A 121,896-nucleotide genomic window follows, 5' to 3' on the forward strand; every position below is an offset into this window, starting at 1 on the left:
AATGGCTTATGATGATTCGACAGTGTGGTACAGGGAAAGCATATGTAATGATGATGAAGGTGGGTATGACACAAACAAGAGCAAGGGGTTCGGGCTGTTCAACTACACTCTCTCATTTTAAAACTTTATATACATTTAGCTGCCTCAGAAAAATAGACAACAATCTTGTCTCCCATGCAACAAACACCCTGCTGAAGAAGCAGACACTAAGATTAACTGAGATTGCAGTTAATCTTAGTATTTATTTACTAGTTGTAGCTGAAACCTTGTGTTTATGCACATAGAAACATGCACAAAGTCTTGTTTTCTGCCAAATATTCTAAAGTTAAAACCATACATTAAAAGTGACACTTTTGTTTGTCTTGTACAAAGTTTGATTGACGTTCGAAGTGTTTTGGTGTAATAATGAGAAACCCACTCCCAATGGGAAAGGATCTCAGCTATAATCTCTATGCTAGCTCTTGCATCAGCTCAAGACTGTTTACCTAACACCTTTGATTGTTAGGCTTCAAAAGCATGTTTAATGAGACTTTGGATGACAAATGTCTGCGACAAGTGCAAATAGACTCTCAAGAGAGTTACACATTCTGTGTTGATTGGACACAAGTGTTCACAGAATCATTGCATAATATGTCAAGCGCAGAGACACTAGAGACCATGCTGAACTTAATTTCAGACTCATTACATCATTAGTGTGGAGAAGACTGAAAACAAGGTTCAACTTTGACCCTTTCCTTTAAACATTACATCATGATGGAGTGGTTTGACAGGATTACTCAAATTACATTTTTGTCCTTTTCTTCTTAGATGATGAATCCACTAATTAACAATACATCTACCTACCTACTTTTCAGCCTGGGGCTCTCATGCACACAGCATTCACATAGGGTTCCCACACCTACTGACCAATCACTTGCAATTATTTTTCCAACACTTTTCCAGTTCTAGATTTGGAATGACATGTGAATGTAAATGACAGCATTTAACAGAATTTTTTAGTTCCAATATGATTAAATATTTTACAGCTGAAATGATAGCTAGAAGCATGTATATTTACTATGAAGCGCTTTGATATTTTATTAATTTACGTGAATTTTCTATACAATGACTTTAACAATCATCATTATAATGTATATAATTAAATATTTTTACAGCCAAGTATGTGAAGAAGCATGCATATTTCCTTTAATAACTAACTAAAACATTCCATTACTTCTACAGGCCTGAAAACCAGAATATTAAAACAACAGGCCTACATCCATGTTTTCTGTAACTGTGGGAACCCTAACATTAAAGTTGAAGGGTGTCATTTTTCTGATGGTAAAATAATTCTATCATATAGAGACAAATATAAATTAGCTATTCATGGGTAAACACTGTGGCTACATGGTGCTCTCAAAACAATAATCTACCTTTTGGCATGTCAACTTCTAGTTCAAATAATGGCTTGAGACTGAAGGTAACAGTGTTAGTCACCAGTTCCACAGAAATCACACACTTCACATTAAAGAACTTTAAGGGTGTGTTCACACTTATGTTTGGTTCAATTAAAACGAACACTGGTGCGATTGCTCAGTTAGTGCGGTTCATTTGAACATCTGTGAATGCTGCCATCTGAACCCTGGTGCGCACCAAACAAGCGGACTGAGACTGCTGAAAAGATGGGTCTCGGTCTGCTTCCAAATGAACTCTGGTGCGATTCGAATGATATATGAATGCAACACAGACCAAAGACATGAAAACGGGAAGACGAGACACTAAAAAGGACAGAATCCTCACGCATATCGTTTTTTTCTTGTCATAGTCATGAGTTTGCCTATCACAGGCATCAGACGGGTATCTCCACACAGCAGATCATTTGTGCGTGTGACAGAGGGATTCCCGTTGCTGTTTTGACTCCTTTACACATTTTATAACCTCTTAACGGGTTCCCAGCTGGCCAAAATACCATCATATGCAGGCTAAGCACAAACAAGGAGCGCACTTATCTCAGCACACAGCATTGTTTTGGATGTTCAGTAAGTTCGGATCAAATGAAACAAACGAACCGAACTACAAGTGTGAACGCACCCGATAGTTCACCCAAAATTAAATTCATAAGGATTTCTTTCTTCTGTGATAAACAAAATGAGATATTTTGAATAACTAAATCTTATAGACAAAAAAACAATGGGATAGCTTTCAAAATATCCCTTATAAAATACCCTTTGACTTTTTAAATTGACCCTACCTCTCTTTGGCTTGCAGAGCAGTATAGGTCCCTCTCTGGAGAACAGTGTGGTGTTGTTCAAGCCCACAGCTGTGTATGTTGAAGCTTTCGATCCAAAGATTAAGGCCTGTTGCTGGAGCACCAAAAAAGGGAAGATATATTAGAAACTCAAGCAGCGGTTCCTCAACAAAATCCTTGTTGCAATAAAGAGAATGTATAATGAACAGTATTTTCTGGAGTACAGTGTCATTTGTAAATTGTAAAAAATACAATTTTCATCCACACAGAAAGTGTTTTGCATTTAAAATTTTACATTAGGCTACCTAATTTAGCCTATTACACCATCAGTGGAGCTAACGGTCTCGGTTAACAAAAGAAAACTGACATAAAATATTCAATATCTGATGATTCACATTCTTAAATGTTTACAAATGTATTAACATACAGTTTTTACTGTATAAACTGTTTTAAAAGAACTTTGTACCTTAAACAGGAGATTTTTATTAAACAAACCGCCCAAATGACCTCCTCAGGCGATGGAGAGTTTCTATTGCCAGGCATAAAACGGCCCTGTGTATTAAATGATTCAGACCACTTTAAAGTTTTACTATTATGGACATTAATAGTCGGCTTACCTTTCACAAAAACCATCAAGTAAACCTCAGGTGCACAGCACACCATCCATGGAGTTCGTGAAACCTTTATGAAGAGGCATGGTTTGGTCTGTCGGTCAGCCAGTCAGCCTGAAAAAAAATTCACATCAATGTCCAATATTTGCTAATTAACATTCATAAAAGTTTATAAATATATATGAAATGAGTTTTGGCTGTATAAACAGTTTTTAAAGAACCTTATAACTGAAATAGAAGACATTAAATAAACCAAATGCTGCTCTCGCGCTTGAGAGTAAACCTGTCCCGAGAGCTCCCCTAAAGGCAGACTAGTGCCGGTGCACTAATTGATTTTTTTCCACTTAGTTTTATATTTAAAGCTGCTGTCCACGATTTTTGGCCCTCTAGCGGTTAATAAACAGAACTGCATGTATATTGCGGAAGAACATTGTAACCGGAGCTACTTTTCTCTGTGTATGTCTATGGCGAGTCACGCAGTTACTGTGATACCCTGCGGCGGGTCCTACCAGTCCGGTCTGAAATAGTCCGAATATAAACACATATTATAAGTGTACAATAATGATTCAGGGTAAGACAAAAACACGGTTTGGAAAATGGATTCATGTTGCACATTCTCATTATATAATTTTTGTAAATTTTGAACACAAAAGTTACGGACAGCAGCTTTAAAGAAACAAGTTTTTTCTAAAAAAGAAAATTATTTCTGGTACTGTCACAGGTAGAAATGCGGATTACGTTTTTGTTCATGACTTATTATAGATTATGATATTATAGATTATGATATTATAATGGACATTACCTGATATAGGCTGTTGTGCCATTGGTTCCGGTGGATTCCACATCTCCCTTTCCACAGGTGTGGTCCTGTATGATGATCTGTAGTGGATCAAGGAATGGATATGATCTATATGGAATGGGTAATACAATCATCTGGATAAACTCAGATGTTTAGTCTTACCTTTCATGCTTGTGTACTTGCAGCTCAGGTGCACTTTTGCAACATGCAATCAGCAATTAATTTTATTTAGTCACATTGCTCCAGATTTTTCTTAAAAACATACACTTTCCTTCCACAATGATAGAGAATGCTATCCAGGTTCTCATCTGTATCTTTGTTTCCTCCATTTTCTTTCCAAACTTTTGCTGAAAATGTGCAAATGTTTCCATATCCGCCTGAGAAACATGTTCATGCTGCAGAACAAATAAAATCATACAAACCTGATTCCAAAAAAGTTGGGACACTGTACAAAATGTGAATAAAAACAGAATGCAATGATGTGGAAGTTTCAAATTTCAATATTTTATTCAGAATACAACATCGATGACATATCAAATGTTTAAACTGAGAAAAATGTATCATTTTAAGGGAAAAATAAGTTGATTTTACATTTCATGGCATCAACACATCTCAAAAAAGTTGGGACAAGGCCATATTTACCACTGTGTGGCATCCCCTCTTCTTTTTATAACAGTCTGCAAACGTCTGGGGACTGAAGAGACAAGTTGGTCAAGTTTAGGAATAGGAATATTGTCCCATTCTTGTCTAATACAGGCTTCTAGTTGCTCAACTGTCTTAGGTCTTCTTTGTCGCATCTTCCTCTTTATGATGCGCCAAATGTTTTCTATGGGTGAAAGATCTGGACTGCAGGCTGGCCATTTCAGTACCCGGATCCTTCTTCTACACAGCCATGATGTTGTAATTGATGCAGTATGTGGTCTGGCATTGTAATGTTGGAAAATGCAAGGTCTTCACTGAAAGAGACGACGTCTGGATGGGAGCATATGTTGTTCTAGAACTTGGATATACCTTTCAGCATTGATGGTGCCTTTCCAGATGTGTAAGCTGCCCATGCCACACGCACTCATGCAACCCCATACCATCAGAGATGCAGGCTTCTGACCTGAGCGCTAACAACAACTTGGGTTGTCCTTGTCCTCTTTAGTCCGGATGACATGGCGTCCCAGTTTTCCAAACAGAACTTCAAATTTTGATTCGTCTGACCACAGAACAGTTTTCCACTTTGCCACAGTCCATTTTAAATGAGCCTTGGCCCAGAGAAAATGCCTGGATCATGTTTAGATATGGCTTCTTTTTTGACCTATAGAGTTTTAGCTGGCAATGGCGAATGGCACGGTGGATTGTGTTCACCGACAATGTTTTCTGGAAGTATTCCTGAGCCTATGTTGTTATTTCCATTACAGTAGCATTCCTGTATGTGATGCAGTGCCGTCTAAGGGCCCGAAGATCACGGGCATCCAGTATGGTTTTCCGGCCTTGACCCTTACGCACAGAGATTGTTCCAGATTCTCTGAATCTTTGGATGATATTAGGCAGTGTAGAAGATGATAACTTCAAACTCTTTGCAATTTTTCTCTGAGAAAGTCCTTTCTGATATTGCTCCACTATTTTTCGCTGCAGCATTAGGGGAATCCTCTGCCCATCTTGACTTCTGAGAGACACTGCCACTCTGAGAGGCTCTTTTTATACCCAATCATTTTGCCAATTGACCTAATAAGTTGCAAATTGGTCCTCCAGCTGTTCCTTATACATTAAACTTTTCTGGCCTCTTATTGCTACCTGTCCCAACTTTTTTGGAATGTGTAGCTCTCATGAAATCCAAAATGAGCCAATATTTGGCATGACATTTCAAAATGTCTCACTTTCAACATTTGATATGTTATCTCTATTCTATTGTGAATAAAATATGTTTATGAAATTTGTAAATTATTGCATTCCTTTGTATTCACAATTTGTACAGTGTCCCAACTTTTTTGGAATCGGGTTTGTACATGGAGACCTAGATGATGTCTCCATATACCTCTGAGTTACAGCATGAGACTCCTGAATAACAGTGATATGCAGTGATATCTCATCATCAGATGTTGACTGCTCTGGCAGGAAATGATAATACCCAACAATTTTCCCACCAGACCTTTACACCTGTTTCCCCCTATCAGAAGGAAATTCATGTCTCCACAGAACTTCTCAGTGTGGTTGTGTCCTGTAATGAAGTTCACAAAAGCATTTTTGAATTATTGGAAAGACTTCAAGGTGACATTTCACCACCTAGGAATTATAAGGTCTATCTACATTCTGAGCAGTTTTGAGATACTGAGCTTCAAGGTTTTTGCATTCCATTCGACTGTGTAGGTAGAACCTTTTTGTTTTCTATAGAGCTGCACGATTAATCATATCGCAATCGCAATCGCGATGTCAAGCTTGTGCGATTATATGACGCAAAATGCTGCGATTTTACGAAATAAAATAATAATAAGTTAATAAATTAAAAAAAAAATACATGTGTGGACACAACAACCCATTATCTGAGAGCTGTTTGCCCATTTTATACACCGCTAATAAAAAGAAGACCAGTCAGTTTCAGTTTAGGCAGTGGCATGTGTGGCGCGCGTGGTCATGACTTTTCCGGTGTGCAGCGCAGAGAACGGGTAAAGATGGATGCGGAGCAAACGGTCACTGAACTGGTGGCAAGAAAAAACGCTACCTCTGTTATATGGCGATATTTTGGCTATAAGATTATAAACCCAGATTAGTAGTGGTTGAAGAGGAAAGAGGATTTAATTCGGTATCGCACACAGCGCTGTTATAGGTGCGTACATGACGCACATACATACAAGGCTCGCGCGCGCACAGAGAGAGAGAGAGGCGCGTTATAGCTCGCGAACTCCAAATTGATTTCTCTTTCGCGTCCTCAGTGCACTTGGATGGTCACATACACGCATTATGTCAGTCAAAATACCCCTCTCAGCAAGTATTCATGTAAACACATTCAGTTATGTCTTAATTGCACGAGGTGAGAATTCGGATGTGTATCTATCTGATGTGTGCGTGCATGTCTTACTCTTAAAGTGACAGCAACCTATAAATACCTGCTGTTGTCTGTCATGTAAATCAAACAACAAAACACAGCTTTAACAAAGATTAATCTATATTAAATTTATACAATGAAGTGTCATTTTACATTTAATTATTACATTTCTGTGCATGAAAATTAATACTACAGTTAGACCTTATACTTTATTTGTAACTTTATGTAGTATTTATCTATGCTTGTTGTAATTGGTGTACAGTATTTGTTCTTTTTACAGTCTGTTCACTTGCCTTTAATAATGTATTATTTAGGCTAGCAGTTTATGCTATGGTATCAGAATAGTTTAAGTGGGCTAAGTAATAAATGCAAAGTTAAGTTACCCCCATCCAATTTAAAAAAAATTTTTTTGTGCTGATCCGAAAAATGATCCTATCTGTGACGTCATAACCTTGATGTGATCCGAACCATGAGTTTTGTGATCCGTTGAACCACTACAGATTAGTAAAGAAACAAATATCTTAAATGGGATTATAACAAGTTTGCAGTAATGCAAAGATGTTATTTAATTTCATAAAAATATTTTAATTTGAAAACGCTGTGCATTTGTTTGCTGTTGTTGCTAGTTTGAGTTGAGAAATACATTTCAGCATTATCAGTAATCTGTGTGTGTATTTTCATTGAGAACCAAGCAAGATGACTCATGATACTATTTGTTTATTATATCGCTATCGCAAATCGCAATCGCAATATTAACCTCAATAATCGCAATATGACATTTTCCCCAAATCGTGCAGCCCTAGTTTTCTAAATAATAAGTCCCAAAAATGGCTTATGATGATTCGACAGCGTTGTACAGGGAAAGCATCTGTAATGATGATGAAGGTGGTTATGACACAAACAACAGCAAGGGGTTCAGGCTGTTCAAATACACTATCTCATTTTTAAAAAATTATATATTATTGAGCTGCCTCAGAAAAATAGACAACAATCTTGTCTCCCATGCAACAAACACCCTGCTGAAGAAGCAGACACTAAGATTAACTGAGATTGCAGCAACATGTACATTAACTGGCCATCTAACACAGAGACAACAGTGCTACCCTTTAAATAAACAGAGCAAAAAAAAAACATTTATAAACCTTATTATTTACTAGATGTAGCTGAAACCTTGTGTTTATGCACACAGAAACATTCACAAATGTTTTTTGTTTTCTGCCAAATATTCTTTAAACCATACATTAAAAGTGACACTTTTGTTTGTCTTGTACAAAGTTTGATTGACGTTCGAAGTGTTTTGGTGTAATAATGAGAAACCCACTCCCAATGGGAAAGGATCTCAGCTATGCTAGCTCTGGTTGCATCAGCTCAAGACTGTTTACCTAACACCTTTGATTGTTAGGCTTCAACAGCATGTTTAATGAGAATTTGGATGACAAACGTCTGTGACAAGTGCAAACGGACTCTCAAGAGTTACACATTTTGTGTTGATTGGACACAAGTGTTCACAGAATCATTGCATAATATGTCAAACGCAGAGACACTAGAGACCATGCTGAACTTAATTTCAGACTCATTACATCATTAGTGTGGAGAAGACTGAAAACAAGGTTCAACTTTGACCCTTTCCTTTAAACATTACATCATGATGGAGTGGTTTGACAGGATTACTCAAATTACATTTTTGTCCTTTTCTTCTTAGATGATGAATCCACTAATTAACAATACATCTACCTACCTACTTTTCAGCCTGGGGCTCTCATGCACACAGCATTCACATAGGGTTCCCACACCTACTGACCAATCACTTGCAATTATTTTTCCAACACTTTTCCAGTTCTAGATTTGGAATGACATGTGAATGTAAATGACAGCATTTAACAGAATTTTTTAGTTCCAATATGATTAAATATTTTACAGCTGAAATGATAGCTAGAAGCATGTATATTTACTATGAAGCGCTTTGATATTTTATTAATTTACGTGAATTTTCTATACAATGACTTTAACAATCATCATTATAATGTATATAATTAAATATTTTTACAGCCAAGTATGTGAAGAAGCATGCATATTTCCTTTAATAACTAACTAAAACATTCCATTACTTCTACAGGCCTGAAAACCAGAATATTAAAACGACAGGCCTACATCCATGTTTTCTGTAACTGTGGGAACCCTAACATTAAAGTTGAAGGGTGTCATTTTTCTGATGGTAAAATAATTCTATCATATAGTGACAAATATAAATTAGCCATTCATGGGTAAACACTGTGGCTACATGGTGCTCTCAAAACAATAATCTACCTTTTGGCATGTCAACTTCTAGTTCAAATAATGGCTTGAGACTGAAGGCAACAGTGTTAGTCGCCAGTTCCACAGAAATCACACACTTCACATTAAAGAACTTTAAGGGTGTGTTCACACTTATGTTTGGTTCGATTAAAACGAACACTGGTGCGATTGCTCTGTTAGAGCAGTTCATTTAAACATCTGTGAATGCTGCCATCTGAACCCTGGTGCGCACCAAACAAGCAGACTGAGACTGCTGAAAAGATGGGTCTCGGTCTGCTTCCAAATGAACTCTGGTGCGATTCGAATGATATATGAACGTAACACAGAACAAAGACATGAAAACAGGAAGATGAGACCCTAAAAAGGACAGAATCCTCACACACGCGGTTTTTCTCGTCATAGTCATGAGTTTGCCTATCACAGGCATCAGACGTGCGTCTCCACACAGCAGATCATTTGTGTGTGACAGAGGGATTCCCGCCACTGTTTTGACTCCTTTACACATTTTATAAGCTTTTCACGGGTTCCCAGCTGGCCAAAATACCATCATATGCAGGCTAGTGATGGGAAGTTCGGATCATTTTACCGACTCTGACTTTTGAGTCTCGTTCAGCAAAATTAATGAATCTTTTTTCGAGTCATTTCGTTCATTTCGTTCATTTTAGCAAATGTAATTAAAATGTTACATGTTACTTCCCCAACACATCTACTACTTACGCAAACATTGATCACACTACAAACAATACAAAACTACAATGCTATAAGATACAGACAAGATTAATTCATTCTTTACCTGGGTCTTCAGTTTATGATAAGCTCACCTCTTGTCTGACAAGTCTTCCTTAATCACGTGACAGAACCATACACTAAACCAATGCAGTCTGAGCTGGAAAGAGAATTGATTAGTTCATTTCATGAGTCTTTCGGGTTTTTGAGTCATTCCTTAATCACGTGACAGACCCATACGCTATTTCTGACATTTCTGTCACTATGTTTTTGTTACTGTTTCTTGAGGATCTGTGGTGTGTTATTATTTTATAAATAAATAAAACCCTGCTATAAATAAAATATTGATTAATTTGTCTTTTTGACTGTCTATCTGTACATAAACACTAGGCTATATAATAATATAATAATCCAAGCCTACAATTCAAAGTATTTATAGCCTAGTTTGTTAATTTTTACTCCAATTTTGAGTTTGCTGGTATAATAATTTTCTAGGCAGACTTGACATATTGGTATAATATATGTATAAGAAGATAGCTCAAAAAGGACATAATGACATAAATTAAATGACATTGGTTTAGCATATGTGTCTGTCACGTGATTAAGGAACGACTCAAAAACCCGAAAGACTCATGAAATGAACTAATCAATTCTCTTTCCGGCTCAGACTGCATTGACTGAAACAGGTGAACTACTACTAGCAGTACAGAACCTATAGAATATTGCGCATGCGCGACTGAACGAATCACCCCGAGATGACTCATTCTTCCCGAGTCACATTAAAGATTTGTTCAAAATGAACAAATCGTTCAAGAACGACACATCACTAATGCAGGCTACGCACAAACAACGAGTGCACTTATCTTAGCACACAGCGGCCCTGTCCCAAATGGCGCACTTCATGTGGACTTTCGAGTCCGTAGACCGTCCCATTCAGCATTTTAACGCTCTGAAGTGTGCTCAGCAGCGCCCCCATTGTACCCTTGAAGTGGTCTTCCGCGAAGCCCGCATAGATGCAGGCTCCGCACACTTTAACTACCCAGGAATCCTTGCGAAATGCCAATCAGACAACGGATGGGAGGAGATTTCGCTCAAGAGCAATTGATGACATGGCTGAGAAGAAAATATTTAAGTGTAGGTATCATTATGGTTTTTATGACCTAGGTGTACATTTTTCAGTTGTTACCTACAGTTTATACAAACATTATGGTCATCGACCAGTGGTTGATATCTCAAAAATTATAATAGCGCGTTGAATAATACGATCGCATTATGATTCATTAAATAAATATAACCGAATGTCAGGGCTTTACTGAGTCATATGTAAACCTAGTATTTATATTTAAACCTGTAAATTCATCTGAAACTCACGCACATGTTTATTTGGTGTTAAAATTGTAATCTTAGTTCAAATGGAACATTATGTATTATTACAACTGTATACATTATTTAAATAAGCATGTATATATTGTCTAATGCCCAGGTGGCATAAGCAAAAGCAGGCTGTGTAGTTGACATGGAGATAATATTTTGCAAAAGAAAAGAAACCTGTTCTTGATGCTAAATATTATCCCCGAACCTGCAGCTCCTGTCAAAAAACAACCAGACCGTTATTTCCGGCGTGACGATCGAGTCTGTCCCAAAAATACCTCTCAATGCGCCCTTGTGGATTCGCGCCAAGGGCCCTATAGGTCTGCACTACATGACGTCACCAAAGTGTGGACTCTGAGGAAGTCCACAAGTCCGGAGTGTGCCATTTGGGACAGGGCCTCAGCATTGTTTTAGATGTTTGATAAGTTCAGACCAAACGAACCAAACTACAAGTGTGAACACACCCTAAGTGATAGTTCACCCACAATTAAATTCATAAGGATTTCTTTCTTTTGTGGAAAACAAAATGAGATATTTAGAATAACTAACTCTTACAGACAAAAAAACAATGGGATAGCTTTCAAAATATCATCTTCTTACGGGATGAACAATCCCTTTGACTTTTTAAATTGACCCTACCTCTCTTTGGCTTGCAGAGCAGTATAGGTCCCTCTCTGGAGAACTGTGTGGTGTTGTTCAAGCCCACAGCTGTGTATGTTGAAGCTTTCGATCTAAAGATTAAGGCCTGTTGCTGGAGCCCAAAAAAAGGGAAGATATATCAGAAACTCAAGCAGCGGTTCCTCAACAAAATCCTTGTTGCATAAAAGAGAATGTATTATGAACAGTATTTTCTGGAGTACAATGTCATTTGTAAATTGTAAAAAATACAATTTACACAGATTTTCATCCACACAGAAAGTGTTTTGCTTTTAAAATTTCACATTAGGATACTTAATTTAGCCTATTACACCATCAATGGAGCTAACGGTCTCGGTTAACGAAAGAAAACTGACATAAAATCTGATGATTTACATTCTTAAATATTTACAAATGTATTAACATACAGTTTTTACTGTATAAACTGTTTTAAAAGAACTGTGTACCTTAAACAAACCGCCCAAATGACCTCCTCAGGCGATGGCGAGCTCCTATTGCCAGACTTTAAACGGCCCTATGTGTATTAAATGATTCAGACCACTTTAAAGTTTTACAATTATGGACATTAATAGTCGGCTTACCTTTCACAAAAACCGTCAAGTAAACCTCAGGTGCACAGCACACCATGGAGTTCGTGAAAGTTTTGGGTGAATAAACAGTTTTTAAAGAACCTTATACCTGAAATGTGGATATTAAACCAAACGCTGCTCTCGCGCTTGAGAGTAAACCTGTACCGAGAGCTCCCCCTAAAGGCAGACTGGTGCTGGTGCACTAATTTAGTCCACTTAAAGTTTTATATTTAAAGAAACGAGTAGTACTAGAATATTTCTACTTTTGGTATAAAATAATGATACTCCTGTCATTTCACTGGCATATAAAAATGATATTTCTATCTATATATGGCAGGTCACCTCTCACTGGGCATGTTGAGGTCACATGGCCAGTCAAACACTGGTATATATATATATATACAGTACAGTCCAAAAGTTTGGAACCACTAAGATTTTTAATGTTTTTAAAAGAAGTTTCGTCTGCTCACCAAGGCTACATTTATTTAATTAAAAATACAGTAAAAAACAGTAATATTGTGAAATATTATTACAATTTAAAATAACTGTTTTCTATTTGAATATATTTCACAAAGTAATTTATTCCTGTGATGGCAAAGCTAAATTTTCAGCATCATTACTTCAGTCTTCAGTCTCACATGATCCTTCAGACATCATTCTAATATGCTGATCTGCTGCTCAAGAAACATTTAATGTGTACAACTGTACAAAATATTTGTGTACAATATTTTTTTTCAGGATTATTTGATGAATAGAAAGTTCAAAAGAACAGTGTTTATCTGAAATCTAATATTTTGTAACATTATAAATGTCATTACTGCCACTTTTGATTGATTTAATGCATCCTTGCTGAATAAAAGTATTCATTTCTTTAATTTCTTTTCAAAAAAATAAAAATAAAAATTCTTACTGATCCTAAACTTTTGAACGGTATGTATAATGCTACAAAAGCTTTGTATTTCAGATAAATGCTGTTCTTTTGAACTTTCTATTCATCAAGGAATCCTGAAAAAAAAAGTACACAACTGTTTTCAACATTGAAAATAATCATAAATGTTTATTGAGCAGTAAATCAGCATATTAGAATGATTTCTGAAGGATCATGTGACACTGAAGACTGGAGTAACGATGCTGAAAATTCAGCTTTGCATCACAGGAATAAATTATTTTGTCAAATATATTTAAATAGTACACAGTTATTTTAAATTGTAATAATATTTCACAATATTACTGTTTTTTACTGTATTTTTAATTAAATAAATGTAGCCTTGGTGAGCAGACGAAACTTTTTTTTAAAACATAAAAAATCTTAGTGGTTCCAAACTTTTGGACTGTACTGTATATATATATATATATATATATATATATATATATATATATATATATATATATATATATATATATATATATATATATATATATATATATATATATATATATAGTTGTTAACAACTATAATCTCAGTGTTTAGTGAGTAGCCAAAAAATTTTTTGATCCGCCCCTTTTCATCGTTTAAAAAAAGTTTCAACCTCATTGGAGTTTCACTTTCAGTCACTGTGCAGACTCTTACCAGAAATTCACTTTCAAGAAAATGTGTCTCAAGTTTTGTCTGTTTTTGTGTGAAATGATCTGAGATCTGATTTCAGTATGTCAAAAGGTAAGCTTCTAAAGTGTTTGTGGTGTTTTAATTTCATTTACATAGTTAAGGCTCAATAGTGAGGAATCTTTGAAACATTTATACATTTGAGTTTTTCAGAGACTCACTGATGTTATCTAAGATAAAGTTGTGATTAGAGCTCTGCTGTAGCTCAACTACTGGTGTGTGGTGCTAGCAATGCCAAGGTCTTGGGTCTTTTTCAAGGGAACACACATAATGATGTAAATGTATTCACTTTGGATTAATAAATGCTGTAAAAACACACTGCTCATTAGTTTATGTTAGGTGATACATTTACTAATATTAACAAACCGTCACCTTGGAATTATAAGGTTCTATCTGACATTTTTGTCAAAATTGAGTTATTCACATATTCTTATTCTGTGACTTATTTGCATTATGTGATTTTTTTTTTTAAGTTGTGTACATTTTGGAACTTATTATTTATTAAACAAAAAGGTTTTATCTACACAGTCGAATGGAATGCAAAAACTTTGAAGCTCAGTATCTCAAAACTGCTCAGAATGTAGATAGACCTTATAGTTCCTAGGTGGTGAAATGTCACCTTGAAATCTTTCCAATAAGTCAAAAATGCTTTTGTGAACTTCATTACAGGAAACGACCACACTGAGAAGTTCTGTGGAGACATACATTTTGTTCTGATAGGGGCAAACAGATGGTGTAAGTGTCTGGTAGGAAATAAAATTGTTGGGTATGATCATTTCCTGACAGAGCAGTCAACATCTGATGATGAGATATCACTGCAGATAGGAGCCAGATGGATTACTGTTATTCAAGAGTCTCAGGTTGTAATTCAGAGGTATATGGAGACATCATCTAGGTGTCCATGTATGATTTTATTTGTTCTGCAGCGTGAACATGTTTCTCAGAGGGATATGGAAACATTTGCACGTTTTCAGCAAAAGTTCGGAAATAAAATGGAGGAAAACACTGTTGTTGTTCTGGTCAGTAGCGAAGATAAGACATCAGTAAGGCCAAACAAAGAAACAGATGAGAACCTGGATAGCATTCTCTATCAATGTGGAAGGAAAGTGTATGTTTTTAAGAAAAATCTGGAGCAATGTGACTTAATAAAACAACTGATTGCATGTTGCAAAAGTGCACCTGAGCTTCAAGTACACAAGCATGAAAGGTAAGACTAAACATCTGAGTGTATCCAGATGATTGTATTACCCATTCCATATAGATCATATCCATTCCTTGATCCACTACAGATCATCACACAGGACCACACCTGTGGAAAGGGAGATCTGGAATCCACCGGAACCAATGGCACAGCAGCCTATATCAGGTAATATCCATTATAATATCATAATCTATAATATCATAGAGGCGTGAGCTGTTAAAGCTTCTCCCTCTCTTGGAAATCAGGCAGGAACAGCAGCTCATTTGCATTTAAAGGAACACACACAAAAACTATATGTTTTTGCTCAAACCCTCGCTCAAAAGACGAGCTATAATAAATGATCTCTGGGGTATTTTGAGCTGAAACTTCACAGACACATTCTGGGGACACCAGAGACTTATATTACAACTTGTAAAAGGGACATTATAGGTCCCCTTTAAATCAGTTCAATACTTCACACTAAATTAAAAGTCTAAATTTAATAACACACGTGTAAGATTCATGAAAATAGAGATGAAGTACGCAGCACTGGCTCTGAACTTTGAGCCAGTACAGTAGATGTCAGATATTGTATGTAGGTCAGTATACATTCTTCAGCAGGTAGAGATTAAAAGCTTTTAGACAGAAGATTTTACTGTCCAAGTATTCTTAAGTCATGTGAAATGATGTACCAAGACAAAGATGAAGAATAGCAATGGACTGCACAGCACTGAGCGAAAAGTTAAAAGATTGGTTCACTTTAAAATGAAAATTACCCCATAATTTACTCACCCTCAAGCCATCCTAGGTGTATATGACTTTCTTCTTTCTGACAAATACAATCAGAGTTATATTAATAATCACCCTGATGCTCCTAAGATTTATAATGGCAGTGCACAGAAACCGCCTGTTTGAAATTCAAAATGCACCCATCCATCATAAACGTACTCCACGTGGCTCCAGGGTTAATAAAGGCCTTCTGAAGAGACGCGATGTGTTTGTGTAAGAAAAAATATTCATATTTAACACGTTATAAAGTAAAATAACTAGCTTCTGCCAGACCGTTTTCCGTATTCAACTTAGAAAGAAAACATAATGCCTCTCGCACTTCAAAATGCTTAAGCTACATCCTATGCCTTCCATATTCAACTTATGAAAAAAGCGTAACAGACGCGATGTTAAAAAGCTTAGGAGCATCAGGGTGATTAACTCCGATTGTATTTGTCTGAAAGAAGAAAGTCATTTACCTAGGATGGCTTGAGGGTGAGTAAATCATGGGGTGATTTTCCTGTAGAAACAGAACAGAAAGGATGCAGTTTAAGAAAAATTCAATTAAAATGTTTCATTATATTATATTAATTATATTTATTATATTTAAGGAGGTAACCAAGCTGCTATAAAGAAGAAAAACACTTTGACCATTGTGTTGCTGGGACAGACAGGAAGTGGAAAGAGCGCTACGGGAAACACCATCCTGAGAAATCGTCATTTTGAATCACGTGCCAGTTCTATGCCAGTAACACAGGTGTGCAAGATGGCAGAGGAAACTGTTTGTGGAATCAAGATCAGGGTCATTGACACCCCAGATTTCTTTGATGAAGACCTAAAAAACCAACAAGAACAGATAAAGAAGTGCAAGAAACTCGGGCACCCAGGGCCTGACGTGTATTTGCTGGTCATGGAGCTTGGCCGTTACACAGATGGAGAGAGAGAGATAGTTCAGAACATACAGAGAGCGTTTGGTGCGGACGTGGTAAAAGAAACCATCGTTCTGTTCACTAACAAAGAGAAATTAAGAGGGAAAACCGTTTCAGAATACATTAAAAACACTGACACCCAACTGCAAGAGCTGATCCGAATCTGTGGGTCAAGGTGTCATGCTTTTAACAACAATGATGACAATGTTTCTCAGGTCGAGAGACTATTAGAGATGATTTTGGAAATGAAGAGGAAAAATGGAAATCCGGACATTTTAGAACACTACTCGTATTCTAAAGAATCAGAGAAAAAAGACTGCAGAATCCAGTAGACACTGGCAAACGATTCCTGTGATAGTTGTTCAAAACTGATTCATTGTCTTTTGTTATGTGCTAATTTCATTTGAAACTGTTTAGTTAATTTTTTTTAGTTAATTTTCAAATATAAAGTACATCATTATGTTGCATGTGAATACTTTATATATACAAAATAAAGATATTTTCTTTAAAAAGCTCATTCATACAGTTTCATTTATTCAATATGAACAACTAGGTTTAAACAACAAACAGTAAAATAGACCAAAAAATGTTCATTTGCACAATTTTCATGTGCTAGTCAGAGGTAAAATTTCAAAGAATGTGGTCCTTCTACAAGTCTACATACTCTTTGTGGTGTTTCAAGATATGCGCCAAAGTTTTTCCTTTTATGATGATGACAAGAGAAGGCAAACTATTCTCATTGGTTATCACAGTCCATAACTAAAATTCTTTCTGACAAACATTTTTTTATATATAGTTTCTTCCTTATGAGAAACATTCTGAAGAATTTCTTCTTGCTGAGAAACATCCTGCATAGCAGAGATGATCAGCAGAGATGACAAATGGGTGTAGTGTTTACTGATGGTTGGTAAACTCATTATGGTTACATGAAGGGACTTCAACTTTTTATTTCCTGTTGTGTTCAAGAAACATAATTTAGTCATGCCTCAAACTGGAAATTTAAGACCAAATGTCTAAAACTACATTCATTATTTAAAAGGTTGGCCACCTCTGTCAAATTAAATGCATACACTGTATAACATCACATATAAAACTACTGCTGAACATAAACATAAGGGCCCGGTTTCACAGACAGGGCTTAGATTAAGCCAGGATTAGCTCTTAGTTCACCTAGGGCATTTAAGTAGCTTTCATAAATGTTCCAAAAAAACATTACTGGTGATATATATCAGTGCAATTTTCTTTCAGTTAAAACAGCTCAAACATGCATTTAGTCTAGGACTAGTTTAAGCCTTGTCTGTGAAACCGGGGGAAGATGTGTCTGATTTAAGTCTCTTTAGTAACCACAAGAGCTACTTTCAATAGCAAACTGTTTGCGAACGCTTTCCATCAATGTTTGCTGGAACAAAACGACTCTGTTGTCAAGAACCCCAATAAAGCTAAACCGATATTCAGAAGCTCTGTCGACTGCTCTCTCCAAACATGCTGAAGAATTTCTTCTTGCTGAGAAACATCCTGCATATCAGAGATGATCAGCAGAGATGACAAATGGGTGTAGTGTTTACTAATTGTTGGTAAACTCATTATGGTTACCTGAATGGACTTTTTATTTCCTGTTGTGTTCAAGAAGCATAATTTACATAGTCACGCCTCAAACTGGAAATTTAAGACCATTGCGTGCTTTAAAAATGTAAGTTATTGTCAATTTGCTTTGTAAGGTCTGCGACAGTTTTGAGCCCAAACGTCAAATGCATGCAGCTGAACTATAGTAAAAAAAAATATCTTGAATAAAAAATAAATAAATAATCCATATTGAATGCAAATTAAACTGATTTGAATAAAGTGGTCTGCCAAATGCCTAAATATAAAAATGCTAATTTTCTGCCCAGTCAAAAGCCATAAATTCCATAAATATCATTGTTTTAACCTATTAACTGTCAACCCTTTTTCTAGATCTGAACTTAAATGATTGTAATTCATGAATGCTTTGGAATGCAGGTTGGTCTCTTTTTAAAGAAGAAACTACTTTAAAAAAAAAAAGTCAAAAAGTAAAATCCACTTCAGAAAATAAGTGTAAAAAAGTTTAAAAAGTTTACTGTAAAGCAAATGTATGAACTCTCTATATATACCACATAGTGTTTAAGCTTTTGAATGATAAATCATTTATGATGATTACTAAAATACTTTGATGGGAAATGGCAATAAATAGAGTGTCAAGAAATATAAAAAATTGTATTGATGCTTTGCACTGTTAGACACAAGTTATATTTCTGTGTAAAAAGAAAAAGTAAATATAATGTATTAGGTCTAATACATTAAAAACATGCAGACCTCTTGTTTTCACAGTATAACATTTTACTTGTATTTAACAATTTTACATTTATGTACAGAGTATAACTGATTCTTAACAAATGTTAAAAGATAAGTAAAAAAAAATGCTAAATTGTGGAAAGTTTACAATGTCTTAAAATGAAATTTAAAAAGTCACATTATTATTCATAGATTAGACAGCAATACAATGGTCTAGAGTTATAAAGTAGACAGTTTTTCTTTGTGAATTCTGAAAACGATTTTGATGCCTGTAATTACAGTAGGCATACTGCTAATCTAATGTATACCATCACTATGTACTGTACACAAAAACAAATGTGCTAGAGAATACAGTGCCTTCACGAAGGAGTCTGTTTCCACAAATTGATTCTGCAATGTGCTGCAGACAAATTATAACACTTTAAATAAGATCTTATTTCACCACAACAGAATTCATTTTTCTAACATGTTAAAATGAAACTGCACAATAAATGTCACTGTGAGGTCATTTGATAAAAGTATAGGGTCAAGTTGCAGATCAAGATCTTTTGGAAAAAAAATGATTCATCAAGGATCTCAAGAAAACTACATTCATTATTTAGAAGGTTGGCCACCTCTGGCAAATTAAATGCATAAACTGTATAACATCACATAAATGAGTAAGGTGTAATATAAAACTACCGCTGAACAAAAACATAAGGGCCTGGTTTCACAGACAGGGCTTAGATTAAGCCAGGATTAGCCCTTAGTTCAACTAGGGTTTTATAAACGTGCCTTAGAAAAAAAACATTACCAGTGTGCATCTTGAGACATATTTTAAGATATATATCAGTGCAATTTGCTTTCAGTTAAAACAGCTCAAACATGCATTTTTGTCTAGGACTAGCTTAAGCTTTGTCTGTGAAACCAGGGGAAGATGTGTCTGATTTAAGTCTCTTTAGTAACCACAAGAGCCACTTTCAATAGCAAACTGTTCGCGAACACCTTCCATCAATGTTTGCTGGAACAAAACGACTCTGTCATCAAGAACCCCAAGAAAGCTAAACTGATATTCCAGAAGCTCTGCGACCGCTCTCTCCACCTTCTGTTGCTGAATTTTTTCTTCCGCTTCTTGAAACATTTCTTGAGTGAAGCATTCTCCCCCATTTACTGACACCATTTCATCAATTTTCTCCATTAATTTCTTGACTTGAGCTCGATTCTTTGAGTCATTGTTATTAAAAGCAACATATCTACTACCACACCTCTGGATCACTTTGCGGAGTTCTGGATGGCCTCCTGCTACGTAGTCTTCTATTTTTTGACCATTGAGTAAATCTCCGTGAGTGAAGACCACTATCATGTGTCTTGAAGCTTCTTCACCAAACAGCTCTTGCAGGGCTTGGACAGATTTTTGCTCCTCAGCAGTGAAACGACCAATTTGTATCACCAGCAGGAACACATGAGGACCTGGTGCTGAAACCTGAATACATCTCACTATTTCTCTTTTGATGAGATCTTTCGCCTTACTGGTATCCAAGATTCCAGGTGTGTCAATCACATAAATGTCTCTATGGTCATAGACCATTGCTTTTTGGCACAAGTGAGTAACAGAGTTTGCAGAGGGGCTTGAGTGAAAAACCTTTCTACCAAGGATGGTGTTCCCCACAGCACTTTTTCCCACTCCAGTTTTTCCAATCATTACTATGCGAAGTGGTCGACCTAACAACACAAAACGAAGAACAAAAAATACAGTGACAATGAAACTTGTATAGATAAATGTAACTGCATTGGTGGACATAGACAGAGGATGTGACATACAGAATTGTGTAAAATTGAGTTTTGCATTTTAAGCCTGGCCTAATATTGAATCATATTAAATGTACTTAAATGCTTTATGATGCAAAGCTATTACAATGATACCAGTTATATGAAAAAATGATATGACTCATATACATTATACATTTTATTAAAACATTTTAATGTAAGAGGGATGACACTTAGTTACCTTACTATTATATTTTTGTTTAATGCATATTTTACAATTTTCTTTTTTAATTGTCAAACAATAATTGGCAAAGCCCTGTTTAAAGTCTATTGTCAAATAGTCCCCCAAACAGTTCAGTCTCACTGTTCCCACTTTCCATTTACTCACACAAAATTTAAATTATTTGAACATTTTAATGTTTCAGCAGTTGTGAGCTTCCAACACCAGAAATCTTACTAAACAATCAAAGTCGAACGCACAAAACTTACTTCGATCTGTAGTAATGGAGCGACAACACAGACACTTCATACAGTCCATTTCCTTCAGCAACAGTTTCTCTCAACAACAACTGAAACTATTTTTTGCGACACCGTATTAGTACCAGATTTTCTTGTGACGCCACTTATTTTTTGCAAATGTAAAGTTAGTTTTTACTTTCAGTTGATCACTATTTTCCTGCTTCACCACATAACAACTCACTGAACAGACTAGAAATTCAACATGCCAAAAGGTAAGACGTAGTTGTTTTTGATTTGCTTTTTAAAAATTACTCTTTTGCTAATTTCTGTACATTCTGTATTCTGCTAGTTTCTACATTTTTATTGTACCTTAAATTACATATTGCATTTAATTGTGAGAAAACTGGTTTAACCCTTTATAGGAGAAAAATCTGAACAAGATTCAGCTGATCACTGCATCGTCACCATGGCGCTGTTGGGACAAAACAGTGCAGATAAGTGCCTGATAGGAAACACCATGCTTGGAAATAGCTACTTTCAGCCAGGAAAGTGAATGTTTCAAAAGGCTCTAGGAAGAATTATGGATGATCTGCTTGAAATACCCCAGATAGAGGAGATGAAACCAGCATCTCAGGTCTAGGCATATTGGAAATTTTCAAAAATATGTGGCATGTTTGAAAGAAATTAATATTTTTATTCAGCAGTGATGCATTACTAAAAATGAAAGTAAAGATGTTTACAAGACAATCTATTTCCACAAAATTCTGTACTTTTGAATCACAGAAAAAAAAGATGTATCACAAATAGTGATACATGAGAAGATCATGAGAAGAAAAGTTTTTTTGAGCACCAAAACAACATAGAATGATTTCTGAAGGATCGTGTGACCCTGAAGACTGGAGTAGCTAATAGTAGCTAAAAAAAAAAGAAAATCAGCCTTGTCATCACAGGAATAAATTACATTTTAAAATATATAAATGAAGACTTCAGATGCAAAAGCCTCTAAGTGCCATCTGAAATTTTCTTCTAAAATGAGCATTTTTATCAAGCTTGTATGTTTAGGTTCAGTAATTTCACTTAAATGGCAAGTAACAGGTCCTTTTCATTGTCATAAAAGTGAAAAAACTGAACATAAACATACAAGCTTGATAAAAATGCTAATTTTAGAAGAAAATTTCAGATGGCACATAGAGGCTTTTGCATCTAAAGTCTTCAAATAGAAAGCAGTTGTTTTAAGTTGTAATAATCATTTACAACATGACTGTTTTACTGTATATTTGATCAAATAAATGCAGATTAATTCTAATTTTTACTTTCTCATAGAGGAGAGCGTGAATGTCCAGTTATTTGTGACTGCGTGATCACAATGGCGTCACTGGGAATGAACAACGATGTCAAGTGCCTGATAGGGAACAGCATGACTCCATCATGACTGTTTCTGCCTGTAAGAGACAGGAGTGAGAGCACTGTGGGTAGAGTAGCTGTTCCTTACGATACTGCAAGACAAAATGCTCTCACAGGAAGAGATGGAAATATTCAATTAAATGAGAGATTTAGAAAGAAAATTCTCGATAACATGCTGGTTGTGCTCATAGGAAACGAAGAAAAGAACTCAATAGAGACCTATCAAACTGATGAGAACAGGAGAGGGTATATGTTTTCAGGAGAGATGTGAAAAGCACTGAGCTATTTTGACAGCTTATGGGACAAAAGAAAAACATGCAGGATGAACAGGAATCTGAGAAGAACTGAAGACATCAGAAATCAGCTTAGTCCACTAAGTATGTCCTGTGTAATTGAATTGGTGACAGATTTTGCTAAATACAGCAAAGTTATAATCCTACAGTGTAATGTCTATGTGTAACCAAAAGATGGCGCAATAAACATGCAAAACAACTGCCTATGGTCCTACATACAATCTCACCATCATCAAGACAATCTGAAATGAATCATTGTTCAAACACAATCTTTGCTAGAGTTTCAGGTAACATACAGGAAGAAAAGTAGACTGAACCTGAGTCTGGTAAAGTTGTTATTTTCATAAAACAGCCAAAGGCTATTTCCAGTAACTCCACCCACCATTACTCAGATATTTTACCTTTAGCACAAATGGCATAAATTATTTAAAGTTTTCTTTGGGAACTCTCACTAATTTTCTACAGATAATCAAAGCCTGACTTAAATATGCAGGTCCTTTTAGATTAGGCCACTACATTACAAACATTTTCACAAAACATGAAAAAATGAAGTAGAGAAACGAAAGACAAGAGCAGCTGTTATCTAGCATACTAGTGACTCGACGTGTTATACCAGATTTTGGACAAGCCCTTTATTCTCATGCATTTAAGACAAGTTCATTTTTGCTTTCATTTATTCAAGACGGTCCTTTCTAAAGTGCTAGAAGCACGTTTAATGATTCTTACTCTGCTCATCATTTGTTTCTGTTAACGTGGAAGAACTCAACATGTCACAATGTAAGTAAGCAGCTTGACTAAAATACATTTTAGTCTATTTTTTGTAAAAGTGTATTGTATTGATTTACTTTACAGAAAGACTGGTAGTTACTCATAGTAATGGCATCAATTTGATACTCAAGCTCAAATCCAACCTTACTAAAATAAAATGACAAGATTACAGAATCCTTCTCAAATATTTGTAAACAAGCAATGTATATTATGTTATCAAGGATTATGATTTAGGAATTAAGTTTATCCTAACCCAAACCTCAGTTTTCTTTCGACTAGTTTTCAATTATTCTTGTGATTTGTTATAGTGGAGAATGCAAAGGAGGTGCAATCTGGTGGAGTTGACAAGATCACTTTGGTGCTGCTGGGAAAGAACAGCAATGATAAGTCTATGATAGGGAATGCCATACTAAAGGCAGAGCATTTCATAGCTGGAAAAGAGACATGCACAAGAGCTGAAGAAAAACTGGGTGATCAGATGGTCTGTATCATCAACACTCCAGACCTTTTCCACCAAAACCAAGATAAAGAAACTGACAACATAGAGGAGATTAAACCCCAATATCCAGGTCCGCGTGCATTCCTTCTGGTACTGCATGACAAACAGCTCTCGCAGGAAGAGTTTGATATGTTTAGCCAGCTGAAAAAGAGATTTGGAGAGAAAATGGTGGAAAATACAATTGTTGTGCTAGCGAACAGTCAAGAGATGCAATCTGAACAGCCATATGGCCAAGCTGATGAGAATCTCAAAAAACTACTAGATGAGTGTGGACAGAGAGTGTGTGTTCACGACAAGAAAGAAGACGATAAAGATAATAAGCTGACCAAACAGGTTATGGAAAAATGGAAGGCAATGCATGAGAAGCAGGCTACTGAATCAAGCAATTCCACACCTGCTGAAGAGCCGTAAGACATACATATGAAAGTAGTGATTATGATCTCCGCACATACATATAAATCCCTATATGCCTATAATTTGACCTGTAACATCATCTCAATCCTGCAGGTTATATGAAGACATGGATACATATCCAAAAAAGGAAACACCTGAAGTGTCAAGGGTGCCTGAAAGGTATAGCAAAGGTATATCTTACAGATTTCTTAATCAACTTACTTTTCTGTCATCTAAAAGGATATGATAAAATCAACATGCTGTTTTTTTTTTTTTTTTTTTTTTTTTTTTTTTCTAACCTGACTTTTACATCAATCTAAAGTAGTCAAATGAGTAGTCAACTACCTTGTTAAGCAAGATAATGTTTTGGCTGTCATTTTCTTTCACATAGGGGTTTGAAATGTTGTTTGCACATCCTGATTTTGCAGAGTTAGACATGTTCTTGGATCAACATATTTTGTTGATGCTGGAACAACATTCAGGTCTGAAAATGTAGTTATAACTATACCCCTACTCCTAAAAACAGTGGGAAATGATATGTAGATTACACTGATGTAGAAGCACCTAACCCTGATTGTAAGCCTAAACATTACACAAACTTTAAACTTGTCCCTCAAATCTAACTGGTTGAAATCTCTAATCTTTGTTGATCCAGGAACATGTTGCACTTGGTGAAATCAGGGTGTGCATGGAAGAAAAGAAGAAAAGAATTAGAATGTCTAAGAAATGATTTGCTGTAATCTGGTGACTGTCGGTGCGGCATGAATTGGCCTTAAAAGTTCATGATGAAACGAGTCTGTTAAATCAGTGGTTCTCAATTGGCCTGTTCTGTTAATAATAAATACAGCTGCAAGTAGCAATTATTGGGGTTCAAGTGCATGTAACCACCTAGATCATAAATGTAAAAGACCATTTACAGCCAATACAGGCAGTTTACCAAAGGAAATGTATGGTTTATAAAGCTTTTTAACAGTTATCAAGGTTGAGCCAAAAACCAAGGACTAGTTCACCAAAGCTGTTTTTTGGAATAATCTCCAATATTTAATGAACAATTCAGTGGACAGCAGCAGTCCTAGAGGCAAAGGTCCTCAGAATGAGGAGTTTTACCATGTGGTACATGTGTTGTGGGCATGTGTGAAAAATCGTGCAATACAAAATCTTTTATGCACACGAAAAACACGAAGGTGCCCCAGTGGTTGATTTATTTTGAATTTCTCACAGGCCCCTAGGGCCATGAGTCAAACAGCAAGTTTCGTTCCGATCGGCCTCCGTTATCCTGTCTGATAGTTCCTTAAATTTCAGTAGCCAATGGCGGACATGTTTTTTGAGATGTGTCAATGTCCTCAGAAACAGCCATGGTACCTTGGACGAAGACAATGCATGTCAATTTTCAAGTCGATTGGACTAACGGTGAAGTAGTTATAGTCATTTTCATGTTTTTTTCCTGTTATAGCGCCACCATGTAGTCGCAACCACAGAATGAGCTCTTACATAGGTGTGCTGAGTTTGGTGAAAATATCTTATTCCAGAGTTATAGTCATTTTAGTAAAAGTGGCTCCACTTCACTTCCCGTAGGGACCGTGAATCGACATTTCAACTTTTTTGATAACTATTGACTATCAGACTCCAGAGAATCTTGCTGCACAAAAACCCAGGATTAGTTAGCAAACTTTTTTTTTTTTAAATCCAAAATACCCGACAATTTCACCAGAATGACGAGCGAAGACACTTGAGCCTACGCCTAACGGTTTAGGAGTTATTACCTTTCGTTCATTTGATAACGCCATAACCACGGTACCACCCACGTCAGGCAGATCGGGGCGAGCCTTGGTGACTGTAGACAGTGTTGTAGATGGTGTGAGTACTACCAGCCCTCAAATTTTCAAGTCTCTACAACTTATGGTTTGGTCTGCCCGATCACCTTGGAAATGTCAACAATTACAATGTAAAAACAGTTATATCCTGCTACTTCAAATTGCGAAGGATCAAGGAGGAATGTTTTTAAAGACATGTTAATTGTTTATCTCAGAACAGACCATCCAGGAATATGGAGGTGACTGCAGGATAACAGTGATCCTGCTGGGAAAGGACAGCAACAATAAGCGTCTCATAGGGAACACAATTCTTGACAAAGATTATTTCAGAACAGAAAAGGTCACTTGTGAGAAGATTGTGGATACCATTGCTGGTCAGAAGATCTGTATTATCAACACTCCAGACCTTTTTCATAAACCAAACTCATCAGATCCAGAAGCTGACAGTATAGAGGAGTTGAAGCCATCATATGCATATCCACGTGTGTTCCTCCTCATACTCAAGTACAAAACTGTGTCACCAAAAGTGATGGAGATGTTTACAGAACTGAAGAAGAAGCTTGGACAGAAAATTGTTGAAAACACAATTGTGCTGGTTAATGTCGAAAAAAAGTTATCTTCAAATTCAATGGACAAACTAGCAGCCTTCAAAAAAGAACACGCCACAATCCTGAATGAGTGTGGAAACAGATTGTGCGTTTACAACAGTGATATGAAGAATAATGAACTAATCACAGAACTGATTAAACTCATGAATAGCATGCCAAAGAAACAAACATCTGAATCTGACAAAGAAAGGTGGGTGATACATAGTTATGATGGACAGCAAGAAATTAATTAATTTGTATAACCCTATATCAATCACTCTTTTAATTCCAAAAGGACACATGCCAATATGGAGACAGAGCAAGCAACAACAAACAAACCAGGTAACAAAACATTTGAGTTTAACCTATCAACTAGAAGACATTTAAGTAGCATGTCACCTGCATACTAGTAGATAATAATAGTTTGGTATCTATGTACTGAAACTGAATGGACTGTGTCTTCTAACTAATTCTAACTATACATCATCAGTTCAGGTGTATCAGCCGAAACCAATGACCATTGTGCTACTGGGACAGACAGGAAGTGGGAAGAGTGCTACAGGAAATACCATTCTAAAAAAGCAACGTTTTGAATCACGTGCCAGTTCTGTTCCAGTAACCACAGAGTGCCAGATGGCAGAGGAAACCTTTCATGAAATGAAGATTAGGGTAATAGACACCCCAGATTTCTTCAGTGAAGACCTTAAAAACCAGGAAGAGCAGATAAAGAAGTGCAAAGAGCTTGCGCAGCCAGGGCCTGACGTGTATTTGCTGGTTATGCAGCTTGGCCGTTTCACAGATGGTGAGAGAGAGGTTCTCCCGCATCTGAAGAAAGAGTTTGGCGAGGATGTGACTTCGAAGACTGTGGTTCTTTTCACTGGCAAAGAGAAGCTGAAGAACAGGACTTTAAATGATTACATCAATGGCAGCGACAAAGAACTTCAGGAACTCATCAAAATCTGTGATTCAAGATGTCAGGCATTCAACAACAATGACAAAAACCATCATCAGGTGAAAAAACTGTTGGAGATCATTTTTGACATGCAGAGAAATAGGGGCATGCCAATTCATTACAATCATAGAAAGAAGCATAAGGAGAACAAAGAGTGCAGTATCTTGTAAGAAATTGAACTGTGTATGATATGTGCACAGCTAAACTGTCCCAAGAAGTAGGCAGAACCTCACAAAAAAAATCTCACATTGGGTCACCCTCTAAACATGATTCTTTTTTTCTATGAATGTTAATATTTTATTTGGGTTAGTCTCCATGTGTTCAAATTGTGCATGCTGTAATATTAAGGTTTGTTAGTATTTATGCTTCCAATTCATGTTTGCTGAATTCAGATTGCTAAATACAATAATATAGCTGTTTTTCCACTAATTTCTAACCACTAATTCTTTGGATGACATGTAATGGTGATTTTATTTGAAATAAGTGAAATATCGAAATAAATAAAAGCATTAAACCCTGCATGTGAGTCTAGTTTCATCATGTATTTAAAAAAATAAAAAAAACACCACATACCTATGCAATGGCAAGATGTCTTCAAACTGAAAATATCCAAGCTAGGCCCTGCAACCAGGTTACTACCAATAAACTGCCAAATAAATAAATAAAAACCACACAACTCCTGGCCATGACTACGCTAGTTTCATGGACCAGTGTTTTTTTCCCACCCACATCAGTTTCTCAAAAGCATCATAAGCATTAACCATTGGTCTCCAGACTAGTACGATCTAGAATTCAGATGCTTTTGGGAAACCAAAACCAGATCAGAACTGGTTCAATAAAATCCATGAAAATAACACTCAAAAACAATTTCTTGAGTTACATTCAAATTGGCTAACTTTTTGTCTTACAAATGGAAATGTTTCTCTAGAATAGCTATCCTTAAGAGCACTCTCTTAAATGTTATTTCAATGGCATTTACTCAAGAGAAAAGTGCAAAATCCCTTTAGTAATTAATTAACACTATGAAAAGGGCTAGTTTTTTTTATGAAGCTTGTGCAGACATGTTACTCTGGCTCCCTCTAGTGGCCAAATTTCCAAATAGTTCCAAACGGCAAAATTCAACTCACTACATCTCACTTTATATTAAACATCATTTTACACATATATATATATATATATATATATATATATATATATAAAAGGAAACATCTGAAATGTCTAAACATATGTCTTTTAGATATATATTGGAAAAACACAAGCACAAATCATCATTACAAAAAGTTTTATTAATGGTTGACTGGAAGAACAGTGTCCAATTAGCATATTTACAGACAATTATCTATACATTAGAATGAGCAGTTGGACAAAAACCTGAAATGGATTCAAGAGGGACAAAGATTGAGAAAATGAGACTGAACCAAAGGTGAGTCTGTACATGCTGCCATAAGCACTCTAGATTCAGCCCCCAGTGCCTGGTAAAGCTAAGAACCAAACTACCATCATTTAAGTGCACCCATATATCTGCCAGTCCTATGAAATGGCTTAGGTCACAGAATTGTGAATCCATTGAACTGGAAACCACATCAGACACTGAATAGCAAAATGCATTTTCCCAAAACATCTATCCAAACAATTTCTGATATGCAGAATGAAATCTCACAGATGACAGACTTCTACTTGGATTTAAGAGGATTCTTCATCGATCTTGGGTGCCAGGTAATATTTGACATGCCCCATGTCTGCAATCTTGTACTCAACCACTGCAATGGGAAAAGGACAATCATTTTAATTGCTTCAACTCAAAATGCAATATAATGAGCATGTGAGCATTTTTCATACCTAGTGGAATGTCTGCAGACATGCTGAGCGTGACCGTCTTGGACAGAGGAGTGGCCTTGGTGAAGAAGTTCAGGTAGTTCAATGCAAAAATAAGCTGCACTGGCTCATTCATCTCAATTGTCACCTGCGAGGAACAAAGAGTTGTCAATTACCCTCATAAAAATACAAACACTTGCTTTTAGTTATGCGGCCAATGTTAAAAGAATGTTACCGCTTCATCCTCCTTGTCGACGTTGCTGGTCTGTGAAAGCTTAATGTTTCCTGTACCCAGCTCTCCACTGGCAGAGAACTTCACGCCATCCTTGGCACACGAGATCATGACCGCATCACCGATCTGTGACAGATCCCTGCAGATTCTGGCGAATTCACCAGAGGGCATCTTCACCACACAGCTGTATTCCTGCTCCTGAGGTGAAGAGGAGAATGAAACATGACCATTAGAATAAAAAAACATGCACAATTATATCAGAATTTCAAGCATCTAAAATAAAGTCTTACTGGAATGCCAAGCTGCTCCACATCCAGATCCATCAGTTTCATCTCATAGTCGGACACTTTCTCTTGATCTAAAAACACATTTAAAAGATCAGAAATGGCTCTTTCAAGAATTTACAGCACACCATCAATAAAAACAAGCCATATTCAATTTAATCTGGCTATATGTACATTTAAATATATAACTAAAGTTGAATGAAGTCTTATGAACTCACTGAGTGTTTCAAAGACAAGAGCCAAAGAGTCTGCATTGTCTTCTGCCCGGAGTGTGATGATATCTTCATTTCCAGCACACTTCAGAATCTTTGACATGCTAGAAAACAAGAACAATTCCTTTATAATTAATGAAACGGCTTTTTTTTTTTTTTTTTTTAAACCTGCAGAATGACATGCTAAATAAAACATTTTTACTATTTGTATTTCAAAGCAAATTACACCCATGTTAAACTACCAATACACCGTTTTATTAAATAACAGTGTGGGTTTCTTTTTAAACAAGTTCTCTTTGTCTAACTGCAAAGCCATATTGTTATTCAGCAACCCGGCTTTTTTTCCCGCCAACATGCTTGAGCGCGCGTAAGTGACGTCACGACCAGCAGTGAGGGAAGAATACAGGAAACACTCTGCGCGCCAAATAATACTAAACTTATTTCTGACAAATTAAAGACATATTAAAACACATACAACTATGTATTTCAATACTAACAACTGTGAAGGGGCAAATATTCTTGCTTTACGTTTTTAAAATGGCGGGCTGCTGTTTGCTTCTGCAGTCGGGCATGCACAGACATGTTCAACTTTCACTCTCTTCTTCTAAATGAAGAAAAAAAACTACAATAATTTCCATCATTACCTGCTCAAATTGACACCCATGGCTAGGTTTCTGTCGCAGCGGTAGGAGTCGAACCCATCACTCCGGAGCGTGAGCTGCACCAGAGACACATGAGACGAGTCCATGCTCTGCAGAGAGATGCCCGAGGAGCTGACATCCCAACAGGCTTCGGTGATGAGGTCTTTCAGAGCCTCCAGAACCTTCTTAAGGATTGATCCTTGAACGAGACGTGCCTCAAACATTCTGCTTCTTTCTTATGGGAGGATGGGAAAAAAAGTTATCTAATTCCTGTTATGACACAAGCGCGGCCTGGTTTTCTGCTTGTCTTCAAGTGCAGGAACGCAGTACTCGTAGTCTATCGAAGTGTTTTAACGGTAACTAGTACAAGTTCAAAGACTCTAAAAGAAACGCAGGTGTATCTGTCCCGTCTTCTCTTCTCTGGAGGCTCTGAATGTAACTGCGCGCGCTTTTGCTGGGACTTTGATAAACTTACCCTCTCTTGCCTTCGTCATTTCCTCTGACGCTTGACTCCTCCTGAAACACGGAGCCTCCTGGAACTGCAGCCATTGGCCACAAGAGGGCGCCATTCATACGCATTTGATGTGTTGCGTGAGCTCGTCCTTTGTCAAACCAGTAAGTCTTTTGGAACTGATAACGGATTACTTTTAGTTTGTCAGCTATTTAGCAACAAAGGTTTACTAATGACTTACGCTGAATTTCTTTCAGAATACAATGTACCAGTTACTCCCAAAGAATTTGCCATAGATATGGTAGTGATACCAACAGGAATCTGTATCTTTTTAGGAATTCATAGATGCAAACATTCATAGATGAGGGGGCCGGGGGGGGCATAATATCTATAATTGGTAATATTTTATGTATTTGAGGTCTGAGATGTGGCAAATTCTATCTAAATGTAAATTCACTAACTTCTTTTTTTTTTTTTTTTTTTTTTGAAAGAATTTATAATGTACTAACACTATTTCATCCTCTGTAAATAAGAAAGCAAGAAGAACAACCTCAATTTGTAATGACTTTAATTTGTATACTCTACTTGAAATGTAAATTAATATCTTACCCTCTTTTTTCTTTTCTTTTTTTCTGCTAATTTTACTTCTTTATCTTTTTCTGTTTGCAATTATTGTTATATTTTTTATTTGTTTTGTATGTTTAGATGACATTGTACATAATGTTGGTACATGTTGTATACTACAAAATGAAAATTCTGTCATTATTTTTACTCACTCTCATATTGTTCCAAACCTGTATGAGTTTCTTTCTTCTGCTGAACAAAATAAAATAAGATATTTTGAAGAATGTGGGTATAACCAAACAGTTGGTGGCTTTTTCAAAATATCTTATATTATTTTGTGAGAAAGAAATTCATACCAGTTTGGAACAATATGAGAGTGAGTAAATGATGACAGAATTTTCATTTTTGGGTGAACTATCCCTTTAATGTTAATAATATATTTATTATTGTTATCTTCAGTTCTTACAGGTCCATCTAAACTGTTCATTTTATGTAATTATTTAAGTATTTATATTAACATTGTCCATTCTATACATTTACATTTATTTTTTATATTAAATGATACTGTTTATCATAAGTTAATGTAACCGAGGGGCCCCCAAATGAAATTCTGCTTAGAGCCCCATCAAAGATAGGGCCAGCCCTGATTATATGTAAATATACACGCATATATAATAAATGATTGAATCTTGAAAACTCTTAATTGTAAATTGCAGCCATTGGCCACAAGAGGGCGCCAATTCTAATGCCAATTATTAATTTGAGCCACAATGTTTGGTTCCAAGAAAAGAAAAAAAAAAGTATGTTGAATTTTTTTTTAATCAAGTACATTTCTTTATTAATATGAAGTAATAAAAGTGCATGTAATTATTATCCAAAAATAGATTTAGATGAACTATATTATGTCTCTGCTGCCACTGTGGGACAGTTTCCTGCTGGAATCAATCTTATAGCATGACCTCAACGTGTTTATAAGCATTCCTCCATAGCATGTTCTAACATATACAGAGTAGGGGATTTTAGAACTGTGTGCATGATTACGTTCATGGAATGGGATCAAATGGTGACTCATGCAAAGGCCGTAACTACGTCTTAAACATTGGGGGTGGGAGGCTTTTTTATATAAAGTTTAAAGAAACAGAACAGTGAAGGAAATTCTAGTTATTGTTTCTAACAATTGTAGAAAAAAAAAATAAATGTGAAAAATCAGTTTAAATAGTACATTGAGAACTTTATTGTTTATTGTGATAGTTTCATTCTAACATCTACTATATCTACAATACAAGACATTGTTAGTCATGAGGTTCATCACGTTAGTAAATAAATACATAGATCTGTAATTAGAATTTGTTTTTCCCTAATGGCCTGGTGGTAGAACTTTTGTTAACTGTGTCAGAGGTTCCAGGTTCTAATCTGTCCTTGTATAGTTCCCCCCCCATTAAAATCAAAGATGTTCATCAATGATTGTATATCAAGAGCTGGGACACATTTGTGTGCATTTTGTTTTGTGATTTCACTGGAAAGAACAGAGTCTATACAGCGGCATTAAGTGATAGACTGACGTGCTCGTCTGTGTGAAGACTACGCACAAGCCAAAAGAGAACATTCCGCCACTGATAACATTGCCCCTTAACACTTAGCGTTGTTTTGAACACTCAGCGTTATTTCTTGTCTCATCACACTCAGTTAGGAATTACATGTATCACGTAGCCTAAATGCATATTTTCAATTCAAAACGGCCATTTTTGAGAAAAAAAATAGAGTAGTTTGCGTTGCTGGATGTTACTATTGATTTTTTTTTACATTTATCGCAAAACAGCTGACGTATTAAAACAAGCTCTGCTTCTGTGAACAGTAAAGTAAACCCGCCTATTTAGTTTTATTGGCATTTTGACTATGGCTGCCTTCGGAGGACACATTCCAAGGTAGGAAGGCATCAGTTTCAATCCAAAGTTAGCATGTAAATGTACGTTTTGACCATCTTTTTCCACTTTTGATGTAATTTCTAGTGAGAAATTACTATTGTAGTAAATATTCGCTTAGTTATCACCAAAGCTCGCGCAATGCCTGCAAAGTCATTGACTGATAGGACAGCGAGCAATAAGTCAGCTGCCTACCAGAATAAAAATGTAACTTTTAAACCTTTTTGTCATCCTAACAACATACAGATAGATGCTATATAAAGTGCAGCAGAGCAGGGCAAGAGGGGGGCGATTTTGCCATTTCTAATTTGTCCCCCTCAATGCCTATGGTGGTTACGGCCCTCACTCATGCACTGAAACTCACATGAGGCTGTATGCAGTGAATCGCAGCAGAGAGCAGTTCGCTCAGAATCCTCAACCGCAGGGCTTACCAGCTGGTTCCTAGTGTGGGTTTCTCATCTTCCCACTTTAGCCCCAAAACTCTTAAACCCACCCAGCTGAAGTGGGGTGGAATTTCCCAATGCAAGTAAACAACTGTAAAAGAGTTTCCGATTTTAAAAGCCCCTATCGTGACTGCCAAGTTTCCTGTGAAGATCGAGATACCACCACTGCAGTTGACCTAAAACCAATTTCTGAGTCACTCTGAGCCCTCAAGGCTTTGACTTTGTGTTTCCCAAGAGACACTCCACAACTATCTATGTTTATTCTATGTTTATTCAAACATCCGTTTGGTTATTCTTCTCTGCATTAAATTATAGCTTTAGCTCCATCTTTTTTTTTTCTTCTGAGAACTTGGAAGAGGGGAAGGATATATGGAATTAAACTTCAACAATACTGAACGAACAGGAAGGAAGCGGAGACCGAGCAGTCCTGGGGAACATGGGGAGAGAGTTCAAATCCAGCTCTTTCTTTTCGGCTTGCAGTCCCTTGAGATTCACTAACACAAGCCACTGCTGCAGGCATGTGCAGACCACAATGACGCTTACAACATGATACGACGGTCTTCCTCAAATGCTAACTTGGAAAAATGTGATATTTTAGACTGAAATAATATTGAATGACAATTTTGTTATTGTTTCTCTTACCATAGTGCATTGAGATATTTATTATTAATCAGGGGAGAAAAATAAATATTGTTTTATGGACGACAGAAGCGTGTGACGCAAGAAAAACACAACAGCATTTACAAAGCACAGAGAATGTAGTTATTCAGGTTGAAATAAAATAAAATAATATTTTAAAACGTAATTGGCTGGAAGTTGTGAGACCAAACTTTGAGAAATATAATGATGCATCAGAAAATTAGCTGTACTGTTTTGAATACGCTTATACCCTTTATGGACGTTTTGAAAAGAAAGAGTGGGAAAAAAGTAGGGCACATCTGGTTTTACTCACAAATTGTTTTGTGCTGACATATGCACAGTCACATGGAGGGGATTAAAAGGGTTTGGATAAATACCAGGTTACTGCATGTGTGCAATAAAGTTTCTTATACTAGATTTCAGGACCAATCTAGAAGAGGCTTTCTCTTAAAATAAACAGTCCATGGGCTCTAGACTCTTGGTTTCCTGGCTGTAGGTCTGACGTCATGTTGAAGGAAAGCAGAGGGGACGTGCGACTCCAGCCAACTTTCGGCAGGATCAAGCCTGAGACGAGAGCCGCCCCCTCAGCTCCCCCTATCCTTTCTCACAGTCGACAGGAAAGACAGGGCCAGAACTCTGAGAGAGCAGGCAGGGAAGAGACAAAGAGAAGAACAGCACTGAAGATCACAGAGAACAGACTAGATGTCCAACAAACTTCCCACACAGGACAAAATGGACAAGCAAAAGCTGAGGGCTGAAATCAGTCCTCGAGTGTCCAAGAGCTCTGCGCAGCGCCTTAGCAGGGACCTCACCTGCTCCATCTGCCTGGACTTGTTCAAGCACCCGGTTTCCTTGCCCTGCGACCACACTTTCTGCGAGGCCTGTATTACGAGTTACTGGAGCGGCCCTCGCGGCAAAGGCCAAGGTGGATCTGGTTCCTGTCCTCAATGCCGGACAGTCTTCCCTGGCCAGAGCTACCGACCCAACCGCATTGTGGCCAACATCGTGGAGAGCTACTGCCAGGGGATCGAGGAAAGTGGGGATCGGCTGTCCGGGTTGTCAGCAGACACGATTCCTCCGACCCCAGTTTGCAGCCGACACAGAGAAGAGTTGAAACTGTATTGTGAGGAAGACCAGGAGCTGGTGTGTCTGGTGTGCGGGATCTCTCAGGAACACCGGGCTCATACGCTGGTGTGCGTGCAAGATGCACAGCAGAGATATCGGGTAGGAGTCAAAGACTGTTTTTCTCTTATTTTAGAACTTATTCAGCTCAGCAGAAGGCTCATTGTTTTTGTGTTGAATAGGCTTCTCTAACCACTTCTGCAAGTGCCCTTCAAAAAGAGCTCAACACTGCTCTAGAGTGTGAGAGAGAGACTGAAGAGGAGGTGAAGAAACTGAAAGTAAGAAGAAACTCCTGCCACACAATCTCATGCGCAATCACCTTGGAAAGCATTGGAAATGATCCCTGATCCTTATCTGATACAGTGTTAGTTTAGTGTCATTGAGATACTTGTGTAGTTTTTTTATTAACTTGTTTAGTTTTTTTTTCTTTCTTTCTTTTTTTGTTTGTTTTGTTTTTCTTAGTACATCAAGTTTAATGAAAATAAGAATGTTTTTTTTTTCATTCAGTTAACACATATAATTTCAAGTAATGAAAATGTTTTTGTTATTTTGTGCACAGAAAAACCCCCCAGTGTTAACTTAGCACTGCCACTGCCAGTGTTTATATAATCCACATGATCTAAATTCTTGACCATTTCCAGCAAGTATTAAACATGAATAACTTTCTTAAAACGATAGTTCATGCAAAAATGAAAAGTCTGCCATCATTTACTCACCTTTGTCATTCCAAACTAAAAAAAGAAGATATTTTGAAGATATTTTAACTGTTTTTGTCCATGCAGTGACATAAAAACAACATTGTTCCCCATTGACTTTCATTCTATGGACCAAAAAAAATTATATATATATATATTTTTTTTTACAGAATATCTCCTTAATGTTCTGCATAAAAAAGAAATATATGCACGTTCTTGAAAATAAGGGCTCTTTATTAGCATGATGGTTCCATAAAGAACCTTTAATATCCATTGCACAAAATGTTATTTAAGGCGTTGAAAATTACCCCATGATTTACTCACCCTCAAGCCATCCTAGGTATATATGATTTTCTTCTTTCAGACGAACACAATCGGAGATATCCTGGCTCTTCCGAGCTTTATAATGGTAGTGAATGGGGGGCTCGATTTTGAAGTGAAAAAAAGTGCTTCCATCCATCGTAAAAGTACTCCACACGGCTCCGGGGGCTTAATAAATGCCTTCTGAAGCGAAGCGATGGATTTTTCTGAGAAAAATATCCATATTTAAAACTTTATAATCGAACATAACTAGCTTTCGGCAGACGACCGTCAAGTCGACTTGCACAACATAAGAAACCCGTGACGCGATGTATGACGTAGGATGTAGGCGTATCGTAAGCTTAGACGCTTCTCGCGCTGTAAACAAATCGGGCTGTGCAACAAATTCAAGCTCCTTTTCTCTTATATTGAAATCCTCTGACATTTATCTTTAAAATTGATTGTTTTAGACTTGTGACCGGTGTTTTGTTTTGCTCTATCCTCTGCATCATGCATCGTGTCAGGGGTTACTGTTCCAACGCAAATAAATGCGTACGGCTGTCTGCCTGAAGTTAGTTATTATAGTTAATGAAGTTTTAAATATGGATATTTCTTACAAAAATGCATCACTTCACTTCAGAAGGCCTTTATGGATCTGTGTGGAGTACTTTTATGATGGATGGATGGATGCACTTTTTTGGTTCAAAATCGAGCCCCCCATTCACTACCATTATAAAGCTTTGAGGAGCCAGGATATTTTTAAATATATATCTCTGATTGTGATTGTCTGAAAGAAGATAGTCTAGGATGGCTTGAGGGTGAGTAAATCATGAAAGGTTTTTTGAGGAACCAAATCTGGTTCTTCTATGGCATCACTCTGAAAACCCCTTTTTGGAACCTTTATTTTTAAGAGTACAGTTTTGGAACGTAGTGAGGGTGAACCAAATAGTTGACAGTAGCCATTGACTTCCATAGTATGTCAACTGTTTGGTTACCCACATTCTTCAAAATATCTTCTTCTGTGTTCCGTAATTTATACAGGTTTGGAACAAATTGATGGTGAGTACATTTTTGGGTGAACTATCCCTTTAAGATCTACCAAAAACTTTGGAAGAAAACAATTATGTTTCCATTGTACTATAAAAATGCTCGATCCAGTCATTTTCAATACATTCAATACAATTTTCAATACATTTTCTTAAATATTCTGTTTCACACAAGCTAAATGGGTTGCAAATACACTGTAAAAAATGACCGTGATTTTAACAGTAAAAGACTGTAAAAATGCTGCGGTGAAAAACTGTTAATTGGTTTACAGAAAGTTTCCGTACTATATACGGTGAATAACTGTAATAGATCTAATGGTACGTTTAATGTAATTTTACGGTAAAATACCGTTAAATTCACAGTTTTTGGAAGTGAAAAATAACAATTCATTGTAAAATTTAAAAAAATTTGAAAAACCGTATATTGACATTCCCACAATTCCCTGCGTGACACTTCACATTTGATATATTTTCGTTGAAATAACTCTGTTTCTTCTTAGTTTTTCTCATTTTTTTCTAATCAGTTATGTACATTAGGGTTTTATGTTACATCTAATGTTGTTAAATTAATGTTTATTGCATTTTTTAAATTTCATGCATGTTACCATGATGGTGTTTAGTGTGTGTGTGAATGACACTGTGTGCTCCTTCTATATATTAGTATTGTGCTTCTCAGCTTGTGGAAAAGCTGCTTGTGATGAACTTTGATTCATCATGTGACTCTCATCACCACTGTGTTTGGTGACTGTCAGTGTATTATAAAGGTACAAAACAGATATTAGTACTTCATTAGGTTAGTAAATTAACATTATATCAGTTAATGAAATACGTTATTTTACCGTAAATTTAACAGATTTAAAATGTAAAATTCACATGTAACTCCGTAAGTATGTTTACGGTTTGATGTCATTTTTACAGTATTGTTCTGGTAACCACAGCTGCCGGTATTTTTCCGTAGAAACAACGGGATTTTTTTTTACAGTGTACCAAATACATGTGTTGACTCCCACCTCTGAGGGAAAACATTACCTCAAATTGTACTGCTTCTGTACCCAGGACCACACTGCAGATCTGAAGCAGAGAATCGAGGCACAGTTCAGTGAGCTCCATCAGTTCCTGTACCAGGAAGAGAAACTCCTGCAGGTCAAGCTGAAGACGGAGGAACGGCGGGAGCTGATAAGGCTGGACGAGCACAAGGCCCTGCTCAGTGTGGAGATATCACGTCTGCGCAGAGCTATGAATGATATCGAGGAAAAACTCAGTGAACAGGATCCTTACAAGCTACTCAGGGTGAGTACATAGCCACAAGCTCACAACCACACAGATATCTGCAGCACAAAGGTCATTTTCAATGCAGGTGGTGATAGGAAAATAACTGAAGCATCAGGTTATTGCTAATGGACGTGCAGACAGGGAAGCTGCCTCCGCCTCCAGATACAGTTAAATACTGCAGTGGAGTAGGAACACAGACTTGCAATCAACAACACAGAGTCTTGCTGTCAGTGATTCACAGCAGTGACCCTCTAAAGACAAGACAGATTGTTATTTACATTATTAAAATAAATAGATTGTTGCAATGCAATGAAGTGTTGCATATAATAAAATACAATATACATAAAAATATGATAAACAATAAAAATAATGACAATGATATTTGTAATTAATGGTATTTGTAATTGATATTTGATATTAAAAACTATACATTTAAAAGTATAACTTAAAATGTATATAACTTTACATTTTCAATGATATATATATAATTTTCAAATTTTAAATGTATAGTTTTTATATAAAAAGTTTTTATATTTTTATATTTGTATTTTACATAAACATAAATATGATACTTTTTTGTGGGTTTTTTTTTGTTTTGTTTAAACAAATATTATATTATATTACTAGATTATTAATGTAATATTATTGCTTATAATATATGTTGCAATATTAGGCATAATCAAAGAAAATTTCTCAACCAGGGGCGCATCTGGAACTCACAAACAAAATTATGGGTGCTCCAGAAGGGGAACAAAATATCCTGTTGTAAAGCAAGAAAATCCACATCCAATGCGAGTGCCTGGATGTGAACAGGATTCATCTACCATTTTTATAATATTAGGAGTTTTATTTTTTCTCTGTATAAATATGTATAATACTAAATATTAGTAAATTATCTGAAATATATTATTGAATAATAAACGTAAAAGCTATACATTTAAAATGTAAAAAATAAATATAAAATATTATTTATAATATATCTTATTATATATTTATATGTAATAATTTCAATAGTTAACTGTTAACAAAAATTCTGTGGGATGACATTTGGGTCGTGTCAACACAGGATGCAATATAATGATCTCACCCTTGCAATAGGAAGATAATGCCATTAGTGCAGCATAAGGGGATTTTCCAGAGTCGCGGATAAAGAAATGAGGTGTAGCTTAGTTTCAAACACTGATCTCATGTGGAAAACTTCTGCCCCTGCCTCTCGAACTGAGCCAATTTCATCAATCTCCTTTTTCCTGTCTTTTTTGCAGAGTATAAAGGGCCTGCTTCAAAAGTGAGTGGCCTCTATGGATCTGTTACATTTAATGTGTTCACTAATGTTTTCATGAGGAAGTGCTTGAATTGTTTTTGTGTCTGGGCTTTTGTTGTTTCAAGCAGGCAGCCACCGAAGTTCGAGAGGCAGGCACTGACCCCGCCCAGCCTGTGTGAAGGCCGCTTCGCTGGGCCCCTGCAGTACAGAGTGTGGAAGTCACTGAAGGGAAGCATCTATCCAGGTTTGAGAATGATCCTGAATTAAAGATGAAATATGCATTGTCACATAGTTACGTGTAGAGTCAGTAAATTCAGTTAAAGGATTAGTTCACTTTCAAATTAAAATGTCCTGATAATTTACTCACTTCATCCAAGATGTTCATGTCTTTCTTTCTTCATTCGAAAAGAAATGAAGGTTTTTGATGAAAACATTCCAGGATTTTTCTCCATATAGTGGACTTCAATGGAGCCCAAACGGTTGAAGGTCAAAATAAGGGTCTTATCTAGAGAAACCATCGCTCATATTCTTAAAAAAAAAAAAAAAAATTATGTAAGTTTTTCAAAATAAATGCTCATCTTGAACTAGCTCTCTTCTTCTTTATTAGAATTCCGGCAGTGTAGACACTGCTAAGTGTATTACTGCCCTCCTCAGGTCAAAATTTGAACTAAATTGTCATATACAATATGCTAGTGCAAGTATATAACAATTAGTTCAAACTTTAACCTTTGGAGGGCAGTAATACACTTAGCAGTGTCTACACTGCCGGAATTCTAATAAAGAAGAAGAGAGCTAGTTCAAGATGAGCATTTATTTTGAAAAACTTACATAATTTTTTTTTTTTTTTTTCTTTTTTTTTTAAGGAAATGAGCGATGGTTTCTCTAGATAAGACCCTTATTCCTTGTCTTGGATCGTGTAGAATGTTTTGAAGCTGCAATTAAACTGTAATTTTGACCTTCAACCGTTTGGGCTCCATTGAAGTCCACTATATGGAGAAAAATCCTGGAATGTTTTCATCAAAAACCTTCATTTCTTTTCGACTGAAGAAAGAAATACATGAACATTTTGGATGACATGGGGGTGAGTAAATTATCAGGAAATTTTAATTTGAAAGTGAACTTATACTTTAAGTCTTATCTGATTTCTGTATCATGAACTAACACTTCTCTACTACATTGTTCCCTTTCTAGTTCCCTCAGCCATCACATTTAACTCCAAAACGGCCAACCCCTGGCTCAGTCTTACATCTTCGCTGACCTGTGTGCGCTACCAGACCTTCAATATCACGGTGCAGGACAACCCACAGCGCTTCAACGCCGCCCTGTCTCTCATGGGCAGTCAAGGGTTCACTAAAGGCCGCCACTACTGGGAGGTGGAGGTGTACAGCAGCACTGTGTGGACTGTAGGAGTTGCTCGTGAATCCGTCACCAGAAAAGGAGTCATCAATACCATGCCTGCCAACGGCTTCTGGACGCTCTCACTGTCGTATGGAGTTCAGTACATGGCCGGGACCTCTCCACCAACATTACTGTCTTTGGAAGAGCAATTGGCGAGGATCGGCGTGTATCTGGACTACAAAAGAGGCCTGGTGTCCTTCTACAATGCTGAGAGCATGACGCACCTCTACACTTTCAAGGACACCTTCACTGAGACCCTCTACCCTTATTTTAACCTGGGCTTCTTGGATAAAGTGCATGAAAATGAACCTCTTAAGGTGTTCCTGCCCAAAATCTGAATTTGAGCTTTTAATTTTTATATTTTTTCATATTTCATAATATTAAAGGGAACCTATTATGCCCCTTTTTACAAGATGTAAAATAAGTCTTCGATGTCCCCAGAGTGTGTATGTGAAGTCTTAGCTCAAAATACCCCACAGATCATTATTTTTATAGTTTATATGTTAAAATTGCCACTTCTTGGGGGAGAGCAAAAACGCGCCGTTTTTGTATGTGTCCCTTTAAATGCAAATGAGCTGGTGCTGCGGCCCACTTCCAAGAAGAGGGTGGTGCTTCAAGAGCTCATGCTCCGGGCTACTGGCAACAACAAAACAGGACAATCTCACGCTCTGAAAATGTTAGTAGCGGTGTTCAGCCTTATATGTTTCAGAATCAACCTTTGTGAAAATCCAGCGTTGAAAAAATTATTGGCGCAAACGTACAAGACTTAGCGATTTTCTTCAGGACATTTCCTTTGAAAATGAAATTTAACCACAATGTCCTTAGTGACTCACGGGAGTCTATGGAGACTCTTATGTGCATTGGTATATCCCAAAATGCAACACTTGTAATGCCTCTTTGGCGCAGACATTGTACATCTCCAGCTGCTACAGCGAGGATACAGAAATGCCGGACTCTGTGCTTCTCACTCAGGCTGTGTCTATGCTAATAGGGCAGATCATCACCGGCTGTGGGCGGAGTTTCTCCCTCTGCTGATGTCATTGTATGGCAGAATCTGAATCAGCTCGTTGAAGAGACTGCTTTTGATTTATGGGAATTATAAAAAAAAAAAAAAGTGAGTGGATTTTTACCATTATAGGCTGGTTGTTCTCACACACCGCTGACACACATCAATGTTACACCTTATAAAAGTGATTTTATTTTATATTATTTTATATTTATATTTTTTTATACATAACACTAGGCTGGACCTAGATATTTTAAGTTTTATAAAGTAAGAGAATATGGTTTAAATGTAAGAGAATGGCCATTTCCAAAAAAAAAAAAAAAATTGCAAAAGCATTTATGATTAGAACATCTTAACATTGCAGTGGGTTAGTGGAGGCAAATGGAAATGAAACCAAATATAAAAAAAAAAAAAAAATGGTTGGACCATGGCTTATGACCCTTTCTCACTTTAATGCTGCTGTAAGTGATTTTATTTTGGACTATAAGAATAAGATACCCTGACATATATCACTGCCTTTGCATATACACGTTTTTGTGATATTCCTAGGTTTTGTAAAGAAAGGGGCGAGTGAATATTTGACTGGTCAGGGTCTAGTCCAGTCAGCCCCTGCTGGTAGATGCAGTAACTACATCGTTCTGGGAACAATAAGCATTTATTTATTACAAGAAGCAACATCAACAAAATGATTACAGTATATATGTAACCAGTGACTGATTCTTTTCTGAAGGATCTTAAAAGCATAAAAATGGATTTAAAAGCATGAAAATTGCTATGCCCTTATCTGCCGCCTTTGATGTCACAGCTCATTGCTGTAAATAGCAAAACAGAGTCAGTTCAGGACAGGTTAGTCACCAGTGAAAATGCCACTGGGCATAAAGAAGCATGGTCATTATACAAATCCTGCTTTTAAAAAAGAAAAAAAAAAAGAAGAAAATATACAGATATAAACAAAATAAGAAATCACATTTGGCTATACAGTATTAGGATAATGTGCACTCTTGTTATAGTTATCATTTTTATACAAACATGTACAATTTCTGGAAGAAATTCATTAAAAACTAACAACGAAATGTTTTGCTTCATTTTTACTGTCTGGTAAACATGTAACAAATTCTTTAATGACTTCATACGATCAAGTTACCATCACTAACCGCAAGGAGGTGTAATTGTACTCTTGTTCCGTTAAGGAAACACACAGTGACAGAACGCTGACTCTCCGTCTAGTTTTCTGGGAACTACAGCATAATTAAAAATAATTAGGCCTCCGCCAAATCTCGTTTTCCACCTTCATAATTATTAGACACAATGACTTAACCAACAAGTGGCATGAGTCATGATGTAATTTAAACTTACACACAATGAAAAACCGATCTGATTTTATTTTGCCCTGTGGGGTAGGCCTGCCACTTAGCTACATGGTTATATGTGGTAATAAAAGACCCTATAATTACTGGGTGAAAAACACAAAGTGTGTCATACGGCTTTAAATAAATCCAAAAAAGAATACTTACGGTGTTCTGGATAATTGATACAATAATACAGTATTCCAGATGTACTAAAATGTACGACATGAAGTCAGTCTAGTTTTGCAAGCATTACTACTCAGTGCACATAGAAAAACATAAATTGTTTACGTGGGCTACAACTGTGAGGGACTATCTTCCAGCGGACGGATATCATTTAAGGATGTCTGCTGAATAAAATGTATTAAATGTACCATATAACAACAAATGCACTTGAGGCCGTGCTATATTGAATATGAAATGGCCTGATTTTTTTTTTAATGTCTATGGGCCTGACCAACTGAAAAGTGTCCAAAATATCTATAAAATAAGCCAAAAGACAAGCCTGACCAGGCTAGAGAGACCAGAAAAGGTTTTTAGCCAGGTTGGCTCTCTGCAGATTACACAAAGGCTGTAATAGTTAAAAACCTTGGGATTACCATAATAAACAAAAACATTTAAAAACTAGTAGCCTATAGTTTTAAAAGATCATGATTTCTGTTAAAGGTTGTTCTCTAAATCAGACACTACTCATTGATGATCCTAGCTCGTTTTATACAAACAAATTTTATACACAAAGGCAAAAGAGTAATAAAAAACTTCAAATAATGTCCTCTCAAATAATGTTTATTAGTCACATTAACATTTCTTCAGATGGACAATTTCATGTCAAATAATTTAAGTCTAAGGGAAGGCTCTCAATGTGTCGGTATTCATTGACACACAATGTTCCTCTCATCACAAGTGTTGCTGAATCCCTCTTTGTTGCTTTGATGATTTATTCCATGCACCTTGTGAGTGGGTAAAGTTGCACCAGATCTATTTCTACTAATATAATTCTAAGTCTAGCAGTCTGAATTATCATGTACAACTCTCATGTAAGGAACAGTGCTAGAACTGCTCTTTACAAAAAAAATATAATCCTCGTAATTATCATTGAATGATATTTTATACATTTCCAAACTCAATTATCACCAACCTAGATGTGTGGCAATAAAGAATTATGATTTTTTTAATAATAAAACAATCATCTAAATGTATTTTAGATGCTAGCCTTAGAACAAAGTGCATCTGGGAAATTCTGAATCCAATTAATTCTTCCTCCTTGACTTGCAAACAACAAAGCTCTTCATACTGATTATATCTACCAATCTGATGTTCCATTTCCTGTGGAGTTTTCAATTGATCCTTTGAAGTACGACAGGGCAAAAATTGTTGCCATATCCCTACATCAAGCTTTTCCTCTCTGCTTCTTATAGCTGAAAGGCTACATATGTGTTTGGCACCATGAAGACTTCCTCTTTGCAGTTGGAGTGGAGGGAACAAGGGCCCCGAGTGGCATCACTAATACTGGTGCACGGGAGGCATCTGAGGCCCCTGGCTGCAATGTTCTCTGGAGCTCTTCTCTCATGAGGAACTCACTTACTAGTGTGCAGGGTGTCCTGGAACTTGGTGCTTGTGTACCGAACATGGAAACCTTTCTTGTTGATGGTGTCGTCTGAATGAAACTTGATGACAATGGCATCACCAGCTGAGTAGATCTCCTCTGGTGGCTATAAATGATAAAATTGAGGCATACAAATTATTGCCCTGTAAAATATATAGACATTATGAAGCATGATGTTTACATGTGCTTATGTTGGTTTAACAAAAATCTTGTTTACCCCAGACCCACAGTAGCGTCCCAGCCTGGGTGCTTTGACATCAGCACCATCAAACAGCTCCACGTAATCATAGCCGCAATCAGCTTCCTCTTCAATCTCAAATGTGTGGAAGATGAGCTCCACCCCATAGCCCTTTTCCGCTGAGATCACCCATTGGCAGTCTGAAGCTCCGGGATAGTTGTTATCACCAAACTGAGCGTGGGAATACAGATCCTTGGTCTTAATCTCTGCCTTCAGACTACCGCCACACTCTGAGAACAAGGACGATTATCGGTAACCAAAATTAAACATTCATGGAGAACCTCAGCACCACTCAGAGAAAGAAATACCTGCTGAATGAGAGGCCTTAAAACCCCTTTTCTGTACCGAGTTATCCGAGAAGAACCGCAGGAACATAGCGTTACCACTGGAAATGACCGGCAATGGCTTTTTGCTCCCACAAAAGCGTCCGAAACTGGTCGCTTTGCCATTTTGGCCGTCGTATATCTCCAAGTGGTCGTATGTGCACTCCTGATGAGCCTCCATGTCAATCTCTTCAAAAGCCTATGGAAGAGAATACAATTTGGATTAATCACCACACAAACAGAGCTGGTGGAATGGTTTACTAGTGTATTATGTATCTTTAACCAATCATTTTGTTAGGCCGAATGATGCAAGTACAAGTTTAATGCGATGGCCTGGGGTCGTGGATAGGGTCCATGTGCAGGCCTTCTTGCTGGGGTATTTATCCGGCCAGTTTGGACTTGTGATGATACCGGACACACTGGTAATGGCTTGATCACAGCCCACTGAAAGCACAAAACCAGGACATAGGTGCTTGTTGTGAATCCTCAATTAAAGAATGGTTAGAAAGCTTAATGAAATTACTGTATATCTTATTTTCATAGTTTTAAGTACTGAAAACGGTGGTTAGTAATGTAATATATTACATTACATTACATTACACATTTTGGGTAATATAATCAAACTAAATTTTGTTTACTTTTAGATTACTTTTGACCTTACTTTTAGCCTTAAGTTGTTTATTAGATAGATTTGAAATGGATACTCTTGTACTATAATGATAAAAAAAAGTTTAAAAAAATTAACAAAATTAAGTGAAGGGATAGTTCACCCAAAAATGAAAATTCTGTCATTAATTACTCACCCTCATTTCGTTCCTAACCCATAAGACCTTCATTCATCTTTGGAACACAAATTAAGATATTTTTGATAAAATCTGTGAGCTTTATGGGCTCCGATAGACTGCAAAGTTATCTCTACTTTCAAGGCCCAGAAAGGTAGTAAAGACATTGTTAAAACAGTCCACTTCACTACAGTGGTTTAACTGTACTTTATGTGCGCAAAAAAATATGCACAAAAATAATGCTTTATTCAACAATTTCTTCTCTTCCATGTCAGTCTCTTACGCAGTTGACGTAGTAAACACAGTGCAGCACTTCCGTGTTCAACGTCAGAACGCTAACTCATTATTGGCCGGCTCCTGCGTCAGCATCACACGCATGCGTCGGCATTCTGACGTAGAACCCAGAAGTGCTGCACTGTGTTTACGGGTTTGGAACATCATGAGGGTGAGTAATTAAGGACAGTTTTCAAATCTGGGTGAACTAACCCTTTAAATGTCAGGATTTGACAAACTGGAGTTTCTGAACATATATAAGCAATAGGCTTATAGACAGAAGACAGAAAAGAAGAATAAATTATTAATTATTTTGTGAATAATAAATAATCATGCAACAAAGATTATTGATATAGAAAGATGGTTCAATCCCATCACTCATGAATGGGAGAAATTGCAACAAGCAATATGACGTCCCGCCTTCTAAATAAAATAGCCAATTGCTCGTAAAAGTCATTGAGTCACTGCAGCTGCTGTTAGAAGCTCCGGTTCCAACAGAAACCGGAGACTCGCACTTAAGATTGCACAAGTGCATTAGCTGGTCTAGCCTGAAAAAATAAGCTTTTTTAATGATATTTGAGCATAAGAAACATTTATGGGACAGATTCCCCCGTTCAAAATTTGACATATTTGTCAAATTAATGCTTTTACAACCTACTATATTTTAGATTTGCCAAATTATTGTTCCCTTTCAGTCGGTCACGTTCGACGTACGTCAGTAGTGACCGACGAATTGGGATATCGCTTAGAGAGCCCTATCAGCTTCGTGTGAACTAAAACAAGCCAATGGAATTGGCGTGCGATATTTGCATAATGCGCACCGCCCCCGACAGGTGTATATAAATAGGAAGCGGATGCAATCGCACTCTGTCTTTCGCTTCGGAGCCATACACTGGTGTCCTGCTTCAGACTTCAGTAAAACTGAAACTAAAAACTGCCTCAGAAGAGGATTAAACAGCGAGCTGTTCGTGTTGGTAGTGAAGGCACTCCAGCGAGGTCGCGAGCTTCCGAGGAGCCGAGCTATAAGCTCTCAACTGCTGTTGTAACAGCAACACTCTAAAAGTGTGTGTGCGTGTTGCGATTTGGGCCGGTTCCTCGGTGTGTTCAGGGAGTGGTGTACCTGAGCACATCGCGTCACTCCCTGTGTGCTTCAGCACAAGTGAGCTGATCTTTCCCCTTCTAAAAGAGCTTTACAGACGAACCCTGACAGTATGTCATTTCGTCTGTGCGTTACTGGGTGCGGTCGTTCCCTGGTCCCTGCTGATGGGCACAATCGCTGCATCTCGTGTTTGGGCGTTCAGCACGCTGAAGCAGCTTTTGTGGATGGTTCATGTTCCCATTGCGGGAATATGACTATCGCGGTGCTGAGGTCTAGACTCTCCTTCCTGAGGTCTCAGGAAGCGGGGGTCCCCTCTCCTATGCCCCGCTCGACCGTTTTTTCCGGCCCGGGCCGGAATGACGGTTCGGCGGTGTATGGGAAGGGTGACCTGAGGATTACGGTCAGGGCTTCCCCGCCGAGCGGAAACGCTCCGCGGGCCCCTGCCGCCTCATCAGCACCGCAACCCGTCGTGCCGCCGTTGGTTTCCGCTGGGCCCTCTACGGACTGTCCAGCCGTTACCTTTGGTGCGCCTGCGGCGGACCGGATGTCGATCTCTGCATCGGAAGGTGAGCCAGGGTCCTCGGGGGAGGAAGATCCGGACGCGCTGCCGCCCTCCGGGACGGTAGCGGTGGCCGAGTCGGATCCCGAGTTGACGGCTGTGCTTTCCCGGGCCGCCTTGTGTGTCGGGCTCGAGTGGAACCCTCCACCCTGTCCCGGCCCATCTCGGCTGGATGATTGGTACTTGGGGGGGGGGGCGCGCTGGTCATGTTCAGCGTCCCGCCCCAATGCCATTCTTCCCGGAAGTGCACGATGAGGTGACCAGGTCTTGGCAAACACCGTATAGTGCTCGTGCAAGGCCCGGTCCCTCGTCCGCCTTCACCTCCCTGGACGGCGGGGAAGCCAGGGGGTATGCGAGGATCCCGCCAGTCGAGCGGTCCGTTGCGATGCAGCTGTGTCCAACGGCCACTGGCTGGCGTGGTGAGCCGCGTCTCCCGTCCCGGGCCTGTAAGTTCTCAGCCGGTCTGACTGAGAAGGCTTACAGCGCCTGTGGGCAGGCTGCCTCAGCCCTGCACGCGATGGCCCTTTTGCAGGTTTACCAGGCAAAAGCGCTGTCGGAGATGCCCCAGGAAGGGCCTGACCAACAACTGCTTGGGGAGCTGCGCGCTGCCACCGACCTTGCCCTCTGGGCGACGAAGGTGACAGCACGCGCTGTTGGTCATGCGATGTCTACCCTGGTAGTCCAGCAACGCCATCTCTGGCTGACCTTGGCGGACATGCGGGAAACCGACAAGCAGCGGTTCCTGAATTCCCCCGTGTCCCCGGTCGGCCTCTTCGGCGACGCGGTGGAGAGCTTCGCCCAACAGTTCTCCGCCGCACAGAAGCAGGCTGAGGCTATCAAACACGTCATGCCACGGCGGTCCGCTGCTGCCTCCACCCACCCTCCCGTGGCTCAGCCTCAGCCCGCCCGTCGCCGAGGGCGCCCGCCTGCGTCGTCCTCCGCCCCTGCTGGTTCGGCAAAGCAGCAGCCTACACCAGCCAAGCAGCAGGGTGCCGGTCGCGGACGTGGTGCCCAGCCCTGGAGGGGAAGGATCTTGCTCTTCGGGAGAGTTTTCCACCTTCTCTCCCACCCCCGGAGGAGGGCCGGGGGGAATTTGTGATGTCTGTCCATCTACCGCCGCTGGCTCCCCGGAGTCCAGCGGTACCCACTTTATCACAAAAAGAGCAGTTTCCTCAAACTCCAGGTCACAACAGGGTGCACCTGCCAGTGTGCCAGGCCCCGCCTCGCCACTCGCAGCCCCCTCCCATTTCGCCAGCAGGTGGCAGTGTGATGGTGCAGCCCGCGCCCCGTGCGCCGTCTCCCATACGCACTGCTGCCTCCCAGAGTTCGACCACACTCCGGGCCGCTCCCATGCCGTCCGAGTTGGGTCCCACTCTACCTTGCTGCCCCACCCCCGGTGCGTCTGTGGTGCCTTTGGTCCCGCTGGCTCGGAGTCTGGAGGCGTGGATCACGCTTCCCAGCCCGTCCCGCTGGCTCATTCGCACTATCAGACTCGGCTATGCGATTCAGTTCGCCCGGCGTCCCCCGGTCTTCAGGGGTGTCCACTTCACTCAGGTGTCGTTGGACAGTGCACCTGTTCTCCGGGCGGAGATTGCTGTCCTCCTGGCGAAGGATGCAATCGAGCCGGTCCCTCCAGCCGATATGAAGTCGGGGTTTTACAGCCCCTACTTCATTGTACCGAAAAAGGGCGGTGGGCTACGGCCAATCCTGGATCTGCGCGTCCTGAACCGGTATCTCCACAAGATGCCGTTCAAGATGCTCACGCAGAAGCGCATTTTCGAATGCGTCCGTCCCCGGGATTGGTTTGCAGCAATCGACCTGAAAGATGCGTACTTTCATGTCTCGATTCTGCCTCGACACAGACCCTTCCTGCGGTTTGCGTTCGAGGGTCGGGCATATCAGTACAAAGTCCTACCCTTCGGGCTGGCCCTGTCCCCCCGCGTCTTTACGAAGGTTGCAGAGGCGGCCATTGTTCCCCTCAAGGAACAGGGCGTTCGCATCCTCAACTATCTCGACGACTGGCTGATCCTGGCCAGCTCGCAAGAGCAGTTGTGCGAACACAGGGACATGGTTTTAGCTCACCTCAGCCGGTTGGGTCTTCGGGTCAACTGGGACAAGAGCAAACTCGCCCCCGGGCAGAGGATCTCTTATCTCGGTCTCGAGCTAGACTCGGTCGCACGGACTGCGCGTCTCACCGAGGCGCGCGTCCAGTCGGTGTTGAACTGCCTGAGCTCGCTCAAGCGCAGGACAGCGGCTCCACTGAAAGATTTTCAGAGGCTCCTGGGGCATATGGCATCTGTAGCCACGGTCACGCCGCTCGGATTGCTCCATATGAGACCGCTTCAACACTGGCTCCGCGGCCGGGTCCCGAGATGGGCGTGGCAGCGCGGCACGCTCCGTGTCCCCGTGACACCGAGCTGCCGCCGCACCCTTGTCCGGTGGTCGGACCCTTCGTTCCTGCGGGCCGGAGTACCCCTGGAACAAGTGTCCAGGCATGCTGTGGTCTCCACAGATGCCTCTGCCACGGGATGGGGGGCCACGTACAACGGGCATGCAGTGTCGGGTCTTTGGACGGGGCCTCAGCTGCATTGGCATATCAATTGCCTGGAGTTGCTAGCAGTACGTCTTGCACTGGGCCGCTTCAAGGAGCTGCTGTCAGACAAGCACGTACTGGTCCGCTCGGACAGCACTGCGGCCGTTGCGTACATCAACCATCAAGGTGGTTTACGCTCCCGTCGCATGTCGCAACTCGCCCGCCATCTCTTGTTGTGGAGTCAGAAGCATCTGAGGTCCCTTCGGGCCACTCATGTCCCAGGTGTGCTCAACCGTGCAGCCGACGAGCTGTCACGGCAGCCTCCACTTGCGGGCGAGTGGCGGCTCCACCCCCAGGCGGTTCAGCTGATTTGGCAGCGTTTCGGCGAGGCCCAGGTAGACCTGTTTGCCTCCCCGGAAACTGCCCACTGCCAGTGGTTCTATTCCCTGACCGGCGGCACGCTCGGCACGGATGCCCTGGCACACAGCTGGCCCCCGGGTCTACGCAAATATGCGTTTCCCCCAGTGAGCCTTCTCGCACAACTCCTGTGCAAGGTCAGGGAGGACGGGGAGCAGGTTCTGTTAGTGGCTCCGTACTGGCCCACTCGGACCTGGTTCTCAGACCTCATTCTCCTCGCGACAGCCCCTCCCTGGCCGATTCCTCTGAGGAAGGACCTCCTGACTCAGAGACGGGGCACCCTGTGGCACCCGCGTCCCGATCTGTGGAACCTCCACGTGTGGTCCCTGGACGGGATGCGGAGGTTCTGAGTGATCTCCCGCAAGCGGTCGTAGACACCATCACTTCCGCTAGAGCTCCTTCCACTAGGAGTCTCTACGCGCTGAAGTGGAACCTGTTCGTCGAATGGTGCGCCTCTCGCCGAGAGGACCCCCGATCATGCTCGGTCAGATCTGTGCTTTCCTTCCTGCAAGAAGGGTTGGAGCGAAGGCTGTCTCCCTCCACCCTGAAGGTGTATGTTGCCGCTATCGCTGCACATCACCACGCAGTTGAGGGTAAGTCCCTGGGGAAACACGATCTGATCGTCAGGTTCCTGAGGGGGGCAAGGAGACTGAATCCTCCTCGCCCTTCCTCCGTACCCTCTTGGGATCTGACCCTGGTTCTCACAGCTCTCCGGGGTCATCCCTTTGAGCCTTTGCGATCAGTCGACCTGAAGGTTATGTCCCTAAAAACTGTCCTTCTGGTTGCATTGGCTTCCCTGAAGAGGGTAGGGGACCTGCATGCGTTTTCGGTCGACGAAGCGTGCCTAGAATTCGGGCCCGGTGATTCTCACGTCATCCTGAGACCCCGGCCTGGATACGTGCCCAAGGTTCCTACCACTCCCTTCAGAGATCAGGTAGTGAACCTGCAAGCGCTGCCCTCGGAGGAGGCAGACCCAGCCCTAGCTTTGCTCTGTCCCGTCCGCGCTCTGCGTGTGTACGTGGACAGAACGCGAAGCTTCAGGACCTCAGATCAGCTCTTTGTCTGTTACGGAGGCCAGCAGAAGGGAAAGGCTGTCTCCAAGCAGAGGATGGCCCACTGGATAGTGGATGCCATCGCCTTGGCGTATGAATCCCAGGGCGTGCCTTGCCCGCTCGGGTTGAGAGCCCACTCCACCAGAGGGGTGGCCTCTTCCTGGGCGCTGGCTCATGGCGCCTCGCTGACAGATATCTGTAGAGCTGCGGGCTGGGCGACACCTAACACGTTCGCTAGGTTTTATAGCCTACGTGTAGAGCCGGTATCTTCACGTGTACTCGCATCTACTAGTCGGTAGACGTGTTGTACCCGCTCTAAGTGTCGGCTTGCAATGCCATTCCCGCCCCCTGGCCGGATACGTGCATACTTTTACTCCAGTCGTGTTCCCCGCTTGGCGAACCCTGTCGAGTTCCTCCGCCTCCCCCTTTGGCTCGGACATTGCGGAGTGTCTGATGCCAGGCCTACATCCGTCGCTGACGCTGTCTGTTGGCTGGGGCCCATATGTCGTGACCCCTCTACGTGAGCGGTCCCATATGTGTAATTGTCCACGGGTCTAAACTCCCTACGGCGAGCCCGTGTCTTTCCCTTAGCAGAGCCAGCTCTGCTGTCACCTGTCAGATGAGTCTCCCCCTACCCAGGTGGAGCCATCCCAGGGACCCCATATGCGTACTGCCCCCCGGGCCAGTCCATATGTGTGTTCTCCACGTAAACTCCTCCCCCATTGGGTAGGTAGTGGCCTCCGCAGCGTCCCTTACGGGTTCGCTTCCCCAGTGTAGTCTAGTTTACTTAGTGGGTATTCGGTAAGACAGCAGTAAACTCTCTCGGCGTAAGCTCGCCCCTTCACCGTTCCAGCTGGTGCTATGGGTAGCCGAGCTTGCGCTGGGCACTGGAAGGGGTTTCGTAACTGTGGCGCTTTAGTTGGGATCCCAATTCGTCGGTCACTACTGACGTACGTCGAACGTGACCGACTGAAAGGGAACGTCTCGGTTACGTATGTAACCCTCGTTCCCTGAAGGAGGGAACGGAGACGTACGTCCCTTCGCCACAGTTTCTGTACCCTCGCTGTAGTGCGGACACCAGTTGTCTCCTCAGCGAAAAACAGAGTGCAATTGCATCCGCTTCCTATTTATATACACCTGTCGGGGGCGGTGCGCATTATGCAAATATCGCACGCCAATTCCATTGGCTTGTTTTAGTTCACACGAAGCTGATAGGGCTCTCTAAGCGATATCCCAATTCGTCGGTCACTACTGACGTACGTCTCCATTCCCTCCTTCAGGGAACGAGGGTTACATACGTAACCGAGACGTTTCCCTGCCTCTCTAAATGGTTTATTTCACAGATCACTAATATTTTCTAATACAAGAATGATGTAATGTAAAGCCAAACCTTCTTTGCAGTCGTGTTTATTGGTGTGCAACACAAAGCCGCTGCGACACTGACAGCTGTAGCTCCCAAACGTGTTAACACACTCATGCTGGCAACCTCCATTCTCCCTAGAACACTCATCCATGTCTGCCAGAGAAAAAGAGGAACTGCATTATTCTGTAGTTTGTTGATTGACACAATACGCCCATTTATATAAATAACAGTGAAAGAGGAGCCTACGACATTCATGAAGGCTATTAAAGGAAACTTGACAGTACTGTACTTTGCCACAGACTTCCATTGTAAGTACATTACTGTAAATGTATGTATTTACAAACTGAAGGACAGCTTGACATTACTTTCTGAAAGTTCTTGTACCAAACCCAGAATTGTTCTTTAAAAAGAGTCAGAAACTGTCAGAAAAGAAAGTCAAGACTGTACGAAACTTAATAATATTGTTCGTTAGCCGATTAACGTTGCAGAAGACAACCGCAAATCAAATCTCATGCTCACCAGAAAAGAACTGAGCTTTGAAGCCTCTCTTAGACACAGTGTTGTCTGATTTGAACTCAACACGCATACTGTTGAGCTGGGACGTGATCGCCTCTGGTTTCTCTGTGCCACAGAACTTCCCATGAAGCTTTGTGTCAGTGGACAAACCACTGTGTACCTCAACATAATCATATTTACAAACCTGGAAACAGACAGACAACAACCAATGTTTTGCATTAAAGGTACACAATGTAACTTTTTTTATTCAAAATTAAAATAATGAGTCAATACATCATTAATCCTTCTTCCAAAATTTGTTTTTGTCTTACCCTGATTAATGGCAAGCCTATTATAAGTGGTCTGGCTCTAATATTACACATGATCACAGGAGCACAAGGTGTGAGAAGGAGGCAAGATTAGGGGTGTGTGTGTGTGTGTGTGTGTGTGTGTGTGTGTGTGTGTGTGTGTGTGTGTGTGTGTGTGTGTGAAGGTGTAGAGAAGCCTTTTGTCAGGTTTTATGAAGTTTTTTTTTATTTTGCATGATCAGAAATTCAGTTTTTCTTTTTGTTGCCTCAGGGCAACATTGTGTGATAAGGGGTACTTTTCAGAGATGTCTTGGACCATACCTCACATTAGCAAATAATGTGTGACAAGAAGGGAAGATGCAGGGTTCCTGGGTGCACAGGAACACCCAAAGTAAAGTGATGTGCAAAAAGTGTAACGTACACCTCTGTTTCACAGTAGAGAAGAACTGCTTTTTGAAGTTTCGTACGGAGTGAAATCTCATTACATGAAGTACATTATATGACATGACACAAATAATCATGATACAACATGATACAAACCTATGCCTGTGTCAAATGGAAGTGGCATAGGTTGATTTGTGCAACTAAATATCGAACCTTGGGGAATCACCCATTTTAAAAAAAAACGGAGCAGAGTCTTCTGGCAAAGAATTAATGAGACAGAGCTCGTAATAAAACAAGAATCAACATTCGCTTAGCTTTTCAGAGATGGCAAACTGGGGGGTTTGAAATGTTGTAAAGACAATGGGGAGATGGTGTTTTTATTCCTCAAAAGGTGAGTAAAGTATTTTATTGAATAGATAAATTGCCATACGTAGCTCTCTAACAGAGTTTATTATAAAGCATTATCTATTGTGAAGAATCATTTCATTATGGTTGTTGTAGCGCTGTGCTGGAATTTATTTTCAAGGAACTACCTTGTCAATTAATGGGTATAACTACAGTAACGTCTTCAGCTAGTCAGCATGAGATCCTTTCTATCTAAGCTGGTTATATATCTTATAGGGGTCCTTGATTATGATTTGCCTTTTTTAGCTTTAGTAGGTGTGCTATGTTGCTGTTTGAGCATAAACAACATCTGCAAAGTTACAACACTCAAAATTCAATGCAAAGGGAGGTATTTTCTTTCACAGAAATCACTTTTTAAGGACTACAACAAATGGCTGGTAGGGACTACAACAAGCCACTTTCCGGGTTTGTGACATCACATACCCCAAAATTTACATAAACCGTGACCACGAGAACATGCAACAAAAGGGGGTGAGGCCATGTTGGGAGAAGAGGAAGAGTTGTTGTAGTAGAGTGTTGTTGCCATCATTTTACGCCGGACTGTTTCACAAATGAGGGTCAATTCAACGCTGGACTTCCACAAAAGATTAACGTGACAGCAGATGATTAGGTGAATCAACTCCACAGCAACTACATACATTTATCCACTAACCATTCAGTACCGTCCAGATGCATTCTAAAAGTTGTAACTTCTTCCTGAGTCTTTCCATCAGTGTCCGACTCTGGTTTGAACAATGTAAGGCTGAACACCATTACTGACAATCCTCATTTTGGCTGCGTAAGATTCTCCAGGTTTGTTGTCATTGAGCAACCGAAGCATGAGCTATTAAAGCTCCGCCCTCTTCTGGAAGGCAGGCCGGGAGCAGCAGCTCATTTGCATTTAAGGGGACATACACAAAAACGACATGTTTTTGCTCACACCCAAATAGGGGCATATTTGACAAACTATAATAAATGATCTGTGGGGTATTTTGAGCCGAAACTTCACAGACACATTCTGTAGACACCAGAAACAAATTACATCTTGTGAAAAAGGGCATAATAGCTCCCCTTTTAGCCTAGTAGTGAATGTTTTAGGAGCAGAAGGATAATCTCTCACTCTTTTTTAGTTATGAGAAAGAACCATATTCATCCGCACAGTCACGCAGCGCCAAAGCACAACCAAAACTACATTCTTCTGCAAAATGCATGCAGTTTTGTTTTTTAACCACTAGAGGGCCAAAACATAGTGTACCTTTAATGTATAGCTTATTTCATTGTCATTGTGGTCAAATGATAATTTGCTCTTGGAAACCAAGTCACACAATCTCCAGCATAGTCAACTTACATCGTTCCCCTCGATCTCAAAATTATCAAAAAGCAGCGTGATGCGGTACTGTACGGGTGCAATGAGCTGCCACACGCAGTTCTTGTTGGGCGGGTATTCCTGCGGCCATCCTGGACTAGTAAAGGAGCCGTTGAGTTTGGAGATGAATCCTCCACAGGCAGCTGCTGGGATCAAATAGAGAAGTCATTATGTAGGTTTGATAGACTTAGACTGTGAGGCAAGTCAACACACATAGAGACAAACATGACCCAGATTGTTAAACATGTTAAACACGAATATTCTGACTAGCCAATCTCTGACTACACCGCTTTTGAAGCCTTTCAGAAGAAATGTTCCTGCTTTCAACAACTCTATTAATTTTTTGCCATTGCCAGACACATCAAAGCTGGTCAAAGATCTAAAGCAAACTGAATGCAAGCATCAATAAGTCAGCTGTATGACAACACATTAGATGCAAGTCCATGTAATCCAGAATTGCTCCCCATTCTTAAACATGAATTGAAAGTTTGCTTGGCATAATGAATGCATGAGCATGAGCAACATAAGCCTTTTATGAGTCCATATTCCTAGAATTAGTGAAGTGTCTTTGCTGTTATCTTTGCAATGAAAACCATGAATCTCATCAAAGAGCTGCTAACAGAGAGAGGAGAGATCTCTTTCCCTAGATGCTGTCTATGTGTGCTCTTTTTATGAGATACTGAAGCTCTGTGTGCAAAATCATTAGTCCTCCTATGATTATGGTTCATGCACCAGAAAAACAAGTTTCAGAAAACTACTCCCATCCAAGATGATTCCTTTAAAAAAGCAAATTGTCTGCAATTAATTGAGTAATTCTGTGATTTTACACTGTAAAAAATGACCGCGATTTTAACAGTAAAAGACTGTAAAAATTCTACAGTGAATTGGTTTACAGAAAGTTTCTGTACTATATAACTGTAATAACTGTAATAGATCTAACGGTACATTTAATGTAATTTTACGGTAAAATACCGTTAAATTCACAGTTTTTGGAAGTGAAAAATAACAATTCATTGTAAAATTTACAGTGAAAAACCGTAAATTGACATTCCCACAATTCCCTGCGTGACACTTCACATTTGATATATTTTCGTTGAAATAACTCTGTTTCTTCTTAGTTTTTCTCATTTTTTTCTAATCAGTTATGTACATTAGGATTTTATGTTACATCTAATGTTGTTAAATTAATGTTTATTGCATTTTTAAAATTTCATGCATGTTACCATGATGGTGTTTAGTGTGTTTGTGAATGACACTGTGTGCACCTTCTATATATTAGTATTGTCCTCCTCAGCTTGTGGAAAAGCTGCTTGTGATGAGCTTTGATTCATTATGTGAATCTTATCACCACTGTGTTTGATGACTGTCAGTGTATTATAAAGGTACAAAACAAATATTAGTACTTCATTAGGTTAGTAAATTAACATTATATCAGTTAATGAAATACGTTATTTTACTGTAAATTAAAATTAACAGATTTTTTTTATGTTGCTACTGTATTTTTTTACAGTAAAGTTCTGGCAACCATAGCTGCCGGTTTTTTACCGTAAATTTTACTGGGATTTTTTTTACAGTGTACTTAGTTATATATTGATTTTTACATTTCTTAAAGAGAATGTGACCAGTAAGTCTAGCAGAAAGTCTTACTTTTTGGTATCAAATTAGGCCAATGCCAATGTATGTTTTAACTGGCTGAAAAAAAGTTGATGACTAACTTGTAAGACTAGTCTTAGCGGTTTATGTAACCAGCCCCTGGGTGGATGAGTACTGGCTCAAGGCAAGACAGATCATCTCTAATTCTCTATAAAATTCTATTTTCCAGTACAATTACATTAACAATGACTGCAATCAAAATCTGATATGATGTAAAGTAGGTTACCATTCAGAAAACCATCAAAGCCTAATTGGAGAGCAGTGAATGAATTAGTCCCTTTGAACTGGAATATAATTATCACACTCTTTTTCTTCTTGATCGGTAATGGCAGTTTGTCAAAGAGCAACCAGATTTCACAGTTGGTTCCTTAAAAAATGTACAAAAGGCCTGAGAATAAGCATGTGCTCACATTCAACTTGTCACATGTGGACTCTTTGTCAGAACCCCTTGATGTCACTTTTTAATGCATAGGGTTCACCTTTAGCATCATCAACATGCACTATTCATTTTTGAGCATGAAACCCAACCTCTACCCAAAACCTAACCTTTTATAGTATATAAAATGCAGGATATAACAGGCAGATACTTCTACAGTCACAATTGATTCAAACAGTACAATTATTTCCAAGTGTTATGAGGCCATTTGTGCGAGGAGCAGACATAAAGCCTTCACCGCCTACAACCGTAAAGCTCACATTCAAAAATGTCCACCAGAAGAAGCATTATGTCAGCTTTGATTCTGAAATGGCATTGGCTCTCATTGAGTCATGCTAATGTCTCGGTGTATCTTTTGAATGAGATATGACTGTGTTCACTGAGCTGGATAATTTTCAGCAATTACACTCTTCTTTTTATTTGTAATAGTTTTATGCTGTTTTTGCCCAGTTTTTGCAGCAAATATCTGTGACTGTAATTTTATTTGCCTGTTATGTGTTTTAAATTGTTGAGAAGTGGTTAGGTTTAGGGTAGAAGTGGGGGTTAGGTGCTCCAAAATATCTATGCAAGAACAAATATTTATAAAATGATATCTATTTCCTCAAATGCATGCAAAGAATTAATTGCATCTTGATCTGATGCATAAGGCAAACAGCTAAAGGCAATGGAGTACCCTGCACATGATGCTAGAGGGGTAGATAGTAACTAGGATGTTCTGAATGGTTTTTAGCACTTTGCTGGGCATTTTACATGAACAGTTATTGGTATCACCTGCGCAGCTGCGGCGGTCCGGGGCGAGTTCGTAACCAGGGTCGCAGGCGCAGTGGTAGCTGCCCAGGGTGTTGATACAGCGCTGCTCACAGTGCCCGTTATCAGGCCTAGAGCATTCGTCTATCTCTGCATTAGAAGCAAACCTCAAAGTCAGAAGGTCACAAAAGTAGGCAAAGCAATCAATATGCAATTTAGGAGTATCACCTTTAAAGAAATTAGCTGCGAACCCAGCTTTGTTAACAGAACCGTCCGATACAAATTTCATCCACAGCTGGTTGGAGCTGCTTTTGACATCATCTGGCTTTTCATAGCCACAGAAACGGCCCAGTAGAGAACTGCTCTCAGAATCGCCGTCTCGCACTTCCAGGTAGTCATAAGCACAGTTGTCATGTTTCTCAATCTGAGTGTGAAAGCAGAGAAGCTCATGAGAAAGGATTTTAATAGAAATGTTACTTGTGACATCTCTCTGTCAGAACAGTCAGTGAGGAACAACGCAAGACTGTCTTATTGCTAATAACCACTTTGATGCCATGACAACAAGCTCAAGCCGCAGTAAATCACAGACATTTCATGGATTAATGTTGTATTTTCTACTTATCAATGGCTTTAACATTTTATGTATATTTATTTCCCAGTCCATTTCCCCCTCTTTCTTCCCATCGTTTGATGTTCTCTCTGCACTTTCCTTCATAATAACACCTCTGAAAACATGTGCTTAATTCTACTTAAAGGTGCGGTAAGTAGATTTTGAACAATGCTGTTGGACATTGTTGATATTTGAAATCAACCCAAACAAACCCACCCCTCTCTTCATTGCTCTGAGTCTGTCTCGAACCCCGGCCCGTCCGCTGCTGGCATGCGAGGCGAGTGCACTGACAATGAGACTAAACACCACATTCTCGCAGTCGTCAGTGTGCAGTGGTTTAACTGCTCAACTCTCACTATCTGGACACTGTTACACACGCAATGCGAGCGGATGTCTGTTTATCACAGCTGACACACTACAAAACGCTTCTCGAAAAATAAAGCGCAGTTGATGAACGAACAAGGAAGCACAAAAAATGAACGTACAGTACACAAGAGTAAATACAAAGTGTTCATTGTTAGTCGCAAACAGCACAGCAGCTCCAGAAAATCAAACCCAGTGTTACTCACTTGGGAAGCGGGATCAAAGCAGCCTCCGCATCTGATTTCAGGCCTTCCCACTTAGCTCTCTCCAGCACAGAAAAGCTTTTCTAATATAAACACGGGTCCTAAAGCACTTGTCCAGTCATAAACCTTAATTCTAGTGATATCCTTTTGAGCTCATTTTATTGTTTCCCATCTCTCGTTCTGCAGGTTTTTTTTTTTTCTTATTTTCAAATCTCCCTTTTGCTCATTCTGTCTACTCAACCATCATACGCCCCCTAATGCTGATTGGTTAGACGTTTGTGTTGTTGGTGTTGGCCCGACTTTAAATGTGCTTGTAGAATACTTCAAATTATAAAAGTTTATTTTTATAAAAATGTAGTCTACTTGCAGATAATATAACATTAATGAAATTAAAGTACACTTTCATACATACTATCCCCCAGTTTCACAGACAAGGCTTAAGCTAAACCTAGACTAAAATGCAAGTTTATGCTGTTTTAACTGAAAGCAGCTTCTACTGACATATCTTAAAATACGTCACTGCCATTGTTTTGTCTCAAGATGCACACCAGTAATGTTTTTTTCTTCTTCTAGTGTACATTTATAAAAGCTACTTAAATGCCTAATTGAACTAATGCCTAATCCTGGCTTAGGTTAAGCCTTGTCTGTGAAACCAGGCCTATATTTCATAACACCCTTAACCCTCTGGTGCTCTTCGCCTGTCAGTCAAAAATGACAGAATCTTTTTTTTATTTTTTTCAATGAAATTAATGTACTATATTTTAGTTTGATAATGTTTTTTATTTAATATTTAGTATTTTTAGGGGATTTTATGGCACAAAATTATATTTGCACTGCAGTTATAATCCATTTATTCACTTTTTGAGCACAAACCTGAAAATGAAATGTCATACATTTTGAATGTTTTAGAGCTAAGACTTCATTTTGATCTCTTTTCAAAGACGACACTTGGCAAATTATTGCTGAAATTTAAATTGCTGAAAGTTTAAAAAACTTTAAAAAAAAAAGGAAGTATTGTAAGAATTTTACATTTATTGTTATGAAAAATGCAAAAAATACTATTTTCAATTCTTTTATGAAATATATATTTTCAAAAACACATTTTAATCTAAAACTGCAAGAAAATCAAAGCCATAAATCTAAACAAGTTGTGTTCCAAATTTAAACTTTATCTCAAAAAATGAGCTTTCAGTAAGATTTTGTTTGGCCACAGTACCAAAAGTTTTCACTAGATGAAATTCATCTCCTATTTATTTCCAATCTGGTGTGACTATTTTTTTCAGGACCATTTAACCTTTTTGAATCATGTCCATGGTTTTTTGTGTGTGTGTTCATATAGCAAGTGCCAAAACCTTTATCAAGTTTCATACCATTCCAATGAAGTAAAAAATTATTTAAAAAAAAAAAAAAAAAAACGTAAAATTCGAAGAGCACCAGAAAGTTAAGTACACTTTTAAAAAAAGTTAAATATAATGTACATTTTAAATAATACTGGGCCCAATTTACTAAACAGTGTAAATTAGCGCAAGAGCACAATTCCAAAAAAGTGCAGATAGGAGTGGAAAGTTCTGCGTGAACTACTGACAAAGTACAAATGAAAGAAAACAGCCGGATCACTTCCGTATTGACCGCGACACAATCTACCAAGAGCACCACAAATTAACGTCTGATTTGAGACATGCTTCTTTTGGGTGGTAAATAATAAACAATTGACTAGCACAAACCTTAGTAAATCACCTTGCATGATTCTTTTAAATACTCTCCTCCCATAAATTTTGTGTCTGAAAGGGAAACCCCAACAAAAGCATATGCAATAAGGTCAGATGATCCTGTCCACGCCTTTTCTGCGCTAATTTTTTGCTGCGTGTCTTTAGTAAATCCTGACAGTAGTTTTTTAATGCCAAAAGAGAGTTTGTGCTGGTGCAAGCTGTTAGTAAATCTGGCCCTTGATGTGTTGATTAACATACTAAAGCATATGTACAGTACTTGATTATAACTTTAACAGTAGTGTGTTATTTGATATTACATGTAAAATGTATATATTTTAAATGGTTAGTTCACCCAAAAATGAAAATAATGTTATTTATTATTCACCCTCATGTTGTTCTACACCCATAAGACCTTTGTTCATCTTCGAAACAAAAAATTCAAAGCAGTGTTTTGAAATCACCCATCACTAGATATTGTTGAAAAGTTGTTGTTGTTGTTTTTTTTGGCACACAAAAAGTACTCTCGTCATTTTATAATATTAAGGTAGAACCACTGTCGTCACATGAACTGTTTTAAATATGTTTTTAGTACCTTTCTGGGCACTGAAAGTGTAAATTAACTTGCTGGCAATAGAGGCCTCACTGAGCCATCGGATTTCATTAAAAATATCTTAATTTGTGTTCCGAAGATGAACAAATATCTTACTGGTGTAGAACGACATGAGGGTAAGAAATAAATGATATTATTTTCATTTTTGGGTGAACTAACCCTTTAAACATACTAAATTGCAACCTCATCATTACAAGATTTTTGGTATATTTTTGGACATATTTATGTATTTATAAAAATGAGGAACAATCAATTTTCGCAAAAATAAACAGTATTAAATACAGTACAGCAATATATAATGTAATTATAATATAATATAATATAATATAATATAATATAATATAATATAATATAATATAATATAATATAATATAATATAATATAATATAATATAATATAATAAAAAAAAATTCCATAAAAAGTGAAATGATAAATAGAGAGCATTTCTTGAGAAGCACCCACCTTGATATATTTTTGTTGTTTCAGACACTCACTGCAGTGCTGTCTGAGGCTAGTTTTAGAATACCGCATGACAATAACAAACAAAAAAAGCAAGACTCATGAACCTGACCTCAAATGACTGGAAGATGAGGCCCACATGAAACCCCTGGGGTACGATGATCTTCCATGTGCAAACTTTATTAGGGCGATAGTCGTCAGGGTAATTGGGTGACTCGATCTGTCCACTGTCTCTTCTCACTTCCCCTCCACAAATAGCTGAAACCATGGACAGAACATCACAAATTAACACTACATCAGTTCAGATGGGCAGATGAGCCTCTCAGCAGATGATCAGTGGACTTATACTGTACCTTCATAAACAGCAGAGAAGCCTTTCCCCACCCAATTACTGCTGCTGCGGAATTCAATCCACAGTCGACTGTCAGTGGAGACGATGGCCTCGGGTAGCTGGTCTCCACAAAAACGGCCTGAAGCATTGCAACAAATTGATAAAAAAAAAAATGATGGAGGGTTGATGGAATATTCAATTACTTATTACGTATTACAAATTGTATCCATGTCCTTCTTTCCAGTAATCCTAAAGCCAAGATAAGTTTTTATATACTAACAAAAAAACAAAAAAACAATTAAAACACATTTAAGACAAAAAGATGCAGAAATTATCTTAATAAATATGAGAACCTTTTAAAGGAGCATCTCTCCAGTATCCATCCCGGATCTCCACATGGTCGTACCAGCACAAGTGACTTCTGTACAGATCCATTGAGGTAAAATTAAGAATGATCTAACAAAGAGAAAGAAACACAGGCAAATGACAGAAGCTGGAGGTCAGAAGAAGGTTATTTATGGGTCAATGACTTGATGGGTCTTTTTTTTTTTTTTTGTCCAAAGGCCTTAATAATAATAAAAAACAAAGATATGACATCCAAAGTATGTAAGGAAGTACAACTAGATCTCTTTTATTGAATCCAAAAGGTTTTAATTACATTTTGCTACATATAAAGGGATTTTAAAGATTTTGAAGTGTCAAAAGGTCATTCAATTTAACCGTCCAAAGGCCAATACAGCCATTTCATTTGTGATTAAAATATCTTAAAATGAAATAAATGTATATATTTTTTATTCTGGCATGATTTTATAACATCATATATTAACATAGTGTAAAATGGTTTTAAAATTATGTGTAGAAGTTGTTGCTTTGTTATGAGAAAAAATGTCTGGAAAAATTAAGTGTTTATTGAGTAACCAATGAAAAGGAACCATTTTGGATCAAGTCATGCGGTCAGAATCATGTGACAGAATGTGACATCATTCAGACACCTGCAAAGGACCATATGGTCATGAAGCAAAGTATCTAACTCTCTCTTAACTATTTAAAAAATTCATGTTTTCACTTGAAAGATCAGGTCATTTGGTACAACCACTATAAAACATGGAAAATGTTGTAATATTTTAAAAAATTGTTCCAAATATAAATTTTTTGATTGTCCATTTGTGAGCTAGCTAGATAGCAGCCTGTTAGCATTGTTTGAAATTATCTTTCAGTAAAACCAAAATTTTGGTTAAACCGAATGACTTTTTTAGTGACAAATTTTGTCCATCTTGTAAAAAAAATGACAAAAGCAGTGTTAATTGATTATAAAAAACATATAATCTCATTGCTAACACTTAATAAAACTTCAAAATTAATACATTATGTTTTTTTACACTTTTAAAAAATCGTATTCATCAATATATACTACCATTTGTGGTCGGTAAGATTTTTAAAAATGTCTCTTATGCTCACCATGGCTGTATTTAGATTATCAAAAACACTGTAAAAAAAAAAAAAAAAACACGAATATTGTGAAATATTTTACAATTTAAAATAAATGTTCTGTTTCAATATAAATTAAACTGTAATTTAGTCCTGTAATGGCAAAGCTGAATTTTCAGCATCATTACTCCAGTCTTCAGTGTCACGTGATCCTTCAGAAATCATTCTAATATGCTGATCTGCTGCTCAAGAAACATTTCTGATTATTATCAATGTTGAAAACAGTTGTGCTGCTTAATATTTTTGTGGAAACCGAAACATTTTTTCAGGATTCTTTAAAGAATGGAAAATCAATAACTCAGTTTTTTTTTTTTTTTAAATAGACATCTTTAATAATATTTTGATGCATTTATTGCATCCTATTGCATGCTGAATAATAATAAAAAAAAAACATACTGAAGCAAAACTTTTGAATAGGAGTGCATATTACAAGTGTAGATATAAATGCTTTTCAAAAGCTGTTTGAACAGTATAACAAGTATATTGGAACAGTTTGAAACAAGTATAATCTTTTATTAATATTTAAAAGAATATATATGTTTGTTTGATTGATTGATTGATTGATTGATTGATTGATTGTGTTTTGTTTTATTGACTGCAAAATGTGTTATGAAACATCTATCGTAATGCAGCTCATAATGGCATACTGTACATATTCTATGTGAAGTTCTTCTACCTTCTCCCCAGGCGTGACCGATATCCTCCATATACAGTGAAGATATGCGGCGTATCCGTTAGGGAACCCAGGGGAGGAGAAGTTTCCAGTGCTGTCCTGAAGGCTCTCACCACATCCTATGCACAAACCACACTGAGAGAAACTCACAGATGCTTGACCTGGAAACCAGATCCTCTTTTTGGAAAACAGTAGGAGTCTTGCAGATGGTAAGGTCAGTTTTAAGGATCATGCTTTTATTTTGAAGTAGGAAATCACCATCATTCCAGCTAAGATTAAAGAAGATGACTCAAAAACAATCGAAAACAAATGTCCAGTTACAGGAGATAAGTATATAGCTGTTTCATCCTCCCACTATAAATGGATAATTAAACTTATGTCACAGTCACAGATGCATCTGTCAAGAACATGCCAAACTTTAGAAGCAAGTGCAGAAGGAAATCTAAAAACAGTACAAAAGATGCCTGAGGCGTGAAGGGCCACTTACTTGGACACTTGTATAATTTTCTTGCTTGAGCGATGTCCCCTTTGCTCAGTCTCGTCCGCTGTCCGATGGGAGGCCGGACTCCATCAACCTCATACCTTGGCAGCATGGTATCAAGATAGATGCCCCTATTCGTCAGACATAAAAGCAACAGCTCCCCAATTATGTGAGTGAATTCTCAAAAGGTTTATAGAGGATCTAAGAGACAGCAGCAGGGAGAATGCATCTGAAAAATGAATCCAATCATATATTGAGACATGTTATGAAACTGACAAGGGACCCAAACATTTCCTACGTGGTGGATTTGTGATAGGACCAAACACCAAAGTGGCTCAAAAAATCTGAACATTCAAACCACAATTAAAGGTGCAATAGGCAATTTCTAAGAAATGCTGTTGAAAATTGAAATCGACACCCAAACAAGCATTTTTGTGATTATTCTGTGTGTGTGTGTGTGTGTGTGCCACAAATATTGTGTTTGTACATATTCCTGACTGTGTAAATAGTTGAAAAAATATTATGGATTTTTATGGATTTTATTTGTTGAGTCACCAGTGGAAATAGAAAAATAAGCATTATCTTCATCCATGCGGCAATGTAGAAAGCTTTGTTTTTGTTTTCCAGTGGAATTGGGCAACTTTTACACAGTTGCCGCGGGTTGAAATCGCAGAAATTCTATTGCACCTTTAAACTGATACTGCATGAAAATCCTGCACAAGCTTTTCTTTGAACTTAGGGTACATCCCAGGACATTTATTGTTGTTCATTTTTTGGAGATAATTTGCAACTGCTTTAAAGCTACAATATGTAAATTTACACCACTAGAGGTCGCTCATTCAAAACAAAGGCGTAGCTTGATGACACCTTGATTTTGTGAAATCATGGGAGGTGTTGTCTTTATGTCTACAGCCGGTGGAAAAGAATCAGGACGGGACTTGGGCAGAAATCATGTTCATGGATGAGATTATTAACATTACTGTAGTATGAAGCAGAACAGGTCCGAGTGTTGTGGGAGCTGAACGAGGCCGCTGGAGCGATTGATAATGAGAGATGAGCACGACACATGGCTCAACAGCAGCGGAACTTTTATTATGCTGCAGTCGCCTCTTCCACTTCTTCCGGTCATGAGTATGTGGGGTAAAGCAGCGCTGTTTTATCATATTAGATACATTTGTGTGTTGAAAGTTGTTATAATGCTAACTTGCGTTCACTCGGCAGCTGCTATTAGACACTTGTTGCACACTGCAGTAAACTAGATCGATATTAGGCATGGTAAAATATGGTACTCGCTGTAAATCAAGAAAACGAAATTTTAAACAATAAGACGTACTGTGTTTAGCTATAACATGATTAGTTTTCTGTCGATGAATGTATCCATTCAAACAGCTGCTCACCTGTCTAATAAAACACATAATATACTAAAGCGTCTTTGGTGTTTACATGGTTTCTACAAAATAAAAATATGGCGTCATTGATTAGCGACGCATGGACACGGTCCGTGTCCTGGTTAAAATTTCTAATTTCTCTGGATTTAAATATTCTTGGAAGCATTTGGGATAATGTAAGTACAATAGTCAACAAAATATATAACATTGTTCTTGTGGTTTTTGGATATTTTATTCCAAAAATATTACATATTGTGCCTTAAAAAATAAAATACTTTTATATGTCAATTTTAAACAGCATATGCATAAATGTATAATACCTCTTTTATGTGAAATGTTTTGCTTAAAAAGTGTGTTTCTTTAAAATAAATGCCACCTGGTTTCTGTGGTCAAATTGTTTTAAAGGGATAGTTCACCCAAAACTGAAAATTTGATGTTTATCTGCTTACCCCCAGAGCATCCAAGATGTAGGTGACTTTGTTTCTTCAGTAGAACACAAATTATGATTTTTAACTGCAACCGTTGCTGTCTGTCAGTCTAATAATGCTAGTGGATGGGAACTTCTACAACAACAGTAAATAAAACTTGCTTAGACAAGTCCAAATTAAACCCTGCAGCTCGTGACGACACATTGATGTCCTAAGACAAGAAACGATCGGTTTGTATATGCGCGAGACATCACTGCCGCTGTCAGAGCGCGATCAGACCAAACGAATCGAGTGATGAATGCAGTTGGACATAGTGGTGTATTAGAGGTAAAAAATGATATAAATACTGTCCGGTTTCTCGCACAAACCGATCTTTTCGTGTCTTAAGACATCAATGTGTCGTCACGAGCCGCAGGGTTTAATTTGGATTTGTCTGTCGTGTTTTATTTACTCTTATAGTCCAAGTTCCCGCTGACTTGCATTATACCACTGACAGATGGCAGCGGTTGCAGTTAAAAATCATCATTTGTGTTCTACTGAAGAAACAAAGACACCTACATCTTGGATGCGCTGGGGGTAAGCAGATAAACATCAAATTTTCATTTTTGGGTGAACTATCCCTTTAAGTGTCTTTTTGGTGTCCAAATATGTTGGGGGGCCACTGTACATGTTTATGACATCAGAGATCCAGCTTGCACTCCAACCAATGCCAATATACCAAAATCAAAATATCTGCCTGAATAAGTATGAACCATATTTGATTGCCCACTATATATTTCCCTCTGATGCTTTGAGAACAGAATTATTGCTCTTTACTCTCATCTAGTTCCCATGATGACAGCACCCTGAAACAGCATGTGGATGCAAAGCGGTCAGGACAGAATTTAAAGCATTGTCTCCCTGGATTCCGACTCCCTGGAGCCCACCCTGCATGCCAGAGAACAACAGCACTCCAGCACTGCAATTGTCCAAGATAAAAAGCCTGAAAGGGCTTTATTTGTTTTGGCCTAATTCCAGGATCCCAGGACTGCAAAATGCTGGAGGTAAAACAGCACAATGTGAATATTCCTAGTTGAGAGGCCATAGGACAGGGCACTAAAATAACAATCAGAGAGAAACCAGGCCAGATTCCTAGATTCAGTCTGATTTGCTAGCGAATCACTCAGACCAAATTGTGAATAGGTTTAATTGATTCACAAAAAAGAACCTAATAAAAAATAAAAAAAGACTCAAGAGCACAACTTTTTTACTCCACACAAAGAGTAATATCTAGCTCAGCAAACTTGAAAAACACACACAGAACAGTATCAATCCATTCCATAAAATAAACATTTTGGAATGGAACGAACCTTTACAGAAGCTGACAACAACAACCTTGAATATGAATTCTTTCTGGTTAAGACTACATCATAATTAGCCACTGTTTCCAAACTGTTTGCAGGTTTTCGACAGTCAATTCAAAGAAGCTTTGTAAGACCCAAAAGAACTGACGCTCTACCAAAAGTCTAACTGCACTTCAGCCTTGGCTCCCTGTCTGGATTCCTTCCTCTCGTCCTAAACAACAGCTCCCCCAAAGCAGCTGGCTGCATCTCCATCCTAAAACCACTAACAACAGGTTAGTCAGCAGTCTGTAAGAGCGTCAGGTCCTCAAGTCCTGCTGGACTGCCTCATCAGCTCAACACTTGTCCTAAAACCAAGACACCAACACATGCAATGATGTCCCTGTCATTTATAATTAGTGTAGAAATTAATATTTGTATTTTTTAACACTTTACAACGAGGTCTCATTTGTTAACATTAGTTTAAGGGATAGTTCACCCAAAAATGAAAATGATCCCATAATTTACTCACCCTAAAGCCATCCTAGGTATAGATGGCTTTATTCTTTCAGACAAACACGATCAGAGTTATATTAAAACAATATCCTGCCTCTTCCAAGCTTTATAATGGGAGTGAATAGTAACCGTGATTCCCTTTCATGGGAACTGTCGACGCTACGTCATATGACGTTATGGGTTCCCATAACATAATATGATGTAGCGTCTCGTTCCCTTATTCAGGGAACCAGGGTTACACAAGTAACCCGAGATGTTTTGAAGCCTTAAAAAATGCATCCATCCATCATAAAAGTAATCAACACAGCTCCAGGGGGTTAATAAAGGCCTCATAAGTGTGCCCAAGCAAGATCGCTCTGCAAAATTGCCCAGCAACATTGCTCAAAAAGTTGCCCCGTGTATCGGGGCATTAAGATTAATAAATTTAGAAGTGTTGTTCATTGTTGGTTCATGCCATTAACTAAAAGAATATAATTCAAGTGTCAATGGGAAGTGGCATAATCACACTGAAATAATGTATTACCAGAAATTGTATTCCTTTGTATGTTATATATTATCCAATTATAATAATAATAATATCTAGTTGAATACAAGTACATTAAACACTTATGAGTCCAAACCTGGAAAAGGTGTTTCTGGCGTAATGCATGATACTGTCAAAGTCGTAAACCTCCCCGAGTGAATCCACATCATCTGACTCCATCTTTATGAAATTGTACTCCTGACCTGTAAAGTGCAACATAGACTCCATCACACAAACACTTCAACTGAATCCCAGCAATTACAGATTATTCTGGATTTATTTAAAGTATAATGCATAAAAAGTTACAAGTAGCAACTGTAAGCATATACAGAAGTATGAGATGTCATTCTAGTTAACCAGAGGCTTAGATAGTTCTTGTACCTGGCTGGATGTTTTCTCGAAATATATCAACGTGTTCGTCCCGGTCGGGTCGTGTGTGCTCGTGCCAGAATCCAATGACATGTCCGAGTTCATGCACCACGATGCCAAACTTGTCACAGTTCTTCCCGATAGATATGGCCTGTGGACCTCCACCCCTCCGCCCGACAAATGAGCAGCACCTTCAAAGAAGCCAGCCTGGGGTTAGAAAACACTTTTGAACATATTTAGCAGAAGATTTTGGTAAACAGAGTCAAATTAAAGAATTAGTCCACTTTTAAATAAACTTTTCCTGATAATTTACTCACCCCCATGTCATCCAAGATGTCCATGTCTTTTTTTCTTCAGTCGAAAAGAAATTAAAGTTTTTGATGAAAACATTCCAGGATTTGCCCAATGGGCACCAAACAGTTGAAGGTCAAAATTAGTTTCACTGCAGCTTCAAATTGTTCTACACGATCCCAGATGAGAAATAAGGGTCTTATCTAGAGAAACCATCGCTCATTTTCTGAAAATTTTTTTAAATTATATAAGTTTTAACCATAAATGCTCATCTTTAACTAGCTCTCTTCTTCTTCTTCTTCTTCTTCTTCTTCTTCTTCTTCTTCTCTATTAGAATTCCGGCAGTGTAGACACTGCTAAGTGTATTACTGCCCTCCACAGGTCAAAGTTTTGAACTAATTGTTATATACTATTGAACTAGCATATTGCATATAAAAATTAGTTCAAACTTTGACCTGTGGAGGGCAGTAATACACTTAGCAGTGTCTACACTGCCGGAATTCTAATAGAGAAGAAGAAGAGAGCTAGTTCAAGATGAGCATTTATAGTTAAAACTTATATAATTTTCTTTTTTTTTTTTTTCAGAAAATGAGTGATGGTTTCTCTAGATAAGACCCTTATTTCTCATCTGGGATCATGTAGAACAATTTGAAGCTGCAGTGAAACTAATTTTGACCTTCAACTGTTTGGTGCCCATTGAAGTCTACTTTATGGAAAAAAAATCCTGGAATGTTTTCATCAAAAACTTTAATTTCTTTTTGACTGAAGAAAGAAAGACATGGACATCTTGGATGACATGGGGGTGAGTAAATTATCAGGAAAAGTTTATTTAAAAGTGGACTAATCCTTTAAAGTTTGTATCATAACTCTCTTGTCTGTTGCAGACAAACAGCGTTTTGTCTGGTGGAAGTTTAGGCAAAGATCAAGAGACTTTCTCAGATGAAGCTACACTACTGTTTAAAAGTTTAATGTCTGTAAGTTTGTTTTTTTAAGAAATGAATAATTTTATTTAGCAAAGACAGATTAAACTGATAAATTGACAGTAAAGCCATTTGTCATGACAAATCTCTGAGTGTTTGTCATGGTAATGGATATGACAAAGTTGATATATTTGGTCTTGGTGGAATATATCTGCTATGCTGCTGCTGCTGTAGGTCATTGCTGCTGCTGCAGAGCAAGTACGGGACTTGCTATTACCCAACAGATCCATACAGGTGGAGCTGGGGAAGAAGGAGGGTTTCTGAAGCATGATGCGCTGCTACAGCAAATGCTGACCCGTATTTGAAGGTTGAGCAGCAAGCTCATTGGCTACTGATACAGCAGGAACCAATCAGCTGTGCCCTATAAAGAATGATGTGATTGCAAATAGATTGAGTTAAAGACCTATCAGCATGTGCCATCTTCAGATTCATGACAGAACTTGTATTTACAGTGTTACAAAAGATTTCTATTTCAAAGAAATGTTGTTCTTTTGAACTTTCTATTTATCAAAGAATCCTGAAAAAATGTATCTTGGTTTCCACGAGTGTTGGGTAAGTTACTGTAAAAAAGTAATTAATTATTAGCTACTAATTACATTACTTATTACTAATTACTTTTCAACCTAAATCTCAACCAATGATGCTGAAAATTCAGCTATGCCATCACGGGAATGAATTACATTTTAAAATATATTTAAACTATTTCACACTATTAATGTTTTGCAACCATCAAGTTCATTTTGATTTATCAAAGTTTTACTCAATTCAACAGAGACACACAATGAACAATGCAGCAAACTCTGTACTCATTCAGACCTTGAGGTCAGGATCTGTCTCTGCTGTAAAAATAGAGCTTTGCGGTGACTGAATCCAAAGCAAGGATGGTTTTGTCACATGTGGCACATGGCCTGTTCTTCTGAGAAAGGTGGTGGAGTGAAGTGGCTGTCAGAGCCATGAAAACATAAGCAAGGTCCATCTTTTTACTAACAGCAACACATACACTCCAAATCAATCATTTATTTAGTGCTATAAAAACTTTTTTTTCTCTTTTTTTATTGCATTTTTGATCAAATAAGTGCAGCCTTGCCAGGCAAAAAAAAATGAATATCGAATTGCTTAGGATTGTATAATTATATTAAAATATTATTAAAAGGATTGTAAAATTATATTAAAGGGTTAGTTCACCCAAAAATGAAAATTCTGTCATTGATTACTCACCCTCATGTTGTTCCACACCCGTAAGACCTTCATTCATCTTCGGAACACAAATTAAGATGTTTTTGATAGAATCCGATGGCTCAGTGAGGCCTCCATATCCAAGTGCAAGATAATTTACACTTTCAGATGCCCAGAAAGCTACTAAAGACATATTTTTGGTTGAACTAATCCTTTAATAAATGTACATGTGGTCACTCTCAAAAGTAACAGAGCCATGTTTTTAATCACAACTGACCCTATTTACCTTCTTAATGCACATTTCAGATCTCACTGTGAATTATTTATTGTGCACATTATTCTAAACAAACAATTCCTTGGTCTCTGTTGTTTTTCTGTTAATGTCACCAAATCAAGAAAACTGCTAAAATGATTGGAGCTTTATAATGCTGCAGGTGAGTTTCTGTGCATCAGGGACTGAGGGAGAAACTGGAATAATCAATAAGGTGAGCAACAGTAGTCTCTCTACAGAGACGCTCAGTGTGAACTTACCCACATGGCCGGATGGTAAAGACGATGTAGCTCTCCTCCGTGCTTCTTTCCATGAAGGTCACGCAAGTGTGTTTCTCCCAGTGACGCATGGCTTGCTTGAAAATTGCTCTCTGGCTGCCTGCAGAGCGTTTGATTTAAATCAGTAAAGGACTGAATTCATCTAGGTAACACTGAGCGCCAACTTACTAATGAAAAATTACAAAGGATAATAAGACTTTAATAAAATAGTACAAAGCAATTTAGAATTAGTGTTAAGCTTACTGCGAACTAGAGCTTTTGTGTGAGGTTAAGTGCAGTTACAAAAAAAAAAAAAAGTTACATTACCCTGGAACATTAGGAGAGCATGCAAAAAAAAAAAAAAAAACTTAACATAGCTAAAATTTTAAAAAATTAAATATATGGGGCCTTACCACTAAAGTTGCCACTAATAATATAGGGTATTATGCCATCAGGCCAAACTCTCTCAGGTCTGGCTGTGGCTGCTCTCCTTCTGCGTAGGAAGCTTTGATTGGCCAACACTGGGTCGTCTTTTGCATTGCTATTAGCTGAGGATCTGTTTGCTAGGGCAAAGACAATGCTTCAGACAAAATGTAGTTGTCTATTTAACTTTGATGTTTCATAAAGATTGTGAAGGGCTGATTACACAGAATAAAGTATTATGCATTCATTTAATAATCAGAGCTGGCTAGAATAATTATAAATTACTGTGAGGAAAACTGTAGCCTGTAATGTAATTACAGATTAGATTATACATTTTATGTAATATAATCAGACTACTTTTTGATCACATTTAGATTACTTTTAACCTAAAGAAAATGCATACTATTCCTTGTTATCAACAAAAGTAAAACCTGCAAGGGCATTCATAGACTACTGGCATGGAGCGTTTTCAGTTCATTCCTATAACTTTCATAGCAATTAATTGAAAACACTCGCTCCGCACCGTTATGAATGGCCGTACGCATTTTACTTATGCTTTATCTCAAATTAGCAATATAAAGCAAGCTGCAATTTCTTTTTTTATTTGATTTATTTATTGATTTTGGGGAGGGGGGATCATGTAAGGGGTTAATAATGGACAACATTTTATTGTTTCCTGTTTTTATGATGTCCTATTCTGTACTGTCCCTAAAAACCAATAAAAAAGATTGGGAATAAAGCGAGCTGCAAAAGAGGAGCAGGCCCCCCGGTGATACCGGTATTACCAGTGTTGTCACGCGTCGATTAAAGGGTTAGTTCACCCAAAAATGAATATTATTCCATGATTTACTCACCCTCAAGCCATCTTAGGTGTATATAACATACATATATCTTCCTTCAGACAAAGATAGTCGAAGTCGAAGATGTAGATGACGTTCTACACAATGACATGACGTACTACGCATTATAGCATAGGACATACATAACGTATGTCATGGCGTAGTGTAGAACATCATGGCATTGTGTACTGCATTGCGGAAGTTAACATTTGGATGTATGGCAAAGATCATTATTTTACTTTATAAGGATATTTGTCTTATACAATTGCATCGGTCTGAAAACTAGTTTTCAGCTAACGATTTTGCATCAGCGTGGAAAGGCCTGAAAGTCATCACCAGCTACAAGACACAATCCCCCAGCACTGTGGAGAATCAACAGTCAGCCAGCAAATCAGACATAAGCCTGCAACAGACTGTTAGGGCATCCGAGAAGATAATTGGTGTGCACTTGCCCAACCTTCAGAGAAGAAACGGGCAGGTAACATCATCAGAGACCCCTCTCACCCAGGCCACAACCTGTCTTCCTTAAAAGTGATCAGGCGGACCAAACCATAAGTCGTAGAGACTTGAAACTTTGAGGACTGGTAGTACTTACACCATCTGCAACATCAGCAAGGCTCACCCTGATCGGCCTAATGTCACATGACCAAACTGGAAAACTGGTCTCATTGCATCCGCTTGTCAGAGAAAGTGTTAACAGCAGAATGAACTGATGGCATATCTATGGACTTTTAAGGTAATCAGCAAAACTACCTAGTTCAAATTGTTATAGGTGTTTTATTCTATTAAATATCTAACGTTAGCGTGAAGAAGAACAATTTAAAAAGCTTTTAAATATCAATCTGCATATGCGGGGGACATCAGTTATTATCAGTTGTCTTGAATAAAACAGCAAATTTTTATGAAGCACATGCAAAAGACCTAAACCGGAAGCGATCTGATCTGTTTTACAGAAAATGGAAGTTAGATTGTGCAAAACCCCTATTGTTGGAATCCTTGGCTTAAGATTCACTGTTCCTTAGGGCCGCTGAAAAGGTTGAAGTGGGCGGAGCCACTTTTACTAAAATGGCTATAACTCGTGAATGGAGTGAGATATTTTTACCAAACTCAACACATCTATGTAAGAGCTCGTTCTGTGAAAAAGGATGTGGCGACCGGCCACTTGGTAGTGCTATAACAGGGAAAAAAACATGAAAATGGCTATAACTAGTCTGACTGACTCGAAAATTCCATGCAGTGTCTTTTTCCGAGGTGCCATGATTGTTTATGAGGACATTGACGTATCTCAAAAAACATGTCCACCATTGCTCAATAAATTTTGAGCAGCCATCAGACAAGGTTAACGGAGGCCAATCGGAATGAAACTCGCTGGGCCTGTTTGACTCACGGCCCTAGACGCTTGTGAGAAATTAGAAAGAAATCAGCCTTCGTGTTTTTCACTTGCATAAAGGATTGTGTCTCATGCACTTTTTCGCACACGCCCACAACATTCATACCACATGGTAGAATTCCTCATTTTGAGCAACTTTGCCTCTATGACTACTGCTGTCCATCGAATCGTTTGTTAAATATTGAAGATTATATCAAAAACTAGCTTTGGCAAACTAGTCCTAGGTTTTTGGCTCAACCTCGATAACTATTAAAAAGCTTCAAAAACTATATATTTCATATGCTAAATTTCCTGTATTTGCTGTAAATGGTCTTTTATTACCATTTAAATAATAACTTTTATTTTAAAGCACTTATGTGTATTTTTGATTATGAGTATTTTAAAATGTAATAAATGGAAAAATGGAATTTAATTACATAATCCAGATTACATGTAATAAATTACTACTTGAACTGAATATCATTGCATGGTAGCAGCAGTCTGTGCAACAGTACTCACCTGAATCAGGTATAGAGAAGTTAGAAGAGTCATTCTCTTTAGCATCCATATAGTTCGCTTTAAGCAAGCGCAAGTCCTCCTCATCTAAGGCAATGTCCCCTAGAAAAGCAGCTAAACAAAGAAAATGAGAATACATCACCAGCTGAATTTCTCAAGGTGAAGTAGCATGCAACCCTACGAAACTGATGAGGAGGAAATAAACATCACTATAATGAGGAGCATTCAGCTTCATGTTCTTGTTAGCTGCTCACAGGTCCCCATGAAACTAAATCTGAGTTCATAAGGTTAAAGTTAGAATAGTGGAAGTGCCAGAGGGGGACTTCAGTAGCTCACACATGCAACTTGTATACCAATCTCATCTTAAACTTTTTAATAAGCTAACTCTCAAGCAGGCCGGTCAGATTGCAGGGAGATGCTGAAAATGAACCACACACCAACACCATCATCTGGAAAAAGACTCCAGTGAATTTGCTAATTAATGGTATGATATGTAGACAGAATCCCTTCATATAGTGCAGGTGCAGGAGCTTTTAATGGAGGGATTTGAAAGGCATTTTACAAATGAACAGGGATTATGTTGTGTGTTACCTTTTATAAGAACCTAGCAGACACTTTGCATTTTCCAGGGACTTACAGCACAGTAATTGCACGGATGGTCCCTCTGTATTGGCGATTACAGAGCAATTTTGTGATTCTAGTAACTCTCCCCGGTCTGGAAAATCACCTTTGGGATTTCTGTTTGCTTTCTTGTTTGTTGGGTTTTTAATCCTTTATATTCATTAGAACTTTAATCTTTAAGTCACCACCATCTTCAAACTGATGTATTTGTCTGTATATTAAAATATAATCCATAAGTGAAGGGAGAAGTGAGTTTTTTCACAGCTAAAAAAAGTTTCATAGCTGTTAATTAGGTAAACAAACCATTCTGCAAACATGCAATTCTTTAAAGATGGATGAAAGAGCAACTATGTTAAAGCATAAAACACACATCTAAAGAACAATAAGTTGTCCTTCAGTAAAAGCTTAAAGTTTTCTTATACAATTTATTCATTCATTTTTGTTACAAAAGCCCCATGAAATGGTTTAACAGCTCTAATTTTGTTTCCTGTTTTAATGCATCCCTTATTGACAGAAAAAAAAAAAAAAGGGAGAACATTTTATTGTACAAAAGAAGAAGATGAATCATCTGTAATTTCGGTCTGTTTGTTACTGAAATATAAAAGTGAATTTTGTCAGCTTTTCAGAGAGCTGTAAAAGCAACAAAACCTTATTTTGGTATCATGGGGTCTTTCATTTCCACTATTTATGTTCATTCTTTATATTCTGTAAATACATCATAACTCTGCATGATTGGCTGTGAACTTTGATCACGTCTGGAATGCGTGACCTTGCAGCAGAATTCATTGTTTTATGGACTCTGTGGCAGCAGAGATCAGTTATTATTTTACCCTGGTGTTCTCAGCCAGCAGGACACCTTATTAAGCCTGAAACATTCGCTAAACAAATACATGAGTATGTTTTTGCCTTGCTTGAATTTTTTGCCCAAGCTGTCAAATCTATGAACATGCATATAAAAACATACATTCACGCCCTCCTATCACACTGTCTCACCAAGTTTCAAAAGAAGAAAGAAGCAAGTCACAGCATACCAATTTAAAGGTAAAGCTGTTCCCAATTAAAGGTTAAATTTAAATCTGCAGTCTAAACAGGTTGACGGATAAATGGCCACATGTCACTATTAACATCTTCACTGCTGTTCTGCTCAAAACTGAATGTGTACAGAGTGGGCTGTGTTGATACACTTAGCTAACAAGACTAGACAATATTGGGTTCACAAGATTTTTAAGAAACACTATATTAAAAAAATCTCCAATGACAAAATATGACTGGAAAAACAGTCTTGGACTGAAAGGTGCATATTACAACTAATATAGGGTTGTCACTAACAATTATTTTGGTAATCGAGTAATTGGTCAATTATTATGACAATTGAGTAATTGGATATTTTTTTGTGGTGAATCCCCTTTAAAATGACTTAAAATATATATAATAACAATGAGGCAATAATAATTGGCTAACATAAAGTATCAAAAGCAAGTAACGTTATGGTTTATTGAACAACACTGTTAAAATACATAATGTAATATACAGTAGATATAAACAATCAACTTTTTTACATTATGTATTATAACAAATGCCTGCAAAGGGTGCCAATGGATTAAAGGGATAGTTCGCTCAAAAATTTTAAATCATTTACTCACTCTCAATTTGTTCCAAACCTGTATAAATTTCTTTGTTCTGCTGCACACAAAAAGAAGATATTTGGAGGAATGTTTGTAATCAAGCAGATCTTACCCCTGATTGACTACTATAGTATTTTCTTTCCATTGTAGTCAATGGGGGGCGAGATCTGCTTGGTTACAAACATTCTTCCAAATATCTTCCTTTTGTGTACAGCAGAACAAACTTCCCCGATTGCTAGACATTTCATTGAATCTAATCACCGCATTGAACAACTTACTTGTATAGGTATCGAAATAGTAAAGAATTCTCGCCGTAGTGGTGACATTGATAATAAACTTTTGAGAAGAGAAGCTTTTGGATGTTCAATTTAAGAACTATGTCTCCTGTTGGTTTAAATGAAGACTATGACCTTTCTTGTTTTTTAAATTTTTTTTTTTTTTTTTTTTTTTTTTTTTTTGGGAGTACAATGTTTATGAATGGCTTGCTGCCTGATGGGTTATTGTACCCCATTTACATTTGTTGTTGATGGAGCTACTCTGGTTTTTTGTTTTCGGGGGATCTGTTCTGACTGTTTGTCATTGCTAGATTTGTGAGTTTCTTGTCATATGTGGCTTACTCTTGTCATCTAATTGTGACCTGTTATGCGCTTGAGCTGAAGTTTGGACTAATCATTTGTTTTAATCATGATTGTAAACACCTGTGGATTTAGAGTGTATTTTCTATGTAATCATTGAGAGTGAATGAAATTGTTACACTGACGAAGGCGAAGAGCCGAAACGTTTGTTGATTTATCTCCTGTGAGCTTCTATTAAAGTCTCTTTTAGAGTGCATACCTTCTTTGTATTCTTAATTGAAATATAGGTTATTGCACCTCATTAGCTGGGAGAGTGCGGTGAACGCTTTGATTACAGCAGAACAAAGAAATGTATACAGGTTTGAAACACCTTGAGGGTGAGTAAATGATGACAGAATTTTCATTTTTGAGTGAATTATCCCTTTAAGCAGAGGTTTTCCCACAGAATTAAGGCTGCATTCGAAAATTTTAAAATGCTGCCTTCAGAGGACACATTCCAAGGTAGGAAGGCATCAAGGCATGTCCGAATCCAATATTAGCTTCACTTCCTGTCTCCTGAGATACCTTCATCTGATTGATTTTTTGAAGGCAGCAAAGATGTATCCTTTGATATCCCACAATCTTATGTGTTCCATTCGATGACAGTTCAGCTAGAAAAAAAATGGCGTCTGAAAGTTGCGGTTTCTGGTCAGTTTGTGTGTAAATGTACATTTTTGACCAACGTTTTTCACTTCTGATGTCATTTCTAGCGAGAAATTACTATTGTGGTAATTAAATATGTGTTTAGTTCTCGCTCTATTTTGCTGTAGATCATTAAAGTGTTACACTGCCTCAGAAGTCTGTCCAAAATCAGTTTTGTGAGGTACTTTTGTGTGCAAACACTGCCTGCAGATTTATTGCCTAGAAGGCAGCGAGGCAACAAGTCAGCTGATGCAGCCTAAGTTGTTGCCGTGAGTAAAAAAAAAATTCCGCAGGTTGATTTCCACCCCCGTACACACCATTTTAACTCTCCAACACCCCTAGATGTACAAATTTAGTGGAGAATTCGGCCACCTGATGGAGAAAATTGCACTGGGCTATTTTTGGGCTACTTTTGACTGGCCATTGGGCAACTTTTGTTGAAAAGACCTGGCAACCATGCCTAGCACAGACACAAAAGCCTAAACATCTAACTGTTCACCCTCACCTTGTTCTTAAACCAAACAATTTCCTTTCTTCAAAAGGGATGCAAAGACAAGCCATCAAATTTAAAATCTGTTTGTTTTGTTCCATCAAATCCAGTCATTGCCACCACATCAACTTCAACAGCAGCAGCAACACAGTAATTGTTCCTCTTCCAATTTCCCATTTCAGTTCTTCTCTTTGTTAGCATCAAATTAACAGTCTCAATTTAATGCTTGTTGAGCCAAACCAAATTCCTGACAGGTTCCAATGGCCTGAAGTCCACTACATGCTGTGAGGGTAATGAACTATTGTCCTAAATGCTGGGCAGCCCCTGTCAGGAACATGATTATTAATATATAACTTATTTAAATGTAAATTCAAAAGTGTTTCTCTGATTTCTGTGATTTTGATTGCTGATCAATCAAATATACAATATTACAAGGTTAATAATTTCATCAGCAGGTGGAAATCGCAAACGCTTGGCCACTGGCTCAGTAACATTGCCTCTAAGCAAGTGGACAGTGTGTTGATTTAATAAAGCATAGTAAAAAGTAATAATGAATTTCAACTCAAGCAATAATGAAAATAATATATGTAGATATTTTTCTTGTGAAAACATCTTTGCTTCAATTTGCAGAGCATTGTTTGCCCATAATGACATATTAAATTCAGGTATAGCCGAGACAACATTTAATCTGCTGTCAATTTAGTTGCCATATTGATAATTACAAAGATTTGCCCAATGCTTTTGTCTGTTAGACGTTCGTTTAAACTTTTACAGGCCATCAAAACTTGGTTGGGTAACTTAAGCTTTTCATGCTTTAAATTAGTCAACATTTTAGGTCTGCACACTCTGCCCAAGGATGCTGATTTTGGAGTTGGGATAGGGGGAGGTGCTGAATCACCAGGATCCCATTCACTTGTCCCAGATCTCATGCTGTCATGCAGTACACAGCTAAACAAAACAAAGCAACACAAACAACACAGCACAACAAAATAGCACAAAACAACGCAAGATTAAACAAAACATAAAACAAAATGTTCACCAAAACAAAATATAAAAAGCTAGACAACAGTAAACAAAATATAACAAAACAACTTTAATCAAAACATAAAGCAAACATCACAAAACTTTAAACAAATCAAATAATAATAACAATCACAAAACAAAACAGTATTAAACAAAACAAAATAACATAAGATAAAGACCAAACAAAACACACTATTAGTTTAGAAACATTGTCTATATTACCAGCTTTGCATGGGTCCTTGTAGTCAACTTCATCACTTTCTCCTGGATTTGTGTGATAGTTTAAATCCACTTTCAATGCGATCGTCAATAAAATCCGAAGACTGAACATAAGTAAACATGTCCACGGGGAATTCATGACGGGAATGAGTGCGGATGTGGATTTGGATTTGGATTTGGACCTGGAGCCGGAGGAGAGCTGCGGTGGGAGTTTGAAAGGACTTGGGAAAATGGGAGCTCCCGGGAAGGCGGGTTTCGAGAAGCGAGGCTTTGCTCTCTTCAATGCCTTTATTCTAGTCCAGTGATTCGCTCAAATACCCGGGCCTCGTGCCAACATCAAGCTTTCAAACATCACAGATCGGAGGTCAGTGCACTCAAAGTGCCCTGAGCCCATCTGTGTGGGAGAACGCAATCGCTCGTGCATTTCTCTCCAGAACAGATGCAAAAGTACTGTTGTGTGCTCTTAGCCTGTTAATAATATTGATGTTTGAATTTGATGAAATTTCTGGATGGTGGGGTTTGGTGATGCAAAATTGTTAAATTTCAGAATACAAAAAGAGATTTTTTTTTTTTTTTGTATTTAACCAGGCAAGTTAGCCTATGTATTATTGAATGAATATAGGTCTATTTTAAAGCAAGATTTAAGCAAAAACAATCGTTGTTACAAAAAAAGTAGTCTAGTTTCAAGTCGGCTATATAGTAGCCTTTTTTGTATATAAAATGTGATTCAGGCACTGTTCTTGGAAAGTCATTCCCTTTAACCAAAACATTCTGTACAGCAGCACCATATTCTATTTGTAATAGCTTTCTCTGAATATCTTGACAGATGTTATTTGTTCAAGGAACAAACTATTAAATGAGGGTGTGTTCATCAAAAGTCTATCACGCGCAGAAGCTCCAGTCTCGTAGGTTTGCAGGGTAAAGTGTTAACTTTAACTCTTAAGTTTCTACGACCTCACTCCTACGAATTCATACGTTTTTTGCGAAATCGTACGTATTTTACGAGTTGACAAATTCGTCTGAATTCATACGAATGGCCTACCCCAAACCCCGCCACAAAACCAAACCGTCACTGGGGTTTAGACAAATTGTACGAATTCGTACGAAGTCGTATGAATGCATACGAATTAGCCACCTCGTAAAATACCACCTCTGTCATCTGCTCATGTGAATAGCAGTAGTGGCCGTCCTGAGGAGAGCTCAAACGTGGGCTTCTCAATAATGAGAGCTACGGACAGAGCACGAGCGCAATCCAGTGAAAGGCTGTGAGGGCGAATTACGGCGCACAACGTCTCCCATCAATTCGCGCATGTAGTAATTTAATGTTTATATTTTAAAGCACATAATCGCTATAGAATCGCGATGAATCCGATTCTTAGCATTTTACATCGATAATCGGCCGAAACGATTCACGATTCAAAAAAACATGTTTCAAGATTGATGCAGGCTATGCATCGTCAGGATTTGTAATCGATGCATCGAGAAAACGAGTGAATCGTTACACCCCTAGTCGTGAGACAGCGTTGGTAGCACTATATCTTTAAAGGTGCTCTACAGCACCTTTGTCAAATGGAGCTATGTAGAACCCATAAGAGGTGCCATATCGCATTTTAGCTATTTCTTCAACAAAGATAGTGCTAAACAGCACCAACAGTGGTTCTTTGGCTCATAAAGAACCTTTACAGGAGCTTAACAGGTTCTTTGTACAGCAGTGGTGCTATATAGCACCTTAACCATCCCAAAGAACCACTGAAGAATTGCTGAATAACCACCGAAGTACCAAGATTTGGTGCTATCCAGCACTTAAAGTGGTTCCCCTATGATTACGAGCCAAATAACCACTTTTAGTACTATATAGCACCATTTTTTAGAGCGTATAGGGCTCAAAAAAATAACATAATTTAACATAGGCTACAATATGTTTCCAAGCCTCATTTCAAAAATGTACATGTTATTTTGCTGCACTTATAACAACTTCTAGAATGCAAACCAAAAAGAATTCTTAAATAAATGAACAATCACTACTGTCATAGTATGCTTTTTTTTCTTTCAACACCTTTATTATAATAACAGCACAAATTCACTTACAGTATAACATAAGCAATGTTACAAAAACAAGAAAATATATGCTTTCAAAAAGTTCAATTACAGACATTTTTGTAAAGCCTCATAGATTAAAGCTTATAGAACCAGAGTACGCTTGCAGGTCAAGCTTCAATACAATTGGCAAACCTGGTGCAGATATATGATGACTGGCCCTGACTAAGAGCTTCTGATGCAAGGAGCAACATGTGTATCAGTTTACTTTGAATGGCCCTGTGTAGAGGTTATTTTTGAGCACTTCTGTTTGGAACAACCTTACAAGATGGCTACCATGCTCTTAGAAAAAAAAAAGATACAAAAGCTGTCACTAAGGCGGTACCCTTTCAACTCAAGAGTGCATATTAGAACCTCAGAGTTACATATTGGTACCATAACGAAATGTTTTAAAGGGTACCGATCCAGTGTGCCAATTTTTCTGTGAGTGCATCATTCTCCCTTTAAGGCCCTGCAAAGACATAATATATGCTTTTAGGTATGACATAAAATTACTTTGACTACAGTAATTTAGAAGATAGCTTGTGCGCAAAACAATACACAGAGTTAATCTGCTTGGAGTTAACCTGGAGGTAATTGTCTTTGTCTGGTTATAGAACAGGGTTATGATTTATGCTGTTCCTTGGTCACTCTATACTTGCAACTGAACATAAAACTTATGTGTTAGAAGCTCAATATCAGAGTCATTTAGCAGCATCAGTCCATTAAAATATGAATTACATGCCCAAGATTGGAAATGTAAGCTTGTTTTACAAAATGCACATGGTACAAAATTACCAAGATATTACTATTAACAGAGCATATGTGGATTTGGTGAATTTAAAATTTACGAATTTGCAAAAAAAAAACAAAAAAAAAAAAACTTGACTCCAGTAAACATCTTTAACAGTCACATTTCACACATGAAATGGCTTTATTTTCCAGTTAGGTGATGTTTATCTTCAGGTATGGTTCCATGAACTTGTATTACAGTGTGTATTATTCATGAAAACATATCAGTAAAATAATATATGGTGCTTTCAGAGGCAATAACACTGAAGTGAATCCTAACTGGGTAACTGGACAACAAGAACTGAGCTGACAGATAAGAATTCTATTTAAATAAGAATAACAGCATGGCGTTAACAAACATTAAATAACCTCACAATGTATGTAAAATATCATATTTTTCTTTTTTCTCTCTATTTAGCATTACACGTCACAGCAATTTACAGTAATGGGAGCAAAAATAAATATGATACAAAATAAATAAATATATATATATCAATAAATAATTTTTTTAATTAAAGCAAAAATTAAGATTTTGTTACAAATATACAGTACTTACAAGGCACCTGTTATCTGATGTGGTCTGTACAATGATGTCAAGTACTGTATTTACAACATTCGAAAATATCTTTTTGTTTAGTGGGTATAATTTTTTGCTCTTTTGAATTCATTTATTCCCAGATATGTGTGATACATCCTGTTCTGTGTGTCTGTTTTTTTTTTTCCTGAATGGCACTGCATAGACCCTGTAGAGAAAATTCTCAAATGTCGTGCTGCAAGCCCATGTACTTAGTAGGGTTGAATGTGTAACGGACGTACACCAGTAAAAGTTGTGCGCGTAAACTTCCCTCCCCTAATCACAAGAGGCACTTTAGCAACTGATGCCAGAGACAGTGGTCTTTAGCCTCCTTGTTAGAGTGCCCGACTCCCATGCCGGTGGACCCGGGTTTGAGTCCCACGGTTCCAACAGGAGAGATTATATTGGTGCCGTGACCCGGATAGGAGTGAGGTTTAGGGGAGTGAGTGGAACAGAGAGAACTGTGCGTGTGCACCGGCCGAACATCTTGAGTTGAAGAATGCTACAGCTTTCTCCTGGGATACAGAAGTCCTTAATTACACCATTCACTCAATCCAGGCTCCTATAACTCTGTGGGAAGCTGTAATTCCATTCATGTCCTCAAGGAGAATTCCCTGAATACCATGAGCCGTCCCTTGGGGCATTACAGGGAAGCAGCAATCTTTCCGCCTGCTGTTCACACCTCTGTTCCCGTCGGATACTTTGTTAGAGGGCGGGAGAGCAAAGTGCGTGTGACGCATCTCGGAAGCAAGAGAGCTGCAGGAGCGGCAGGCTATAGCGGCCTGAAAGCCCCTCCGGAAGTTCTCGTTGAAGAAGCCGTAGATGATCGGATTAACACCACTGTTGAAGAACGCCAACCAATGAGCTACTGGAAAAAGATAGCTGCTCAAGAAGTCAATCTGTTGTCGGTCCAGATCCTGATAGTCTGTAAGAAGCATCAAAGTCCAAAGCGGCAGCCAGGACACCATGAAGAGAACGGCAACTATGATGAGCATCTTGATGACTTTCATCCTCCTCCTGGAGCGAACGCGATTCTCACGTAGGCTGTTGGAGAGTTTGGCAGAGATGCAGCCGTACATGATGCTTATGAGACCCAGCGGGGCCAGATACACGTGGACGAAGATTACCGTGGTGTAAACTCGCCGCATGTCAGCTCTCGGCCAGTCCTCAAAACACACAAACAGTGGGTAGATCTGGTTGTCCTGGACCATGTAGATGTCATCCAGGCGAATGACCGTCAGGGTTGCAGCGGAAGGAAAAATGATGGCAAAAGCGAGCAACCAAATGAAGATGATGGCGAAGAGCGCACTGACCGGCCTCAGGCGGTGATGGAAAGGGTAAACAATCCCTGTAAACCTGTCGATAGACAAGAGTAATGTTTAAGTACTCAGTTAAAGAGTTATTACCATTAAATAAGACAAAAACTATTAAAAACATCTTTGTTTATTGAAATAAACCTGAAATAAGATATAAATATTAGATGAAAAACTTACATTAAATGAAGTTTAATTTTAAAGCAAATAAATAAAAACCAAAACTTAAAATGGAAAACAAAGAATACAAATTATAGCTTTTAAGAAAATAAACAAACCTTTTTCAAAATATTTATAAAACTATATTACTAAAATAACACTTGCAAAAAATCAACAGCAGTCCTATAAGAGTCAACATTTTCTCTTTAAACTTGTTTTAGTTGTTTAGATTCTATTGTGTGGATGTATTCTGCTGATATTTTACACATTTCATGCTTGTGCGCCTGATTAATAAAAGGAATCCTGTGCAGATCACAGATATACATGTGAACACAATGGCCAATCAGAGGTGTTTAAAAATCCACTCAACAGTGCTCAAAATGCTAGAGGGAAATGCTTGTATCATCACATTTTAAAAATTTCAGTAGACTTGGTACAGAAGTGGTACTTTTGATAACCCAGGTGAAAAAAAGTACACTTCTATAATGTACTTAAAGTGCTCTATTGTATTTAAAAAATGTATTTAGTTACCACTTGTAGTACACTATGGGTTCAAATGTACTATAAGTGATATCTAAATACATTTTTTAAACATTTTAGTTCATATTTCATGGTGTCTCAAAATAGCACAGTTGAGTACACTTAGATGTTCTTAAGATGATCTTAAGATGTACTAAAGAAGAATTTTGAGTATATTAAGTACAAAATTAGTGTGCGAAAATAGAGCACTTTAAGTACATTATAGATGTGTACTTTTTTTCACCTGGGAACACTAGTAGCTGGAGCAACTTTTCTCAATTTATGGATTTGACGAGACACGCATGGAAGAGTGACGTATGTATGCAATTTCCCACAAAAAAACATCCTGGTTGGACTAAAATATAAAAAAACTTATAATAGACTTTCCATAGTGACTCAGGAAAAGACAAAATCATGTGTTGTACCTGCGATAAAGATTATTGCTAAAAATAATTATCAAACTCTAAAGTATCATAATTGGTTGGCATGCTTAAATAACGCATCAAACAAACACCGTAACAAAATGACAGATATGGGCAATGTACACTAATACATAGCAATTACTATGCAGGTAAATTGCATTAAATTAGTTTTAAATAACACACCGAGATTATCAAAGAATGCTTTTTGAGGTTGGCTATTTTCCAGCAGCAGTGTTTTGTAGTCCCTGAGTGCGCTCGTTGCAAATTATACCCTAAAACCACCACAGCCCTTCTCATCTCTCAGACGCGAAAGCTTATTCATTGCACTATACACCAACCATTATATGCTAATTAAAATGTTCAATTACTATAATTACTAATCATTACCTGTCAACGGCTATGGCAACTAGAGTAAAGACAGAAGCGGACACTGACATGCCCTGGATCAGGTTGCTCATAGTACAGGTGATTTGGCTGAAAGGCCAACCTGTGGAGAAATCGAGGACAGGATTCTCACATGAAGAAGAAATCAGAATATAAAGGAGCAGTTCCAAATTTGCATTTCATGAAGATATGAGAATAAAGATGTCTGCTGGAATCATAAAACTGCTAGAATCACCAGATTGTCTGATTTTTTAGTAATAAAAACAATGATGACTTGTGATTATATCGATATAGATGGTCACATTAATGAAGATGATTTTAATAATGATGATGACCCACCGACCTGAGATGAGGCTGTCAATCAATGTGGTGGGCACACAGAACACGCCCACCAGCAGATCACTAATTGCCAAGTTCAGGATGAAGAGATTAGTGACCGAACGCATGTTGCGGTTCCTGATGACCACTAGGCAGACAAGTCCATTACCCACGACACAAAGGAGCAGCACCAGCAGGTATGAGAGGATGTAGCTGACCGCCATCCCTGCCGAGTGGATGTAATACGGCAGGAGCGTGCAGTTGTCCAATGTGAGGTTGAGAGCAGAGTAGTTCAGGGTCATTTTGTCTATTTTGGATGCTGAAAAAAATAAATGAAATGAAATGACAATTAATTCTGGTAAGATATCCATATTAGTTTTTATCAAATATTGCAAAAAACTTGAAACATAACCTGTACACTCAACCACACCACAAAGGACTTTCTTGATAAAAAAAAAAAAAAAATAGCTTGTTGTATTCAATTATTCATTGGACAAATTATTCTAATAGGACAAAGACTTGAATTTATTTAAGAGCTTGTGCTGGTGTAAACTAGAAGAGATGTAAAATAATGAAAATGTTTAGGTTTAGGCTTCAATAACTGCATAACAAATTCATAAAAACAATAGTCAGTTATTTTTATTTTACTTTATTTTTTACTGCACATGTTATTCAAAGTATAAACACTTTAATCAGCTCAGCATCTACGGCCACAGAGTATGATCCTTTCAATAAAAGTTTTTTTATGACAAAACAATAAATACAAACAAAATAAGAAAAGTCTTAACAACACTGCATATCATAGAAAAGATTATATCAGTCAAAAAGAGAATAGGAATGCCTACCTGTTGCTTCTTACACGTGAAATGCGTGTGTCTGTGTTAAATCCACTCGTCAGTTCAGCAGGTTGCTCTGTTCGGGCTGCAATGCGCAACTCTCACTTCATGGCGCAATGAACTGGAAACAAGCGCGCGACGATTCCACTAGTGTTGCGCCTGTCAGAACTGTATGTCCAGCGAGTGACGTCATCGATTCTAATAGCTTTTAATATCGTAACACGTCATTTAAACGTACAGTTACATTAAATCATGTATTAGATGTTTTACCCTAGTGGATGAATTATGAATTAATAAATAACCTATTTGATTGTGTGTGTTTACTGTTCTGCTATAAATGAACTTACGTTTCAGCTAGAACTAATCATTTAAAATGTAACTATAACAAATCCGGTTGGTCTTTTAGTAGCCTACTTTTGAGGAGATATTTGAGGGGAAAAGAATGCAAGTCTTACATTTACTGCCTTCAGCAGTATTGTGCCATATGATGAAATCTTTTCAGATTTCAAAACATAGATGAAACCATAAAGAGATTTAGCCTAATGCAATTCTTGCACAGGTGTGTTTAAACTGACTTAAAGGGATAGTTCACACAAAATTGTACAAAAAAAAAAAAAAAAAAAAAAAAAAAAAAAAGCTTTTTTATTTAATTATTATTATTTATTTTTTTTTTAAATGTATTATTTTTATACTTTAGCATCATTGTATGATGTATTGGTTGTGTATACTGCTGGAAATTGTGAATTTCCCACTGGGATAAATAAAGTATTTAACTAACTGAAATGAAAATTCTGTCATCAGTTATTCACCCTCAAGTTGTTCCAAACCTGTATGAATTTCTCTCTTCCGCTGAACACAGAATCAGATATTTTGAAGAATGTCAGTAATCAAACAGACTTCATTGACTGCCATAGTATTTTTCCACATACCATGGAAGTGAGAGGAGCCCATCAACTGTTTGGTTACCCATTTTCTGCAAAAAGATAGTTAAGTAATCATCCTAAATATATTTTTAATAAAAATAAAGAAACGATTTATTCAGAATTCATTACACTGGTGAGCTGACTGTTTTTGAGATTTACTAAAAAGAACTGTGAAACTGTGTTTAAAAAGTAAAATAAAACTGTAATATTTATTTAATTTAGTTTATCATCTATATTTAATGATTATTTCGTTCTATTTTAAATCACGTGTTTACATTTTTTTCCTTCTACAACAATCATGAATTTATAAAAGTCACCACACTGTGGCGGTAGAGAGGAAAAATATCCTCAACACAAAGGCCATTCTGGTAAAGAGGAGAGAGCAAAAAAGAAAAAAAAGAGAGAGAGTCAGTGTAAAACTGAACTTTTTTCCAAAAGTAACCATGTCACTCCCCTTTAGTATTCAAGATAAACCCCCATTTTCAGAGATCCAGACATCACCAGACCAAATCAAATTATTTTATTTCAAACTAACTCAAGTCACTGTCAACATATGTCTCAGGGGCACTTTGAGGGCCAGCACTTCTAGAAGCCTGAAACACATCTGTGACAACAGCACAGCAGTATTAGAGTCATTTGAGAGTGAGGGAGTGATTCAGGCCAGTCTGACTGGAGCTCCTCGGGATCTGACTGCAGCTCTGGGACTCTGCCACAGACATGCACTGAGACCAGACCTGCTCTAACCTGGATGGATCACAGACCAAAGAGGCTGCAGAGTAACTTATCTCCACCAAAGTTGGATGTCTTGCTTTGAGGGTTTGCTGCGAAGTGCCATTGACTTGTGCAAAGCTGCAGTTACCAAACTGGAATAATGTCCATGGACTGGCGTGGAGGTGACAGGCTGCTTATAAGCTTGTTTCTGATGCTTATCCTGAGGCTCAGCTGCTGTGCTGGACAGAGCTATGAACGCTGGGAGGCTGGGTCCTCGTGCTATGGAGGTTTTGACCTCTATTTTGTGCTGGACAAGTGAGTTTTTCCATTTCCATAAGCTTTGAAAGTGTCTTTAGGCAGTGTAATGACACCTGAGAATCTGATGCTGTTTGGATGTTAGGCAACCAAAGGTCAAGCAGGCAATCGTAGTTATTATGTATCCAAAGAAACACATCAGCTAGCAATTCGGACTTCTTGAAGCATCATTAAAGTCTCTCATGCTCTTGCTGCTGAAAATCATGTATGAAACATTTGGTGTAAATGTGCCAATTTATCTGGCGTAATCCACCTGCAATCTCAAGATCTTTGAAACGAAGCTATAATTTACCCGGAATTTATATTCCGTGCAGCGTATCGGAGACGTCTAAGAGGTTATCACCTGGGCAATTTTGCAGATTCATGACATAACATGGTCAAAAGCATCTTATCTGCCCCTTTTAAATTTATACTAAACTATACAAGCTTCACATGTGCAGATAAAATCCTCAAACACAGAACTGCACTGCAGTACTAGCTCTTATATTGTAATTTTAATAGCCATGAGGATGAATAACCATTTAACATAAAAATAGCAACTATTGAAGACAATAACCCACCTCCAGAAAGAGCTTGGCAAAGACATAAAAAAGGAAAAAACAAGAGAAGATCTGAAGTGATCATTGAAAAAGACGCTATAAAAGATTTTCCAAATTCACTGATGTTTGTGGGATATTTTGGGTGTATAAAGGATTTTTTTCCTTTGTCTGGCTCTCCTTAAATGTATGATGGTTTGCCCTGGGTTTGCTTATTATATTTAACATATTCAGTTCAATAACAAATACCACAGTCTGAAGTCATTTTTTAGGGTCATTGTTTAATAGGACCCTAGTAGATTGATGCAGGTGTCGTGAGGTGAAGGTAAGTGTAGTTTTGAGGGTTGTTTTGGTTCCTCATGTGCTGAACCTTTTCACCAGCAGAGCCAGATGTTCCAAAGCCTCAGAGCTCGCATCTGAGCACAAATGATTTGAGGATGAGAAAGAGACTGAAGGGAGGGAGAGACAGACAGAGAATGTATGCCATTGTTAAGTCATGCCAGTAACGTTCTTCATTTAAAAGCAGAGATAAACTCAGAGAAAAGATGTGAAAAACACACAACCTGTGATGAATTTAGAGAGGCAAATTTAATATGCATACGAATATTTGGATTGCTCTTTGGTGGCAGAATTAAACAATGCCTTCATTGTGCAGGACGACAGCCTGGAGTTTGGAAATGTCTTTTCAGTGATGGTGGTAGGTTCTTATCTGATGAGGTCATAGCGAAGAATTGGCTCACAATGCAAGTTTCATTTTCCTCTTGGAACAATGCAGAGTACTTGCACAATGCTGATATGTTGCAAGGTCTATGCTATCTAGGTCTGCTATTTTTAAGCGGAATCTATCTCAAAATATCACAATCTCCAACTCAAACTCTCTCCAGGTATTATTGACATCCGTGACACAGTGTGTGCTGTTGTGAACTTTTTAGCAAACCATCCATACTTATAAAATTCTTGATAAACAAAATGTGTATTGTCGTGAACACATACACTAAAAAAACTGGTGTAGGGTTTACTTTGAATTTTTTTTACACAGAAACTGCTAGTAAATTTTGCTAATAATTATAAAGAAATGTCAAGTAACACACCCCAAAGTTAGTTAGTTCACCCCAAAATGAAAATTCTGTCATTAATTACTCCCCATAATGTCGTTCTAAACCCGTAAGACTTTCATTCATTTTCGGAACACAAATGAAGATATTCTGATGAAATCTTAGAGACTTCTGTCCCTCCATAGACTGCCTTTGCAACTTGAACTTTGATGCTTCACAAAGTTCATAAAGATATTGGAAAACTAATCCATATAAATTGAGTGGTATAGTCCAAATTTTCTGAAGAGACACGATCACTTTATATGATGAACAGATTTAATTTAGGCTTTTGTTCACATATAAACATTGATCAGCGAACATAAACTGATGCTCATGAATGACGCATGAGAACAAATCTCTTCCAGAAGCTCAAACGTCTATGGAGGGACAGACATCTCTCAGATGTCATCAAAAAGATCTTCATTTGTGTTCCGAAGATGAACAAAATTCTTACAGGTTTGGAACAACATGAGGGTGAGTAATTAATGACAGAATTTTCATTTTTGGGTGAACTAATACTTTAAAAATGAAATTTAGAAGTACAAAGAATGAAATGGTACTTTCTTGTAAAACGTCCTCATTTGATCTTCGAAAAATCTTCTTTTTTTTTTTTACAGCGTGTGTGAAGAAGTGCTGATTCTTTTTCTCACTTTCAAACCTGCAATATTTTTCATCTTCTCAAGTATGGATCTGAAAATCAACATGTCTGCTTGTTCATTTTCTTTAGGGAAGAGCTGGGAGTCTTAATCTCGAGACCTTTCAAGACAGCATAAAAAGTGCTCTCGGTCTCATTACTCAGTGTCTTGGCCTTGGTTTGGGTCACAAAAATGTACGTCTTGGTCTAGGTCTCAGCTTATGGTCTCAGACAAGACCACAGTCAATTTCCAAGGTATTAAATGTGATAATTACCTCAACCACAAATCGGCAAGTGGTTCAGCTTTTGAAATACATTCAGAATTTTCTCTTTTTTAACTCATTAAAATGGACAGCCAGCTTTTTGGACTCCAGCAGGATCTGGGCCTCAAAGGGTTCACACTCACATTCCTCACGTCGAAATGTTCCAAATGTCAAATAAAATGATTTAGAATAGAAGGACTATGTTTTAAATACATCTGTAGCCTTTTGTTTTTTCGCTTTTTCTCTAATTTGCTTCCTGATCTAGATGTCTTATAAGCCAACCGTTGTATATTACGAAAATTGTTGGCTTTTTTACAGATTGCTTCTGTTCCTCTTGAAGTCACTTTGGATAAAAGCAGCTGCTAAATGCATAAATGTAGAATGTTGTTATTCAAAAAAAAAAAAAAAAAAGTGGTTTGGGTCTCAAACTTACAGTCTTGGCCTGGATCTGCATCTTGGCTCATGGTTTCAGACAAAACTGCCACTTATTTCCAAAGCACTAAAGGTGAAAGTGACCTGAACTATTGCTGAGGTATTACAGAGAATTTGCAAGAATAAACGTCCACTGTTTCACATGAATGCTACAATGAATTCAGTCATTCTTTTCTTCAGTTCACTAAAATGCATGGCATTGCATGGTTCTTGTCTTTGTTTGAATTTAAGCATTGAGAAGTTTAGTCTTGGCTCTTGAATGTATTGGCTCCAATTCCATATCTTCATATATATATATATATATATATATATATATATATATACTTAAGAAAAATAGCAACAGAATTAGAGACAATAATAAACTGTCCACATTCTAAAAAAAAAAGTGTATCACCATCTGTTGAATTTATCAAGACTGAATTAGCAGCACTGGTGTGATTGTGGGGGTGGATTGTGCAGAGGAAAGCTTATACTGACTCTGGATGGCTTCGACGTTGCTTACGTAAGCTTGACATTCTTTTTTGATTTGTCTCCACCGCAATTGCCTGGCCAGATGAGCTATTACACAAGCTGAGCCATTAAAGAAGCCCACTTAACAAAGAGTTAGCGACTAGCTGCTCAGATATCATTCTCTGTGTCAGAAGCTTTTTAAGACTTGTGGACAGAGACATGCTGCCATGCAAATCTGCAATGAATCTTGAGATAATCCTTAAGGATGTCAGGAATGTGTAATTTCAGGGAAAAATCAGCACCACAACATATGACCTTCTAAACGTTTTCCAAAGACTTTCCTTTACTTACCTACCTGGTAGCTGATTTTCTTTTGCAGTGGCCTAAAATAAAGATTATTTGAACTCTTAAGAAAAACAAATGTCAAAATATCAAAACATGTGGCATTTGTCAAGAAAGCACACTTTTCAAGCAAAACATTTGAGAAAAGACATTTGTTTTTGATATTTTATCTAATGAAATGAAATTCATTTAAGTGTGCATACACTGATCAGGCATAACATTATGACCACCTTCCTAATATTGTGTTGGTCCCACTTTTGCTGCCAAAACAGCCCAGACCCGTCGAGGCATGGACTCCACTAGACCCCTGAAGGTGTGCTGTGGTATCTGCACCAAGATGTTAGCAGCAGATCCTTTAAGTCTGACCTTGTTTGTTCAGCACATCCCACAGATGCTGGATTGGATTGAAATCTGGGGAATTTGGAGGTACATGGTCTGCAACAATGCTTAGGTAGGTGGTTTCCCACAGAACATTGCCCAAAGCATCACACTGCCTCTTCCGGCTTGCCTTCTTCCCATAGTGCATCCTGGTGCCATGTGTTCCTCAGGTAAGTGACGCGCGCACACCAGGCCATCCACGTGATGTAAAAGAAAACGTGATTCATCAGACCAGGCCACCTTCTTCCATTGCTCCGTGATCCAGTTCTGATGCTCACGTGTCCACTGTTGGCTCTTTTGGCGGTTGACAGGGGTCAGCATGGGCACCCTGACTGGTCTGCGGCTATGCAGCCCCATACGTAACAAACTAAAACTGTGTATTCTGACACCTTTTCTATCAGAACCAGCATTAACTTCTTGAGCAATCTGAGCTACAGTAGCTCGTCTGTTGGATCGAACCACACAGGCCAGCCTTCGCTCCCCACGTACATCAATGAGCCTTGGCCGCCCATGACCCTGTTGCCGGTTCACCACTGTTCCTTCCTTGGACCACTTTTGATAGAAACTGACCACTGCAGACCGGAAACACCCCACAAGAGCTGCCGTTTTGGAGATGCTCTGACCCAGTCGTCTAGCCATCACAATTTGGCCCTTGTCAAACTCATTTTTCCTGCTTCTAAAACTTCTGCTTCTATCAACTTTAAGGACAAAATGTTCACTTGCAGCCCAATATATCCCACCCACTAACAGGTGCCATGATGACGAGATAATCAGTGTTATTCACTTCAGCTGTCAGTGCTTATAATGTTATGCCTGATCGGTGTATATATTTTTATATCATCTTTTGTTGATGATTGCATTCTTAATTATTTTGTGCAATCCTAATGCTGAATTCTTGAGTACATCAAATCTTTGACATAAACTGTCTTCATTCTGCAGGTCTGGAAGTGTACAGCACCACTGGAACGAGATCTACTACTTTGTTGATCACCTTGCGCATAAATTCATCAGGTGATTCCAGCAGAAACTCAGCATGCTGTATAGGTTTTATTATTTTTTTTCTGATCTGCTTATTGTCATTACTACAATGTATTTATTAAAAAAAAAGAGATGTAACCTAAAGTTTTAAGAAATTGTTCTGTTGTGGTTAAAATTAAATTGTTCAACGACAGTACACTTTACTGTGGCAAGCAATTTGGAGTTGCCACTGTCCAAAAAATATATAATTAAAAGGCTGCAAGCCAATTTAAGTGCTAAGGAATAATGACCGCTTGTATAGCAGGAATAGCTAATGGAAATCCTAGTAGACCCTATTAATGTCAGGTTGGCAGCAACTGCAGCATGATGGTCTATGAATAAAAAAATAAGAAGAACATTTTCCCTTTTCTCTCTCTCTCTCTCTCTCTCTTCAGCCCCCAGCTCCGCATGTCCTTCATAGTCTTTTCAACGGAGGGAAGGATCCTGATGAAACTTACAGAAGACAGGCAAGAGTTCATAACACATGCTGTGATTTCATACTGCCAATATCTCTGGCTGAAAAGCTTTCGACTTTGATATCTTTTTATTTGCTTTGAGTCTGTCACCTTGTGTTGTTCAAACAAATCAAGTAGAGCTGGCAGCATTCAAATCCATGCTGGTCCAGGCATTATGCTGGTTACCTCAAGTCTGGTCAAAATAAAAATGTTAATTAACATGAATTGTATCTCTCTTTTAAAGTACATTTTAACTGTCTTTATTTAAATAAAAGACAGTAAAGCAAATATTGCATGATAAATAGTTTAACAGAGTAAATTGCCATGAAAATGCTAAAAATCTTAATATTCAGGGATCAGATTCGTGCTGGGCTGGAGGAACTTCAGCGTGTTTTACCAGGTGGAGATACCTTCATGCACAAAGGCTTTCAGAGGGTAAGAGGTAATGTAAAATACATTAAAGTACAGAACAAATGCACTGTTTATTAATAAATATTTGTGTGTTTTTTTAGGCAAGTGAGCAGATCTACTATGGAACAGGTGACGGTACGTTATGAATCACATTCTTCTGGTTACTGACTCTTTTTTTTTTATTCAATAGCTAGGCCTAGCTACTGTATAATTTTCAACAGCCTTACAACCTTGAAGCCATGGTCAAATTGAATCGATGCGAGCGGGAATTTCACGTGATGGTGAAATATTTCAACAGAAAGCTACATTTTTGACAGGACCTTTTTGCCCGCGAAAAGTGACCGACCGCACCTTTAGTCAGAAAAAGATGTTGTTAAAGATATCTCATTCATTCATTCCTCTGAGGAGGTTTGTATCATATGGTACATCGACAAACTATAAGTAGGCTACTGTCATTATAGCACTTTACTATATGCTTGCACATCACAAAGAATGTTTAAAACGCAGATGACGGTTAACTAAACGCGCTCTGGCCGCCAAAAGACAATTTGGTTGCGCGAGACGAACCCCAAAGAAACGAACTCCCAAAAACTACTGTCAGAAATTCAAAAAGTTATTAAATAATTTGCACTCTGAACCATTCTTGGAGGTTCTTTTATGGACCATTATATTTTCTCACTTTCTGCTTTTGTTAGGATACCGCACAGCGAGTGTCATCATTGCTCTGACAGATGGAGAATTGCGCGAGAATGAATTTGACTTGGCAGCCAGAGAGGTGAGACCTTAGATCCTGACATATTTTCCTATTCTTTCTCCCCTGAGCATGAAAAAAAAAAGTTAAAAGTACTTTAGCTCAGATATTCACAAAGGCAGCAGCTATAAATAAACTGAACCTTGGGCCTTCTTTCTCACTGTCATTATCTAGATCATATTTGCAGAGTTTTATATTTCACATGTGCTGACTCTGATTGAATATACGCAAACCAGCACATCTTTTTGAACCCTTTCTTTGATATGATCAAATGGCAGGCCGGTCGCTCACGTCAGCTGGGAGCTTCTGTGTACTGTGTTGGAGTGAAGGACTTTAATGAAACCCAGGTAAGGTGACAAAATGATTCGGACCTTCATTATGAGCAGCTCCCCACAATCTTTGACCTTTCAGCAACTGTTATACAATGTAAGAACGAAAGAATAAAAAAGTAAATTTTTCATGATTTCTCATTCCGTCACAGCTGGCAACAATAGCCGACAGCAAAGATCACGTCTTTCCTGTTAATGACGGCTTTGAAGCACTGCAAGGTGTCATTGATTCAGTGAGTGGATGGGAATAAAATTAAACTAAGCTACTCTCACATCTTTCTTTTGATAATTTTATTGATGTATCTAATTAGCTGCATTCCAAAACCTCGTGAGCTGCCTAGGCAGCATTTTATGTTATCAAATGTGCACTTTTGACAGGAAAAGCATGGTGTCTTTTAGACAAATTCAAAGGCAGCGCTGCATGTGTCATTCACTGAAAAGGTGTTTTAATAATGTGACTCTGTGGCTCAGTGAAAAAAAAAAAAAAATCCATCCAAGACAGCAGGCAAAGTGAGAAAAAGGTCTATTATAAATATAAAATGCATTTAAAAATACTTTTATAACATTTAATGCAAGTATGCAACTAAAATAATTCAGTTTCAAAATTATTGTAAAAAAATAGCTCAATATAATTATAATCTATACATTTGCCCAACATACAGTGCCATGTATTTTGATGCTGATTAGAGTATCCCATCGCTAGCTAATCAACAAAACACCAGTTCTACTAGCTGGCCTCCGATACACTCACCCCCCTAAACTTCACTCCCATCTGTGTCACGGTATCAAGATAACCCCTTCGGTTGTACTCGTACCACAACGGGCAGTATTCGAACCTGCGTTTCTGGCATGGGAGGTAGGTGTGATAACAAGGACCGCAGTATTAGTCCACCTCTTGAGGCCAGGGGAGTGAGGTTTACTTGCACAGTTCTTTACTTGAAATCAGTTGTGAGTTGACGCATAGTAGCTGCCTGTGTAGAGCACTACAAATCAGTAAATTATGAGATTGCATGAGTTAGGATGATGCCTACTATATGCAATAGAGAGCAAGCCAGCTCACTAGGTTTTGGAACAGAGCCTTTAAAGTTAAACACAGATATTGTGTAAGTTGTCAACATTGGTTGATGTCTCTACAATAAAATGACATCTATGACATGCTCAGAACATTCAAACATTAAAGCTTTCTTCTTTTCTTGCTTCAGATATTGAAGAGATCCTGTATAGAGATCCTTGCCGTGGAGCCCTCGAGTATTTGTGCAGGAGGTAAACATACATCAGGCCTGAGGCAAAGACTTAGTTCAGACAAGCAACAAAAAGTCAGATTTTTTGACATATCGCTACAATTGAACAAAGCCGATCGAAACCAAAGGGATCTTTGGAAATGCATTTCCATCCTGAAAGGTCATCTTGGATTGCATGTTTTTTTTTTTGGTCAGGACACAACATGTATGTAACATCAAACAAAATGTGTTTCCTCCGTCCCAGAATCCTTTGAGGTGGTGATTCGAGGGAACGGATTCCTTCACGCCCGCGATGTGAGCAGAATCCTTTGCAGCTTCCGTATCAACAACACCCTCACCGTGAGTAAGTGGAAAAACAGCACAGACCGATTCCTGTTTCTTGCGTTGCCAGCTGTGAGCTGCTCAAATTTGAAAGGTGTAGTAGTAATTTCTGAGAAATGCTGTTGATATTTGAAATCACCAAAACAAACACGCCCCTACCCAAAAGGATCACACCCTTATCTTGATAACTCCACCCCCAAATTCATCAACATGCTATGCATCAGAGGCACCTCCCCCCTTGTGAGTGGACATTCCCCTTCCTGCTGACTGGCAACAAGTGTATTTTGGTGCTCGACTTTCAACGAACGCCGTTTCTCAGAAATTGCTTACTGCACCTTTAATAGGCCATCCTGTGTTAGCATTAGCTGCTAAACCAAATTATTTCCTCATTTGATAAGGAACAAAAGTGACAGTTGTTAAATGACTGAAAGTTTGGTAGCACTTTATTTTACAGTCCTGTTCCCCATGTACATACTGTACAATGTACTTAGTACAGTAATTACAATAACTAACTAGGGTTAACTACTAACCCTGAATCCAGAGGCGTCATCCAAACCAAAGGGGGCACATGCCCCCTCAGATTTTTGAGCCAAATGGATACTGAATGCAACCTCCAAAGTACAAAACGTAATAATTTTTTTCACATTTAATGCGATCACACAGGTGTGATGAGAACATTCAGAGCGGCACGTCATCTGCTGCTAAATTCAAATCTTCTAAATTCGAATCTTGATGTTTTCCCATTCAAAGAGATAGGAGCTGTACTTGCATGACTGAAATGGCTGCCCAAGAAGCGTTTCAAAGATGGCCGCCGAGTGAAATGACTTGTCTTAAAGGGACTTTGGCTGCGCACACCTGTCATGAATCACAACCATAGATCACAACTGTTCAGTGATTTCTACCATATGATGTTTATTTTATGCTTCTGATATTTAAATACACATAGTACTAGCAGAAAAAAAGTTTGTAAAATGATGTCTATGGAAGCAGCAATATTAATCCTTTCAAATAGCTATAATTTGACAAATTTTACTGATAGTAGATAAACACTGTGTATGTAATTCTAAAGTTTATTTTTTTCCCAGTTTACCAGCCACTTACTTTTATGACTTTTTGGGAGAAGTGGATAAATGTACGTGTTGTAAATCCGACAACTCTGAACTCTGAACACCCATCGCCTGCTATAGATAATTTAACATTCAAACTGGCATTTAAATGACAAAATACCCCCCCCCCCTAACTGGCGCCCCCTCAAAAATACTAAGTGCATGACACCCCTACCTGAACCTACCCTAAACCTAACCTTAACCCAGTATTTTCTTAGGTAAGTACATTGCAAGTACATGTAAGTACAAATACTGCAGCTGAAAGTTTTATTCGTTGAGTCGAGGCCAAGCTAAACTCACCAGTGGAAATAGAAAAATAAGCATTGTCTCCATGCATGTGGCAACGCAGAAAACTTTGTTTTTGTCCTTTGTAATGATAAAGAAGCCAATTGAATCCAAATGTCAGTATGGCTGCCGTGTTTTCTGCTTGAGAAAGGTTGGCTGCAGCACTTGTAAATCACAAGACTTGCCTTGAACGCAAACCACATGTGCACAAACACACACCATTAAAAACACACAATGGAAAATATTACCAGTACTTTTGGTTCAGGATATTGGATGTTTTTAATTGTTTTGTATATGTATTGGTTGGATTAGCGTGTGTAGAGTTAGACTAATATCATGAAAGCACCTTCAAAGCTCTTTTTCCACATATAGGTGAACAAATTCAATTATTTTAGGGTATGCCGCTAAATTATACTCCCTATCCCATCGTATGATTCTTGCATAACTGTTACATTTGGTAACTAATAAAATGGCTCAACGCACAGTTCCTGGAATGCTGGATTTATCTTGGAAGTGAATGGCTAGAAATTAGTCAGCTGCGGTGTTGATGTCCTAATGATTTCTGAGCTTCTATCCTCCTCTCTCAGCTGCTTTTTTACTTAAAGTATATCAGATGGCACATGGAAACGCAGGGCCCATCTCACAAGTGTGAGTCTCGGCCAGGGTAAATGAGGCTTTGGAGTCAAATATTTTCCAGTTTCTCATTTTTCATGTGGAAAAATGACAAGAGAATGAAAAATTCTGCCCTTCAGTTTTAGGCTGAACCTGAATGATAAAAATATGCAGTGCAGTTTCAGTGTTTTTCTACTGAAAATAATTATTAGTGGTAATTGCTAAGGCAAGCATCACCATTACTCATGTAGGGTTAGGGGCTTTTCAGATGTCTACAAGTAACTTGTTTGTGCTATATAGGCATGAATAATACCTCAAATGATGTGGCTTATTGAGAAGAGGTGTGCTGTTACAAGAAAATGAGCAAAACAATCCCATGGACTTACAATACAAGAGGGATTTGAGTCATATCTACAGAACAAAGCATCATAGAGACTTGAGTATGGACACCTCTGACTTGAGTCAGGGAGTGACCACCTAGCGACCACCCAAAACAGCCTTTCAGCTGCATAGTAACACCCTGGCAACCACCCAGAACACTGAAGCATCTTGGCATTGAGTTCTGCATTAAGCACTGGCATTATGCTCCAAAAAATATATTATGGATTTGTTTATTAGAAACGGCAATAACTAATGTTATTTTTTGTGGAAACTACACTGACATTCATAAGTTTGGGGTTGGTACAAGTTTTTTAAATACGTTTTGCCTCCCATCACATATATTTTTTTCCATCACCATGTTCCTTTAGGGGCTCCATACATGATCTAATATGCTGATTTAGTGCTCAAGAAACATTTCTTATTATCAGTGTTGAAAATAGTTGTGCTGCTTAATATTTTTTGTGGAAAACACATTTTTCAGTATTCTCTGATGAATAAAAAGTTCAGCATTTGAAACAGAAATCTTTTGTAACATTACAAATGTCTTTACTGTCACTTTTAATATATATAATGCATCCTTGCACAGTATTAATTTCTTTAAAAAAAAAATTAAAAAAAGAAGAACCCTACTGACCCCAAACTTTTGAATGGTAGTGTATGATGAAACTGTTTCTGTAAGGGTGGTTCAGAATAGTTTATATGTTGAGCTGCTGCTAAATTATCCACAAAAACATGGTCAAATGAAACAGAATCACTGATATTAAGCCCAAGGGCACTTGCCAAGCTGCTGCTTTTCCTGTGTGTTGTTATTCTCCAGTGAAGAGGCCTCTGGTAGTCGAAGACACGTACCTGCTCTGCCCAGCGCCTGTACTGAAGGAGGAGGGAACGTAAGTGTTGCTGGAAACTCTTTCTTCAGCCGAAGCAAATAAAGCTAGAATGGAAAGAGAAACACACAAGCCAAGAACCAAATTAAAATAAAGGACAGAAAGACGCCCAGCTCTCTCGAAGTCATTTTTATCCCAGGCACTTTAGCACTTTCAATTTAAACCGTTTATGAAGCTTTCAGAATTTTATATGGGGAAAAACTATTAATTGAAATTAAATTTAAACAATACATGTAGTCACATTTTAGTTTACAGTGAAAACATAAAAGGATGTTCCCAAAACAGTCCCCGCATAACCCTTTACAGGTGCTGGTCATATAATCAGAATATCATCAAAAAGTTGATTTATTTCACTAATTCCATTCAAAAAGTGAAACTTGTATATTATATTCATTCATTACACACAGACTGATATATTTCAAACGTTTATTTCTTTTAATTTTGATGATTATAACTGACAACTAAAATCCCAAATTCAGTATCTCAGAAAATTAGAATATTGTGAAAAGGTTTAATATTGAAGACACCTGGTGCCACACTCTAATCAGCTAATTAACTCAAAAAACCTGCAAAGGCCTTTAAATGGTCTCTCAGTCTAGTTCTGTAGGCTACACAATAATGGGGAAGACTGCTGACTTGACAGTTGTCCAAAAGACGACCATTGACACCTTGCACAGGGAGGGCAAGACACAAAAGGTCATTGCAAAAGAGGCTGGCTGTTCACAGAGCTCTGTGTCCAAGCACATTAATAGAGAGGCGAAGGGAAGGAAAAGATGTGGTAGAAAAAAGTGTACAAGCAATAGGGATAACCACACCCTGGAGAGGATTGTGAAACAAAACCCATTCAAAAATGTGGGGGAGATTCACAAAGAGTGGACTGCAGCTGGAGTCAGTGCTTCAAGAACCACTACGCACAGACATATGTAAGACATGGGTTTCAGCTGTCAAGCCACTCTTGAACAACAGACAGCGTCAGAAGCGTCTGACCTGGGCTAAAGACAAAAAGGACTGGACTGCTTCTGAGTGGTCCAAAGTTATGTTCTCTGATGAAAGTAAATTTTGCATTTCCTTTGGAAATCAGGGTCCCAGAGTCTGGAGGAAGAGAGGAGAGGCACACAATCCACGTTGCTTGAGGTCCAGTGTAAAGTTTCCACAGTCAGTGATGGTTTGGGGTGCCATGTCATCTGCTGGTGTTGGTCCACTGTGTTTTCTGAGGTCCAAGGTCAACACAGCCGTATACCAGGAAGTTTTAGAGCACTTCATGCTTCCTGCTGCTGATCAACTTTATGGAGATGCAGATTTCATTTTCCAACACGACTTGGCACCTGCACACAGTGCCAAAGCTACCAGTACCTGGTTTAAGGACCATGGTATCCCTGTTCTTAATTGGCCGGCAAACTCGCCTGACCTTAACCCCATAGAAAATCTATGGGGTAATGTGAAGAGGAAGAGGAGATATGCCAGACCCAACAATCCAGAAGAGCTGAAGGCCACTATCAGAGCAACCTGGGCTCTCATAACACCTGAGCAGTGCCACAGACTGATCGACTCCATGCCACGCCGCATTGCTGCAGTAATTCAGGCAAAAGGAGCCCCAACTAAGTATTGAGTGCTGTACATGCTCATACTTTTCATGTTCATACTTTTCAGTTGGCCAAGATTTCTAAAAATCCTTTCTTTGTATTGATCTTAAGTAATATTCTAATTTTCTGAGATGGGATTTTCCTTAGTTGTCAGTTATAATCATCAAAATTAAAAGAAATAAACATTTGAAATATATCAGTCTGTGTGTAATGAATGAATATAATATACAAGTTTCACTTTTTGAATGGAATTAGTGAAATAAATAAACTTTTTGATGATATTCTAATTATATGACCAGCACCTGTATACTTGATTCCATTGTATTGCATTTTTTTTTTATTGTTATACTTAAATGGTCATTTTTAAATTTCACAGGAAAATATACATTACCTAAAAAATGCATCACAGTTTCCACAAAAATATTAAACAGCACCATTGTTTTCAAATGTTTAAATAATAAGATATAAATAATTATTTCTGAAGGATCATGTGACACTGAAGACTGGAGAAACATTTTTAAAAGCATCTTACAGACCCCAGTCTTATGAATGAGAGTGTATTTATAGTTTTAATATGTAATTTAAAAGGTTAGTTCACCCCCCAAAAAATGTTATATAATATTTATTCACCCTAATGTCGTTTTAAACCCATAAGACTTTGGTTCATCTTCGGAACACAAATGCAGATATTTTTGATGAAACCCGAGAGCTTTCTGTCCCTCCATTGACAGCCTACGCAACTGACACTTGCAAGAACCAGAAAGGTAGTAAAGACATCATTAAAGGATTAGTTCACTGTCAAATGAAAATTACCCCAAGCTTTACTCACCCTCAAGCCATCCTAAAGTAACCATGTGACTCAATTTTACGAAGCGACATGAGTTCTTTTTTTGCGCAAAAAAAAACTAATTTACCTCTTTATTTACAAAATATTAATCTCCAACGCATGTTGAAGGAACGACATGAGGGTGAGTAATTAATGACAGAATTTTCATTTTTGGGTGAACTAACCCTTTAAGCCCAGATGGATTTAAGCCTACACTTTTTTTTTGTAACTTGTTGGAAAAATGCAGAATGGATTTAAATCTGAAAGCACAATCAAAATAAATAATAAAAAAAAAACTCTTTCTCATTTATAGGTCTGCCTCCCTCCATGTCAGTATGAACAACGGCCTGAGTTTTATCTCCAGTTCTGTGACCATCACGACTGTCAGCTGTGTGAGTACAGTAACCCTGCTGGGCAGCAGTGTCAAGCCCACTACCACTGTTACACTGGGCAGAGCCACTCCCAGTACCACTACACTGGGCAGTACCTCTAGTTCAGCTCCATCTTCAGTCTGCCCTCTGAACACAGTCAGTATATTCTGTCCTACTTGCCCTCTCTAAAAACTCGTCTGGTGGGGTGCCATTCCAACAGCACACTGGTAGATTGCAACAGATTGGTGTTGTTTATGCAGTGAGACAGAGGCCAAAAAGCATGTGAATTGATTGAAAACCACTGTTAATGTGTGAATGTGACTGCTTTGTTGATACCATATGGGTGATCTCATGAAAACATGTCCAGGTCACATTTCACCTGAAAACAAGAAGATAAGTATATAGATAAATATTTAGATATTAATAAATATATAAATATTTATTTATGTTTTTGCATTGTAACTGTCACGCTGGATTGCAGGAAGGCAGACACAGGCGAAGAAAATATATCCGAAATACAGGTTTTAATGAACAATTCAATGATGAAGAGCGGGAAAACAGAACAAATGACAACAAACTGAAGGTCCTTACAAACAGACTGTGACAGTAACTGTATTTTTTTATTCAGATTTTTTTTTTTACTCTGAAAGCCAGGTGATTTTCATAATCTTATTACTGTAATACAGTGACTTTTAAAATCAGCATAAAGGCATGATGTAAAACAATACTTTACAAATGAAGTATTGAATTATTTCATAATTTAATTATCAGGGTTTTTATTAGGGGTTCAAACGTGCCCCAATCGGCCTGACGGGGGCTCAATGGTCAAAAGTATGAAATGACTCATAACTGCTGAACCGTTAGGCGTAGGCTCAAGTGTCTTATATTGTTGGAAACCTTGTCTCAAGAAGGACATACACACTCGTCATTTTGCAAAATTTCGGGTATTTTGGATTTTTTGAAAAATTATTTTTGTGAACTAGTCCTTGCCAGATTGGAACCAAACCAGTGCAGCGAGGTTCTCCAGAGTCTGATTGTCAATAATTATCAAAAAAAATAAAATAAAAAATTGATTCACGGTACCCAAAGGCTGCTAAAACATTTAAAGTGGGTGCACCCACTTTTACTAAAATGGCTATAACTCAAGAACGGAATGAGATGTGTGCTGAGTTTTTCACCAAACTCAGCACACCTATGTAAGAGCTCATTCTGTGGTCGCAAAATTTGGAATTCTAAAGAAATTGGCCACAGGGTGGTGCCTTCACATTTTTCACGTGTGTAAAGGATCATGTATCACGCAATTTTTCACACATGCTACAGTCATACCACATGGTACAACTCCTCATTCTGAGCAACTTTGCCTCTAGGACCCCCTCTGTCCATTGAATTGTTCATTAAATATTGGAGATTTTTTCAAAAACCAACATTGTTCCTAGGTTTTTGGCTCAACCTCGATAATTGTTAAAAAGCTTTAAAAACTATATATTTCCTAAGGTAAATTGCCTGTATTTGCTGTAAATGGTCTTTTCCAAGTATGATCGAGATGGTTACAGGCTTGCTGATATAACATAATACCTTTTTACACATGTGCTTAAAGGACTTAAAGCACTTGAACCCCGATAATCACTCGTAGCTATATATTATATATATATATATATATATATATATATATATATAGCATTACAGTATGTATATAGGCTTCATTTTCATTTCCTTGCAAAATATAAATAATTATTTATATATTCTTATTTCTGTGATTTTGGGGTGAAATATGACTGAAATGTTTTTTACAGGTTTTGTGAGATACTATATTTGACTTCAGACAGGCTTTTTTCAAGGGGTTTCTGGCAGAGTCATTCACACAGAGATCAAGATACTGTTTTAAAAAGCTCCTTGCATAAATTCCTATTAATATTCTCTCCCTGAACTCCATTACACCGCAAACCTTTAAGTGGAACCCCATCCAGAAGGGTCCGAGTGTGGCATGAGGAAGATTATTCAATGTTTATTTTCTTTGGACCATAAACCTCCCCTGGATCTGTGTTCTGCTCTGTCCATCAGACCGACGGAACGTTCTTGGCCATAGCACTGCTGATACTGCTGCTGCTGATCGCTATGGCGACACTCTGGTGGTTTTGGCCCCTCTGTTGCACCGTGGTAAGTCTTGCACGGAAGCCCCTCATCTCAGCTTTCTTTTTCAAAAGTTACCCCAACCGGAGCCCAAAATCCAGTCATTACAATGCTGAAAAGTGGTTTTCAAGCAGTTTTTGAGCCCATGATGTCTTTTTTGAAGTGCAAATGAATGTGAAATTCTGAGCCATGGAAAAAGTCTCGCTAAGAAGTGAGATGGAATTAAGGGAAGTTGTTTTAAAAAAAATGACATTTTGCATTAAATTCTGATTTCCATTCCTTCAAAGATGATTCCTGTGACATGAAAGACTGTAAACTGTAAAAACAGTTTCTTCTCATTCGCAACAGATCGTCCATGAGCCACCGCCGCCACCCGTGATGGACGACAGTTCGGTAAGAACTGGTTTTTGCTTTTCTTCCATGTTTCCAGAGTCTTGAATGACGTCAAGATCACATATTGTAGTCAGAAGTTGGAGTCCAGTGTGAAAAATCTGATTTTATGTCCATCTCTGCACATTGAGTATTCATCCAAAAATGAAAATGATGTCATTATTTACACACCCTCATGTTGTTTTGAACCAGTGTAACTTACTTGTGGAAATCAAAAAGGAAATAACTTAGGATATGCTGTTGTTACATGCATTACATGTAAAATGGATCAACTAGTGTGGTTAAGCTCCAAAAAAGTAAACCCTAACACTCAAAATAATTCATTGGTTTGAGTAGGACAAACTTAAATTAAACAAATTAGTTCAGTCAACTTAACTTTAATGAGTATTTAGCACTTTCATTTTCAAGTTCACGGAACCAATATATTTTAAGTAAACTGAAATGTTTCATTGTTTTGAGTTTTATTAACTTAAGTTTAACTGAAACTGGACTGGGATTTCTATTTCCCAGCATACTTTGCCCATGGCACTTGAAAGGGAGAGTAAATGTTAAAATGAAGTGTTATATAATGTTTTTTGTGCAAGATTAATGGTAAGGGAGATTTAGTAGTGATTAATGTTTTGTTATGCTAATTTAGAAGAGTTTCTGTTAATATGGGTTTTTGGAAAGTTACCATCATGGTGACAAGTGGTGATTGCAGCTTGGTTTGAGAGCAAGTATATTAAATGCTTTATATTGTTGTACTCATTCAGCAAGTGCTATACCATGCTATTTGTTAACATGTCAGCAAAATAGCAAGTTAGCATTTTCTGAATTAGCTTGTTATAGCTAGCTAAGTTTACACTAAAATGTTTACATTGAGGTTACATGATAATTTTAAGTTAAATGTGTGAATTAGTATTAGTACATTTCAAGTTAAGAACAATTAAAATGAATGAGTACAAAATAAAAATCTGCCAGTTTTGCTAACTTAAACTTTGAATTTCTTAACTTAAAAATTTTGAGGTAACTGACAGTTTTGCCAACTTATTTGGGTTTACAGTCCACTTGTACACTACATTTCAAGTAATCTGTAGCAGGGTTATTATACTTAAACTAAATCTAAAACCGTAAAAGAATAATTTTTGATACTTGAATAAAATAAACTTTGACTGAAATAAATAGCACTGGTCCGAAGCCATACGATAGCTTTGTGTGAAACGGATCTATATTTAAGTCATTATTCACTGAAAATCTTCCCTTCTTCTGTTGTTCTTAAATCACATTTCGAACAGCTCGAACTGGATTTGAGACAGAAAGGGTAGATTTCTAGCAAATAATAATTGAAATTTAATGTAGATTTTCAATGCTATGCCTTGGTGTTTTGGTGGGAGCCACAGCATGTTTTCATCATGAAACCTTTTTCCTCCGAGATTTCTTCTTCAGGGTTTTGCTTGTGAGGAGACGCCAACTGACATTTGTTCCAAACATTTGCTCAGCAAAGTTTTCACAGATGTGGCCACGGGTGCCAAACTGATAATGACAAAAGACAGAAACTGTCAGAAAATTATGTGATTTAAGGTGTCAAATTTTATCCGAAAATCCACCCTGTAATGTTGATAAATTTGAATGACCCCCCCACCCCCAACCCCCATCTTTTTTTTTACTAAGATAAATATAAACATCTGGAGATGAAACGACAAAGCAGTTCCACTGTTAAGGTATTTTTACTACCTTTTCAAGTTTATGAATTTTTGAGAACAATTTAATTGTCCATAGCACATTTCAACCTGGACACGTTGCAAGTCTTCCTCTTTCCAAGTATCAGATTTCTCCTTCAAAACAGGAAATTCCATAAGCTTAAAGCAGGTCTTGCAGTGTCTGAGGTAACAGTCTGCAGTGGAAGTACAAACTGATCCTTGATTTCTGCCTTCAGGTCTCATCACTGCAAAATTTATAGCTTTCTACTTCAGAAAGATCATCTGTGCTGTGCTAGGGATAGTTCATGATGGTTGAAAACAATTCACACATACATTCATATATTAGCTACTGTTCAAACGTTTGGGGTCAGTATGGGCCTGTTTACACCTTGTCACTTCATACGTTTTTACTGATCAGATAGCTATCCGTTTTGTTTCATTTACACTTGGGCACATAATGTGTCTCCACAAAACAAATAGCTATAAATTGAATCTTCAGTTCCCGCACTATATGTAAACTTAACAGTTTGAAAGACCACAATAGGAGAGAGAGCGGCATCAGCACTGGTAAGATAATTTAGTCTCACTTCAGGATGCAGTGCCGAACTTTCAGGGTCCAATCATACGCCCGGCGCAATGTGAAGCCAGGTGCAAAGCAAGTGTTTTTTGCTAGTTTCAGCCCGACGCAGTTATCATTTTCACCTCCAGCATCCACGTTGTTTAAATAGCAAATGCACTCGTACCCATCTGTTCACCTATGGGCGTGCTGGTCTGAAAACGAGGTGTGTTCAGGTGCATTGTTGGCGTGTTGCTATTTTGAGGCAAATGAAAACAACTGTGCCATTGACCAACAAAAACCTGGTCTAAAGTCAATGGTGCAGTATTTTTATTTTTGTTATTTAAAGGGCGCATTAGTAGTATCCGCCTATAGGTGGGTGTACAACATGCGTACACTGCTTATTACACACACAGGGAAGCGCAGCAGCACACAAGCATACCAAATATAACAAATAAAAGGATTACAATGTAAAACATTATTATTGTGTACATAAAGATAAAAATGCCTACATTTCATTATAGAGAGTCATTACATGTATCAGAATTGCCCTTTTTTTAGGTCAGAGCAACTGCCCCTCAAAATTCCTGTGCACGTCCCTGCCCAAAACACACCCATGACTCATTAAGAGACTAGGTACAACCTATTTGGACCAACCATTTTTTCAGTAGATAAACTAGCAAAACTGGATTCGGACACATCCTTAGATCATTAAAATAGGGCCCTCAGTTTAATTTGCAACAGTTTGCATGTCAGCTTGCTATAGAGACTTACTAAACTACTCATCTGTGGCGATTCTTTGAGCAGCAAATCAGCATATTAGAATGATTTCTGAAGGATCATGTGACACTGAAGACTGGAGTAATGATGCTGACAATTCAGCTTTGCATCACAGGAATAAATTACATTTTAAAATATATTAAAATACAAAACAGTTATTTTTGGTCAAATAAATGCAGCCTTGGTAAGCATGAGATACTTCATTCAAAATCATTAAAAAAGTTTTCATTAAAATCTTTTTTGCCAAATGCTTTTCTTCATCCATTAGTCAACAGTTCACCCAAGGGAGCAGAATTGAAATAAAGATTAAACCCCTTATCTTAAAGCCTGAAGATAGTGTTTAAGATAATTTGTGGATCATTATTAAAGGTGCCCTAGATTCAAAAATTGAATTTACCTCGGCATAGTTGAATAACAAGAGTTCAGTACATGGAAATGACATACAGTGAGTCTCAAACTCCATTGTTTCCTCCTTCTTATGTAAATCTCATTTGTTTAAACAACCTCCGAGGAACAGGCGAATCTCAACATAACACCGACTGTTACGTAACAGTCGGGATCATTAATATGTACGCCCCCAATATTTGCATATGCCAGCCCATGTTCAAGGCATTACACAAGCCAGTATTAACGTCTGGATCTGCACAGCTGAATCAACAGACTAGGTAAGCAAACAAGAACAATAGCGAAACATGGCAGATGGAGCAATAATAACTGACATGATCATTGATATCAATATTTTTTTAGTGATGTTTGTAAATTGTCTTTCTAAATGTTTCGTTAGCATGTTGCTTATGTACTGTTAAATGTGGTTAAAGTTACCATCGTTTCTTACTGTATTCACGGAGACAAGAACCGTCACTATGTTCATTTTTAAACACTTGCAGTCTATATAATTTATAAACACAACTTCATTTGTTATAAATCTCTTCAACAGTGTGTAATGTTAGCTTTAGCCACGGAGCACCATCAAACTCATTCAGAATCAAATGTAAACATCCAAATAAATACTATACTTACGCGATTAGACATGTTGCATGACGAACACTTTGTAAAGATCTATTTTGAGGGTTATATTAGCTGTGTGAACTTTGTTTATGGTGTTTAAGGCAAGCGCGAGCTCTTGGGGCGTGGAGCACGAGATTTAAAGGGGCCGCGTACCCTGAATCGGCGCATTTATAATGATAGGCAGTTAAAAAAATGAATAAAATAAAAACTATGGGGTATTTTGAGCTGAAACTTCACAGACACATTCAGGGGACACTTAAGACTTATATTACATCTTTTGAAAACATGTTCTTCTGCACCTTTAAGGTCCATTACCAGATTGCCAAAAGTTTCTGTTTTAGTAGAGGTAATCTGGAGTAATACTTACAGTAAAAATAAAAAAGACGCGTGCTAAAAGTTCTTCTAAGAGAGTTCGTCTTCCCAAGCTCATTAAAACGGTTGCAGTCAGACAGAGGGAACATAAGGAAATCCAATTCTGTCTGACTTCTTATGAGCCAAGAAATTCAGATAGATGACAGGAAGGTATAGGCTGACATAATTTCCTGGACGTTCTGGAAAAAGGATTAATATTACATCGTTTCCTCCATTGATTTCAGTTCATGAAAATATATAATTACTTTGTTCTTGTGCGTCCTTGAGCATAATTAAACAAAGGATGCATTCGTTTGTAATGGGCTCTTTCAAAATACTTCAAATGATCTCTTTAATGCCTAATAACTGGGTCAGTTTGGCTGGTTAGCATAAGCCAGTTAGCCCCGGCTGGTAGATGCTGTAACTAACACCATTATCCATGCAAAAATAATCTTTTTCCATTATCTTCCACTGAAATTTTTTGAAGTAATAGCAAATATTTCAGTAAATTCTTGTAGATGTTTTGCCAATGACAATTTCCTAATGGAAGTTGAAGGAATTATAATCAACTATTTATTTACTTAGCACACAGAGATGCATTTTAGGCTGTTTTTCTCTAAAGGATGAAGAGGATGAAGGCTACCCAAAGAAGAAGTGGCCAACAGTGGATGCATCGTACTACGGTGGAAGAGGAGTTGGTGGCATCAAAAGGATGGAAGTAAGTCAAGGCTGTTTGGAAAGAAAAGAACAGCTTGAATTCGCTCCGGTCGACTGCAGTGATATGAATGTGCATGTGTCTGTCCGCCACAACTCCAGGTGCGCTGGGGAGATAAGGGATCCACTGAAGAAGGAGCCAAACTGGAGAAAGCCAAGAATGCACGGGTGAAGATGCCTGAGCAAGAGTTTGAGTTTCCGACCACACGGACCCTAAACAACGGCATGCGAAAGCCCATCTACCCTCAGAAGTGGTACTCGCCAATCAAGGTAGATCTGTTTAAGAAGAGTAACCACAGGTTTAGTTCATCACATTAACTAAGCAGTCAATAAATGCATTGATGTTTATATGTCTTACATGTTTAAATCCTTTTTGGGGCCAAAATCCATTTTGTTATGCATCAGCAGATGCTGGTCTAGGCGTAAATAATAATACGTTCTGACATCGAATCTCTTAGCCAGAGATATTTGCAAATACCTCAAGACATGCCACGATACGATTATGATTTGATTAGATTCAGGGGCCTATGACCAAAACACTAGTAATAAAATAAATAAATAACAAATATCATTGGCTTAGCGTAGTGAGATAACCACTCAACAGTCTGAAAATTATTACAAATATTTTTTTACGTGTTCATCGATACATTATATTGTTAGTCATTTGATGGATCCATATCAATTTATTGTTACACATTAGATGTGTCCCCACCAGACATTTTTTTTACTTTTTTACTTAATCAACAGACTTAAATTAATTCACAAAAAAATTACAGTATATATTAATTTTTTTTTTCTTTTAATGTAAAATTTTAATTCTTGATTCACCAAGTTTTGCTGGTGAACAGCATTGCATTGCTGGCCAACCAGTGACCAGAACCAAACAGGCTCTAACCAGCTTGGACCAGAAGGAAAATTCATATTGGTCTATACTGGCCAGGGATGGCATTGTAAAAGGTACTGAATACCTTTTATGAAGCCAGAAAATGTTGAAATCCCATTGTGCCCTCACAAAAACATGTTACACAACAGCTAGGGATGACCCAGTACAGTGTCATGCTTACGTTATGGTCATCTGGTGGACAACAAATGACGTGGCTAGCATATGGAAGACTGGAAGGAGCTCAGAAGAAGCAGCGTGCTGTTGTGGTGGCCTCGGCCAGTCCGGGAAGGGGTTCATGCATTGTTTCATAATGTCTCTGTCAGATGGAAGGGGAGGGTTAATTTATACCAGACGCTGAACTGAGCTGACCCAAGGGAGATGAGCTTTGCAGAGCTGGTCGTTTCCCAACAAAACAAACTCCTTTTCTCTTTCTCTTTCTCTTCCACCTTCTTTCCTCAGGATTATGTTGGGTGACAGTCCACTCTGAGAGGCAGAAATTAAACACACATACAGGTTAAAAAATATGAAGAGAAGCCTCTGTGTGTTTGACCTACATTCTACAAGAAATTCACTCTCAGTATAGTCTCCACCGAAGCCCACAACTTTTCAAGAAATTAAGTGAGATGTTATCCAGGGCAGTGTGTGGCAAATGTTACTAATAACACTGTTACTTAATGTTTTTTTAAGAGACAATTATATACAAATAATGAGAAACTTTAAATGTCATTGAATTGAAATGTCAGTCAATTAGATTAGTTTCTTTCTAATTGCTGTTCTTATTAAATTATTATATTTCTTTGATTCAGACAGGACATTAGAAAATTAGAAACTTGTCAATTAACAGCCTGTGTAAAATGAATGTAAATGAAGTACCTTGGTCCTCCGTTTCTTTGAACGGCTCTGAGTAGTTAATTATAGATTACCCTGACAATCATTTTTGCATTGTTGATGAAGTGTGTTTTGCAGCTTGAATTTTAGACCGGAAAGTTCTGAAGTGTTTATCTCCTTGAACCGCTGTTGTGTTTGAATCTTTCAGGGGAAATTGGATGCCCTGTGGGTGTGGCTTAGGAGAGGGTATGACCGTGTATCCGTGATGAGACCACAACCTGGAGAGAAGGTAATAAATAGTGTGATACATAACGCAAACACTCCATAAAATTATGTATATATATATATATATTACACACACACACACACACACACACGCACACACTCGGCTGTGCTTATTGCTTAGAATTGCTTAAATTAAAAGGCAGAATCTGTTTCCACATAAGGAGGTAATAGTAGGTAATGTCCCAGAAAGCAGACCTCTGGGTTCTTTTAGAATCTGTTCTTGTTAAAATTGTTGCATGCAGATTGCGAGGATCACATGAAAAACATTGTGAGGTATATTGAGGATGAAAGGAGGCCAGCTGTTAGCAATAAGTGCAGTCAGAAACAGAGGCAGAGTGAAGGTACTCAGGACGCTGGCATTGGTTCAAACCAATGGGACCAGTCTGCTAATATTGCTCCTGCCTAAAGGAATGCACCATAGTCTGCTTAAAGCATTAACCACCCTCCCCTTTCCCTCAGAGGAATGCACAGAGGGAAGTTATGGGGTGTCTGATCTGCTGTGGTAAATAGAACAAAAACGCTGGGCAGAAATCAGATGGCCTTTAAAATGAAAGCAGTTGGACTGCTTTGCATCTTCACAGGGAAACAAGAGCTTCTGTTGACTCTTTAAAGCAATATTAAACTGCACTGAACTATATAACACAAAACTGTACTAAATTTATCTCATGAATGCTGTCTTTATAATTCAGAGCCATACTGTGGGGAAAAAACTGATTTCAAACAAGTAGAAACTCTTAAATGGGTCATAAGAAATCACATTTTCTTTGATCTTTTAAACTAAGAGTTTGATGTACTAAAAGCATGCTTTGAATAGTAATACTGCAAAAACAGCTTATTCTGACATTAGAAAACAGAAATATGCATTACTGTTCAAAAGTTTGTGGTTGGTAAGATTTTTTTTATGTTTTTGAAATGGATCTTACTCTCACCAAGGCTGCATTTATTTGATCAAAAACAGTAAAAAAACAGTAAGATTGTGAAATATTATTACAATTTAAAATAACTGTTTTCTATTTTAGTATATTTTAAAAAGTAATTTATTCCTGTAATGTAAAAGCTTAATTTTTAGAATCATTACTCCAGTCATGCATTTTTTGTCAAGATTCTTTGCTGAATATAAAGTTCAAAAGAACAGCATTTATTTGAAATAAAAATATTTTGTATCATTCTAAATGTTTTACAGTAACTTTTGATCAATTTAATATGGAAGCTTGTTTCCACCACTAAATAAAAAATAAAAAAGTTAAATGCGACTTTTAGAACTCACAATTGCGTGATATGAACTTGCAATTGACCCTTCGCCAGGAGTTTGATTGACAGGCGATCTAACCAGTCATAACGCCGAATCCGCCCTTTTGTCCGACAAAGCAGTCAGGGGAGTTAGCAGATTAACGTAGGTGGACTTGAACTTGAAAAATGGTGTGTACTGACGTCTTTACGTGGTTGAAACATCATTCCTGATGATGTTCATTCATGTTTATTTGATGCTATAAATGAACTAGTAGGAAGAGATAATTGGTTCATGACAGCGATCTGTCACAACACATTAAAGAGCCACAAAATGGTATTTATTGTTTAAATTTCTTTAAAAAGGACATTTGAAAATTTTAAATTTGACATTTTGTTCCATATCAAACTGTGTCCTCTTTGCTCCGCAATGTATTTTTCACTGCGTGAGAACATGATGTGTGGCGAGAGATCGGCATGGCTTGTCAGACGCAGCAATAGTAACTAAAGGGGGCGGGTCTTTGCAAACGGTCAATTGTGATTTATAAAGTTGGAATTGTGAGATATAAACAATTTTTTCCCCCTCTGAATTGGACTTTATAAATCGCAATTGCAAATCAGAATTGCAAGATCTAAACTCGCAATTAAAAGAAAAAAAGTCCGAATTGTTATCTCTTAAATTGTTTTATTCCATGGAGGAAACAAGCTTCCATAATTTAATGTGCCCTTCGGGAGTCAAAGTATTAATTTCTTTAAAAAAAAACACACACACACACACACACACACCCAAGTATAAAATTATATAAAAGCTTTTATAAATGAATTTTTACATTTTTTACTCTCTAGGGCCGCTGTATGAAATTTACCCGTGTGAAATCCTGCCCACCTCCTCGATACCCGCTTTACAACAACCCCTCGAGCCACATCTACAGCCTCCCCCATAGCAGATGCCCTCCTGTCCCACAGGGCACCCTGCCACCCACCCCACGCTGCTCCGCCCACTCTCCAACCTCTACCCTGCCCCCTTTGCCATCAACCCCGCCCCCAACATCCATAACTCCTCCTCCTTACACACCACCTCCAATCAGAGCTCTTCCTCCTACCTGTCTGAGCATCAGTGTGACTCTGCCTCCTTCTCCTCCCACACCGCCACCACCAACAAGCTTCTTACCGCCCCCATCAACCAGCACCATGCCTCCGCCCCCTCAGGCAGCGCCACCAGGACGAGCCCCGCCTCCTTCTCGTCCACCTCCACGCCCAGGCCCTGAAGAACCGCAGTTCTACCAGGACTGAGTAGATCTAAGAAATTTGCACAAGAAAAACTGCTGGTTATGCTGGTGCACAAATTAAGACCTACATTTTCCAGGCATGATTTTTACAAATGGCAATGGCTGTACAGATGGCAGTGACTGTATTGCACACTTCATTCTGATTGGTTGACAAACATTCGAAGGTGTTAATTTTCTAAAACTGCACATCTATGAAGTAGTTCTAGGTTTGCTGACTTTCAGTATCACCTTGCCATGTTCTTGCCATGTTCTGAATTGTTTTGTTTCAAATTAACAGAACATCAATTAGAATCACAACAAAAAGACCAGAAAGAGAAACTGACGAAGTAAATCGGATACAAATTATAAATATTTGAAAAAACAGAAAAACTGATGATAGACCATTACATAATTGATGACTAATGTGTTGACAATTTGGCAGTCTGTTGACAATTATTCTTTGGTAAAAAGTAGCCATATTTTAATGCCTACTGTCTTTGTTAGTAAAAATGATTTTGTAAATTATTCACATTGTATCATTATTAGCATCTTAAATAGCTTTGCAGATACATTAGAAAAGGTCGGAAGAGAAGCATCAGTATTACAGATCCTGTTGTACTTGAGAGATCATGTTCAGCCTAGATGCCTTTTGAATAGGACAGGAAAACATCTGCAGGATAAAATATTCAAGTGACTTCAAAAATAGAAGGGAACACTGACAAAAACTGAACCAGACAAAAATTAACATGTTGGAGCCATACATTTCCCAGGGAATTTCCAATGGGAGTTCAGAAGAGCAGTTTTGGATTCAAGTAAAATATGATCAGTGTTAACAATATTTGAAGAGACTTTTCACATTCTACAAGATAAATTACACAGTCATACCTCAATTTTGAGATTTTGGGGTATTTTTACTTACATTCACCAAACTTTTGTTTTATTCAAATCTATATTCTGAAGGTTTTTACAGATCCTATATCATCGGTCTGATTTATATGACATTTTATTCCTAAAAACGCGGTGAAAATGTTTTTTTTTTTTTTTCTGGCTGTTGACAGTTTTTCTGATTTATTGAATGATAAAAAGAGATTTCTAAAATACCCTCAGTAAAAGCCTTTAATATGTCAACTAAACGAAACAAGAATTTTGAATTTTTAAATCTAATGCTCAGATTTCTGTTCAGGAAATGTATGCAAATAAGTGCATAATTAATTAGATAGTAGCTTATTTGTAATACAAACAATTCTCTTATTGTACTGTGATTAATCAACTGGGGAAGTATGCTGATATCTGTTGGTTAAACAGTTTTACCCTATTCAATGTGTTAGTTCACCCCAAAATTAAAATTCTGTCATTAAGTACTCTCCCTCATGTCGCTCCAAACCTGTAAGACCTTTGTTCATCTTTGGAACACAAATTAAGATATTTTTGATGAAATCCGTGGGCTATCTGGCCTCCGATAGACTGCAACATTATTCCCATTTTCAAGGCTCAGAAAGACATTATTAAAACAGTCCACGTGACTACAGTGGTTCAACCTTAAAGGATTAGTTCACTTTGAAATGAAAATTACCCCAAGCTTTACTCACCCTCAAGCCATCCTAGGTGCATATGACTTTCTTCTTTCTGATGAACATAAGCACAGAAATTTTGATATCCTGACGCATCTGGGCTTTATAATGGCAGTGATAGGGATCAATGAGCTGAAGAAAGTGCTTCCATCTACATCCATCCATCATAAACGTGTACTCCACACAGCTCCAGGGGGTTCTGAAGGGAAGCGATGCATTTGTTTTCCATATTTGACAAGTTATGAAGTAAAATATCTAGCTTCCGCATGAGCCGCCTTCTGTAATCAGCTTACGCTACGTCCTACGTCTTCCCTATTCAACTTACGGAAAAAGTGTAACTGATGTGACGCCAGTTTACACTTTCTTCGTAACTTCAATACGGAAGGCGGTCTGGCGGAAGCTACATATTTGACTTCATAACTTGTTTAAATATGGATTTTTTTTTACACAAATGTATCGCTTTGCTTCAGAAGGCCTTTATTAACCATAAGCATAACCTTATCGCTGTCATTATAAAGCTCGGATGTGTCAGGATATTAGTATTTCTGTGATTATGTTCATCAGAAAGAAGAGAGTCATATTCACCTAGGATGGCTTGAGGGTGAGTAAAGCTTGAGCTAATTTTCATTTCAAAGTGAACTAATCCTTTAATGTTATGAAGCGACCAGAATACTTTTTGTGTGCGAAAAACAAATAAA

At 38.1% G+C, this 121,896-nt stretch overlaps 8 protein-coding genes across 15 annotated transcripts; 4 read left to right on the top strand and 4 right to left on the bottom strand.

Annotated features, from left to right (window-relative positions):
- The first annotated feature begins 13,815 nt into the window (after positions 1 to 13,815).
- On the top strand, positions 13,816 to 17,274 carry zgc:172131 (uncharacterized protein LOC100002821 homolog). The gene is made up of 4 exons (XM_048181821.1): positions 13,816 to 13,943; positions 14,559 to 15,096; positions 15,179 to 15,255; positions 16,449 to 17,274. Exons 1-4 carry the CDS (start codon positions 13,934 to 13,936, stop codon positions 17,096 to 17,098), a joined length of 1,275 nt encoding a protein of 424 aa, XP_048037778.1. The 5' UTR covers positions 13,816 to 13,933; the 3' UTR covers positions 17,099 to 17,274.
- A 1,826-nt stretch (positions 17,275 to 19,100) lies between these two features.
- On the bottom strand, positions 19,101 to 21,452 carry zgc:113625 (uncharacterized protein LOC553227 homolog). The gene is made up of 2 exons (XM_048180990.1): positions 21,312 to 21,452; positions 19,101 to 20,777 (listed from the first exon to the last, which is right to left on the bottom strand). The coding sequence occupies exons 1-2, from the start codon at positions 21,358 to 21,360 to the stop codon at positions 20,014 to 20,016; spliced, it is 813 nt and encodes a 270-aa protein (XP_048036947.1). The 5' UTR covers positions 21,361 to 21,452; the 3' UTR covers positions 19,101 to 20,013.
- Positions 21,453 to 23,470: 2,018 nt separating this feature from the next.
- On the top strand, positions 23,471 to 28,736 carry LOC125262306 (GTPase IMAP family member 8). The gene is made up of 6 exons (XM_048180991.1): positions 23,471 to 23,755; positions 24,055 to 24,652; positions 24,753 to 24,829; positions 26,668 to 27,250; positions 27,335 to 27,381; positions 27,530 to 28,736. The coding sequence occupies exons 1-6, from the start codon at positions 23,746 to 23,748 to the stop codon at positions 28,159 to 28,161; spliced, it is 1,947 nt and encodes a 648-aa protein (XP_048036948.1). The 5' UTR covers positions 23,471 to 23,745; the 3' UTR covers positions 28,162 to 28,736.
- Positions 28,737 to 29,256: 520 nt separating this feature from the next.
- Positions 29,257 to 31,624, bottom strand: pcna (proliferating cell nuclear antigen). Its single transcript, XM_048181000.1, has 6 exons — positions 31,179 to 31,624; positions 30,541 to 30,638; positions 30,329 to 30,396; positions 30,042 to 30,236; positions 29,831 to 29,954; positions 29,257 to 29,751 (listed from the first exon to the last, which is right to left on the bottom strand). Exons 1-6 carry the CDS (start codon positions 31,397 to 31,399, stop codon positions 29,675 to 29,677), a joined length of 783 nt encoding a protein of 260 aa, XP_048036957.1. The 5' UTR covers positions 31,400 to 31,624; the 3' UTR covers positions 29,257 to 29,674.
- A 20-nt stretch (positions 31,625 to 31,644) lies between these two features.
- On the top strand, positions 31,645 to 44,367 carry trim69 (tripartite motif containing 69). Of its 3 annotated transcripts, XM_048180997.1 has the most exons (7): positions 31,645 to 31,790; positions 35,691 to 36,418; positions 36,499 to 36,594; positions 39,414 to 39,647; positions 40,892 to 40,914; positions 41,016 to 41,134; positions 42,082 to 44,367. In XM_048180997.1, exons 2-7 carry the CDS (start codon positions 35,897 to 35,899, stop codon positions 42,624 to 42,626), a joined length of 1,539 nt encoding a protein of 512 aa, XP_048036954.1. In that variant the 5' UTR covers positions 31,645 to 31,790; positions 35,691 to 35,896; the 3' UTR covers positions 42,627 to 44,367. The 3 variants fall into 3 exon arrangements, with proteins under 3 accessions (XP_048036954.1, XP_048036953.1, XP_048036955.1); XM_048180996.1 differs by lacking the exon at positions 31,645 to 31,790 and having other exon boundaries at positions 34,429 to 36,418; XM_048180998.1 differs by lacking the exon at positions 31,645 to 31,790 and having other exon boundaries at positions 34,431 to 36,418; positions 41,019 to 41,134.
- A 76-nt stretch (positions 44,368 to 44,443) lies between these two features.
- On the bottom strand, positions 44,444 to 84,672 carry bmp1b (bone morphogenetic protein 1b). Of its 3 annotated transcripts, none has more exons than XM_048180993.1 (20): positions 83,488 to 84,672; positions 78,254 to 78,364; positions 75,517 to 75,666; positions 75,107 to 75,224; positions 72,141 to 72,319; positions 71,857 to 71,962; positions 67,592 to 67,716; positions 67,108 to 67,223; positions 65,297 to 65,399; positions 64,966 to 65,082; positions 64,725 to 64,870; positions 60,887 to 61,082; positions 60,683 to 60,808; positions 57,805 to 57,968; positions 55,405 to 55,585; positions 54,913 to 55,038; positions 47,124 to 47,251; positions 46,793 to 47,006; positions 46,464 to 46,714; positions 44,444 to 46,352 (listed from the first exon to the last, which is right to left on the bottom strand). In XM_048180993.1, the coding sequence occupies exons 1-20, from the start codon at positions 83,621 to 83,623 to the stop codon at positions 46,218 to 46,220; spliced, it is 2,928 nt and encodes a 975-aa protein (XP_048036950.1). In that variant the 5' UTR covers positions 83,624 to 84,672; the 3' UTR covers positions 44,444 to 46,217. The 3 variants fall into 3 exon arrangements, with proteins under 3 accessions (XP_048036950.1, XP_048036951.1, XP_048036952.1); XM_048180994.1 differs by having other exon boundaries at positions 57,805 to 57,965; positions 83,488 to 84,670; XM_048180995.1 differs by lacking the exon at positions 75,517 to 75,666 and having other exon boundaries at positions 83,488 to 84,671.
- An 871-nt stretch (positions 84,673 to 85,543) lies between these two features.
- On the bottom strand, positions 85,544 to 91,169 carry npffr1l1 (neuropeptide FF receptor 1 like 1). Its single transcript, XM_048180999.1, has 4 exons — positions 90,887 to 91,169; positions 90,067 to 90,360; positions 89,727 to 89,826; positions 85,544 to 88,282 (listed from the first exon to the last, which is right to left on the bottom strand). Exons 2-4 carry the CDS (start codon positions 90,341 to 90,343, stop codon positions 87,472 to 87,474), a joined length of 1,188 nt encoding a protein of 395 aa, XP_048036956.1. The 5' UTR covers positions 90,344 to 90,360; positions 90,887 to 91,169; the 3' UTR covers positions 85,544 to 87,471.
- A 1,029-nt stretch (positions 91,170 to 92,198) lies between these two features.
- antxr1b (ANTXR cell adhesion molecule 1b) lies at positions 92,199 to 121,236 on the top strand. Of its 4 annotated transcripts, none has more exons than XM_048181001.1 (18): positions 92,201 to 92,826; positions 97,895 to 97,966; positions 98,368 to 98,439; positions 98,781 to 98,862; positions 98,940 to 98,973; positions 99,534 to 99,613; positions 99,868 to 99,936; positions 100,071 to 100,151; positions 101,121 to 101,181; positions 101,404 to 101,502; positions 104,682 to 104,751; positions 107,471 to 107,684; positions 109,590 to 109,685; positions 110,007 to 110,051; positions 115,045 to 115,140; positions 115,239 to 115,406; positions 117,056 to 117,136; positions 119,206 to 121,236. In XM_048181001.1, exons 1-18 carry the CDS (start codon positions 92,672 to 92,674, stop codon positions 119,650 to 119,652), a joined length of 2,022 nt encoding a protein of 673 aa, XP_048036958.1. In that variant the 5' UTR covers positions 92,201 to 92,671; the 3' UTR covers positions 119,653 to 121,236. The 4 variants fall into 4 exon arrangements, with proteins under 4 accessions (XP_048036960.1, XP_048036958.1, XP_048036961.1 ...); XM_048181002.1 differs by having other exon boundaries at positions 92,203 to 92,826; positions 107,471 to 107,549; XM_048181003.1 differs by lacking the exons at positions 115,045 to 115,140; positions 115,239 to 115,406; positions 117,056 to 117,136; positions 119,206 to 121,236 and having other exon boundaries at positions 92,199 to 92,826; positions 109,946 to 110,057.
- Positions 121,237 to 121,896: the final 660 nt, after the last annotated feature.

Source organism: Megalobrama amblycephala, linkage group LG2 (genome assembly GCF_018812025.1).
Source record: "Megalobrama amblycephala isolate DHTTF-2021 linkage group LG2, ASM1881202v1, whole genome shotgun sequence".
NCBI classification, from domain to species: Eukaryota; Metazoa; Chordata; class Actinopteri; order Cypriniformes; family Xenocyprididae; genus Megalobrama; species Megalobrama amblycephala.

Excerpts from the sequence above, each read along its gene's own strand:
- LOC125262306 (XM_048180991.1), top strand. Across the intron at positions 24,653-24,752 it reads TCCACACCTGCTGAAGAGCC|GTTATATGAAGACATGGATA; the intron begins GTAAGACATACA and ends TCAATCCTGCAG. Across the intron at positions 27,251-27,334 it reads TCTGAATCTGACAAAGAAAG|GACACATGCCAATATGGAGA; the intron begins GTGGGTGATACA and ends TAATTCCAAAAG.
- antxr1b (XM_048181001.1), top strand. The coding sequence starts at position 92,672 with ATGTCCATGGACTGGCGTGGAGGTGACAGGCTGCTTATAAGCTTGTTT. Across the intron at positions 92,827-97,894 it reads CTCTATTTTGTGCTGGACAA|GTCTGGAAGTGTACAGCACC; the intron begins GTGAGTTTTTCC and ends TTCATTCTGCAG. Across the intron at positions 98,440-98,780 it reads ATGAAACTTACAGAAGACAG|GGATCAGATTCGTGCTGGGC; the intron begins GCAAGAGTTCAT and ends CTTAATATTCAG.
- zgc:172131 (XM_048181821.1), top strand. Across the intron at positions 15,097-15,178 it reads CAAGTACACAAGCATGAAAG|ATCATCACACAGGACCACAC; the intron begins GTAAGACTAAAC and ends GATCCACTACAG. Across the intron at positions 15,256-16,448 it reads GGCACAGCAGCCTATATCAG|GAGGTAACCAAGCTGCTATA; the intron begins GTAATATCCATT and ends ATTATATTTAAG.
- zgc:113625 (XM_048180990.1), bottom strand. The coding sequence starts at position 21,360 with ATGGACTGTATGAAGTGTCTGTGTTGTCGCTCCATTACTACAGATCGA. Across the intron at positions 20,778-21,311 it reads CTCCATTACTACAGATCGAA|GTCGACCACTTCGCATAGTA; the intron begins GTAAGTTTTGTG and ends TTGTGTTGTTAG.
- pcna (XM_048181000.1), bottom strand. The coding sequence starts at position 31,399 with ATGTTTGAGGCACGTCTCGTTCAAGGATCAATCCTTAAGAAGGTTCTG. Across the intron at positions 30,237-30,328 it reads TGGAGCAGCTTGGCATTCCA|GAGCAGGAATACAGCTGTGT; the intron begins GTAAGACTTTAT and ends TCTTCACCTCAG. Across the intron at positions 29,955-30,041 it reads TCGACAAGGAGGATGAAGCG|GTGACAATTGAGATGAATGA; the intron begins GTAACATTCTTT and ends TGTTCCTCGCAG.
- bmp1b (XM_048180993.1), bottom strand. The coding sequence starts at position 83,623 with ATGAATTCCCCGTGGACATGTTTACTTATGTTCAGTCTTCGGATTTTA. Across the intron at positions 67,717-71,856 it reads GCCAGAAACACCTTTTCCAG|GGGCATCTATCTTGATACCA; the intron begins GTTTGGACTCAT and ends TCTGACGAATAG. Across the intron at positions 47,007-47,123 it reads CAGGCCATCGCATTAAACTT|GCTTTTGAAGAGATTGACAT; the intron begins GTACTTGCATCA and ends TCTCTTCCATAG.
- npffr1l1 (XM_048180999.1), bottom strand. The coding sequence starts at position 90,343 with ATGACCCTGAACTACTCTGCTCTCAACCTCACATTGGACAACTGCACG. Across the intron at positions 89,827-90,066 it reads GATTGACAGCCTCATCTCAG|GTTGGCCTTTCAGCCAAATC; the intron begins GTCGGTGGGTCA and ends ATTTCTCCACAG. Across the intron at positions 88,283-89,726 it reads GTTGCCATAGCCGTTGACAG|GTTTACAGGGATTGTTTACC; the intron begins GTAATGATTAGT and ends GTCTATCGACAG.
- trim69 (XM_048180997.1), top strand. The coding sequence starts at position 35,897 with ATGTCCAACAAACTTCCCACACAGGACAAAATGGACAAGCAAAAGCTG. Across the intron at positions 36,595-39,413 it reads AGGAGGTGAAGAAACTGAAA|GACCACACTGCAGATCTGAA; the intron begins GTAAGAAGAAAC and ends TTCTGTACCCAG. Across the intron at positions 41,135-42,081 it reads GAAGGGAAGCATCTATCCAG|TTCCCTCAGCCATCACATTT; the intron begins GTTTGAGAATGA and ends TTCCCTTTCTAG.